Raw genomic sequence first — 144179 nt, 5'->3', positions numbered from 1 at the left:
CTGAATTCCGGTCACGACGGCAGCATTTCGGTGGAACGAATTGCGAAAACATCGGTGTACTTAGACTTACGTGGACTTTAAAGAACCCCATGTGACGCAAATTTCCGTAGTCCCCCCGCTGCCGCATGCCTCATAATTAGATCGTGGTTATGGCACGTAAAACCCCGCAATTTAATGTGGAGTGAATCACGTTTTATTGCACCTTCATTTTCTCTATAAAATCCTGAGGAAATCGCACTGAATCGGCCAATATCGAAACAGACCGCTCTTCTTTGTTACGCCAGTCAGAAGCGCTTCGTGATGAGGTCTGTCACGACGTGTAAATGATAGCATGCCTGCGTTTCCAAGAGAAAACTTGCGGTATCAGCATCTGTCTCGACTCGCCCTGACGTTGTTTCAAAATTCGTCGCGCGTTTCGTGACCTCGTGATCTGGCGTTTCCGTCTGGCGTCATCTTAAGAGGGACTTTCATGCGCTCCCGGTGTATTCGGTTTCGATGACTGAGAACTGCAATTTTATGATACATATATTGAATGAGGCTCGATTTCAAGCTTAAAGAAAGGTGTTTGCATTTAAATGTTAGTCCCTCTTAAATTTGTCACATAAACAACTGGCCAGAATGCTCAAATGACAAGTTAAAGAATTTTTGTTAGTTGGCCTTTGATCACATTATTTGCGGCAAATATGTGCTCCTTACCTAGGAACTCCGATGCAAGAAACGCTGCGCGCGCAACACTGATAACCGTATTATAAAAATTCTCCATAGCAAAAAAAAAGGAGAGAGAAGATTCGGTATCAGCACCTGAGATAGGAGTTGACGTTGACGCCTAGCTCAGAGCTGCGCTCTTGGGGACCGTAGTTCGGGTGGTTTAGGATGGTGTGCACCGTGGAATCACGCAGCTGCAAGTTCCGAGCGCCATGTCGGTGCTCATCGGAGCGCTGTGTCGGTTAAGCCAGAGTTAAGGTTCTGCTCATTGTGAAGAAATAAATTTCACCAAATATATTAAGAATGGTGGTATATAAGTATTGTCTCTAGCCTGACACTTTGCGGAGATGGAAAGGTGGAGGTAGCGGTGCATGAGCTGTACTTCAAAGCGAAGCCTACGATTCAGTCTACCGAGTGTATCGGATGACCTCCGAGTCACCAGTTGCGGTGACCCAATGGTCAGAGCCCTGTTGCTGAACGGGGGATTGTGGTTCAGATTCGCCGTAGATTCACTTCGTAGAATGGAGAAATGTACTCGTGCACTTAGCTTTAAGTGGATTATTGAATAGCCCAAGTTTGTCAGAATTAGACGTGCCCTCTCTGCACTACAGCAGCTATCATAGCCACGTTGTCCCTTCGGGCTGTTAGACCAAGCAAGCAAGCAAGCAAGCAAGCAAGCAAGCAAGCAAGCAGACAAGCAAGCAAGTATGTAAGTAAGTAGGTAAGTAAGTAAATGAGTAAGTAAGAAAGTAGGTAAGTAAAGTAAAGTAAGTGAGTAAGTAAATAAGTAGGTACGTAAAGTAAAGTAAAGTAAATAAGGAAATAATTAAGTCAGTAAGTCAGTCAGTCAGTCAATTCTTACTAACAACATTATTGTTATTCATGACTAAGAACGACATAGCTGGCGAATTAATTACGGTCAGCAAGCGTTAATTTCACCTTCTAAGGCACATTCTTACCTTTATCATATCTTTGAGAAACAATTTTGTGAGTTGTTTATTTAGTTCGTCACTCACTCAATGAATTATACAGCGAATTCCTTGCTCAGATCCCGGAAAGTGGTTTTAGTCCGGCGCCGTCTGTACGAAAAATTAAATAATTCAATCAATCAATCAATCAATAAGTAAATCAATCAACCAAATAAATCAATGGAACAAATCATTCAATGGAACAAATCAAATCAGCGAATCAAACAATCAGCCTGGTATATATAATTTCCTTCCTATCAAATGTACGTGAGGAGATACTTCCGCCTGGTATAGCCGATATCTATTAATGAGTGGTAATTGCTGAATAATTTGGTATCCTTACATTCAGGTATAATCTTCATCAAACATTTATGTCCTTTGTCACGACAGCAAAATTGAACCAACCCCTAGGGCCAATTACTCGTCTCCTCGCACAGATTTCCCTAGGAATTACCTGAGTTGCCCTTAACCGGGACCCAAGAAGCCTACGTTGAGCAATGCAGGGAAAAGTCAACTGGAACACCTTTGTTATTTATGACCCATTTTGAGAAGGAATACAACAGAAGGGGTGCTCATCTCACATTTCCATTGACACTGACAACACAAATTTCTGCAAACGAGGGACCAGCCGACGTGCCAGTTTATGGGAATGAATTATCACGTGTTTGTGATTTGTCTAGTTAATCAGAAAAAAATAGTGCATTTCGACAAGAAAAGATGTGAGTGTATCCAGGGTATGGATTCGGAAATATTTCGTCCTTTCTGCATGAACCATAGGGAATATGGACACATGGCTTTCTTGATTGAAAGGCGCCAGACAACACCTGTTCTGTTTCCTTACTCTGTTCATTTGCGGAAGAAAGAGCATATTGATGTATATTTAGCGTTAACAACGTGTTCCTTTTGCGAGCGTGAGAGATTAGACCTCATGATATCCCTTAGGATACTAATTGGGAAATATTCTCGCTAGATAACTCAAATATCTATTAGTTTATGTAAATTTCCATGGGTGTACACACATTCACATGTTTGCCCAAGGTTTGCTTTTGTTCACGATGTGTCGGAAAAAATAACGCGCGGGGCGCCCTAACGCTTTTCCTTCATAAGAAACAAACTACAAGTCAGACTGGCTTCGGTGTTAACAGAAAGCGATAGCACAAATAGTTAAAATCCTGTGCATTTATGAATAGCTTTGCGGCACCCATCAATTACGAAATGATTTGGTTTCGTAAGGGAAACTGACAGAGTATAACCGGCAGCATTTGACTTCCCGCACCGTTCCTTAGTTTCTTTTTTTTTCAGATGACACGAATGTTCTATTCGAAGGGCAAGCCCCCAAGTGGAACTGTCCATGGAGCCATCATCCCAATGAAAACTGCAGTCTTGCCATGGTAAAAAACCTGCGTAGATGTATTGGGATCTCTACATCAGTTTCACTACTTCTCCCAAAGGGTCCTAGGCGTATGCAAACAGCGATCACATGATACTTACGCAAAATATCCGCAGCTCATGTCTTTATTCTGTCGTGCTCCATTCTGCCTTTGAAAAGTGCTACTCTTCTTCTTTATGTATGCAAAATATATTTCCTTATGCACTACAATACTTGAGAGTACAGTAACGCAGGACGTCGTAATGAATTTTACCACTGAACCAATTAGAGGAAAATCTGGCTTCAGAAAGTGGCAACCGCAAAGGCGGCACCATCTTCTACGACTTTTGTTTCATAAGGCTAAAATATTTAAAATATTATTAAAAAACAATCACATACAGGAGGTACGTACTTGCGGAAAACGTTTAAAAATTTCGGCGATTTTTCGGAAAGTTCGGATGGTCATTTATCAATTTCTCATGCAGTATTTAAGATTGATTGATTGAGTGACTGATTCAAACGTTTTTACAAAATATAACCTGTAGTAGGAACACCTAGAATACATTTTGCATAATTTATATATTCACAATAATGAAAACAGAAAAAAAAACTGTAAGCAACACGCACTTTAAACAAAAGAAGAATATCAGAAATAATAATTATACTGCAATTCTTCATACAACTTGTATGGTAGACGTTTCTTTTGAAGGTGTAGAAACGTCTGTGCCAATGATTATGATTTAATTTAGTACGGTATAGAACATCAAAAGTGGTGCCCAGAGAAGACGGCGCTAAGTTTTTGCAGTTTGTACGAACGTGGGGAAGAAGTAAAATATTATTTGCTGAAAACCAGTAATGTCAGTATTGCTGAGAAATACAAGAGCGTGTTTCATTCATTGCATATACTGCGTGATGAAGTGCTCAAACTCATTTTACGATATTTTTCAGCCACTTTGCCTGTATCTTCAGAAATTTCTATGTCACTCCAAGTGTACATGTCGCGAAAATGGGGCTCATCTTATTTTTGCTTCAATGGGAAAATTTACGGTTCGTAGCTGTTGTTACGCTTGCACGGAAACGTGGGCCCGCGTATTATCCCTATTCTTGTTCTTTGTGTACGGTTTGTACAATTAAATTTTTGTTGGAAAACTGAACATGGCCCTCAGAAAAGATTGCTTGAAAATAAGGACTTATTGTGTTAATTGCGCAAAGGAATGTAAAATTGCCGAAATAAATACAGCCTGAATAGCAAATTATTTATTACAGACCACAGGACTATTTTGATTGTGTTTTGCCAAGGGGGAGGGATAATTTATTACGCTCCCCTGGAATGTATATAATGCCACCGAAAGATATTTAGCTGTAAAGAGGGTGAATATGCGTACCTAAATAGGTGCACTTGTAAAACTAAAGTCACAGTTTCGTCCCAAAGTCGATGCGCTTCATTGTGACAGCAAGGTAATAAACATTTACAGAAAGTGCAGCTCACGGTTTTATTGGCTGCTTAAGTGGCACTAAACATTCGTTTACTAATTAAATTAGCAAATACAGTGTTACGCTCGCAAACGCAAACGTGAACAAAGCTGGCATGATGGACAACGTGGATATTAGGAAATGAACGTCGCGGTTGCCTCTTGTTTCAACGCGTGTCCGAAACGTAGAATTACGCAATTTGCCAGACTAGGTATCGAGAAGGCAGCGCATGCAATGGAACAAGCCATCTCTGCTCGCCGCCTACTGCATGCAACCACCACACACATCCTCCCAGATACAAAGCGCGGCCAGTGTATGCGCTCAATATCGCGGAGCATTTAATTCATTAAATGTTGAACCCACTCAAACAAAACAAGAAGAAAGTAGCAGAATCCTTGGACCAGACAGCCGTGAATCAAGTGTTGAATATTACTTTAAATTCAAACTAAAAGAATGTCCCTCAGTTAGACATCAGAAGTCTGATAGTGCCAGTACATGTGTCCAAGGTGGTATTTTGAACGTCACAAGATGGCCTACCATCTCATATAAACAGAAATTTGGCTACAAAACATATATAAGACAATCACATTTAATTTATTGGTTCGAGAAATTGCTTTCTATAATGTCGCAGAATTTATGGTTATCTCATACGTATATAGCGTCATTAAAACCCTTTTCAAATTCTTACACACTTCAAATTTTTTATATTATTGAACATAACTGCTTCATGACAATGCGACAATTTTCGCTAACAGAAATTTATTGCAGTGGCAGGCATTAGAAATACAGTACTGAATAAAGTCTACTTTGTAATAACTCGGACTAGCACCAGCTCTGATATATATAACCCCAAAAAGCAATGATCAAATAGGTTCATTTTCCACACAGAATTGTCCCACAAGCCTTACAAGAGGCTTTATGGCAAAGTAATATCTGAAACAGCAAAGACTGTTCCACCACGTATGGCGACAAATATTTAAGAGCTGTCAGTCTGAGGACTCCTACAAACTAACAATACATTCAGCACTGACTAGCTTCAATAATAGGATGTCAGCCATCTTGCTGAAATAAATAAAACTTCAATTATTGTGATCTTCTTCAGGAAGACATTTGCAATTATGATGCAGTTCTAATCTCTGTCACTTTTGTAAACATTTTCGAATTATTTTTTCAGGCTACAGTTTTTGGTAATAGAAGTATTCATTGCATAAAGAGCTAGTACATGAAATTTAATAATAAAGGTACTGGTCACTGTAGATTTTCTGCCTTCAGAATTTGTTCTTTCACACAGCTGTTTCTTGAAATCTCAAGTTATGTACACGCCTCCTTATGTTAGCGATAACCAGGGAAATCTGTCAGTTTGTTTTGTTTAAAACACAGTTCATCAACCCGATAGTTAGGCTATTTGCTAATTATAAATCATAACGATAATAGTTCAGGACCATAAAAACATATTGGTGCAGACTCACAACTGTGCCCAGCTACATCGACGCAGCTATGCCATACAATGTACATGTGCTCAGAAGAGCCAAACGCCCCAGAAAAAAAGCAACAGTAACTCATTGTTTGCCATCTTGTACATGCAGATTATGCGACAGATGTAATTTATGCTCAGCAAATACATAAAACAGTCATGTGAGGTGTCTTAATTTAGGTTGCAAGTTCGAAGTTCTTATAATTTTGCTCGTTTTTATTTTGTTTCCTTTGTGAGCATGATTAATTTTGTTACCTTGGCACATATTCTCAAAACTGTTTCTTTATTTCTGGGAGTCACGAAAGTTCGTTTACACATAAAATTCCCAGTTACTAACTTGGTAGGCTTCGAGCTTATTTCTCTTATCTTTGATATGTTTTTCTGCCGAGTAGTTTTATCGTTCATTGAAACATGTCCACGCAATGCACAGTGGGCACCCATATTATAAATATCTGTTCTTGCTTTATACCCTGCTCTTGTGTTTTCTAACCCCAGCATTGGCGCAATCGCCTGTGTGCACCTGCAGAAAAGTAGCAAAGTGGCTAAAGCTAAAGGTCAACAACATAATGAAGATACAAAGCAAAACTATCAGTTTGTAATTGTCCCCCATAAGGAGAGTTTCGCTTAGAATTTGAAACAAAATTGACATCCCGCTATGGTGTTAATCAACAAGCGTAAGACAGCTGACATAAGGAAGTATAATATGGATAGAATTAAACATGCTCTCAGGAACGGAGAAAGCCTAAAAACAGTGAAGAAGAAACTAGGAATTGGCCAGAATCAGATGTATGCGTTGAGAGACAAAGCCGGCAATATCATTACTAATATGGATGAGATAGTACAAGTGGCTGAGGAGTTCTATAGAGATTTATACAGTACCAGTGCCATCCACGACAATAATGAAAGCGAAAATAGTCTAGGGGAATTCGAAATCCCACAGGTAACGACGGAAGAAGTAAAGAAAGCCTTGGGAGATATGCAAAGGGGGAAGGCAGCTGGGGAGGATCAGATAACAGCAGGTTTACTGAAGGATGGTGGGCAGATTGTTCTAGAGAAACTGGCCACCCTGTATACGCAATGCCTCATAACGTCGAGCGTACCGCAATCTTGGAAAAACGCTAACATAATCCTAATCCATAAGAAAGGGGACGCCAAAGACTTGAAAAATTATAGACCGATCAGCTTACTGTCCGTTGCCTACAAACTATTTACTAAGGTAATCGCAAATAGAATCAGGAACACCTTAGACTTCTGTCAAGCAAAGGACCAGGCAGGATTCCGTAAAGGCTACTCAACAATAGATCATATTCACACTATCAATCAGGTGGTAGAGATATGCGCTGAATACAACCAACCCTTATATATAGCCTTCATTGATTACGAGAAAGCATTTGATTCTGTCGAAACCTCAGCAGTCATAGATGCATTACGGAATCAGGGTGTAGACGAGCCATATGTAAAAATACTGAAGAATATCTATAGCGGCTCCACAGCCACCGTGGTCCTCCATAAAGAAAGCAACAAAATCCCCATAAAGAAAGGTGTCAGGCAGGGAGATACGATCTCTCCAATGCTATTCACAGCGTGTTTACAGGAGGTATTCAGAGACCTGGATTGGGAAGAAATGGGGATAAAAGTTAACGGAGAATACCTTAGTAACTTGCGATTCGCTGATGATATTGCCTTGCTTAGTAACTCAGGGGACCAACTGCAATGCATGCTCACTGACCTGGAGAGGCAAAGCAGAAGAGTGGGTCTAAAAATTAATCTGCAGAAAACTAAAGTAATATTTAACAGTCTCGGAAGGGAACAGCAGTTTACAATAGGCAGCGAGACACTGGAAGTCGTAAGGGAATACATCTACTTAGGGCAGGTAGTGACTGCGGATCCGGATCATGAGAAAGAAATAATCAGAAGAATAAGCATGGGCTGGGGTGCGTTTGGCAGGCATTCTCAGATCATGAACAGCAGGTTGCCATTATCCCTCAAAAGAAAAGTGTATAATAGCTGTGTCGTACCAGTACTCACCTACGGGGCAGAAACCTGGAGGCTTACGAAAAGGGTTCTACTCAAATTGAGGACGACGCAACGAGCTATGGAAAGAAGAATGATAGGTGTAACGTTAAGGGATAAGAAAAGAGCAGATTGGGTGAGGGAACAAACGCGAGTTAATGACATCTTAGTTGAAATCAAGAAAAAGAAATGGGCATGGGCAGGACATGTAATGAGGAGGGAAGATAACCGATGGTCATTAAGGGTTACGGACTGGATTCCAAGGGAAGGGAAGCGTAGCAGGGGACGGCAGAAAGTTAGGTGGGTGGATGAGATTAAGAAATTTGCAGGGACGGCATGGCCACAATTAGTACATGACCGGGGTTGTTGGAGAAATATGGGAGAGGCCTTTGCCCTGCAGTGGGCGTAAGCAGGCTGATGATGATGGCGGGAGAGTTGCTTTGAGCACCAAGTGAACTGCGTAGCACCTGTGCTACAGTACACAACAATGCAAAATATCACTCCAGATTGGAGCGGCAGCCGAAAGTTGAGTACAGATACCTTATTTCACGCAAAATTAATGTGGCTTATTATCTACTGCTCTTTTGGGAGAACGCATACATTGGGAAGATATCTTTTGCGCCAATGTTACCTTAGCACGACACCACAGAAAGGTAGGAATCAAGAAGGGGTATTCCACTTGGTTGCCTAGAGTGAATTATCTGGATGTCCTTCACTGTACAAAAGACTACTGTGGTACACAATTATAAAACCAAGGACAAAAGAATTAAAAGAGGAATGTGTCAGTTATCCGTTCGTGACCTCTTGTGTTTATAGAAACACTGCTTTCTGTATGTGTGCCAAGCCATAGGGAGGCTTTCCGTAACTTAGTCATGCTTGTTAAGTTAAAAATTGGAATAAAGAAAATCGGAAGAACATTGCATGAGTGATTTCTTAATGTGCACCTAATGCAACTTATTCATGTATCTGCTAAGGGTACATTACAGCCAGTGCATAGTGTGCTCTCTCGGGATAACGTGTGATGAGTAGAGGAAGCCTTCATCACATGTTCCTCTTTGTTTCTTTTGCATCTTTGTGCACCATATGTATTGTTACAGCTGCGTGCATGCAGCTGGGTATAGTTGATGTGTTCTGCTTCCTCCCTTGTCCTCATCATTCATGTGCTATCTTTGCTGTAAGAAAATACAGCTACCTGTACTACTTATTTTGTCAGCGTGTTCGCATTATGGCAAGTTTTCTAGTAGTGGTTATTTCAATCTGTGAAATTGTCTGCATCAGCTACTATACATAGTCTTGCAAAAGTATATGCTTGTCAACATAAATAACTGATCAGTATAAATGTTGCTGTATATATTTTTGTATTATTGGCAGTTATGAAGTTTTTATATATTGTTGCATGTTGTATGACAGAAAATAATTGATGCACAACTTTTTAATGTGTGTTTTTTCGATCAATTTTGAACTCATGCTAACACGCACAAGTTGTGTCGGAAAAGTGTCAACAAGAGTACCATAAGGTAAGGCAGCTGTTCTTACTGTTAGATTGGATTATTAAGTGTCAACGAGTTGTTTTCAGCAAGCATAGTATAATGCATAGATTAGGTAATCTACGTTGTAATATTGGTTTTATTGCACTTCATTAAGTTGGTCTCCTTTGTACATAATTGCAGCCTTTTTTATTTATTATGTGTAGCTTACTTGCTTAAGGATCCCAAATCATAAGTTCTAAATAAATATACGTCTCTGACAACAGTGAAATAGGTTTAACTTATAAATCTTTTGACATATTATACGAGACCTGTGGGGTGGTGAATTGAGCTTCTACATGAGTTACATAACATTTTGGGGTTTCATGGTTCTGAGTGGCATGCAGTGTCGTGCATATGCAGCTGCAGGCTACATATTGGATATTTATTTAAGACTCTTTTGCTTTGTTGGCCATTGATTTCAGTTCGTGGTAATGATAGCTGTCTTGCTTACATGGTGATTCTGTGCTCACTGCTACATTTAAATTTTGCAGAAGACAATAACAAACAGTGATGAAATATTAACTTTTTTTTGCTAATCTGCCCTGTGCTCTCTGGCAAGTTTCCTATGGATTCTTTATTATTCTATGTGGTTTTCCACAGTAGCCATCTATAGAACTAGTTGTAGTCGTGTGTACTTACAGCAGAAGTTGTTCACATATGTTGAAAAGCGCCTCGACACTTCCATCCAAGATTCAAACCCCTTACATAAATTAGTTATTTTAGTCTATTTGCAAGAAACCTGCACCATGCACTAAGGGTAACTTGACACACACTGCTGGAGTGATCTGACTCATGTAGAATAGTTACCGGCCTCTCTCAACACTAGTCTTGTAACACTTTTGAGGGGGTTTTGGAGGCTACTAAAGCAGAGTGTGAATGACTATAGTGTGCGGTGTCACGTAACCGCCTTGTATCGAGCACAGATATTCTCGGAACTTTGTGCCGAAAGAGAGTTGGAGTGTCTCCCACAAAATGTGTCGTATACATGACGAGTCCACACTCTTCGAAAAGTGTAAGGGATAGTCCTTTCATTCTTAGTGTGTCCCGCCTTTCTCGAGCAAGCTTAATGCGTCCCTCTAAATCGACATGCGCGTGTCATATCGAGGACCCTGGTGTAAATACAATATGCCGTGCGCTCAATATCGTTTTATACGTAAAAAATTGCATGATACGAATATGAAAAACCCGTTCACTTAAAGCCAGAACGACAGCACGCATCTATGCATTCGTTTGCGCCTCGAAGCATGCCGATTATTGCATGCGCGGTGGTGGGGATGCTTACTGGCGCCTCTGCAGTGGCCTGCCGTAATTGGATTTCTAACCATCTGTACCAAAGGTGAATGATAAGAAGAATTTATCAATAAATATGTAAATAAATAAATATATCTTTTATTTAGGTGTCGAGGAACAACCATGATGCCTTTCCGCTGCCACACCGGGTACACATATATGCGCAATGTATACTGTCAGAAAAAGCATTACATAAATAACTATTGAAATAGAAAATTGAAATAGAAAAAAAAGACAAGGAAACAAGGCAGATGCAGACGATATGAAATGCAACTATGGTGTATAAAGAACATAACGAAACGTGCTTTACAGCGCATTCTAAATGTTCATGAAAAGGTTAGAATACAAAGCTCGGCAAAGGTGACGCTACGTAGCGGAGGCACTTAGTAAGGGTCACCGAGTTTGGGACGTTCTTCAATGAACCCCTTTGACACCAAATTAGATGAATGTCCGGTGGTGGCGGGGGAGGGTCGAACCCACGTAATGCATATTCAGACACTCTTGTAAATATCAATCTTCCTACCAAGCTGATATATATATATATATATATATATATATATATATATATATATATATATATATATATATATGTATATATATATATATATATATATATATATATATATATATATATATATATATATATATATATATATATATATGGTGGCCCAGTTAATTTGGACCGCAGATACTAAAGATACCCAAGAGCTCTAAAGAAATCTTACCGACAGCATAATATCAAGATCAGTCGTATGTTCTTAGGGCCGGTATTTTTTCATCGCGAAATATTACCAAATTGCGTTTACTTAGTGAACTTTTTCATTATTGTGTCAATTACAAATTTGTAGCGCCCCTCAAATCACCTCCTAATCAAGCATTTGTTTAGTGCTCAGCTTTGCCTTGTTGGTTTTTCCGAGAAAAAAACAAAAGGGTGCGGAACATCCAAGATACGAAATAGATACGGGCTCATGTGCCACTACCCAAGCGCATCCAAGCGAATAGCTACGGATACACGGCTTTACTAGCGGCGGCAGCTCGATACAGGGCTTCACGCTATGTGATGGTCGCAGCATCAAGATAACACGGCGCCTACGCATCGATAAGCGTTGCGGAGCCTTGTACGATGCGGCGATAAGATAATGCAGCCGTATATCTTTCAATGGTTGCTTGTAGGCGCTTGAGTAGCGGAGTGGGAGTGCGCATCTTTTTCGTATTTCGCGGGCTTTTGTCAACCAAGAGCACTTCTGCACGAAATAAATGCTTTATTCGGAGGTTGCTTAAGGTGCTCTACAACATTAGAATTGATATGTTTGCGATTCAAACAGTAATAAACAGTTCATTAATTAAAAACAGTTAACCAATTAAGAATTCGTGATGAAAAACCTACTGGCTGCAAGTACATACGACTGCCGCTACTATGCAGCCAGTACGATTTCTTTAGAGCTCTGGGCTTTTTTAAATATCTTGGTCCAAATTTACTGGGCACACCCTGTACATATATATATATTCATATACATATATGTATATATATATATATATAAGTGTACAGGGTCCGAAACTGTGAGGATAATTGTCGTCCTAATGTCAGTATTTATTTCAATTCGATATTCACCCTTTTATTTACTGCTATTAGCATGTATGTTTATATTGAAAACTTAGAGGCGCTGCCTATGGTGACTATTCCAGTTTATACAATTTTAGTAACACGCCTGTGTCCCGAGATGTGCACGTCTGAAATTTCAACCCCAGCCGCCTAATTAAGCTTTTTTGGAGCAATGATTTGCAGAGTTGGCGGCAAAGCGCGGTGCCGCCGTACACGTACTGTCGAAGCAATCAAGTGCAGGATTACGATACAGGCTTTGGTACTATTTGTTAGTTTTTTTTGCATTCTGGAGGCTGAAAGTCATGCGAGCGCTAAGCATGAAACAAAGGTAGCAGCAGCCGGGCAGCACTTGAGTTGTCAGTGGTGTTCCAGGGACATGGTACCTGTCTCAAGAGTGTGATTTGAGGGCCCTGCTTTGCCTACGCTCGAAACCTGTCGTAAAATAGATGGGCGACTTTGAACTGGCGTGAGTAGTGCACCTTTTTTTAAAATGAAAATATAAGATAGAGACGTAGTCACCTTATAATGTTGGCGGCTACTCCTTTTCTCATAGTGGAGACAACAATATAAAAAAAATTGTAGCAGTGCACTTCATTGGTGTATGCCTGACAACTTTTTATCTTCCTCGGGGTTTTGCGAAATTGCCAAACAGATCAGGCATGATCTTGCAAGCGCATCAAGTAAACCGCTGTGCTTGCATTGTGTGCCCTTACTTTTTGCACTGATGGCTTGAACTTCCCTGGGACATTGTAAGAAACAAGCCCTGCGTTGGGACCTTCTACGTTTAAAAATGGCTGCTTCGTCTAGGTCGAACTACTGTTATACGGCAGAAAATAATTATGTAGTGCTATCAATGGCGGAGATGAACGGCAACGCGTCATTAGCAATGAGTCTGTACGCGTCTCGCCAGACAGATCTGCGAGTTCGAGCCAAAGCAATATTTGATAGCCTTTTCAGACGTTTTCGCACAACATGCTCAGTTCACCAAAAAAGGCAGCCCAAGAAGAGCATCATTGATGACGACATTGAAACTGACGTCCTCGGAGGCCTGCATGCAATGCCAAATGCAAGCACGAGCGAGATTTCTAGACAATGCGAAAAAAGCGTGGGAACAGTGCACAAAGTTCAAAGAAACCATGAATTCATCCATACCATCTGAGACTTGTTCAGGACCTAAGTGAGGCAGACATTGAAAAACGGGCAGACTTTTGTAATTGGGCCCTAATAAAAATTGACCCAGGATTTCGTACACCCAGAAATTTGGACTGATGAGGTTCAATTTTGCAGTAACGGCAGAGTGAACATTTACAATGCTCACTACTGGTCGTAAGGAAATCCTCACTCGCTGCGGTGACCCAATCACCAAATTCGCTGGTGTATAAATGTATGGAGTGGCATACTTGGGGACAGAGTCATTGGCCCTCGCTTCTTCGAAGCGAACCTCGTTGTAACGAATTATGCGCACAAAATTCTTGCTGGTGTCGTCGATAAATTTGCTTCGAATATCCCTCTCGACGAAGTGCCGCAAGTTTGATTCCAGTGTGAGTGGACCACACCACATGTCTGCTTCACCGCAAAGAACGGGTTGAACTGCAACTTTCCACGGCAGTGTATTGGACGCGAAGGAGACATGTTTTGGCCGCCGAGATCCCCTGATCTCTCTCCGCTGGAGTTCTTTTTGTGGGGCTACGTGAAAGACCGCGTTTACAAAGTTGAGCCCACCGGTGTCAACGACATGAAGATGAGAATAGCTACCGTCTGCAGAAGCATCGACCCGGAAATGCTGCGCAGTTATCGACTCGACGCGAGAGCGGTTCCTGCGGTGGGTTGCAGTGGAAGGTAAGCATTTCAAACATATTTAAACCGTTAGTTTCTTGGCGATTGTCATAATCCTAAGTAGAGTAAGATTTCATATCACTCAAAACAAATATTGTCTAAGGATTGGTTAATCTGAAGCAAATTTTCAGAATGTTTGGATGTTTTGTGTGCATGTAGGCCATGAATTTACATTGTGCTTGTTTATTATTTTGTTCTTTTATTGACACTTCTTCCGAAGTAATGCCGGAATCGGAGGCATGTGTAAGTAAATAAATATGAATTTGGCTACGTTGACACAATTGCATGCTCTGTCATGACGATGGGTAGATGTGCTCTAACTTGAAAAAAGATCACATGTGGAATACGGGCCATTAAGCCACGTTTTTCAGTTCAATTCAATTGAACCGTAACTTTATTCAAATCACCAAAACTGGTATGCGACCACGTCTAGTTCCCTAGCCTTAGGCTAGATATGGATCCACGCAGGTATACAAAGAAAACTAAACGATTCAGACACGGGCACAATCATTTATTGTTTGGATCAGACAAACATAACAAAGAAAAAAAAACAAGAAAGTAGGAAATGCAACCAAACAAAAACAAATAAATTAAGGTGCAGACCACCGTAGGAGGGAAAAAGCCACGGCCCCCGCCGCCAGCTCGGGCACGCGCACATCCCCGTATGCCGACACCGCCATCGGCACCCAGAAGCGAAAAGGCCTAGTTGCTGTCCAAACAGCTAAGTGTCGCCTACTACAGGAGCCCCGCACCACCAGTGAGGCAGCATGTATCCGATACAAGGCCCATGGCCTCCCTCCCACGGCAGGCCGCACAAATACATGCTTGCGATAAGAATACGTGAAACGGTTACAAAAACAATTGGTTGAACATTTGCGGCTTTAGCCATTTGCAGAACGGTAACACGTAATTACTATTCACTCAACGCAGCAAGAATGCACACTGATATGCTATATATACATTTGATGCACAGTGTGTCGAATAAGAACAAGGGTACACCGGAATTCACATTCACGTTACTATACATACATAAACAGATAAGTGCGTAGAAACAAGAAAGCGTAACAGCAACGCTCTATCCCGTTGTTGACATCATTAAACCTTTCATTAAGTACTAATCAGTTTAGATCGGAAAGAAAGAATCCTTTTACAGTACTGTTAAAATTTACTGACTGCCTAATTTTTGCAGGAAGCGAATTCCATGTTCTGGCACCTATATAATGTATGCGTCGCTGGCCGCAGTGATTGTAACATATCGGGACGAGAAATTTCTCGAAGAAGGCTGAGCGACTGTTAAATGTCGATTCATTGGAGATAGTGGGTAGTGGTAGTGGCGATTCATTGGAGTCACGTACCGTGCTGAAACTTTCGCCATGCCCGCCGCTGTGGCTTAGCGTATATGGTGTTGCGTGGTGAAGCACGAGGTCGCGGGAGCAAATCCCTGCGATGGCTAACTTATTTCGACGCGGCGGAAATGCAAATGGCCCCATGATCCGTGCACTGCGGGTGCGTTAATGAACTCCATGTGGTCAAAACTCTTCCGCAGTCTCCTAATACCACGTTCATCAAAATTACATAATTGTTTTGGTACGTAAGACATCAAAATTTAATTTTAATTGAAATTCCGCCATACACGCACACCACTACCACTCCCCGCCAGGCGTACACGTCGTCCGCTTTGGCACTATTTGATGGCTGATAATAAGAAAAGTAGACAATTAGCGACACTGCGGCTTTGCGAAGATTACGTTGCTAGGATATACTAATCATTGATAGGCAATTTAGGCCAAGTGAAATGTCCTTGCAGTTGGCCTTTGTTTACTCATTGCTGTTCTTTTTTTTTCCATGATCGGACTACACGTCAGTATTATTTCATACAAGAAGATGATTAACCTGGCAATACCTTATATGCGTGCCTAGTCTACACACGTTCGATGTCGCAACAGAAATATCACTTGAATGGTTAGCCGCTACTGAAAAAAAAAATAGAATTTATACCAGTCAGCGCATATTATTCCCTTCATATATCCTTCTTAGTTGATTCGGCGGCTTAGTCCGGTAGACCATGGTTTACTGGATTTCAAGAAAAAATATTATTATGACTCATGGTATGAAAGCAAGTGCCGATGAAGACATTACCACCGTCTTGAGATCACTAGCAGGAAAACTCGATATTACATCGCTGACTGCTGAGTGTTTTGATGCAGCTCATAGGCTTCAAGTTAAGGCAGGAAAGATAGTGTCCATCATCATGAAATATACTTCCAGAACACCGTTTGGCACATGGTCTTGCAAGTGTAGAATCTTGATAAAGGAAAGTATATTCGTCGATAAGAATTTGACGGCTGAAGGGTGGATCCTACTTTTGCAAGCAATGGTAACTTCTCTGGCCGAGGCATTCAGTTTTTGCTGAGCAATAATTGAACGTCTCCGAGGGCTACAGCGAAGGATCTGGCCTGAAGAACATTGTTAGCAAGCCCGATTTGTTAAGATTGATTTAGGCACGTCCACTGCGCTGAATTCCTTCGTAGAAAGGGTAGAAAAAAGGTCATGCTTAAGTGACACCTGCGTCGTTCTATCTTTAGAACTGGCACACTATAATGTCAGAAGTATTAGAAAGTACTGGGTATCTTACCGAGGGATTCAAATACACATCCTTTTAATCATAGAGATAAGTATAACGCAGTCCCAATATGCAGCGTGTGTTTTCAAACATTTCTGCCACATTCAATCTACTGTGACGTGGGTGAGAGCGCTCGCCTTTCTGTTTTTCTTAGGAACGAGTAGCTATTGGAATTATTACATAGTGAGATCATCGAAAATCATTACCTTTATATTATTCAAACCTAAACCTACTTTGCTTGTATTTGCTGTGTACAGAGCTTCAAATTCATATTTCAAGCGCTTTCACTTGAGTTGTCTCTGTTCCTCACCACACATGCTCGTCATAGCAAAGTTATCGCGACACACATCAACAATAATATTACTGGATGACGTGTACATAAAAGTGTAGGTGATAGCTTGCCGAAGGCTTTTGCGCCAATAACGTCGATAGAGATTGCTAGTTTCTTGATATAGGGCTTTCAACAAAACCAACGAAAATAAAACAGCAGTGTTCGGGTATCCTGTGTTCACGTTACATAGGTTACACGATTCAAAACTCCTCTATTTAACCACCGGTTATTACAAGTGAGCTGTTGATGTTGATATTCACATTTCAACTCAACGAACCAGCAGGGTATGACAAAATAAGAGCGTGAGACAGAAAGCAAAATTTTATTATCCGGTAAAAATGTACTTTTTCTATCTTGTGTGGATGTTCCCAAACAGCAATAATTGCAAAGATGTCAGTAGTTATGTCAAACTGCTGAGACGAAGTTGGGAAACTAGAAAAAAAGGTAAACCAATACAAATAATGAAGGTGTCAACGCACATAGTGGAGAAATTTCATTACATTTGTTGCGTAACAGTCAATGCGAGTTTCATTACATTACAGTTGCGTGATAGTCAGAATAAGTGAGGGAACAAACGCGAGCAAATGACATCTTAGTTGAAATCAAGAAAAAGAAATGGGCATGGGCCGGACATGTAATGAGGAGGGAAAATTACTGATGGTCATTAAGGGTTACGGATGGATTACAAGAGAAGGGAAGCGTAGAAAGCTGGCAGAAAGTTAGGTGGGTGGATGAGATTAAGAATTTTGCAGGGACAGCATGGCCACAATCAGCACATGACCGGGGTAGTTGGAGAGGTATTGGAGAGGCGTTTCCTCTGCATTAGGAGTAGCCAGGCTGATGATGATGATAATAGTCTTTGTGTGGAAGTTTCGTATCATAATACTTTCGCATTAAGGTTTTCAACCTAATATACAATAGATCTATAGATCTATATGAAGAATGCAACTATACACATGCAGAAAAATTGATCGAAATAATACTGTGCATGCGCTTTTCTTTAAGTTTGATCAGAACATTGGAAACAGTAGTAAACATCATTGTACGCAAATTATACAGTATGGGTTCCCGAAGTCCTTAATGTAAATTATTTTTCACTTACTTTACACGTCGTTTTCAAGTAGTCTTTATAGAGCTCGTAAGGCTCGTGAGGTGTTCAGAAGGTATCATCTGCATCTAATCAAGTTGGATTTAACAAGAAGTTACTCAAAAATAAATCAGTTGGCATTTTGGAAATCTTGCTCGCTCTTTTTTCGGAAGTTTTGTCATCGGGAGAAATTTCTAATGATTGTAGGATAGCAAAGGTCATACAATTTTTTTTTTAATCTGGTGATCACTCATCACAACTTAAATATAGGACTATTTGATAAACTAGTATCGTTTGCAAACTACTTGAACATGTCATACATTCGCAAATCATATCACACCTAGAAGAGCATAATATATTCTTTAAATAACAGCACGGCGTTATTGAAGGGAAGCTCAACAGTTTTCCAGAAAAAAATGAGTGAAGAGCTGTGCGTAATCATTCGCAACTCTGAATTCCAATATTGCATCGAAATTGAGCGAAAGAAAGCTTAAACAAATGTTATTTCGACGAAAAGTGCAGCAGCAGACTCGGGGTAGCTCGCACGCCTCATTTCCGCCTGTGAATGGTAGGGTGCCTCGTGACGTCAACAATGGCGTTCGTCCGGACCGACCGCTGCCACCACACATGAAGCATGGTGCAAGGTGGTTTGGCGAGACGGTAATCGTAGATTACGAGAGCTTGCGTTTCTCTGAGGAGTTCGGCGTTGCTCCCTACTTGTACGTAGCCGGCCTCTCCAAGAAGCAAAAGATGCTGGTAGCAAGGTGCTTTCGACGCAAACGAAAGGGAAGTGTTAGCATCTCCTCGTGTTAGAAACGTTCTTTTGTGAGTATGTTTTCTTCAAAGCTGTAGTCAGCAATCCAGTGAGTTCGTTTTTGGGCAAACAACTGTATTGTTCTGTTCCTGCATGCCTCCTTGTTGTACGTAAGGAGGGATGCCATCGTCGGCATTTGTGCGCTGCCCCAAAGCTGTAGGCAATCTACACACAGGGTTTAGATGCGGGAAAAGCTTCCGAAAAGAGAGACCGTAATACAAGATACGAGCGCTTCTGCATAAAAAACGGAAGACTCTGTATTCTTAATCTGTACTATAACCGTTAAAGTACGGTGCTTCTCGTATACAGAAAACGGAACACACTGCATGCTGAATTTATACTAAAACCATTAAAATACAGGTGCTTGCCGATTCAGAAAACGAAAGACTCCGTATGCTAAATGTGTACTATATCCGTTAAAGTACAGGTGCTTCCCATATTTCATCTTCCAGAGCATATCCAGTGTTCGAAGAATGTGCCATCGGGGACAAAATTTCCCAGGACGTGCGAGTGTCGACCGCATTTTATGGTGCACTATTTGCTGGGATCAGCCGTGCTAACATCTGCGTTCGGAATGTGCATACGTGACCCATTGTTTTCAGCCGTCTTGAACAGAAATGCAATTTGGTCAACGCTCGCACTTCCAGGGTACTTTAGTCCACGATAGTACATCTCCTTTAATGCAAGCGTCATGAAGGCAGCTCATAGCCAAAGCAGCAGGTCACCATTGAGAAAATTGTCTTGCCAACACACTGACATGGTTGCAGAGATAAAACACTTTGCACTTTGTGATATGAATGCCCTGCAAAGCATATATACAAAAAGGTGCAACATTTCAGTCCTCAAGTTCTTAGGTCACAGAAGCAACTTTATTTTCTTCAATCACTCGTCTTGCACTTCTTCCTGGCGAAAGTTGTTCTTGACGCCAAACGCTTGCAAGGATAAACTTGCTGCTGTTAGGAGAAACAAATAGTATTCGTGAATATCGATCCTAAAGAAAGCGGCAAAAAAGTATAATCACAGAAGACGACAAAGCAGTAACTTATGTGTTAGAAAAACATGTAAGTAGAGCACCATTGTTGGAACAAGGGATGTTGCTGTAGCCAACATTTCGACATAGGTGCTTGTCATTAGGGTAGTAAATGTTTTCCTTGGCTGGATTGTTTTGGATTGTGCATAGCTCACTGGCCCCTAGCCTCATTGGCGAAGAAGAAACTGGTGCATATAATAGGTGAAGAGAAGCCAAAGCGTTAAAATAAAGGAAGAAAGGGTGTGCTTAGCAGTGGTGATTGTGATGGAGCGGGTATGAGCACTGCTGTCAGTACTTGCTAAGAGTAGGGGTGACCAAAACAGAAAACGATGTACACATGTAAGCAGTCATTAATCCAGTAGATCCAATCTTCCTAGAAGACAAAATAGGTATCGAGATAAACAGTTTGCACTTTTGGAAAAGGAAAACGAAGAATTAAGGAAAATAAATTTTGTATCAAGATGCATCTGGTTATCACTGTAAATGGTAAATGAAGGCACATTATGAATACATATTTTGTTGAAAGCCCATGAAGAAAAGATATATTAACCAAATAATAAAAACAGGGACATTAAAATAAACTAGGTATGACCATAAAACAGTAAGGGAAAGCCGGTGGAAAAAATGGGATGGACAATATGATAACCAGGCGCAACATTACAAAACATCGAGAGCTGTTTATATTCATGCTGCTGTTCACGGTTTCAAGTTTCAGTCTTCCTGTGGAACCTTTGCCTTACTTGAACAAGGAAATGGGTCATTTTTTATACAAGTCAGTTCAAATGCAGTTTAAAGCTTCAGCATTATTATAATTACAGAAAATATTATGGTCAGTTCTCCAGGATGTGCTTTCATCCACCAGTTATTTCCACCGTGTAAGCTCAAAATTTAATGGTCTAAATGGACCATAGCTCCTGGCAAACCATTAGCTGTTCTTTTTTCAACACAGATGCCTGCACATTATATATGCCATGGAAGAAGTAGTAATCCAAAATCCGATGGACACGAACTCAGCAGGCCACAGCAAAGGGCCCAGGAACAGGTAGCCTGCAAGAGCAGCTTTGGTGAACTCGCCATCGCAGATGCGGTGCCGTGCCCCTGATATGATACAGAGAATTCTGGCAGCAACATTTGCCTCCGAAATATTGCAGATATATGATCAAGGACAGGTGTAGGGCGCAGTTGGATGGCTCAGCGGAGTACCGGCGGCTTCGGCAACGAATCTGCCGTTTCAATTGTAAGCGTGCCTGTATGCCCAGTTACCCAGAAAAAATGAACATTGCTAGAATGTTGAGGTGCTAATAATTTAAACATCCTAAAAACCTGAGATTTATTAGGTGCTGTGAGTGAAGTGCATAAAGAAAAGGAATCAGTTACAATTAATAAATAATATACATATAGGCTTCATTTACGAAGGGCCAGTACTGTCGCAAAAAGTTATGCAAGAAATATTGATACAACATCTGGAAGCCACCGAGGTAATGGTCATACGAGAATAGGGCTGAATATACTAATACCACGTTTTTCTTCGCTCTGCGTGACATCAGTCGCTCTCACCACATTTGTTGGTGATTTGATTAAATAATCCTGTAGAGTAGGACTTACCCTTCACTCTAAAACTAGAGAGGGTATCGCAGGAAAGAAGCGGCCGATTTACACTTCAAAGCGTTGCTTTACTCTCTCAAGATGTGGAGTGGAGTGAAATGCATTGTTCACTCCGTCATGTAGGACAGAGTGAAATGTGCTTTTAACTCTCCCCTTCAGAGAGAGAGTAGAATGTCCGTTCTGCTCTTGCGGCAATAGAGAACAAAACGTAGCGTAATCTTCTGCTTCAACTGTAGGAGGCTGCCCCCGAACATGGCGATGTATCAGTCCCGCACGCTGAGCAAAGAGTACACCGTTTTGCTTCAAGAGAACAGGCAGCCACAGTTCAAAGGAACGCGTAGCGAGTGCCCTACTTTTTCACTGGGATTTGCTCCACCGCGCACGCGCTCAACGTCGCGGAACAACACAGCACCGGAGAAAGGTGATCCGTCCAGCGAGCAGCAACAAAGGCCATCCAAGGGAGATCGTGTCTCAGCCATCTCGCGTCGCCGCGAAAACACGACAGTCGTTCGTCATTCCTTAGATTTAACAGCAAATCCTCCACGGTAAGTGAATTATAAATCAGGTGCAAATACTGCGTATATGGCATGCTATCGCCAGGAAGTCGTCTCGACGCTTTGCCGACGCGATTGACAACGGACTAGGCATCTCGCTGTGTCTCTCGATGTCAATCGAAAAAGCCAGTCGTCGCGATAACTGCATGTGATTTTAACTCTTTCCGCTAGTCGTAAGAGCTTTCAAAATCGCAAAGCTGCCAGAACCATGGTATGTTCAGTAAAACGCGAGGACGCTTAAGATGGTTTCTTCATCAGACCAGGATTCTGAGCCTATGCGAAGCGTGCTTAGCGTGCGTATTCTGTGTTTGAATTTATTTAGTTTGGCAGTCTATTGTGTACGGAATGCTATCGAAATAAGGAGTCACATAACAGAAGGCGTCATTTTGCTGGCGGCATGCTTTCGTTATAGATAAGCTGCGCGCCTCACGGTGTCTCGCCCATAGCTAATCTGCGACCACTGAAGTTACGCGCAGCACCTTTGGTAGCTCGAAACTTTGCCTACTGCATTTGGCAGTGGAACTGCCGGGGCTTCCGGCGAAAGCGAGCACATTTAGAGCAATACATTACGTCTCTCGCACCACATACTTCCCCTGATGTTATCGCATTACAAGAGACCGGAGAAGCGGCTAAGCTGTCGGGATACGCGGCATACACCGCAGTTTGCAATGATAACCGCAGGCCCCAAGTAACCACACTAGTTAAGCGAAACATTCCGGTTATACAGCATCACACAGGCATTGATACAGCAGCCCACATTTTTCTGGAGATCATCCCGTCTGCAAGGCGCAAGCAACAGAGCCTCTTCATCCTAAATGTGTACAGCAGCCCCAGAGAACAACATAGGTTTCTACGACTTTTCACCAAAGCAGATCAACTAGCTAGGGGAGCCCCCCTGCTCATCGTAGGGGACCTAAACGCCCCTGCGGTGGCATGGGGATACCCAATGGACCGCCGAAAGGGAAGACAACTATGGCTTGACGGACAGAATCTAGGTCTTACTCTTGTCACGGATCCAACTTCTCCCACTCGTATGGGAAACAGCGTTAGCAGAGATACTACTCCGGACTTGACATTCGCAAAACGAATTCCACAAGCAGACTGGATCAACACACAAGACAACTTGGGCAGTGACCACTATTTAATCCAAACAACAGTTCGAGCGGGCCCGCGAAAGCCTAAGGGTCGTGAACTCCACATAACGAACTGGGACGCTTTCCGGCAGGCCAGAGCCCTCACCTCTTTCTTGGGTACCCAACCCCCTTACGAAGATTGGGTCGCATCCTTGCTGCAAGACGCGAGCAAAGCCACTAAATTGGTTCCTGAGGAAGCCAATCTGCAGGAGGCAGATAGCAAGTTACTGCATATGTGGGAAGCCCTCGCCAGTCTGCAACGCAGATACAAACGCAACAAGCTCAACCGAACGCTCAGGAAACGTATTAGCACTCTCACCCTTGAAATCGAAGACTACGCACAACAACTTACTCGTCAAAATTGGCACAGCACATCCGACAGCATGGAGCGGCAACCAAACCTGCCCAAAACGTGGAATATCCTCCGTTGCCTCCTCGATCCGGCTAACAGCAAGAACACACAACAGCACAACTTGCAAAAAATTATTCACACTCATTCTGGCACGGACGCACAAGTTCTTCAAGAATTGATAGACCGATACATAGGACCTCAACCTACTACACCCGCTCCACCATACACAGGCACCGATAACGACCACCTGGACGTGCCCATAGAAGCAGCAGAAGTACGTGAAGCCATCCTCGCACTCCGCCCTAACTCAGCCCCGGGACCTGATGGCATTACTAATAAAATGCTTCGCAACCTAGATGAGGATTCTATACTAGCCCTCACAGCTTATTTTAACGAATACTGGGAAACTGGAAACCTCCCCTCACAATGGAAAGAAGCCAAAATTATTATGATTCCCAAACCCGGGAAGCGCCTCCTACTCGAAAACCTCCGCCCTATCTCCCTGACTTCATGTGTCGGAAAAGTCCTCGAGCACGTCATCCTCACACGCTTACACAGACATATGAACGACAACGACCTCTTCCCCAATACCATGATTGGCTTCCGCCCGAAACTTTCTGCTCAAGATATCATGATTCAGCTCAAGCACCAAATTATCGATGGCGACAAAACCTCCAGGCTGGACACCAGAGCCATCTTGGGGCTAGACCTAACCAAGGCCTTCGATAACGTCACGCATGAGGCCATACTGAACCAACTGGCCCAACTCCAGGTTGGCCATCGAACCTATAACTACGTAAAGAATTTTCTTACAGGTCGCACGGCCACCATTACCATTGGAGGGTTGCAGTCGCCAATTATTCACTTCGGCAGTAAAGGCACGCCGCAAGGTTCGGTTCTATCCCCTTTTCTGTTTAACGTGGCCTTGCTCGGACTACCGCCTGCATTAGCTAGCATCCCCAACCTCAAGCATAGCCTCTACGCAGACGATATCACCCTGTGGGTCACCGGGGGCAGCGACGGGGACATCCAAGACACGCTGCAGCAAGCCATCAACGAGGTCGTTGCATACGTAGAACCGCGCGGCCTGGCGTGTTCCCCACAGAAATCGGAGCTCCTTCTGTACAAGCCTAATTGGGGAGGTCGACGTCCAGACCCTCACCCACCCGAGATAGAACTCCACGTGCACCAGCAACGCATACCTACAGTACCTAGCATTCGTATCCTTGGCTTACGCATCCAACAAAACGGCAGAAACACGGAGATACTCAAGCAATTAGATAATCATGTACACCAAACCACTCGCCTCATTGCACGCATCGGAAATCGACATCATGGCATGAAGGAAAGCAACCTTATACGCCTGGTAACCGCCTACGCCTTGAGCAGGATCACCTATGTCGCCCCGTACCTTAGCCTCAATGCAACTGACAAGTCCAAACTCAATACCATGATCAAGAGGGCCTATAAACAAGCCCTACATCTTCCCATCACCACCTCTAACGAGAAACTGGACGCCCTAGGCATTCATAACACCATAGACGAGCTTATTGAAGCGCACCGTATTAGCCAATACGAACGACTTGCCAATTCCACCACGGGCAGGCACATTCTAGGCACCCTAGGCATAACCTACACCACCCAATTCGGACCAAAAGTACCCATCCCTCCAAACATTCGTGATCAGCTAGTTATCCCGCCCATACCTCGTAATATGCACCCTGAACACAATCCGGAGCGACGTGCAGAAAGAGCTAAACAACTACAAAAGCGCTACGACCAAGCCGCTGACGTAACCTACGTGGACGCAGCAGACTACCCCAACCAAAACGCCATGGCGGTAGTCGCAGTCGCGGGTTCGCAGTACCACCTCTCCGCGGCCGCATCAATATTCGCCACGCAACCCGAAGTAGGCGAAGAAACGGCCATCGCTTTAGCCTACGCGGCTACCAATGCACACTGCATCATCAGCGACTCAAAAACGGCCATTCGTAACTACGCAAGAGGACTGATAGCACCCCAAGCGCAAAAGATTCTCTCTGGCACTCCTCTCTCAAGGCAACGCCGCGTGCAGATCATCTGGGCCCCTGGTCACTCGGGTCTGGCTGGAAACGAAGCCGCCCACGATGCCGCCCGAGCTCTCGCACACCGGGCGCATCATCCTTCTCCTGCGTCTTCCGATCCCGACCAGCCCTCTGTTCTGCATCGCGGTCACGCGCGGGACCGAATGGTCACGTTCAGAGAAATTCTACTGCACTACCGCAGAGAGCGGTTACGCTACCCCCCAGCACACAAAACACTGACTAAGTCTCAATCCACCACTTGGCGACTCCTTCAGACACGAACTTTTCCGAACCCCGTGCTTTACAACCACATGTACCCCGATGCATACTCACCACTCTGCAAAGTGTGCAAAGCCCGCGCCGACCTCAATCATATTATTTGGCAATGCCCCAAAGCCTCACCCACCAACACCTCCCGCACTAACACACGCATCATTAGTACGGCCGAGCAGTGGGAGACATTGCTGCTCAGCTTGGACCCAGAGGAGCAGCTCTGGGCCGTCCGGATGGCCGAAGACGCCGCCAGGAAGCAAGAACTGGCCGCCGTCTGAGGAAGGGGGGGATTGGGGGTTAGCCTCCCGACCCCCGCCACCCCTTAACCCCATCAAGGACACAATAAAGTTTTATCTCTCTCTCTCTCGAAACTTTGCCACGGGCATTCAGCTGCATGCTGTAATAGGTCAGTTGGGCGCGTTATCTTGAACTTACTGAAAACGCATGAGCAATCCATGTTTTATTCTCAATAATGTATAAACTCCATATAAGCGATCTTGCGCGCGACAGCTACAAGCGATGCGATGGAGATCGCTGTCGCGTTCGCTCGTCACCTACAAGTCGTGCCCCGTCCGAGCGACGATATTGAGCAACGCCTCCCCGGTGTTGCCGGCATGAGGGCTGCAAACACGTGTCAAAACTAGCGTGACGCGTGGTTTAGTAGTTTAAGTTTATGTATTTTACTGTAAAAAGTGGCATAAAATATTTCCGAAGGCGTTGCAGTAGGTTATGATCCAAGCACGTGTGAAAATTCAATCGTTTGCTTGTTTCACGCGATAGTCGGTAGTATTTGAGTGATGTACATCCAGTTCCAGCTTAGCGCTATTGGCTAGTTGCTCATAGCATTTCCGGGTGACGAGCGACGAATTCTAGATTTTCAGAACAGAGCGATCTGTTCAAGTGACGGCCCGTTTTGTCGCTCGAAGCCGTCGCTCGTCGCTGTCGCACACTAAATCCCTCTGATGGTGTTTAACCCTAAGACTGAACTGTTTTTGCTCATGTATTGAAATGGTGGGATTATATGTCGGATTTTATGTCTCCTGTTGCGGTTTTCGAACACGGTGCGAATCTGAAAGGGTGCTCGTGTCTGCGAACTAGGTGAATCGCCAAGCAGTGAGCTATGCATCGGCATCGAATATAACGGCTTCTGTGTGTAATTACAATTGCTGGGGCGCTTTGCATCGGCTCATTGTTTTCAACATGCCTGTGCATTTGCTAATATCAGTTGGCGTTTCAGAGTTATGACATATGCACAGCTAAGTCACCCTTCCGCTGGGGGTTACAAGCGTAATGTGGGCATCTGATACTGCATGGCAGATCAAAATGTGTTTATCGCTTTAATATCTTCAGTAGAGAAATAAAATACCAAAATAAAACATTGCTTTAATTTTGTGTTGCCAGTCGTCTGTCGTACACAAAAAATAGTTGGTCTAATAAACTAATAACTGCGGTCTAACTGCAACTTTTACATGCTTTGAAGAATGTAAAATGCTAGATTTCAAACTGCAGCAGTTGTCGAGTCTGTTAAAATGAACTCCATTGCACACCTCATAAATGAAAATAAGTTCACGCTTTTTAGTAAGCTTAGATGCAGGCCGCAGTGAACTTTCTTGGTATTATTGAAATGTAGGTAAGCTTGCCATAACAAGGCTTGTTGCCCGTTATTATAGGCATGTGCAGTCATATGCAGTGAACTGGAGGGCCATATTTTCATGCCTACTGAGCATCATGATCCTGGCATCATGACTCATCATATGATCCTCAAACTATGGCTTGAGCAGTGGTACAACCAGAGATGGTGTGGGGGGCACACTGGGCACATGCTGGTGTTTGCGACACATCAGACTAATGACAGACCTATGACATCTGACAATGACCAATGTTCTATTGATTACTAGAAGTATTTTAACATTGGTGCCGAACGAGGATGAACTCTCTGTTATTTCTTTTTTGTTTATATGTAAAAAATTGAAGTTAGTTTAGCAGTTGAGTGTTGCAGTCTTTCACATGTTTCGCATGCATTTCAGTAGGAAGACTAAGAGCTAAAACTTTCTTTGCTTGACTGTGTTGCTGTTCTTTACACCGTGTGCTCGCGTTGACATTCGCACATGATATTTTTCAGGAACTCGCTTTATATAACGCAACAAGGCAGCTGCAAGGACACAAGGAGGTCAAAGAACCAGCCAAGCGCGACATCACGAAGTGCACAGGAGCGCTTGCCAAATATTCATAATACATTGCCATGCACATTGGACAAGAAAATTAGAATGTGGGTATATTGGATGTACGATTTGACTAAATGTCAGCAAAATCAAAATACAGTATGTCACACCAAGATAAAAATTCCCATATGCTCTAGGCAGTCATCTTAACATGGTATATTTGCGTAATGTCTCTGATGGGAAAGTCAAAGTCAAGTGTGCTCTCTGGAGACACAGTAGTAAGTGCCATTAAAAAGTTAGAAATGTGTTTAAATGAAAGCTGATTAGTTTTGAGAAGTTACTGCTTTTGTCTTGCCTCTCAACAGCTGTATCCACGTGATAAAAACAGCGGTACAATTAAATTGCATATTTGCTTAGTGAGACGATACATACTTGCGATGAGCACGGTACCTGTGTTCACTGTAAAAAGCAACAGCTTATGCTTCGTTAGGTGCTTACATGCATTTAACAGCTTTAATAGCTTAGATTTGCCCACATGTGAATGCAAGGGTGCAAATAGAAACGACTGTGATTGTGTATGTAAAGGCTGACATGATAGCAGGCAGATGTTCATGTCTTCCTTTTTATCTATATTTTACACTTACTTTTATAATTATGGCTTTCTTTTAGGTTCCAGAAAGGGGAAGCATTGGGGAATAGAATCGCATGTTTAAGAAGTCATTATCCTTTACGCGCATGCGCATGAAACCAGTTCGCTAGAACTGCCTGTGCCTCCCAAAGCAAAAGCAAGGAACAAATAAGGTCTTTCACTGTGTACACCGTGGTGTACACCTTACGTCTTAGATGCCAGATAGTCACTTGAAATTATTTTAAAAATGTAAAATTGTGGTTTCTTCAATCTACTTGCCAACGAAGTATGCTCATGCCGGAGCTAGTGGAGGTAGGGATGCGTTCAATGCAAAGGACTGAGAGCATCTGAGTAGAACACTTGTTGATCAATTGGCGGATGTGGACATATAACTTAAGCAATATCCCCTTAGTTCCATGTCTTCTGTAGACATAATCCTTCTGGACTTAAGATAGAGCGGACAGTGAGGTGATGTATTAATCAACCTAGACACATATATAGTTGTTTTGAAGTGAAGATTCTGTATGTGCGATTTTTTCTTATTTCAGCGCATCTTAACCACTTCAGTAGGAACAACACTTTGGTTTAAGGTAGTTTGTTCATTGTACAAATATATGCATAGTTGCATGCAAAATCCATGTGCATGGAAGCGATATATAAAACAAGATGGTGCCATTCTCAGTTTGTTTTGCTTCTTTGTTTGTCTTTTTTGTGCACTGCACTGCCTGTACTTGTGCTTAAGTCACCTTTGATGCATCATATTCATCACATCTGATGTTTGGTTCACATCGGAAGCCATGCTATACGTCAGTTAGATTGCAGATTTAGCGAGTCACAATAATTGATCACTTAATTATGCAAGCTGCTCTTCAGAATTACAGCATTCTTACCCTAACGGAATGAAAAGCTACCATATATGACAAGACATTTGATGCGCAAGATGTTAATGCCAATGCTCCTTGCAGTTTTGTACTCATTTGCTACACACTACATAATATTGTAAATTTAATTTTATTTATTTGTGAGAAAGTGTAACGGATTAATTGCAACACCACCAGGAAATTACTTTCGTGAGGAGGCCAACCGAATAGAAAACATAAAACGCCTCTGTACCGGCTTGGGACCGGGCAGGATAATGCTTCAGAACCACGACAAGACAGACTTAGAAACAATGGGGTGCAGCCCATACATGAATAATATTATGTAAAATATAGGCAAAGCGAGCTTCACCTGCCGCCTTAGGTGAGAATATAGAACACATTTCTAAATGCACTGTACTCTCAGTCATGAACATCCATATGCTGCACCAGACGTTATCAAATGAGCTGCGCTCCTAAATTATGGCACACAAGAAAAGTTTCTTGCACAATTTATCTACATTACCAACCACATGCATAGCAGCTCATCTGGTAACCTCTGCCATTTAAGTGCATGCGTTTTGTGCCAGAAATGCGTTTGCTGGCCAGTAAGGTGGCGTATATTTCTCTGCGATCACAGCGTCAATACTTTGTGAGTTTGTACATTTTTGTTCTATGTTTAACTTTCAATTGTATACATTATTTTCAAAGGAGACAATTGAAATTAAAGGTTATTTATACACTGTAATATTGATGAAACGTTAGAGAACATACTTATGTTAATTACAAGATGTTGTCACAATTTCATGAGCATCATTATAATTTGATTTTATATGTTTGTCAGTAAGTTTCTGAAATTAGTATTCAGTTTGCGTTGTAGCTGATTAATAAAGATTTTGACCTTTTAAGAGAGAAAATCTTTCGTGTGAATAACTCAGCGACTACAGATTACATCCCTTTCACCAAGCATAAGTGCAGAAGCTGCTTATGAAGGAATAAAATATTCCCCACAGGTAAGTATTGCGAATCCCTTCAAACGTGGCCATGGATCTACATGGTGCTTTCACGCCATTGGGAAGAGTTCTAGCACTCCGTTCTGAAGGAGTACAAGAACTCTGTTTGGGGGAGTAGAAACACTCGGCTTGGAGGAGTAGAAGCACTCGGACAGGGAGAGTACTATTACCCCTGTGGGGAGAGTATTAGCACTCTGCGGAAGAGTACTAGCACTCCCTTGCCGTGGAGTAACAAAACTCTAAGGAGGACTTGCCCTAGTCCCTCTAAAGAGGGTCTATCTACTCTCGAAAAGAGAGTGAAATATTGGACATGCAGGCACTCCCTCAAAGAGAGTGCCCGGAACTCTCTTTGTTTTTAGAGTGTTCTGTAAGGCAGGTGTTCGCCTTACTCGGAAAAATATCGTGAAATTTGGTGTGGGGAGCACTTTCCCCAACGAAAATGGACTTCACCTTTCTGATTCTAACTATTAACGGATCGAGAAGAGTTTTTAGAAAAATCATTTGAGGTGCATTACATCGTGACCAATCTACATCGAAAATTATACTAGGCTGAGAAACGAACACTGTTTGGCAACGTCTTAGTGGTTATTCTTAGGCACTTCTAGATTTTTGTACAGCAAGAACATGAGAACGAATTGCGGAAGAAGGGATTCGTGCTTCTAGGTACAAAACAGTATTTGCTGCAAACTTAGGTAGCCGTAAAGACAGTCCTATAGCCTGCTTTTCTGGAACACCAGGGCGAATGTTAAAGGCAGGCGCCCCAGAGTTTATTGAACACCCGAATTCCAAGACAGACCTTTGTTCTGACTCGGTGTAGCATTTAGGTAAGAAATTCTCCAGACATAGGGATGAGTACGTCCTGGGGTAAGTGACACTCTTTGGCCATACATGCCCCTTGCACCACTTAACAACCCACTTTCATTCATTCCTAGAGTAGGAGTGAAAGGATACATTTTACATTATCTACACTAGCTCAGATGTGGAAGCGTGCTCCATGTTGGAGCACTTTAAATGTCTACATGTCTGAGTGCACATCAGGATGCGTCAGGACACCCTCGCTGCGCCGAAGTTGTCCACTTTTAAAGCAGTAGTCTTCCCTAGGTGAGTAGACTAGGGAATGTCATGACTGTGCTTCGGTCAATCATAATAGTCGAATCGCTCGTGATATGCCTCCCATGACTGAGCACCATTTCTCTGGACACCGCCTCCAATGTTGCGCGATCGCCCCCCCGCATACGAGGCAACCACGTGGCAGTTTGGGAAACCGCAGTCGACGCCGTTCCCGCGGAAGTCTTCGATGTTGGCCTCCTTTCATCAATTAGTGGGCTCTCCGTGACCGTCAGGTTGTCAGAGTCAGAAGAGTGGCCTCCACGGCACTTGTCGCTTGCACATAGCGCGGCGGTTGTCGCTGCATCGAAGTGAGCGCCTCTGTTAGCACGTCACAGTATGTGTGGGTCCCGTCGCCGTCTGGGCCGGTGGTAATGAAAGGGGTTGCCTTGTGCGAAGCACCGTTGCCGCTGTGAGATGTAGCAACATGCATACGTACGCTAGGTTGATAACAAGGCGGCTCTGCGCATCCCTGATCTACTGTTGCTCAGTCTACATTTGCCGTGTAGACGACGCCCTTTGCTGCAATATAGTCTAGGTCCGTACGTTATGAAAGAGAGCTATCTTATATAAGAGAGATACTTGACAACACCTACATGGTGGAAAGATAGCGAGCTGGTACGACAGAGATATATGTGTTCAAGTGTTCGAGCACGTGTTCAAGTTTAGAGCCAGGCGAATTGAATTTAGCCCTTCTAGAACGGATAAATACCTTTGCATGTTTTAGTAAAGTGTGTCAATCTCCTTTGGTGATAGAAGACTATGCGATCTGCATACACGTAAGTATGCATGTTCTCTTGGAGTGGCATGGAGCTCAGCGAAATATTAAATAATACTGCAGATCGCAGTGCCTGCCGTGGAACTACTTTTGTCTGCTTACGTGTACTCGAAGTGAAGCCGTTCTGAAAATAATACAATTTTCAGTCACATAAAAATTGCACAATCCATGCTTCTAATTATTTGCGTAGCTTAAGTTCTCGCAGCCGCCTTACCAATATCCCGTGTTCGACGCTGTCGTATGCCTTGGTGACATCACGCGTAACTAATGCCGCATACTAGCCTTTGCGCCGTGTAAGTTGAAGACGACTGCCCAGATATTTATGCGTCTGCCATATTGAGCAACCAGAACTCAATCCAATTTGTCATGGGCTGAGAATCATTCTCACATTAATCACATAAATAATGCGAACATGCAATACTCTTTCTATCGACTTTACGAAATTTGACGTTAGGGCGATTGGCCTGATATTGATGGTGTCACAAGTATAACCCCCTCCAGGTTTTTTTTAAGTAACGGTACAACCTTCACAATTTTCCTTTCTTACAAGCCCCTCTGACAGAATATTTTATTGTATTGCGTTTATCAGATCTTCTTGACACTGTTTATATAAGATCAAAGTTACTCCATCAGGGCCTAGAGCCGGATTCAGGAATTTTCCGCAATACGTTTGACACTTCATCCACAGAAATATCCATAAAATCATTATCCATAGAAAAAAATCTACGTAGGGGGAGAAAGAGCAGAAAAAAAGCGATGATCCAGCTGTTTATCTATAAGCTCCAACGATTCCATTTACGTTTTGTGGAAATAAAACTGCAGATAGTACGTTTTTGGGCAAACAATTATTTTCTCATATGTAAAAACGCCCAATAGCGCACGTCTGTTGTTGATTTGGCATGCACATCAAGACTCCTTTCTCATATTCAGCTGTTGCTTTCTTAACAGTTCGCCTAAATGTACGTACAAAGAATTTTCACTTTCATTAATACTTTTCGGACATGGCTTACGTAATAATTTCTTCTAGTTAGCTTTCCTGCTAAAATCGCGCGAGCAGGCATAATTCCAGCAGCGTTCAGAGGATTTATTTTTAACTGCGGGAGCCTGGAATTCAGGTTTCCTACAGAACTCCTTAAGAGAGAAATAATGCCTAATGCTTTTCGCTTAGAATTCGATTTTGATAGGCCAGCCAATGATGACCGCAAATTACTTTGAAATTTATTGTAATTTACGTGTGTTCCCGTCTGAGACACTAAGTATGTCAGCGGATACATCGTCCCAAAAATCACCCGAATGTTGCCACTATTTGTGGCATAGTCAACAGTCGACCAAGAGGATACGCAATCACCTGAACCTGTGAATGTCAAATCTAGAGAGGCAGTTAAACCTCTAACAAAAGTAGGATGTCCCGAACTTTGACATAAGAGATTATTGTCCCGTGACCAATGCCAATTCGAGTACCACACGAATCTGTTGTTAAAATCGACGCCAGATGATGAGAGTTCAACTCACCAGCCAATATAACATAATTTCAGCTAATACACTCTAAAAACTAGGAAGGGTATCGCAGGAGTGAAGCGGCCGGTTCACTCTTCAAAGCGTCGTTTTACTCTCGCAAAATGTCGAGGAGAGTGAAATGCATTGTTCACTCTCTCACCAAGGAGAGAGTGAAATGTGCTTTTCACTCTCCCCTTCAGAGAGAGAGAGTAGTTCTACTCTTGGGGCAATAGAGAACAAAACGTAGCGTAATCTTCTGCTTCAACTGTAGGTGGGTGGCCCCGAACATGGCAATGTATCATTCATGAACGCTCGCTGAGCAAAGAACACATCGTTTTACTTCTAAGAGAACAGGCCGCCGCAGTTCAAAGGAATGCGTAGCGAGCGCTCTACTTTTTCACTCGGAGTTGTCCACCGCGCGCGCGCGCGCTCAAGATCGCGGAACAACACAGCACCGGAGAAAGGTGATCGGTACAGCGAGCAGCGTCGCAGGCCTGCAGGCAGGGGAGATCGTGTATCAGCGACCTCGCGTTGCCACGAAAACACGACAGTCGTTCGTCATGCCTGGGATATAACAACAAATCCTCCACGGTAAGTGAATTCTAACTTAGGTGCACATTCTCCGTATATGTCATGTTATCGCCAGGAAGTCGTCGCTGCGCTTAGCCGACGCGATTGACAAAGGACTAGGCATACGCGCTGTGTCTCTCGATGTCAATCGAAAAAGCCAGTCGTGGCGATAACTGCATGTGATTTTATCACTTTGCCGTTGTCCGTAAGAGCTTTAAAGATCGCAAACGCTGCCAGAACTATGGTATGTTCAATAAGACGCCAGGCGAGAGGACGCTTAAAATGGTTCGTTCACCAGCCCGTGATACCGAGCCTATGCGGAGCGTGATTAGCGTGCGTTTTGTGTGTTTGAATTTATTCAGTTTGGCAGTCTACTGTGTACGGAACGCTGTTGAACTAAGGAATCACATAACAGAAGGCGTCGTTTTGCTGGCAGCGTGCTTTTTTTATAAATAAACCGCGCGCGCTTGACGGTGTTTCGCGCAGGGGGAATCTGCGACCACTGAAGTTACGTGCAGCACCAGTGCTAGTTAGAAGCTTTGCCGCAGGCATTCAGCTGCATGCTGCAAGAGGTCAGTTAGGCGCGTTGTCTTGAACTTTCTGAAAACGCATGAGGAATCCATGTTTTATGCTGAAAAAAGTATAAACCCCATATATAAGCGATCTTGCGTGCGGCAGCTACAAGCGACGCGATGGAGATGGCTGTCGCATTCGCTCGTCGCCTACAAGTCGTACTCCGTGCGAGCGACGACATTGAGCGACGCCTCCCCGGCGTTGCCGGCATGAGGGCTGCAATCACGCGTGACGCGTGCTTTAGTAATTTACGTTTATGTATTTTACTATAAAAAGTAGCATAAAATATTTGCGGAGGTCTTGCCGTAGGTTGTTATCCTTGCACGTATAAAAATTGAATTATTCGCTCGTTCCGCGCGACAATCGGTAGTATTTGAGCGATGTACATACATCCAGTTCCGGCTTCGCGCTATTGGCTAGTCGCTCATAGCACTTTCGGGCGACGAGCGACGATTTCTAGATTTCCAGAACCGAGCCATCTGTTCAAGCGACGGCCCGTTTTGTCGCTCGAAGCCGTGGCTCGTCGCCGTCGCACACTAAATCGCTCTCACAGTGTTTATCCCTAAGACTGAACTGTTTTTGCTCATGTATTGAAATGGTGTGATTATAGGTAGCTCTGGTTTTGTCTCCTGTTGCGGTTTTCGTGCACGGTGCGAAACTGAAAGGATGCTTATGTCTACGAACTCGGTAAATTGTCGAGCAGCTAGTTATGCATCGGCATTGAATATAACGACTGCTGTGTGGAATTACAATTGCAAGGGCGCTTTGCATACGCTTGTTGTTTTGGACATGCCTGTGCATTTGCTAATATGAGTTGGCGTGTCAGAGTTATGTCATATGAATAGCTAAATCAGCCTTCCTCTGGGGGTTACAAGTGTAATGTGTGTATTTTGCTATTGCATGGCAGATCAAAATGTGTTTATCGCTTGAATATTTTTAGTAGAGAAATAATATCAAAATAAAATGTTGCTTTGACTCCGTGTTACCAGTCTGTCGTACACAGAACAACAGGTTGGTGTAATAAACTAATAACTGCGGTTTAACTGCAACTTTTACATGCCTTCAAGAATCTAAAATGCTAAATTTCAAACTGCAGCAGTAGTCGGGTCCTCCATTGCGCACCTCATACATGAAAATAAGTTCATGCCTTTTAGTAAGCTTAGATGCAGGCTGCAGTGAGCTTTTTTGTTAGTATTGAAATGTGGGTAAGCTTGCCATAATAAGCCTTGTTGCCCTTTTTTATAGGCACATCCATATATCCATTGAACTCAAGGACAATATTTTCATCCCTACTGAGCATCATGTTTGCAGCTATAATCCTCAAATTATGGCTTCAGCAGTGGCACAACCAGGGATGGTGCGGGGGGCACACTGGGCACGTGCTTAAGATGTGTCACAAGTGGTGTTTGCGACACACCAGACTCATGACAGACCTATGATGTCTGAGAATGACCAATATTCTATTCATTAGCAGGAGTATTCTAACATTCGTGCCAAACGAGGATGAACTGTCCGTTATTTCTTGTTTGTTTAAATCTAAAATTGAAGTTAATTTAGCAGTTGACTGTTGCAGTCATTTGGATGTTTCGCATGCATTTCACTAAGAAGACTAAGAGCTAAGACTTTCTTTTATTGCCATGGCCTTGACTGTCTTGATGTTGTTTTGCACCATGCCCTTGTGTTGACTTTTGCATACAATATTTTTCAGGCACCCGCTTTATATAACGCAAGAAAGCAGCTGCAAGGACACGAGGATGTGAAAGAGCCAGTGCAGAGGAGCCAATGCCAAAAAATCAAAACACATTGGCATGCAATTTGGACAAGAAAACTAGTATGTGGGTATATTGGGTGTACCATTTGACCAAATGTAAACAAAATCAAGATACAGTATGTTACACCAAGATGAAAATTCTTACATGCTCCAGGCAGTCATCTTAACATGGTATATTTATGTAATGTCTCCGATTGGAAAGTCAAATCAAGTATGCTCTCTGGAGACAAACACATAGCAGCAAGTGTCATTGAAAGGTTAGAAATGTGTTTTAAAGAAGCTGATTAGTTCTGAGAAGTGACTGCTTTTTGTCTTGCCTCTCAACAGATACATCCATATGATAAAAAAATAGTGGTACAATGAAATTGCATATTTGCTTAGTGACATGATACATACTTGCAATGAGCACTGTGCCTGTGTTTACTATAAAAAACAACAGCCCATGCTTGGTTAGGTTAGACCCACTACAACATGCAGGCATGGGTGATTGGCACTTTTTTTTTATTTCTGTGTCGTGAGGTTTATTTACGTGCGTATAGGTGCAATGGCACGCAGTATGGCTAGTACAAAAAAAAGGGGGGGGGCTCAGATATATGTAGCTCACTGTACACGACACAGGGCAAAGGAAATCCGTGTTCAGCGACTGTTAAATGCCATGTACGTAAATTTTACAACGCTACTCATTCGAAGCGCGCAGAGGCGCATATTGAAGAAAAGTTTTCCAGGGTACATAATTTAGTGCGTCATTTACACTAATTTTGCTCTAACCACAAGACATAATGATTTGAATATACTGCACGGAAAAACCTAGAGCGAATTAAATTGTGTGTCAGCTTCGTGTGTATACATAAAGTCATTCCTATGCATTAGGTTTTTCGCGTAATGCATTACCTGTTGACAGCCTATCGTATCATGTGTACTCTGTTTACATTACAGTTGTTTATTAGTTTACTCATTTGTTTTGCAACTTATGAAATGCCGGTGTATATATACTTTCAACATTTGACATAACCCTGTATGTATTGTAGGGACAACCCAGGACGTGCATTTCTCAGCACCCAGTCAACTGCCAGAAGTGACTCGAACACAGGCCACCAGTAAGTGGACATCAGTTGCAATTTCACATTATGAAGTTGGCTGCTGCCTTGTACTGAGGCTTCTTTTTTTTTAATGAGATGGTGGTGTCGTTCTAATATACATGACAACAAAGGTGCAATCATGTCTCACAGAGGCATATATGGTTGCTATTCTCTGCGAGGGACGTGTTCTCGTGTTCGTGAAGCATTTGTGTTTGGCAGTATTGTCACCCAATGAGTCAGATATAAACACTGTAACTCGCCACTGCCGGCAAGTAGTTGCGAGAAACACAATATATTATGACGCTGTAAAGTTATTTCATTAATTCGAAGGAAAATTTTGCAGCGGGAAAAAAGGTTGCTATTCCAGGTAAACATGTCTTTTTCTCACAAGGTATTTAACCAAACTGTGGATGCGCGAAATTCGTGACTTATGAATAGATTTTAATTCATCCTTTAGTAATGCTTCTAAAAGAGACTAGAAATAGCATGTGACTACCTCTCCAATCAGCAGATCATACACTTACAGTCATAAGTGGTAGTTCCATGCAGTCTCGCACTCTATATAACCTTTCCTTTTAGCACCATTGGAACTGGCGGCTGCGTTTTCAGGAGGAGGAGTGCACTTGGCACTGTATATGTATGTGTGAAGTCGGTTTTCTTTGTATGTGTTGGCTCACTGATACAAACAGTGCAAAAATCAGTTGTACCATGAGGCTGACGACGCCTTCTGTTGCTAGAAATGCGGCACTTCATATTTTATAGTACTGCATGACATTTAAATCAAAGCTAGCACATAAAATGATCAAAAAGACTAACCGCTGTTATAGCTATTTTCCTCAAAGAAAGCTTGTCCTTTACGGGCTGTGTTAATCTGAGCTCTCCACCGATGTTTCAGTAGTGAATCCCTTAGTGAGTGAGAGATTGGGGGAAATTAATTGTGTTAGTCTTTAAATGGTGTCCTAATTATGTGTATTTGTTCCAACAAAGTTGTCTAGATTACTTTATTGTGTAGTGTAAAGCTTATGAAACCATAAGCAACTAGTGAGTTACTAACATGGACATGCATTTGTCACTACACAGGTCGCACTCGGCTGTACCACTGCAGTGCTGTGGAAATTGCCAGCACCAGCGGCTTTGCAACAGCTGTTTCACAGCATGTCGGTATGTGCTAATTTATAGTTATGTTGGGATGGGTTAGTATTATGGACTACTCCTACTCTGTATTGTGACAGATCCATATGATAAGTGATGTAATGGGCACAGTGAAAACCTGTGAATGTTTTACTATGGTAAATAAAAAGGCTCTCCTTTTCGTCACTGGAGCAGGGCAGAATAGCATGCAGGCACTCCTGAATGTACATATATTTCAAAACATGAGAGAGACATATATATATGTGTGTGTATATATATATATATATATATATATATATATATATATATATATATATATACAATTAAACTAAAGGCAGGGACATTCCATCTTTCATTTTGAATTGACTTGTACAGCGCAAAAATACAACACTGACCACAGAGAAGCCCACATGTTAACAGGTTTGATACACACAATAATTCAACAGATTTGATACTTCAGGTGTGCTATTTTACGCCAGGGGAAGGGAAAGGGGACAAAACCAGAAAAAGTGGAGTGGAAAAGAAAGGAATCGTGCCAAAAAGCATGAGAAACATCGTGCAGCCAGGATCGCCAGCAGGACATCTGAAAAGCACTCTGATAAAATTAAATACAGGGCAACCTTACGTATTGTTTGTTTCAATCAACTCAGATCACATGCAGCCATTACTGTAATCAAGTTGTTTCCTTATGTCATGAGGGAATGATGTGGGCCCAAAAAACTGTTTAGAGCTGAAGGATTATGTTACATGCTAGCCTCATTACCTGCTTTTTATCATATTGTTATCAGCTGCTTATGTTAGGGACAAAAAGTAAGAGTACGAGGTCTTTCCTGATTCGCCATTCCACACAACATGTCTTTGTGACTATATGTACATGCAGATGATCCATAGATGAAAAATATTCAGTACAGTAGAACCTCATTACAAGATACACTTGGTTGTAAGAGACATATAAAAATGGTTTGGTTGGTTTTTCAATGTTTGCCACGTTAACAACACTGTACACAAGAGACACCTTTGTTACTAACGACTTTTTAAGTATTCACTACTTCGAAGGGACACAACCCAGACACATTCACTTCATGCACCTTGTGTGCTCTGAAGGGCGTAAAGATCACGCAATCCTCACACAAGTCAATTGCGCATGTCTCTTTAGCATGGACTAGAAAAGGAAGGCAACGAGGACAGTGCAGGGCAGAAAGTGTCGACAGTTGAAGCTGACGAGCGTCTAAGAGCACCTCAAAGGCACTGCGAGCAACAAGGCTTGCAAAGTGAAGTGTTTAACTTCCAGAAGTTAGGAAGGAAGCTAACACAATCTACAGTCACTAAAAAGCTGTGAATGTCTTCTTTAAAGGGCCCCTAAGCCACCGAGGTTGAAATTTATTTGCGGTGTTGCAGTTGTACATGTTAAGGCAACGAACACGTAGCCATGAGAGCTTTTCGAAACGGTGCAGTAATAGTGGAGCTACGTGTTTGATTATCAAAAAGTAGTCCCCGCTCATTTTACTCTTTCATCTGGTACACGCCATCTGGATAGTATCGTCTTTTCCTCGCCTAGTACACCCCCAAATGTTACGGGACAGGCCATCACCAACGAGCTCTGTTGCTGCCGCGCAGGCCCGTCGTCCTGCGAGGGGTGGCGCTAATTACCTCGCCAATACAATGGAACTGTATGGTGACTCTAGTTGAAGAGCCTCATAGGGAGACCCTTCTGTTGGCGTTTCTGTTCTTTGCCCCCATTGGCTGCCCACAATGGCATCGCGAGCAACGCGACGAGGAAGGAGTGTGTATTTGCTTGCAGGCCTTGCCGGCAGTCGTACACTTTCGTTCGACCAATCGACAGCACCGGAAACTGGTGAATCAGCAGAGAAAGCCTGGTGATGTCAGGACAAACTGGGGGGTGCAGGATAGGTCCAGAGAGGCGCACGGAGTCGTTTTCTTCATATTGTGGTGCTCCCACAGTGCTACGCACTGTGGCGTTTGGCACCGTCAATTGTGACGGCATTCTGATTTTGATGCGCGTGTTTACTTGAAATGTTCAAAAAATGTCGAGAAGTGGTTTAGGGGCCCTTTAAGCCACCCTGAGCAATTATTCCTTCAGATATATCTAAACATACTTTAGTGATGATGCATAATGAAGTGATCTAGTCTGGCTCCTCAGTGTTTTAAAATTTTTGGTATTGAGAGACATGTTTCCCGTGCCTCTTGAGTATCTCTTCTGAGGCTTAACTGTAATGTACACACACAATTGTGTAACTCCTCCTGCAAATATTATTCATTAAGCCTGGTCACTGATGTGCAAAGCTTGTGGTTAAGTTTTGATGCCCGTACTTTTTAGAGCTGTTTATTGATTCACGCTGTTATTGGTTCTTCAATGCAGGAGACAATGCCTACAAAATTATTGGCCCTGATGACGAGAGCCCTCACGGGGCAAACGACATCTCTGTTGCAGAAGTGAGCCCGATACCATCTGAAGTTACCATGACAGGTGGCACGGCAGCAATAGATACAGAGACGGCCATGTCTACTGCAGCTGCAACAGTGTACGAGGCAAGCAGCAGTGTGTCGGCATCAGCAGCAGTGTCAGAAGGAACCGCACCAGGCCTGGTAGAGCAACATGTGTGCTATCACTGTGACTTTTTTTGTAGTGCATACAACTCATTTGCTCAACATACGAAAGCTTTTCACCACGACTGTGAGCCATTGTTCTTGTGCAGCAAGTGCAAAGTGTGCAACAAGCATCACTTTAAGATATGAAAACATATTACAGTTGTTGCCTCCCCAGCCAGCCCACATAGCGACAACAATGTGGAACACATGGTGGGACACACCTCTTCCCCATTAGAAGATAGTAGAGACTGTCAGTGTTGTTGTTAGATTAACTGGTCTTTGTAGGCAACTAGAAGGAGAACACAGGTGTCATAAGATTGTTGTTTATGTTGTTGTTGAAGAGGTAAAAAAAGTTTGATGCAGCTGAAGTGCCAACTGATATTGAGCAAATCGAGAACAAGCACCTGCAAAAGCAACACTATCGAAATTTGGGTATCTGTGTGCCGCCAACTCTGGTAAGGATGGCATAGGACAGAAGTGTGATGAAGATCACATAGACACTGCTGTTCCATCACTGGTCACAGTGAGCAGTGATTGTAGGGCAAGAGAGTCAACTGAAATGAACATTATGGCATAGTGTCATGCTCCCATGTGACCACTTTCCATGTTATTTTGCATGATACAGCTCAACCTCCAGAAACGAGACTGCAACTTGTCTGTAAAAAGCTTTCACAAAAAGTTATAACACTATTAACACAGCAGTATCTTCTTTTTTGTGGGTTCAAGGTTCCCGGGTGTCCATTAATGCAAAAATTGCGGAAAAAAAGAACATGTGTCGTACTTGCACCTTTTTAACACGTACGAGGGGGACGGAACTTTTCTAGTCATGCATCTTCATCATACTATCAAGTTTTTAAATGCCTTTTATAATTATTATTACCAGTTATATCTGAGTGCATTGTATGCATTTAGCAGATGTAAAATCAGGTCAGTTGGATCAGATGCCTTATCTGCAAGGGAGCCCTATATTCAAGAAATTTGAATTAATATAGGTACGTTACAACGCAGTCTTTCAGCACTTTATTGCGTGTGGTTTAAGCATTGCTCAATACTTTTGTGGATGGCAGTTTCAACCGGCACAGCACTGCGCTTTGTCACGGTCATGTATCTTCAAAGCGGTGTTTACCATTTGTGTTGATCTGTTTGTGTATTCATAGAGCAAGTTCTTAATTTATTTTTTTCCGCATTTTTGTGCTTGCACTAAGCTTGTATAAGGCAGGTACAAAATGGGCGTCACTATAACGAACTGTTCTGTTGAGCTTACACTTGCAAATAATAGTGTTCAGATGGCCGCACTTCTATGCAGGTGCACCGATAGCTTTGTGTATGTTCTCATGTTTGTATAAAGCTTATATAAGCTAGTTACAAAATGTATGTCACTAAACATTGTGATATTCTTTAAAGAACTGCTTGGTTGGTTTTACACTTGTGAATTAGTATTGAGGCAGTGGTATTTCCATGTAGGCCCACTGCTAGCTTTCTGTGTGCTCACGTGTTCGTATTAAGCTTTTACAAGGGAGTTACAGCATGTACGTAACTAAGCGCTGTAATATTTTTAAAGAACTGCTTTGTTGGGTTTACACCTGTGAGTAATAGTACTCGGGTGGCACTAGTCATGTGTAGGTAAACAGGGACCATTTGTATACATTATGCTCATGTAAAGCAGTTGCAAAGTGTATGTCACTAATCACTGTGATATTTGTTGAAGAATTGCTGTGATGGTTTTACACTTGTGAATAATAGTGGTCAGGGTACAGTACTTGCGATGTATAGTTGAATTTATACAGTGCCAAGACATGGGCTGTATACGTACCAAAAGAAATGTATGTCATTATATTGTTGTGATTATTACTGCTTGTATTTTATTAAACTCTAATAACATTTTTTCTTGTATCTATTGAGGTATGGCAATTTGTCATGCAACCAAACTGAGGACCTGAACTTGTGCATACAAATAAACAGCTAATTTAAGAGTATACTGCTCATATTCTGCGAAACCAGTTTAACAAATCTTGTACTACAATGCTGAAAAAATGACAGAGCTGACACGGATGTACAAAAAGAGTTCTGCACTGGCTGAAGGACTGCCCCACTCTGGAGTTGGTAATGTTGCGTTTATTGGAGTAGAACAGTAAGTGAGCTTCTGTTAAAAATGTGACAGTCAATGCAGAAACATAAGGCAGACGAGCAGATGTGGCACATTTTTTTCAGGGCCCTCCATGCCTACTACTGCATTTCTAGTCTTCCTGTGCTCTTCGTATAAGCCCCTGTTCAGCCAAGGTTTTTACTCCATGACAGTTGTTCTACTGGGTTCGTGGCAATATTGAAGAAAAAAATGCAATGGTTTTCAAGAACTTTCGAGGCCCCGACACAGTAACTTCAAGGACCTCGTGCGATTTTTTTAGTAGTTTGGACAGGCGATAACTTGTTCAACAACATCGTTAATTTTAATGCAAACAAAAGAATACAAAACAAATTGCAATTCACTGATTTCAAAAATTTGAAAGACTGCTAATTTGCCTTTCACCGTCCATCACTAAATGCACACAAGGAAGCATTTCAAGAAAGCGCTCAGTTTTTCTGCAATAGCACAATTAACTACTTGGACCTGCAACATTTGCAGTTTTTTAATACTGTTTGGTTTGACAGTGTATGGGATGTCATCTGTTGCCTCAGCTTTTCACCACCAAATAAGCAATAGTCATTTGTAATTTCCTTTTATTGTGTCTGTAGCTCTCAATTTACTCATCACGGCTTTTCTTTGAATGCCTCAACTGTTGAGCTTCCTGCTTCTGCTCCTCCAAGTACATTTGTCGCCGGTTCCATGTGCCTAAAACTGGTATCTGCAGCTCCTTTGTAATTTCAACTTTAAGGATGTCGCTTTCCTTCTATTACCTCCACAGACAATTCTCTGTGACACGCGAAGAATGTCACAGAAGGGAAAAAATAACACTTGGCAATGTCTGCTATGTCTAGCCAAGTGTACAAATTTAAGGACTTTCCAGTACTTCTAAAAATTCCAGGGTTTTCAATGCCTTGAAAATGGCATTTTAGAAATAAAGGGTTTTCAAGGATCGCTACAAACGCTGGTTTCTAGCACCTAAATAATTTTACAAGCTTATTTTGGCATGGAGTTCGGAAATTCATGCTTTTTAGCTAACGCTGCACTATCTCTGTACATTGAAGCCACGATAGCGCAACCATTTTGGAGTAAAGAAAAATACTGAAAGCTTTTAATACCACTCTTTTTCTATGGAGCTTCGTATTGCCTAGTTAGGTTTACGAATGTGCCTGGTTTTGGTGGGCGTTTCTTCGACATTTTCTGTGAGAAGTAGATGACTAACCCCCGTATTCAGAAATGTATATTAATACAAAGCTCATGCCTGACTATATAAACGACGCCTGGTGCGAACGTCCCCCAGACGCTCACTGCCTTTCTTTTGGTGCGTTCACGACTTGCGTCATTCAGATCAAGTCAAGCATGGGCTTCAAGTTATGATGCATTTCTGAATATGGGGGTAAGCGTGCGCAATTCCGGGCAACACATTGTGCCATTGACACTGAGAGGAAACGGGGAAAACAAAGTTAACGCCCTATACTCCTAAACTTTCGCCTACCTGTGGTGTGCGTGTATCGTGGAAGAAAAAACAGCGCAAACACCAGGACGAAAAAAAGCATCAACCACACCAGCGCTTCGTGGTGTTGTCCATGTTTTTGCGTCGTCCTTGTGTTGCGTTGTTTCTTCTAAAATGCTCAACCAACTAGCCGGCAAGTCTATCCTATGCATATATATTGAACACACGTATGAATGTAGATGGTCTTCGAAGCTTTTAGAACGAGCACTGCCACAGGATACGAGCAGTGCACGCGTAACAAGTGGACACATTAGTCATTTAAACATGCGTGCCAATGCATGTGACGCGGCTATCGGCATAAGCAGTCTCCAAATGCTGGAATACATGCTCTTCAAAACGCTAGCGATCCGCTGCTAATGCAGGACAACAGCTCACAGCGGACTGAACCAAACTCTAAACTAATGCACTTGAAAAGAACGCCTACACGGCAGCGTGAGGCACGTCGAAATGCCTGGTACTGGCGTCGCAGTTGACCACATACGAATGGAACTGGCGGAAAAAAATAAACAGAAATGCTCAGCAGTATACGCGCGACTTAAATTCACATACGTGGATGGTTGGCACGATACTTTGTATCCGCGTATTTTCCGAGGACATATAATGCATGAACTGGAAAAGCACTCGATCGTGAGCTGAACGGCACATTTGTTATTTTCCTGGGGTGACGACAAGCCATGAATAATTCTCACGTCGTCGTCTACGTTGTATTCCTCCGTTAGTCGTAGCAAGGAATGGAAATGATGCAAACGCAAACGTATTCCAGTACACAACAGCACAGCACACTGCAGAGAAACTCCACCCACTGCAGCCGATTCCGCAAATACATTTGTTGTGTATATAAGATCTAAAACAACGCGACTGAGCGTGGTGGCTCTTTGGTGTAATGGTTAGGATGTGTGCTTTGAATTGTATAGATGCGAGTGTACGCGGGTTCGAATCCACGTGATGTATAGAGCAATATGGTTCTCCGGATAAGTGTGTGATTCCCTCGACTACTGTGTTCTAATTAGACTGTGTCTTCTGATTGTGAAATATGCGAAGATATTTGCGGATTGAATGTGCATTCGCTTTTTTTTCTCCGCAGTGGCGTTCGGGAGACGCATAGGCCGATTCCGGCAGTCACGACTCATGGTAGGCACCAAATAGCCAGGAAAAATGACTTTAAAATCCTGCATAACATTGCTCACGCCTATTCTGAAGGCCGCTTGGAATTGGGCCACTGAGTCTGAGGAGCCGCCTAGGGAACGGTGTATCAGCGACCCTAATTTGATCTGACTTCTTGCCTGCGTGCGTGGCCAGGACTTCGCTAAGAGGGTATTGGGAAGAGTACTAGCACTCTGTTTGGGGGAGTAGAAGTACTCGGTCTGGTGGAGTGCCATTACCCCTACGGTGAGAGTATTACCACTCTGCGGAAGAGTACTAGCACTCCCTGTGGGAAGAGTATTATCACTCTGCAGAAGAGTACTAGCAATCCCTTGCGGTGGAGTAACAAAACTCTGTCAACAGGAGTTGACCTACTCTCTCTCAAAGAGGGTCGATCTACTCTCGAAAAGAGAGTGAAATATGGGACAAGCCGCTACTCCCTCAAAGGGAGTGCCTGGCACTCTCTTAGTTTTTAGTGTGTAGAGATTACAGTACCCGGAGGCCGTGTGCTGTGAATATCGGAAACGTAGCATAGATTCGCGATGAAAAATTAACGGTGCAAAAGTAGAGTTAAGGCCGCTAATATAATTTCCAATTCAGGGGACAAAAGTTTCAATGCTATGTATGTTTTGTGGAAAATTCTGGTTGATAATAATGTAAGTAATATCGTTACCGAATAATGTAAGCGCGGCAAGATTACGATGAGTGACTACACTGGTTTGACTCCCGGTAAACCCCCTCTTGTAGACATGATCTAAACATAGAGAGCGAGCTTTTCTGAGATGAGAATTTTCTTTGCGTGGCTAGCCAAGTTTCTTGTGAAATGGTTATATCTGCAATTAATTGGGCATTCAGAGAAGACAAATCTGTGGAGGCAGGAAAAATTGAATGACATTTTCACTGCAGTACTTTTGAAGATCCTGCGGTAGAGATAGGATGGCACTAGCAACAGTTAAACGTCAGTAGAGACGTGCAACGCCAAAGTGTGATTTTTATCAGAACTTGCCGAAGATTCAGATATCACACGGTTGTCACAATAATTACTGCTGCTGGAAACGTAGAAGTTACAAGAGCACGAGGTGGCGTTATATTTACCGAGCTAGTAACATGAGTACTTATTAGCTGGCACAAGCATTATCAGAGGCTGGCGACTGAAAAAAAATCCATCGCTTTCGTCATTGCTTTTTCAAGTGCGGCTTCAACTGCCCGCGCAAAAGTCGCATCTGTGAAGGACGTTTATGTGCGGTAACTCCAGCGTATGCGTGTGCCCTCTCCTTGACAATCATCGCAGCATCTGCCCTAGAGTACCTCCTATCAATAACTTCAAGCACTTGCACTCCTTGCATACGAATGGGAGGATTTGCATAGTCTGGAATGTGTTCACCTTCGCAGAGGTACCTTCACCTTCTCATCTTGGGCAATGCAGTCGGTATTAGAGTGGCCCTCTCCACAGTGCAACTGCGCGAGCCAGATTTGCGCCAATCTGCACTATGACCGAATCTCCAGCAAATACGGCATTGCAGAAGACGTGAATCGCTTGACCTATGACCCATTTCGGCGGCGGCGTTACGGTGAGTCACTACTCCGGTTCGATGCCGGTCACAATAAAGGGACTCTGAAACGATTTTGACGATTGTGTACAATCGTGCTGAGTCGTCAGAGTAGGTCCTTCTGATCATTATATGACGCATCTAAGTGCTCCGCGTAAAGCATGTAGTTTATCATAAGGTTTTAAAAATGTACATCGCTGCCGATCGCAGCATACTTCTCGGAGGAATTTTCAGCAGCCCTTCCCATTTGACCCAATTGACGTCAGTAGGGTGAGCTATCCTATTGGCTGCCCAGGGAGCGTCATCGATAAATTTTCCACCTTAATGGCACACAAATGATGCTCGTAATAGTTGAATGTTAGATAACTTGTTTCTATAAAAAGAAAGTAACAAAAGTAAAATGCATAAGAACCACTTCTCACTACACTTAAGTACTTCCGGCACACAGCAAGCGTCCTCCGCTTGTGTCACAACGTGCTCAATATTGACAGAGAGCTCGACGGTCAGAGTCGGTCTGAGTGTTTCGCGAGCACTATGATTCGACTTTCTTGCGTTGTGGACTGCAAACGTAGCGATTGGCACGATGTGAAGCTGCGACATCGTGTCCCCCTGCAAGGCAGCAGACGAGTGGGCTGGCAGCAGCGCATCGGACTGCGCTATCCAATCGGAGCCAGGATATGCGCGTTTGCGGCCGTCACTTTTCACCGGAAGAATACTAACGCAACAGCGTTTGGCGAGTCCGGTATTAGGGTAAACGCAAGCGCAAGGGCACAGCGCTTGGCCGTTTAACCGTGTCATTTGGCCGAATCATTTCAGGGGCCATTTAACGTCAATATTCGTGGTGAAAAGCGTTTTGCACGAGCTTTTAACACGGTCTTCCGTGGCAGCGTAAAGGCAAACGATATTATGTTGGTGGAATTCTGGTTAAATTACACTGACTGCAGAGCACCTTTTCTGTTGTTGTTGTTGTTGTAGCCTGTCATGCGTGTGGCGCCTACCCACGATGGGGGATTGGCCAAGAAATGGGTGAATTATTCGAAATTATTGTGGAGCATAGGTTCCTAATAGCTATTGAAATAGCATCGAATAGCGCAGAATTGCCTGTTAAATAAAATCAGGAAGGTCATATTGAATGAGTAATAAATAATTTAAAGTAAAAATAAAAAGAAAAGAATTTAGCAGGGCATTCGTTTAGATTCCGTAAGAAATGTTCGGACAGCGAAGCATGCATCCCTGTGGCTGAATCCCAAAGTGGACGCTCCGAACGAAAGAATTGCAGGTTCTCTCAAGTCCAGGCCAATTCATCGAAAAGGTATTTCTAACCACTTTTTTCTAACCGCAGTAAAGCGGCGGTTCAAAATCAATACCGTTTCTTTTTCCTCTGCCGCAGTCGGTCATCGAACGAACTACCTCGTGCTAGGCTGCAGATAACCGTAAGCACGAAGTCGTAGACAGAGAGCTACCAAGGGCGGTTCACTTCGAACGTTACACTTCATTATAATCCTTTTCTTCAAACTCTATTACAATTATCTTTAGGTAAATTTTTAAGCTTCTACAACTGCGCTTTCATACCTCCCCCCATGCCACGGCACAATCCACAGTAGTGGGCAAGAGCTACAGCCTGTTAGAACCGACCATCGCAATCAACGATCTCATTGCACGCGAACCTCGTGGTACCACGTGACGCGAGACTACCGTTGCTGGCCCCGACCTTCAGTTCGTATATCCTCGTCGGTCCGTGAAAAAGAACGGCCGTCGGTGTTCGTCGCTGATTCAACCCGCCCATTCAGGCAGCACTAACCGTGTGGCTGCATCTGCGACCTTCGCCACCCTTGACCCAATCTTTCGTCCTCGACTGGGCACCTAGAACATTCAACCGCTGCGGCCGAATAAGGTTAGCTTCCGTTCAGTATACGAAGTCCTCCCAGCGACTGTCACTCCAGGTGGGAGCGAGATGTTGTGCCGTGATAGAACCGCAGGCAGCCGCCTACCGTAAGCCGTAACGTAGACTTTGAGAAAAGGAAAGCTATGGTCACGAAAAAAAAAATGGGCACTCGATTACGGGCACCGTATTCGAGTGCCAGTAAAACGGGCGCTTCGTACTTACTCATATCTCATCGATAGTTAAATGTGACGGCAGCCGCTACACGTCATGCCAGACAGTAACGTCGCTCCGAATCGCTCTACACGCAATTTGCAGTTCCAATGACTTGAACTTTTAAACCTTTACTATGTTCCCTGGTAAGAATCGCGGCGATAAGAGAGAGATTACTGTCGTGAATTATATGGTTTGACTGCCGGGTCGGCGCTGCCTTCTCACGAGCATGCGTAAATGTAGGTTTTCTGTATTTCTTTCTTTTTTTTTACACCACAGAGTAACCTTTCAGTTGTTAGTGTGCATTACTTGGTTACGTGATACTCAGACTGCGTGGTTCCCAGCACGTTTTGCGCCAATGAGAGCGCTCGACGCTCCGAGCTTTAAAGCGTATCAAAGCATTAAACGAGTCAGCTATCGATAGAAGCAAAAAAAAAAGCTTTTAGAATGTTAGCGAAAAAAAAAACAAGAGGTTAGTAGGATAGAATTAGTGAGACATAAGTAACTGTACACGGGGTGGCTATAGATGTTTTAAGGGAAGAAAAAATATTTAGGAGCGGTAATCAAAATGGTAGCCTTATAAATATCTATAGATCACTTCAGGAACTCAATCATTCTACGTGACTACTTGTCCCGGCCCCGCTTCGAAGGTGATCCAGGAATACATCATCATCATCATCATAACGCATATATTGTGCTACACGAAAGCGAGAGTCTTGACGCATTGTGGCCACATTCGGGCCCTCAGCAATCACCGGCGCCAGCCTTCACAGGTAGCAAAAAATCAACCGGCCGCCCTGAGGCTAGGTTTGTGTCGCCCTTCTCGTTTTTCCGGTGTCAGCGTTTGCAGCCCCCCGCCCCATGTTTTACATAACACGAGGTACGCACGACAGCAGTTCGCGGTTCACTGTTAAAGCAAACACATTCTTGTAGAGTGCGATTCTGACGTGAAGGGCGAGGGTGATTCTAATTTCTGTGACGACTAACCCCCCCACCTATTGTCTAATGATAGTCGATTAGTAGGCCTTTCTTCACTGCACCGAATAAAGCAGTGCGCGGCCCCTCGACTGAACTAGGCACTACATTTCTTACGAATTACCGTGAAGTGTTAAAAAAAACGCCGTGACCAGTTCTGTCGGTCGTTGGCGCTGCCATCCACTTTCTCGAGCCGAGGTAGATTGTTAAATCGGTGAAAGTTCTACACAGGAAGGTAAGTAATTTGCAGAAAATAGACTCGCGAAGGTAGCACAAGTCTAGTCTTTCAGCCCGTCTACTCGAAGAGGCGTTCATTACTTGCATGAGATCGAAATGCATAGTGGACTAATTAACAAGGATTCACGAATTTGCTTTTTTGTCTAAATACGCCACGGAAACTGTTGCAACAGACAAATTATAGCCGGTGAGCATTCAAGGAATATAGCGACACGTGCACCTGTGTACCCTAGCTTTTTATTTTTTGAGAACACTCTCTGAATGACATCTCTTAGATGTGAGGCATCAAACTCGCAGTAAAAAGGCACTGTAATTAAACTTACTTGAACAAAAGACCATTCGAGGAATTAAATTGAGAAAGTAACTGAACAGCCAGTGTATTTTTGTTCGCCGAATTTGGGAGTCAGTTCCTCGAAGTTAGTAACATTGTATGAAGTGTTCCAACTGAGCCTGTCTTGGGATTTTGCTGGCTACAATTAGTAAATTGTCCAGTAAGGTCGTTAGTTAGCACCTAATGAATTTTTGCTAATTGGTCGATTATACGTATTGACGTCTCCCGCAAACAGGTCCACCTGTACGAACAATAGAGCTCCAGAATTCGAATGGTCCTTTCTGATGCACGTGCTATTTTCTTAAATTGCAGCAGAAGCCATCTGTGTAGATGACTCTCGGCGGTAATGCATTTAACAGTGAACCACTACAGCAACACAGCGTATTGCCACCGTCGAAGCGAATTATGCGTGAAGCTTCTAGCGCGGTGGCATTCCTCTTATCACTTCCCTAAGAACACTTAGCGCCATCTGGCGCCGCTACCGCGAAGCCTGGGCGTGGCCTCAGAAATGCACGGCTCTCGGTGGGTGCGGACCCTGAGAAATCTCATGCTGCAAGAGAGCTCCAATCTCGCGCTCCTTTCTGCAGACGCTGCGACATCCAGTGGCAGTGCCAAGCGCGATGGTGCCAGCGAAAGCTAATAATTGTTTCCTGGCTTGCCAAACTCTCAGTGGCACATCCTCCGTCAACGCAGAGGACTTGTAGTTTGTGGCGCTGGCGCCCGTCTGTGTCCCTGTACAAGTGCAGTGCGGTGCATCAAAGTAGTTTTTTTTTCTCTTCGATCTTGCCATTCTCCTTTACCTTCCTCCAGCGTAGGGCAGCCAACCAGACGCTCTTCTGGTTAACATCCCTGCCTTCCCCGTTTCTTTCCCCCTCCACCTAAACGCACCCAGATAACAGAATGGAATCGCAGTCTTCGTTCATTCAAGCCTTCCGTCTACCGTGGCAAGAGCAGTGTGATAAAAAATGGCTATTGAAAGGACAGTCACAGGACACGAGTCGCCCGAGCGTGCGAACGCTTGATATTCAGATTCCTAAAGCGTACTCACGTGTCCGCTACGAGGTGGCGCCACCAAATAAGTTATGCGCGTTCGAAATTCGACGCCCCGAACGCGCATGTGCAAGGACTTTCCTCGTTTTCTTTGCAAAAGGCAGCCGATTTCACTGAGAGTCGTACAATAGAGCGCAGAAACTTTTTTGCTGTGTATAGCTGCAATCGAACAGAGGTATAAGTTATTTGGAAAAAATAACTCAATAGCATCAAGAAAAGTTGTCAAAACAATTCTAGCTCTTTGAAATTCACGCTGACTCCACGGTTAAAGCACAGTCGCCGATGTGACCATGGCTCGGCTCACCACTGTGGGAAAAAGTCCACTACTTGGAAGAATCAAAACTAACGATCCCCGCTCTCTACCGTAGAGGGTAAAACGCGATAACGCTGACATTGATTCTTGGCCGATCTCCCACAGTGGTTATGCACCCCAGTTTCCGATGCCGTCTTTTAACGGCTGCCACCACCCATGAATTTCACGCGACCGCTGCGTGCCCCCGACCGTTGGGTCTCATTCCTTCGGTGACGTGTGCAGCCCAGCGAACGCGTACGCTCTTCGGGAAGCGCCGACCTCTCACCGTGAGCGTCACCGCCTCTTAACACCGCCTTTTTCTCCTTTCACGTCCGCAATTTTCCAGCGCTTCGAAAGCAGGCCTCCGCTCTGCCCCGAGTGCTGCCCACGCCGGTGGTGGAAAAAAAGACGTCGCGCTAGAAAAGCATCGCTTGCTGTCGAAACCCGTAAGCTGTGCTGGTGAATTCGGTAAGTGCGAACGGTGTGGCGCAAGGGGAAATATCACTTATAGAAAAACGTTGCCCGTTTACCTAAGGCAGTCCCGTTTGACCGCTAGAGCGGTTGCAGAACTTCCAGACGCCGTGCCAACCTTGCTGCCCTTATCTGCCGGCAAGCAGTTTCTTGCAAGTGCACTCGGCAAACGATTTACTCCGCTTACCTCCGCTTACCCTCGTTTTAGATTTCAGTTCCTAATGTCTTGATTGGTGACGGCCAATGCCATAATATAGAGAGAATTCTCGTGAATGACAACGCATGTCGGCTTGTCTGCACGTGCGTGCGTGTGTGCGTGCGTTGCTGGACACATAATTTAACAACTTATGTGCAGAAGGCTATAGGGGCGTTGTTGCTTGTGCGTTTTGGTCTCGATCGTATACGCTTTGCTTTAACTCTTTGCAGTGCACGCCCTTCTGAAGACATTCTGGCTGTGTTCCTGGACCGTTCTCCGATTTGAGCGAATAATCCACTCCAGCCATGAGTAAGTCCCGGTAGCCACTACCAGTTCCGGAATGAATTTGCCTTTAACGAGCTCGAACGTGCTTAACGCCCGATTCCCTTTTTTTTTCTGCAGCTGAGATGTCCGAGGGGTCAACGTTCTCAGGCGGTGAGTTTGCTTGTCTAGAGCAAGGCTCTTTTCAGAGTCACTTTGGTTTCGTCCTTGTTTTCGGCCCCATGTGCCGGCGTGCTTTTGTCACAGTGCAGCTACGAATCGACTTAACGGAACCAGTTTTCATTTACGTGCACGCTTTGACATGGAAAGCTTGCATGCATCTTTGAATAGTCATGCTGTGTCTCACAGTTCCATGATTTTTTTTTTTGTAATGTATGAGTCTAACACGAACTGGCAGCAAATGTTCAATGATAATATAATTATACTGTGCAGTTCCTGTGTTTGGCGTCAAATTGCGGCGTTTTTCACGCTGGCCTCGATGTTGTAGGTTTGGCTGTTGCTTTTACATGGATCAGTGCTGTTTCCATCACATCATCATTATCATCATCATCAGCCTGGTTACGCCAACTGCAGGGCAAAGGCCTCTCCCATACTTCTCCAATAACCCCGGTCATGTACTAATTGTGGCCATGCTGTCCCTGCAAACTTCTTAATCTCATCCGCCCACCTAACTTTCTGCCGCCCCCTGCTACGCTTCCCTTCCCTTGGGATCCAGTCCGTAACCCTTAATGACCATCGGTTATCCTCCCTCCTCATTACGTGTCCTGCCCATGCCCATTTCTTTTTCTTGATTTCAACTAAGATGTTTCCATCACATACTAACTATACTACCGGCAATGACCAGTGGCAGCGATGCCACACCAGAGAGGGTGAAGCGAAAACCGATAAATAACATAAGAATAACAACAAATGAATTTCCCTTGATGGCGATGTTCTTTATTTTTTTATTTTTGCTGCGTACTTTTCTTTTTTTCGCATTTCCAGGCGAACCCTCCGGGATTGAGGAGTCGGGTAAGAAGTACTGTTAAAGCCGACGCCTTTCTTTCTTCTGCTTGTTTAAGTCGATCACCAATGCGACACCGCGACTGAGAAAGATGCGTCTTATGCCCGCATAAGGGATTCTTCGAATCACGGATATATGAAGGAATGCGTAGAAACTGGTGGCACAGCGGGGTAGTGGTCTACGTTCCAAGACATGTGCAAGCTGCGTCCGTTTTTTTTTTCCTCCTGTACCACAGATATTGTGTCCTATTGGTGAAGCTAGTCCGATGTTCTTTCCAAACTAATTCACCTCAATGAAGTACGCTACGCGACAGGTTCGTTCCTGCATAAGCGAGCGGAGACGAGTGTGGTACTGGGAAATCTCTCCCCCCCCCCCCCCCCTTCGTGTTCAAGGAAGCCTCATGCACTGCTGCTCGCTTTTTGAGGCCCGATCTAGCCGCGTGGCCGAGAACTGCGCCAGCGGTAGCGCCAACGTCGTCATTCACTGCTGTCTCACGTGACTTATGCGTCGCCGCGTCATGAACCAACAGCCTCATAGAAAGAAACACAACTGGCGGTAAAAGAAAGACGATTATGTTAAATTAGTGACGCCTCTCCAAAACATCTCAGACATCTCGAAAACATCTCAGAGATCAAACATGTCAAAAACATGTTAAACAAAACATGTTAAAGAGAAATGTTTGCGCTGTAACTAAGCCCACACAGCAGCCAGCGTTGCTAGCTCGCGCGCTTATCGTGTTAACATGCGCGTGGTCTGCGGTTGTTCCCGAAAACGGGGGCACCGATTTACCGAGTCTACATGTCGCGCGCCTTCGTCAAAAACGTTGCAGGAGCAAGGAAGGTGCATGTGGTGCAAAAAAAAAGGCGTATATTCACATCAGAAAGTTATCGTCGTCGTTGGTTTGTATTAGCTTTCTCCTTCTTCTTCTCGCAAACAAAAAGTATCCCGAGAGCAATTAAGCGGACGCTATAGGCGCGATCCCGCCGTCATCGCCGTCGCCACCATTGTCGTGCGTTCCTGCCCGACGGCTGCGTCAAGCCAACACGTGTCACCTGCGTATTTTGAGCGCGCCCTCAAGGAGTTTAAGCCCAACGTAGGCGCTGCTATCGGTGTCGATGGTTGAAAACTTTTTGGGAACTGGGGAACTGGTAGCGTTTTATTTTTCGAAGTATTTATGTGAAATAATTTAGAATGTTAAAAATGAATAAGGGTGTAAATGGGTCTATAACAAACACGCTTACACCGTTTGGGTGTGGGGTGTAAGTTAGAGATTCATTTACACCTGCGCTCATTTCTAAGGATAGAAGGTATTTTACGGTGCCGGTTCGTTAGTTCATTGAGATACCGTATCGTTCATTATTTTCTATTCATATGTTTTATGTATTCTCGTTCATATTTCTGCTAAATGCCTTTCTTTCTTACTTCCTCGGGGATCAGATTCTGCTATGTTTGTTGCTGACAACGGGTTAACGCGAAGAAGGAAGGGAAATTGATAAACAGTGGGCGCATAAGGAAAGCCTCCGCTCGGAGTCAATGCTGCATATATTTCACCTATTTATAATTTAATTGAAAAAACTGTACGATAATTATGCCACATCACTGTGTGTCTCGTGGTCTCGTGTACCTGTATGCGTTTATCTCTTAACCGCTGACTATCCAGTGGACCATCCGGGACGTTGAACTTTGTCAGGAGGCACGCAACGTTTCCCTAATTGTGACACATATCGTGTGAACGTTGTACACATGTATGAATTAAAATGTGATTAAAAAATTTCAATTGCATATCAGGTGGCACGAGTCATACCAGTTTTTTTAATAAAGTGCACCATCTTTTTTTTAACTTTTGTGGCAAACGGCGCAATTCTAACCCTTGATACAAATTACTCGATGAGGCTGACATCATTTCTACGAGAAATAGGCTAGCCTTATTGAATATTTAACATTGTTCCACTGGCTAACTGTTTAATTCGTGACCTTTCAGCACTTATTGCAATTGAAGAATTGAAGCCAGCGAGCTTGCATTCACTTGCAGCGAATTCTCGGGATGACATCAGTTTCTAGATAATTATTTTCCAGTTACGCCACGAAATACAATGGCGTTCCATCTATTTTTGTGCAGCAATGCGTCAAGCAGCGTTTTTTTTTTGCGTGACACAGCAGTGCATTTGTACCGCGAGTTCGACTGTGCATATCTCGAAACTGGTGCCGTCCTCAGAAGTCGCACATGCGGTAAGAGTGACGAAGAAGTAATGTTCTGATGCCTTCTTCTTTGTGCTTCTTTTGTTTTACAGCCATGAGCGCCACTGCAATTTACTGTGAGTTTCGCGCAGTGCTTTTATCAAATACCCTTTACATAGAGGCACAAACCACAACGGTATGACGAGAAGTAGGACGAACAAGGGAAGCCTCGGCTCGGAGCCAACGTTTTGACAGGAAGACTTTGTTAGGCTAGGCCAGCTTCTTTCCTATGCCGGGGTTTGTTAACACACATAAACAACATAACAAACATAAGTTGTTAGGCGAGAACAATGTGAGGGAAGGGAAACAGCGTTGGGTATGTTGAAATGGAAACATTAGTGTTGATAGTTTAATTGAACAAGGAAGCGATGTCAGCTGTACATAGAGGTACACCTAGGTAGGCAATTCTTTAACCTTCTAGAAACTGTGAGGGCAGAAAATCGATATGGAGCGAATGAAAAAAATTATAATATTAAGCCGTAAATACATGGTCTCGAACGTTTAGTCAAAAAGCATGACGTGAACAAAAATTTGATTTTCGTGGATGAAAAACGGACATTGGGAGTAGGCTGTGTCAATGGGTAATGAAAGAAATGAGAACAAGCACACGTGTTGTCGAAATTAAGGAAGGAAAACTGTTTAAATATATTTACAGAATAGACAAGTGAGCTTCTTTGTAAGTGGTCATCACGAAAAGAAAATCCAATATGAACAGTCAACAACAACAAAAAACCTTCCAAGGACGGAGCGACCCCTACCAGCTGCCAGGTTTATTGCACTAAAGGCAATATGTTCAAGACCTACCGCGGTGGCGTAGTGGCTATGAAATCGCGCTGTTGAGCACGAGGTCGTGGGATCGAATCTTGGCTGCGACGACCGCATTTCGATGGGGGCGAAATGCAAATACCATACATCGTGCATTCGAGGCACGTTAAAGCGAAGCTTTAGCTCGGGCCCAACAGCGACGCGGCCTATTCAAATACATGTAAAACGCAAACAAGCTTTTCTGAGAGAGCTTTTGGACCAATTTTAATGAAATTTTGTTGCATTTGAGAGAGAAAATTAAACCCTAGTGACTGTTGGAAGCGGAATTTCAATTTAGGGCTTGAATTTTGTTACAATGATTTTCAACAATTCGAAAGTTTAGGAAATTATAGAAGCACGAACTTTAGAGCTTAATTGCTCTGGATCAAGAACAGATGTCACGGTTCTGTAAACGGTATCTATTAGAACATTCAGAGCGGACAAATTTTATATGTCAATTTGTGTCTTACGTGAATTTGTTACGTTGTGTACAAGGGCTTGGCAAAAGCTGTATTTCCATATTACAAAATTATTTGAGTTTCATGTGTAAAATTTCAATTGTGTCCGCTTTAGATGTGCTATTCGATGCAATTCACAGAATTATGGTATCCTTTTTCATGGTTGAGTTACAGAGTTGCAAACATAATAGTCTCGTTTTCTTAATATTTTTTACTTTTGCCAATTTTAAATTAAAAAATTGACGGCCTAATTCGAAATTTCGAAACCAACAGTCACTAGATTTTCAGGTTTTTTTTAAATGCAACAAAGTTCGTCAAGTTTAGTGCAGTGATTGCCGAGAAAAACGAATTCTCCTTTTACATGTATTTAGATAGGACAAATTAGTCACGAGTCCTCCGCCACGACGTGCCTGCTAATCGAACTGTGGTTTATGCACGCAAAACCCAGGAATTTAATTCAGTTCGATATATCCAGCAGGCAAGCAGCAAAACTTAACAAAAGCATGACTGCGAAAAAAGAAGGAAAGGTACCGATAAAAGGCACATATTGCTAGCTACATAAAGGCAATCTTTCGGGAAGGGGTTCAATGCTATCAAACATAACGGCAACTTTGTTTACTTTCATGCTGTGGCACGGCTAATGTCATGCAGTGTGGAGCCTTCAGACCTGTACACGGGGAGTACAGGTCTGAAGATTATTCTCATGCAATTGTACGCTCATTCACTATACCCCTTTCGCAAGGTATGCCGAAAGAGAAGCGTGAAATTGGGCAGATGCTCCCTGTTAGATGTTGACGCTGCGATGTCAAAACGACGTAGATGATGTATGATGCTTGTAGAAAGAAAGAAAAACATTTAGAAGTGTATACAGATATTGTACAGATAGATAGGTATATATATGATGTGTATATTTGTATATGCAATTCTCAGCACTGTTTATTTTGTCTCTCTGCAAGAATCCTACGTACATTGTCTACGTTCTTGTGACATCGCAGCGTTAAAGTCATCAGTGTTCATAACATGGTCAGGCATACACATCACATAAGCAATGTAGTACCACATATCATTTAACGCCCGTTGTCGTGGCACAAGGCAAATATATATATATATATATATATATATATATATATATATATATATATATATATATATATATATATATATATATATATATAGGAGGTTTCTTCAACGTTCAGCACGCAGGACCGGACGTAGAATATGCAGCAAAGCGAAGACGAAACCTCTAGAAGTAAGGCGTGCTTACTTACCGTTTTCGGCTGGTGGACCAGTCTTCGTCAGAGTACAGTGACAGCATACCGTACAGTACAGAGTACAGCGCTGTAGTCTGACGAAGACACGGTCCAGTAGCCGAAAACGTCAAGTATATATATATATACATATATATATATATATATATATATATATATATATATATATATATATATATATATATATATATATATATATATATATATATATATATATATATATATCTTGCTACGGGGTTCAAGACAGTGAGACGTATATTTACAGAATTTTTACAATAATCGTAGGGGCTGACAAAATGGTAGACAGCGCGCGAACTCCAGAGCGTCGTCTTCTTCCGACCAAGCTGACAACATCTTCTTCGTCAGCCTGTCAGATGACCCCCGGTGGCGGAAGCACCGGCTCGGTGCTGGTTAGGAGGCGGGCGAGTGATACAACTAAAGACGCGAGACATGGACCACGTTGGAGCGATGCTGAGCCAAGGTTGGCTCAAGAGGGGCGATTTCGTACGTGACGTTAGTTACTTTACGCAACACACGGTAAGGGCCAGAGTAGCGTGAAAGTACCTTCTCCAAGAGGCCAACGCGTCGCGACGGCGACCAAAGGAGAACCAGCGTGCCCGGTGTGTAATGGACGTCACGATGGCGGGCGTCATATAAGCGCCGCTGATTGTCCTGCGACTCCACAAGTCGGCGTCGTGCAATATGGCGTGCTTCTTGAGCTTTGAGTATGGCTTCACGGGCGACCTCGGACGTGGAGTTCAGGCTAGCAGGCAGAATGGTGTCGAAAGGTAGCGTGGGGTCGCGGCCAAACAAGAGGAAGATTGGAGAGAAGCCGGCGGTGTCCTGGCGAGACGAATTAGAGGCGAAAGTAACGAACGGCAGCACAACGTCCCAGTCGCGATGGTCAGCGGAGACATACATGGGCAGCATGTCAGTAAGGGTGCGGTTAAGGCGCTCGGTTAGACCGTTCGTCTGTGGATGGTAAGCAGTAGCAAGTTTGTGTTTAGTCGCGCAGCAGTGCAGAATGTCGTTGACAACTTTAGAAAGAAAGTAGCGGCCGCGGTCGTTCAGGAGCTGTCGAGGGGCGCCGTGGTGAAGGATGACGTTCTCTAGGAGTAAGTCGGCGACATCGGTTGCACAACTTGTCGGAAGAGCCCGTGTCATTGCATATCGGGTGGCGTAGTCTGTTACTACAGCAATCCACTTGTTTCCCGAATCAGACGTAGGATTAGGGCCGACAAGATCAACACCTACACGGAAGAATGGTTCCTATGGTACGTCAAGTGGTTGAAGGCCACCAGCAGTGAGTGTGGTCGGCTTTTTGCGTCGTTGACAAAGGCCACACGCAGCGTCGTAACGGCAGACGTCACGGTATAGATCAGGCCAATAGAAGCGCCGGCGAACACGGTCATAGGTCCATGACACGCCAAGGTGACCGGCAGTCTGGACATCGTGAAACTGGGTGAGAACAGTCTGACGCACATGCTCAGGCACAACAAAGAGTCGGGTAGGGCAGTCCGGGCGCATGCTAGAGCGGGAGGATATACCATCTTGCAGTTCAAACATGCGAAGGCAAGGATCGGGCGTCGTTGAACTGAGCCGTTGAATAAGGTCTTGTAAGGAGGCGTCCCGACGTTGTTCGGCTCCAATATCGCGAAACGGAGCCAGAGAGAGAACGTTGACAGGTATGCCGGCCGCAGAAACGTCAGGAGGGTCGACAGGATGGCGCGACAATCAGTCCGCATCATGATGTAACCGGCCGGTCTTGTATACAATTGAATTGTTGTATTCTTGAAGGCGAAGAGCCCAGCGGCCAAGGCGCCCTGTAGGGTCTTTGAGGAACGAAAGCCAACGCAGAGCGTGGTGATCGGTGATGACTGTGAATTAGCGTCCGTACAAATAGGGGCGGAATTTACCCACTACCCAAATGCGAGCCAGACACTCGCGTTCGGCGATGAAATAAGTGCGCTCAGCAGAGGAAAGAAGGCGGCAGGCGTCGGCAATAACACGTTCTCGCCCTTGTTGTTTCTGTGCCAAGATAGCGCCAATACCGTGGCCACTGGCATCGGTATCGACTTCTGTTGGAGCTGACGCATCAAAGTGAGCGAGATTGGGCGGCAGCCCAATAAGCTCGGTGAAAGCACCAGCTTGCTCAGGGCTCCAAATGAATGCGGTGTCTTTCTTGAGGAGCTGATTGAGAGGGCGTGCATAGTTCGCAAAATTTCGGACAAACCGAAGAAGTAGGAGCAAAGGCCCAAGAAGCTGCGAACATCCTTGGCACGTGTTGGCACGGGAAAGTCTTTCACTGCCCATATTTTATCGCGATCAGGGCATACACCAGAAGAATCGACGAGATGCCCGAGCACAGAGATTTCCCGACGACCGAAGCGGCGCTTGGACGAATTTAATTGTAGCCCCGCCTGACGGAAAACAGGTACTATTGTCGATAAGCGTTCGAGGTTTGTCGCAAAAGTCGGAGAAAAAAGGATCACGTCGTCCAGGTAACAGAGACAGATGAACCACTTGAAACCATGTAGGAGGGCGTCCATAATTCGTTAAAATGTGGCCGGGCCATTACATAAACCGAAAGGCATCAATTTGAACTGATACAGGCCATCTGGAGTAATATATTCTGTCTTCTCGCGGTCCATGTCGTCGACGGCAATTTGCCAGTAGCCGGAGCGAAGATCGATGTACGAAAAATATTGTGCTCCATGCAGGCAATCCAGGGCATCGTCAATGCATGGTATCGGATAGACGTCCTTCTTGGTTACCTTGTGGAAGTGTCGATTATCCACGCAAAATCGTCAACTGTTGTCCTTCTTTTTAACTAGTACAACAGGGGATGCCCATTAGCTGCAAGAAGGTTCCATGATGTCTAGAGAAAGCATCTTGTCAACTTCATGTTGGATGATTTGTCGCTCAGTAGGTGAGACGCAGTAGGGCCGCCGATGGATCGGGCTCGCATCACCGGTGTTCATTCGATGTTTTACGTCAGATGTTTGTCTTAGAGAGCGCTCTCCAAGGTCGAATATGTCCCAGTATGAGGCAAGGAGGCAACATAGTTCATTTGCACGCTGGGGCGGAAGGTCGAGAGCAATCAATTTTGTTAGGGCGTTCAAGTCTGGAGGGACAGAGGGCGAAGGAAGAGTTGAACATGAGGAGCTGTTACAAGGTAAAGTCGAAATGTTGTAGTCTCTGGCCGGCGTTATTTGCGCCAGGGATATTCCGCGCGGGAGTACTTTTGTAGAAAGTTCGAACTTCACAAGTGGAAGGCAGGACGCCTTGTCCGAAATGGTAATGACGGTGGGAGGAAAAGCGACGTTATGCGAGAGCAGGACATCTGCATTAGGGGATAAAATGTAGTCACCATCTGGAATAGGTGCAACACGAGAGACAACTATGTAGTTAACGGCACGGTGTGGGAGGCAAATATGCTCTGTGGAACATAGCCGTATCGAATCAGTATCGGGAGGGTCAACAGCAGCAGGTACAGTGAGTCGCACAACACCAGCAGAACAGTCAATCAAAGTGGAATGTGGTGACAGAAAGGCAAGGCCCAGAATGAGGTCGTAAAGGCAGTGCTCTAGAACCTAAAATAAAACAGAAGTATGATGTCCGGTGACACTCACGCGAGCCGGACACATGCCAATAACGCCTGATGCTCCACCGTCACGACTTGGACTATAGGTGACGGGGAAGGAGTAAGGACTTTCTTGAGACGATTCCGAAGCTGAGCATTCATCACAGATATGTGCGTGCCAGTGTCAATCAGAGCCGTAACAGGTACACCATCCACGTTCCCTTTAATGAGGTTCCGATGTGTGGGCAAGGTCAAAAGAGGATTTTTGCGTCGGGTCGCCTTGGCAGCGTGACCTCCAGGTGTTGCACCCGGTAGTTTTCCGGAAGGGCGCGCCGGTATGAGCTAGGGGACGGTGATCGGCGAGATGGGGGCGATCGGGAGAAGCGGCGACGTGGCGCACGAGAGCGGTTAGAGCGGGTAGGCAGAGAAGTGTCGCCAGATTTTACTGGCTGCGTTTGCGGGGGGAACCGAGGAGCAGCATGCGGGCCGTGGGATGGGAGGCAGGGCCAGGGGGTCGAAATACACGAAGACCGGCAGTGACGTGAAATATGGCCGATACGGCCACAGGTGAAGCATATAGGCTTGTCGTCTGGAGCGCGCCATTCGGCCGGATTGCTATACCGCGTTGCCGCATTCAGGCTGCGGGTGCGTATGACAGTGCTGGACGGAGTGCAGTCAGGTCGATTAACTGAGCAGACGTTGGTTAAGCCAATGTTGGCCAATTCCTGGCGCACGACGGACTGTTATCAGTGAGACGGTCGCCTGGAAATTGCCGTGGCAATAAGTTGGGGTTGTGACAGGAGAGGCGGCGTCTATTTCACGTCGGGTAATATGTAGGACGTCATCAGAGCGATCGGGCGTGGCCGGACTGCGGAGGTCTTCGTAGGTGGACGTCGCAGCCGTGTTGGGAAGGCGGGGAAATGGCTGGGCAATGCAGCGACTCTTGGCTTCTTCTACCACCGGCATTCGGTAATAATGGCTTGCACATTGGAAGAATTCTTGAAGACAAGGAGGTGGAAGGCATCTTCTGCTATGCCCTTAATGCCCTGTGCAGCTTTATCAGGTTCGGACATTTTCGGATCCACTTTGCGGCACAGAGGGAGCACGTCCTGCATGTGCGTGAGGAAGGTTTCAGTGAACGTCCGGACACGCGAAGCGAAGTATTCTTTGGCGGAGCGCTTACGTCCAAAAGGCTTGCCAAAAAAAATCTTTCAGCTTCTGTTTACAAATGTCCAAGCTGGTAAGTTTCTCCTCGTGGGTCTGAAACCATACGAGGTAAAATATCAAGTTAGGGAGCAGCATGGTCTGATCCCAGTGGTTGCTGGAGCTAACCCGCTCATATAGTTGAAGCCAGTCTTCAACATCAGTGTCGTCGATGCCAGAAAAGTTTCCTGGGTCGCGGAGTTGTGCTAGAATGACGGTGGACGTGGGTGCCAACGGGCCGGAAGCATCCTCGCCATGTGCTTGCATTCTAGATGAAGCCAAGGAGCGCCCGATGCGTAAATCCATCTTGATAATGATCCCGCAACCTCCACCAAAAAAGTTACGGGGTTAAAAACAGTCAGACGGATATTTATAAAATATGTACAATAATCGTAGAGGCTAACAAGATGATAGACAGCGCGCGAAGTCCAGAGCGTCGTCTTCTTCCGACCAAGCTGACAACAGCTTCGTCATCAGGGTGCCACAGTATATATATACATATATATATATATATATATATATATATATATATATATATATATATATATATATATATATATATATATATATATATATATATATATATTGTTTCCTGTAGATGGAGCCCAATACTATAAACACTTTATTTACAGGGAAGCTAACGGCAGGCCAAAATTGTGAGGCTATATCAATTGGGCCCACGTCGTCTTCTTCCTCCCGAATGCAGCGTCACTGTGGCGGCTGTTCCGTAGCATCACCCCCGGCGGTAGAAGCACCGTCCCAGTGCTTAATCTACATATCCGCTGTGAAAGGTGTCTGGTATGGCTTTAGTCTCGCCATGTGAACGATGTCGCAGCCGACGATGACGCTGACAGGTCGGCGGGGATGACTTCATACGTGACATCGGTCACTTGTTGCACTACATGGTATGGACCAGTGTAGCGCGACAGCAGCTTTTAGGAAAGGCCCACACATCGAATGGGTGACCAGAGAAGCACCAGAGAACCCGGAGTGAAGTGCACGTCGCGATACTGGCAATCATAGAGGCGTCTCTGATGCTCCTGTGAGGCCTCGAGACGGGTGCGGGTGAGCTGGCGCGCGTGGTCGGCGTGTGCGATCGCGTCGCGGGCGTATTGTGTGATTGAACGTGTTGCCGAGGGCAACAAGGTGTCCAAGGGAAACCGGGTTCTCGGCCATATAGGAGATAGAATGGTGAATACCCAGCGGTGTCGTGACGCGATTAATTATACGCGACCGTTACATATGGTAAGTGAAGATCCCAGTCGTAGTGGCTGGTCGCAACGTACTTTGAAAGCATGTCGATGATGGTCCGGTGAAGGCGATCCGTGAAGCCGTTGGTCTGTGGGTGGTAGGACGTGCTGAACTTGTGCTTTGTCCAGCAGGAGCGGAGGATGTCCTCGACAACTGCCACAGAAAGCTACGGCCACGGTCAGTGACTAATTGGCGCGAAGCACCATGCACTAATATACAACAGAAATTCAGCAACGCCAGTAACACAACTTGTCGGAAGGGCTCTGTTGATTGGGTACCGTGTAGCATAATCAGTAGCGACGGCGACCGATTTATTTCCGGAGCCCGTGAGAGGAAACGGTCCAAGAAGGTCTAGACCAACACGGAAAAAGGGTTCCGGTGGGATGTCGATCGGCTGGAGACTTCCAGCTGGAGGTGTGGCGGCTTCTTCTAGCGCTGACAGGGCTCACAAGCGGCAATGTAGCGCCGCACGGAGCGGGCGAGACCCGGCCAAAAGAATCGACGCACACGGTCGTATGTGCGAGAGACTCCCAAGCGTCCAGCCATGGGAGCGTCGTGAAGTTGTTGGAGGACAGTCGAACGCAGGTGTGATGGAATTACGAGCAGAAGGTCAAGGCCGTGTGGATCGAGATTGCGGCGGTATAATGTGCCCTCCTTATGGAGAAACATCCGGAGAGCGGCGTCGCCAGGCGTTGACTCCAGATGGTCGACGAGGGCTCGTAATGAAGGATCGCGGCGTTGCTCGTTGCCGATTTCAAGCAACTGGGACACAGAGAAAACGCAAGCGATCGCGTCCGAACAGCCGGCTCGTCAACGGGGTAGCGGGACAAACAATCGGCATCCTGGTGCAAGCGTCCCGTCTTATATACCACGGAGAAGGTATATTTTTGCAGGCGTAACGCCCAGCGAGCGAGTCATCCCGTGGGGTCCTTGAGTGAGGATAGCCAGCAGAGCGCGTGGTGATCAGTGACGACACAGAAGGGGCGTCCGTACTAGTATGGACTAAACTTCGCAACAACCCACACAAGAGCGAGGCACTAGCGCTCTGTGATTGAATAATTGCGCTCAGCGGGTGATAGAAGTTGGCTGGCATAGGCTATAACGCGGTCATATCCAGGCTGGCGTTGTGCTAACACTGCTCCTATGCCGTGGGCACTGGCATAAGTTCGAACTTCCGTTGAGGCAGACTGGTCAAAGTGGGCCAGAATCGGAGGTGTGGTAAGGAGAGCAGCGAGCTGCGAAAAAGATGTGGCATGGTCAGTTCCCCAAGAAAATGGGGCGTCTTTCTTCAAGAGGTCGGTAAGGGGACGTGCGGTAGTCGCAAAATCGTTCACAAAGCGTCGGAAATAAGAGCACAGCCCTACGAAACTACGAACGTCCTTGGTAGACTTCGGAACAGGGAAGTTCGTAACGGCGCGAATTTCGTCCGGATCAGGTCGCACGGCTCTGGCGTCCACGAGGTGTCTTAAGTACGGTGATTTGGCGGTGAGCTATGTGACATTTTAACGAGTTCAACTGGAGACCGGTGCGGCAAAACACGTCAAGAATCGCTGAAAGACGGTCTAGATGCAAGTCAAACGTGGGCAAATAAACGATGACGTCGTGCAGATAGCACAAGCAGGTGGACCACTTGAACCCGTGAAGCAAAGAGTCCATAATTCGTTCAAAGGTGGCGGGCGCGTTACAGAGACCGAAAGGCATCACCTTGAACTGATAAAGGTCATCAGGGGTAATAAATGCAGTCTTCTCTCGGTCCATGTCGTCGACGGATATCTGTCAGTAGACGGACCATAAGTCGGTAGAAGAAAAATAGGTAGCACCGTACAAGCAGTCTGGAGCGTCATCAATACGTGGCAAAGGATACACGTCCTTTTTTTATTTTGTTCAGGTGGCGATAATCTACAGAGAAACGCCCCGTGCCATCTTTTTTTTTTTGACAAGTACGACGGGAGCAGCCCAGAGACTACAGGAAGGCTCGATAATGTCCCTTGCAAGCATCTTTTTGACTTCCTGTTGGATAAGAGCTCGTTAGGACTCGGAACCACGATATGGACGTATGGACGTTGGTGAATAGGGTTCGCATCGCCAGTGTTTATGCGATGGGTTACGACGGACGTTTGACCTAAGGGTCGATTGTCAAAGTCAAACATGTCGCGATAGCCGTCAAGAACGCGGCAAAGGGCTTCCGCTTGAACAGGTGTAAGTTCAGAGGAGACCATCTGCTCAATGTAGACATCAGTACCGTGTGATGACGTCACGATATTGGCTGAGCTGGGACGATCTTTCACTGTGAATGGCTCGATCTCATCATCCGAACTTGTGTGGTTAGCGCGAAATTGACAAGGGGAAGGCAGGTGCGGTTGCCAGTAATTGTAAGCACAGTGTGCGGCACGGTAACACGATGTGTAAGTATAACTGCCGGAAATGGTGGACCACGTAATTACCGTCAGGTACAGCTGGTGAGGACAACAAGTCGACGTGTGTCACAGATTGAGGCGGTAGGCGAATAAAATCCATGCAACTCAAACGGCTTGGAGGCGGGTCCACAGGGTCGGCAAGAAGAGGCAAGTCAAGGCGAAGTAAGCCGGCCAAACAGTCAATGATGGCGGAATGATTTGCAAGGAAATTCGGACTGAGAATGAGTTTGTGAGGGCAATGCTCGATGACGGTGAAGAGAACGACGGTTTGTCTCCCAGCAGTGGTGAGTCGGGCAGAGCACATGCCAACAATAGCTACAGTCCCTCCGTCGGCGATTTGTACAAATTGGTTGGGGCGAGCGTCAGAACTTTCTTGAGCCGACGGCGAAGAGCAACACTCATAATGGACACATGCGCCCCAGTGTGAATCAACGTGCACACAGGAACATTGTCGACGTGAACGTCCAAAAGATTCTTGTTCGTGGGTAAGGTGAAGCGAGGATTTCGTGCCAATGTCATCTTTGCAGCTTCACCTCCAGAAGCTGCACTGTCTAGTTTTCCGGTAGGGGGTGCGGCGAGTAGGCCGGAGAAGGAGCACGGTGTGACGGGGGCGAACGAGATTGGCAACGGGAGCGAGAAGGCGAGCGGGAGTAGCGGGGTCGTGTCAAAGGTGTCGCAGGGCCAGATGATGGAGCGGGCATACAAGGGGGAAAGGAAAAGGACGCTCAAGAGGGGCGAGGGTGGTAATCAGGAGAATAGCGCATCGGAGAAGTCCAGCGGCGGCGGCAGTGGCGAGCGACGTGTCCAATGCGTCGGCAATTAAAACAGATCGGCTTGTCGTCCAGGGTACGCCATTCGGAGGAGTTGCGCTGTCCTTAAGAGGAGTAAGAAGAGCGCGGTGGGGACGTGCGTGGAGAAGGAGGTTCCGAGCGCACGGAACGAATGGATTGCTGGCCGACGTTGGACAACTCTTGACGGACTATGGCCTGGATCAAGGAGATTGTCACCGGAGACTGATCAGGTGACGGGAAAGAAGGGGCCGTCGGTTGTGCCGCTTCGACCTCATGATGAATGATGCGGGCCAAGTTGTCACATCGCGACGGCTGGTGGAAGAGGCCGTCACAGGATGACATAGCAGCTGTGTTGGGAAGTCGCGTGATGCGCTGGAATACCCGGCGGCTTTTAGTCTGCTCAAGGCGGCAGCACTCCATGAGGGTCGCATCGATGCTGGTGACGTTCGTAAACACCAGTAAATTGAACATGTTCCTGTGGGTGGGCAGCGCAACCCGGATGAAGGACGAAAGGAAGTACACAACACGAGCGCAGACTAACAACTGGTTTATTATTTCAAGCAACGTACTACAATATACAGAAAATGTAAACACGTGTAAAATGACGTTTACAAGGGTGTTAGCCTATCTTGCCATTCAAAAAATCAGCTTCTTTATCCTGTAGAGTGATATAAGGCTGGCTGACGCATGCGCCTGAGTTCACATGCATGAAGTAGGCCTCTACAATCTCGCGGTTAATTTGATGCATATTTTTATACAGTATTTCCGTTTGTTCAAACATGGGTTTGCATGAGCAAACTCTACAATGCGCGGCCAGACTCGAACCTGTTTCATTCCTGATCGCGCCTTGGTGCTCCCTAAGGTGGATGTTAAGGCAGCGTCCCTTCGTCCGGGTTGCGCTGCCCACCCACAGGAACATGTTCAATCACTAACTCACCCAGCTCGCCGTCTTAATTCAGTAAATGAAGGCGTCGTCAGCAATGCCTTTGAGGGCGTGATTAACCTCATCGTCCTCAGACATAGTCGGGTCAGTCTTGGCACAAAGGGCCAAGACGTCGAGAATGTAAGACACGTAGGACTCGGTCAACGTCTGTACACGTGTGGCAAGGGCTTTCTTGGCATTGACTTGGCGACCAAACGGACTGCTAAAAAGGTCGCGGAACTTCTCTTTGAAGAGATCCCAGCTCGAGATCTCCTCTTCGTGAGTTAGGAACCATGCAAGTGGAGCTCCGTCGAGGTAGAAAAGAACGTTCGCAAGCATAATAGTCGGATCCCACCTGTGACTGGTGCTGACACGTTCGTATACGCGGAGCCAGTCGTCAACATCAGGACTGCCGACTCCGTTGAAAACACCAGGATCCCGAGGGGGGGAAACGGCGACGTAGGTAGGGGCTGCAGGCGGAGACGGTTGCGTAGATGAAGTGCCACCTGCAGGAGCCGAAGTTGCACTGTCGCCGTTGCGACCGCTGCGAAGCTCCATGATGAGTACGGGGAACGTCCTCCTCCGCCAAATTAATGTTACGTGTAGCTGAAGTCCAATGCTATATGCAAGTTACTTACAGGAAAGCTAACGGTAGGCAAAAATAGCGACGCTATATCAAGCGGGCCCACGTCGTCTTCTTCCTCCTTAGTGCAGCCTCACTGTGGCGGCTTTTCTGTAGCACTATATATATATATATATATATATATATATATATATATATATATATATATATATATATATATATATATATATCTTGTTTCCCTACATCAGGCCTTGAAAATTCTGGAGTTGATTCGGTTGCCGGTTACGCGGAAGTTCATTTCCTGCTCGTGGTGGTCACATCCGGTGCATTTCATGTCTATGTGTCGTAATAGAAGCATTCGATTTCGTCTATCTTTATCCTATGTAACGTGTAAGCTGGTCCCATGCTTATGTTGTCTTGTTTTTCTCAATACACACACTACCTGACGTCTCATATTTCCAAGCGTTTTCTCGTATATTGGCCTTTGAGGCACTGTAAAATTTCTGTACCAGCATTCAATGTTTGCCTCCTTAGAATGCTGTGTTATCTATCGTTGCGAATAAACAACTCTTTAGACCCCGGCAGACGTCGTCAATATCCATGTCATCACGGTTTGCTGGGGCTTCAACGTCGAGGCGGTGTCATCACATGTCTTCCTGTTTTGCATATTTTGTGGCTTACTGGGATACATTTAGCGATAAGAGTGGTTTTTGCAATATTGTAGCATGCTAACTTACTCAGACACCTCAAAATATTTTTTCTCTTCAGTGAGACGGCTACAACGCAGAATCGCATAGAATACTAACAGGGATATACGCAAAGGCTCTTGTGCAAGCGCTCTTCTCTGTCGCTGTTATTGATTCTTCGTCTATTTCTGCGCTGTATTTGCTTTAACATGCATCGCCAACTGGTCCTTGACAGCGAGTGCAGGTATAGCCTTTCTAGAAACTGGGCTAGACACACGGGTTTGGAGGTGCCACAACGTTGCGAACTTGTTTGTATATGTGCACCTTCTGCTCATATCGTCGTCGTCATCATTCGTCAGCCCTTTTCCTCTCCGTCCTTCAGTGTAGAGTAGTAAGTCAGAGAAAGCTATAGCTTATGCCGACCTCACTGCCTCTCTTCGAATAAATGACCAACCAACTGGCCCGTTCTTGTAACTTCTATTGGAAATGAGGAAAACGATGGCGTGCGGTGCACGGCCCCGAACTAAGGGCGCTAGTTTATGCAGTACCTCCCCAACTCGGGAAGGGTCAGACGTCCAGGTATGATCAACGACCTTTTCGATGCACTTTACTAGAGCCGAAGCGCTCCCGGTCATCTTGCCCGGGGCCTTCGGTGATGGAGAAAGTCCGTACCAAACGCGGCTTTGTGTCGACCGCCATTGGCAAGGCACGACCTTTGCTATACGCTCCCCAATCCCTCAGTCACGTCCCCCTTTACCCTTCCCCCTTTCAATAAAGTTTATCACCACCACCACCCCAAGCACATGGTTGCCCCATTGACTACGCTCCACCAGTACCTGAACCCCGTTGAGTAGAAGCAAACACGAGCCTCTTGACAAGACACGGTAGGGGTTACAAAGCGGGCGGGTGGATTCTTTGTTTATAAATGTGATGCTTAGCATTTGTTGTTTGACGAATCCTTGATGGCGACGAAACGCACTCCTTGTATTCCTGAAGGAAACTCTTTAGCCGTTCTTGCTTTTGTTTAAGACATACTAATATCAAAAATTGTTCGTGAGCCTCACTGAGGGTTCGACGGAATTCGAAAGGACAAGCGCATTGCTGACTGATTTAACGTTTTGGTGCCCTTGTTCAGGGACGTTTTATATTCTTGGCTGAAGTTTGTCAACAATATTTGGGCTCTTCCTCGGCGCAATTGCACGATCCTCCATGCGACGGCAATTTCACCTTCGAGCAGCTCTTGCTGGTCCCCCTCGACAATTCTTTCTGTGTCTCCAGTGTCTCCTGCACGAACAGAAACCATGCTGGCTCGTGGCGGCATAGTGACTTGAACTTCAAGCACACTCAAAACACGGCGACGCAGGAAACTCTGTGGTAGTATCCTTGGTCCTCAGAAAAACATACAGGCTTGGAGGTGAAATCAATGATTGCGCCGTGCTGATCGAGGAAATCTTTAACGAGCAATACGTCTCGTGAACTCTGCTGCAAAATAACAAAGGTCTTAGGGTAAACCCGGTCATGAACGGTAATTCTTGCGTGCAGAATTGAGGGCCTTCGCATGCGGTCTTCATTTGCTTCTACTAGGCAGTCAATTGTTAACTGATGACAGAGTAGGCGGCTCCTGTATAAACTAGAGCGGAGACGTTGTGGCTGTTAATTAGCATGTCGAGGTCAGTAATCCTTTGTCTTGTATTGCTGTTAGATGGCGGCTTCGGGTCACGGGTGTGTCGCGTTGTTGCAGCGATGTTATGTCGTGTCATCAGGACGTCTTATGGCGGCGTTTTCTTGACCTCGAGCCTTCTTTCTGGTGGCGTCGTAGCGTCGCTATGTCGTTGAGATGTATGGTGCAGCGTCGGTGTCGGTCGCGGAGGATCTTCGGCGCATCGATGAACAACCACACCTCCATCGGTTGCTGCTTTGAGTTTTCTGGGTAGGGGTTAAAAAACGGGCACGGGTTGGGCCAGAGTACTGTGTGCTCTCTAAGGACAGGTAGCTGCCTGGCGACGTTAAACGAGAAGGTCGGCGAGGTCACCAACTAGTCGTTGCGAGGTAATCAGCGTTTTCTTGAGGTTGTTCGCCTAGTGGTGTACGGGGAACGTTGACGGTGAACCTTAGTTGTTCCACGTCGACGTGTGGGCATCGGCGTTGGACGTGCCCGCTTCACCGAATTGATAGTAAAGGGGCTGTGGTCAGAGGTGCGCCATGTGTCTGTCTCGCCCGGAGTGTTAAGCGCACTGACAGGCGGGCAGTCTGGTGGCGGCGGCAGACAACAGAACTGCAGCGTTGTAGGGTCCTGCCGCGGAGATGGAGGGGCAACCTGGTAGTCGCTGACGGCGGCGTAGATCAGCGATTTTTGATGGGGTGGCGGCGATTCGGGCTATCCTTCGGGAACTCCAAATCACTGCTGGGTTTCATTTCGCATAACGTCAGTGATCGAGGCCACCTCAAGCTGCGACACTGGGACCTCCCTCTGTATCTCCTCGAGCTCTGATATTGCTATTGATATTGATCTCATTGTCTCGGACAAGTAGACGCTACAAATTCCATAGACCTCTTATTTCGGCGAAGCCATGTAGCGATCATATAGCCTTGTGCGCATTTCTAGCGCCTTTTCGATTTGCCGTGGCTTGCCGTGGCTTTGCCGTGGCTTGCCATTTGCCGTGGATTTGCCGTGGATTTGCCGCATCGAAATTCCGCGACTGTCTTGGCAGGAATGCTAACTAGTACGGTGAACAGCCCTTGGTTCAAAGCCCTGATCAGGAAACGAGGCTTCATCTGGCATGTCAGTCAGCCTGATGAAGCAGGGGGTAACCTCTTCAGTGAAGGTAGCTACCTCTTCGCTGCTCAGCCGCTTTCGACTTTCTAGCAGAATTTCACTTATTTCTCTCCATACGGCCCTCGTAAAGGTCTGAAGGAAGCTGTTGCGAATTAGGTCTCATGACGTTACGCATGACTCACAGTTCTCGAATAATGTCCGAGTAGCGTCTTCCAAAAAGAAATGGGTATGCCGTCACTTGTCATCTCAGTTCCAGTTGTTGAACGTCGCGGCCCTTTCCTAAATATCGAGCCAAATGTCTGAGTTTTCAGTCGATGATCAGCGGAACGTCAATGATTCCCTTGGTTGCTATTGCATAACTAGTGCAGACGACGGTGCGGCGATCATTGCACCTGTTTACTTGGCCATGAGCTTCCTTGTATAAGGTATCACTACGAACTTCAGCGGCAATCGTTGTAGTCTTTGGCTAGCTCGCGGCGCCTTGGTGATGTGGACGATGTCTTCACGACTAGGGCATGCAGGGGGGCCCGTTACAGAAGGAAGAAGCGCCTCTACCAGACGTCACGTTATAGTGATGGTGAAGAACCAGAGTGGCACTACGAACTTCACCAAACTATTGGGCGAACCTGAGCCCAGAAAAATAAGTAACACTTGCCACAATGATAGTGGAAATCCCTCTCGAAAATCGATGAAATCTAATCTGGGGGTGAAGCGCGTTGGCTTGTGGACATGACTCGTCGAAGTTTTCAGTTTATTCGTTAATGCACGCGTGCCTTCCAAAAATTACTAAACAATTCATCTTGCTCACAGAATCTCGTAACACAGGATTTGGGGACGACAGACAATGGATAGAACCAGCAACAAATTTTGACAAGCTTCGAATTGAAGAAAGCGCATCTTACACTGAGCGATGAATTTTACCATTTATTAGAAGGGAACCGCGGTCACCGGTAAAAGACAAGCAAGTACTAGGGTCAATACAGTCTGTCTAGGTCCCTGCAATCTGGGCCATCACCAGCTCGCCGGTGAACGGATAAATCAGTATGCGTTGGATCAGCTCCATGGTGGCGTACCACGATAAAGCTCCAGATGAGGCCTGCACTTCTGCCGCAATATTATGAACGAGCACATCTGGTTGGCCCGTACATTTACTAGAGCACTGCCATAAGGCACATCACTTTTTTTTATTACAAAGCTGATGGCTGTAGAAAAACATATAGCGGGACGGTTCAGAAAATGCTCAATGCCATGGCGGCGAAACTTGAGTCTTTATGCGAAATCTTCCACGTCAGTGGCTGCAGAATTGGTGAGCCGTCTCCATGGACTCATCGGGAGTAACCGCAACGCTCAGTCATGTAGATCCCCAGGTTTTTACAAGGAGATGCACGACTGACACCGGAGATCCGCATCAGCCCCTATGGTTTGATATGACCGAGAGCGCATCGTACCTCCAGAATCTCGGGATTTCATCTTCATTTCCTGGGAACCCAAACCCCCGATGCCAGCGAAAGCCGAGCCGTACAGCTTCGTAAAATGCGCATGAGTTTGATTCCATACACATAGCAGCTACATGCACCAGCGATGGTGCCTGTGTTTTCCTAAGTGACACTTGGAAACCAACACGCGCATTGACTCTGACAAGCAGGGGCAATCCGCCCGTGGCGAGCTACGGAGCTGCGTCCAGCCCTGGATAATCCTTGACGCGAGCTGGCATGGCGCTGTCCGGAACTCGTGGAGCGAATGCAGCACAGCGAAGGCGCCACAACCTCTAACAAATTGTGTCCACACACGTCCCCGCACTTGTTCTTTCCAAAGGGGTGCTACGTGCTAGCCTCAAGAGTTGGGTGACCCACCCACCCACACACACACACACAGACACACACACACACACACACGCACACACACACACACACACACACACACATACACACACACACACACACACACACACACACACACACACATGCTCGCAGGCAAAAGTCTGCACACCTGCTTTAAAGTACTAATACTGAGGAAGAGGTTTTATACAAAGCACAAGGTTAAGAACTGACTGATTCTCAAATATATCAAAAGAAAAGCACACACACGCATTACTGCAGTATGCGCATTACATTAACAGAGACCTCGGCTGCTTCACTAGCACACAGTGCAGGGGTATCCATTTAATGAACATACCTTGTATGTTCATACAAAAGGTTTAGAAATACAAAACCTTCAAAACTACCACCCAACCGGCGTCCCTGCATCTGGCAGCAGTAGACCATTCCCACATGAAAGTTTGAAAGCTATGGAGGCCGCTTCTGGTGCAGCACGTCAAGAACGTGTTGGGACTGGAGGGATGAGCCTACCAGGAGGCCCGGAGAAGAGCCTGAGTTTCTTTGGGGCTATCAAGCGTTATTGTTTTCCCTGTCTAAACTACACAATGTAGTGCGTGATTTCAGGGTGAGAGGGAGAGAGCTCAGTTTTCTGAAGCATGGTTCAGGAGCTGAATGGTCCCAAAGTGGGAACAAGGAGCAGGCCAGATAAAGCTTACTTAGAGTATACCAGCGCTTAACAATTAGTGTGTTAAATTCAGTCGCGCAACCTTCTGCATTCTGTATTCAAAGTAACATAGCGAACAACGGCTGCAGCATGAATCATGAGCGTTCTCATCGTGCAGCCATGTCCTCCTAATGCATTCAGGATTGTGACAATATTTAGTGTAAAGAATATTCGCAATACGTCAGTTAGGGGTAACATTGCAGTACCCGTATTTGTGATCGCGTTAAGTAATTGAGTTCTCCCCAAATAATATTTGCGCTTAAATACTCACTCAGTACGCATTCAGTGTACATGGTTTCAGTACAATTCATGCTATATTAAACAAAACTTGTCTAATGAATACCTTGTGATTGCACTACTGTCTACTGTATATCTCTGCTAATGAGAAGTTAAAACGGATCTATTTGCTCACGGTTTTCATGAATGTTCTTTCCAGCTTCTGACAGGTAAGCTATATATATAGCTTAGGACTTGTTGAGTCCAAACGTTTCCTTTTTCTATGAATGCAGCTGCAGAGCACGAAAACAAGCTTGCAGTGTTTCGAACGCTGTCGTTATAATCATAGTCTGACACAATATCCATTGTAGGTAAACATAAAGCCTTATTTCTACTTAAGTCCTAATCTTATCACACATTGCTCGAACATCAAAATTTACTTTAAAACCATCCCATGAAAACATTTTGAATGCACTTGAGAGAATATGCTTGCGTCGGCAGGTACTAAACGTTAGCTACTATGCTGAGAAACAACTGCACTGCGAGAATGATTTCAGTTCTTTCAATGCTGGCCTAATTTGTTCCTTTCAGAGGGATCGTCTAGTTGTATACCGACAGCTTTATGCCGGTTGTATTAATAGAGCAGGGTGGTATGGCAGTTTTCATAGAAGAACACCTTATGTATAAGAATAGAATAAGATTTGCCTCCTAGTGCCCATGCCTGAATAATTCATTTGCACTTGAACTAATAAACTTACGATACTCATCTTAGGGTAATTTTGGTCAAATCAAAAATACATCGCTGGGCTGGTCAAATATCTCCTAGTTTAAGCCAATTTACGTCCACTGTAGGATGAAGTCCTCCCCCAGAGATATTCAGCTACCCATGTCTTGTCCCATCGGACGCACTCTGACTTCAGCAAATCTCCTAATTTCATCACATCACGCCACTTCGTTCCCTGCCGTCTCCCACTAAGCTTCCCTATCCATAACACCCATTCTATAATTGTAATATAGCATCGCTTACCTTTCCCTACTCATGTCTTGCAAAATTAAACGTGCCCCTAACGTCAGAATTAATATTGGCTACCCCCTTTCCCCTCTAATCCACACCGTTGCCTACCCGCCTCTTAGCATCAAACCTATTACGTTTTGTTCCATAGCAATTAGCGCGGTCTCATAACTTCGCGTGTTTCTTTGTTAACCTCCCGCCTTTTTCTCTCATGTTACCAATGGTAGAAAGCAACGGTTGCACAGATTTCTTTTCGAGTACAATGTAAGGTCGTGGTCATGACTGAGCCATACCTAACGCATGTGCTGCAACCCATTCTTATCCTTCTAGAAGTTTGTTTCTCAAGATCAGCTGTCATGCTCGAGCAATGATCACGTCCTCATAACCGGATCCTTCCGGTTCATGAGAGCGAGAAAAAGAAAACGATTTGGGTAGTAGCACCCGCCATGACGCGCGCTCTGAGGCAGGCAGGTGAGCGCACGCCTCCTCTCTAGCCCGGCCGTGGCTACGCCAAGCTGACCGCGCGGTGACCGAGCGCGTAAACCACCCGGGCCCCATCTTGTAGGTCCTCTTCGGTGGGTGCAAAGCCTTGGCGAGCCATGATCGCAGTGAACGCATGTGCGCATTCTAGCAAACGTAAAGCTAGAGATCACGTTATCTCAAATTACACAGGCGTGTTCAGGCGAGACAGAGCAGAAGCATTCGCTCCCACTCTGTATTCGCTTATCACGCCTGCAATGTGACAGCGAGTTTTCGTGCTCATCGAGCAAGCTCGGTTCTTGTTTGCCTGCGCGCACGTGACACCATGCTTGGTAATTGAATCAGCGAATCTTTACTGCAATTTCTGGGACGTGTAACTAATAAAACAGCGAACCTCACTATGTGTGGTTGTCGAATACTGAGCTATTACTATCTACGCTGTGCCTTTCGAGCGAAAGCGCAAATAATTCTTTTTTTTTTAGGTTAACAGGATTTTTTGATATCACGTATATCATATAGCAGATATCTATTCATTCAGCTGGATTATGCAGACAGGTGGACAATATACTGAAAACAAAATTCATACCTGACAAATAAACAAAAATTTCACTTATCAACTCTGTGTTAATGACAAATTGAAGCCAGTGATTTCAAGGCAGACTGAATGGGTTTCGAATTTTGAAAATAGCACCGGTCTTGATATAAGCGCAGACAATTTCACTATCAAGATTCGCTGCTTTTTCTTTTAGTTTAAAAAAAAATGACTTTATGCAAAAATTATTGGAACAAGAACGCATTTCATCCCACACTGTTGGAACACACATATAGAAACTGATGTCATGCCCATATTTTGTCCTAAGCATATATGACGTTTGAAGTCACCGGCTACAATTCGTCATTTGCAGTATTTGCTGAGAAGTAATAATTTTAAGTGTGAACGAGCGAAACAGGGTTATTAGATATTCATTTCGATTTCCTGGGAAGACATTGTCCTCCTCTAAGTGACCAACATCAAGAAGTGGAATTGTGCTACATTCCAAGTTTGATTTGTAAAACTTCTTTTATTAATAAAAATGAAAACAGAGTCAGGAGCGGCGTAGCCTTCTAGATGTTTTTCCGTTTCACAGAGGTAACCACAGCTGGAGCGTCAGTTTGGGCCCCACCTACCCTTTCTTGGAGTGATCCGGATCACACAAGCATCTTATTATTTACTATAATTATGTTTCACTTCCGTTTTTTTTAATTTCTAATGCGCGATCGCAACAGTTTACCGACACAGTTCATCTTTTACGGTTATACTTTGATTCGAAGCCTGACCTGGCTATTCAATCAGTTTAGGAAGAAGATATTGAAGTATTTCCGCTCAATATACGTGCGGCAAAGTTATATGTAATCCAAAAGTTACGATACTAACTCAGAATTATTAGTAAGATTTCTTTTTTTGTAACTGTGTCAGGCGGCTGTATAATGTCCTTGAAATGTACATACACAGAATTTGTTTTCCTGGCATTGACCCGTGGTGTTATAAATTGTAGGATAAGAAAACTTGGTGACACATGGGCGACGAAAAAGCACATATCCTTATAGAAATTTCAGATGATATTGAGGGTGGAGTTGACGTCCAGGAGAATAAAAATTAATAATGGGGGAGAGTGAATAATCAAATGGCAGGCAGGAGGAGAGTTCACATTCAGGACAGCAAACGGGGGTAAACGATAACGGTTCTTTCTGCTGAGCTAAAAGAGAACCAATGAAACGCTGCGCAAATCATTCAATGTATAGAACATATCAGATGTGTTTGAATAGAGAAACCGTAAGGAAGGGAAGCGCTGCGGTGGATAGCAGAGAATTGCGCGGTGTGATAAGTTTGAAGGCACAAGACAGCGTCGACTGTCAGAAGACGCAGGTATAAGAAAGAGTAACTGTGAGTGAAATTCATCCCAAGGTGTGCACGACGTATCCCTATGCGATCGCCCTTTCGACCACGGCTATGTTTATCGTTTGAAGCGTCTTAGTGGAATTGTTTTTCGCGCACTGCTGATTGTGAATGCGGAAAATACCATCCAAACTTCCAGCGAGAATTCCGACCCAACGGCGATCATCTTCGGTGTCATCGGTATATGCTGCATCGTCCTTGTTGCCGCTTGCTTCGGCTACCTGTTGCTGGGATCAGCGGATGGTAAGTAAAAAGCGAATTCGTACACGCAATCGCAGTTGAATGGCAGGCAGTCATGGATGTCCTTCAGAATCGCTGGTGATCGCGAATGCCTCGGAAGATTGCCACTGAAAGGAATATATGTGTGAGAGGCTGCTTCAGTGACATTCTCAACGAAGTATGTATATTAACTAAATCAAGGCGTAGCACGTATAGCGAAGAATGTGAGACTAGTTCTCTCAACAAAATTTTTCCCCCTGCCCGTCACTCTCGCCTAGAGCACCATTTACCTGCGACGCCTCCGACACCAGTGGCGTAGCTAATCATCATGCCAACGCTCTGTGAGACGTTTCGTTTCGTAGCTGGCGTGGCGCTGCTACTCCTATCCAGCAGCAGCTGAACGATGTGCCGCGCCGGGCTGAGATGGCGCGCCCGCGTATGAAATGACAACCGTCCGGGAAGTCCAAGCATTGCCCTAAACTTTGTCATTATTTCGAAACAATTACATGGGCACTCCTGGCGCATTTTCCCCGTCACCGTCGATGTCGCCGCGATCTTTTCCCAGTGCAGTCTAAAGGCGATAACACCGTCGCAGCACGTCGTATGCTGTGTGTGCGAGTGAAAGCACGCGGGGATAGCCTACTACCGCGGATCAATATGGCGCGCGCAAAGGAACAAAGCGGAGAGACAAAGCGCTGTTTGCCTTCTCGCGGAATGCCGTCGGCGGTAGCTAGGTAGGGAGGGGGGTGAGGCGTGGTGCTCCGAAAGCAAAAGACGATCGCGGTTCCATCCCGCGCGCGATGTGGCAGAAAGCAGAGTGGCAGCGCGGTAGGCACGGTGGGGGGGGGGGGGGAGTTCGACTTCGCAGAGAATTTCATACTATGCTCGGTCGTGTGCGCCCAACCTTGAAAGGGATCTGCAGGCGGCTCATACCTTTGAGGGCACTAGCCCTTGCGTTGGAGCGATAGACCGCAAGAAGGTCAGTTCACTCACTACAGCTACCACTTCTGCTCACACCAGCGTTTTCATAGCGAGTGCCGCGCCCATCGAGTGCGATGTGTTCATGTTTGCTTGTGCGTGATGAGGCCATGCTTGTTAGATAAGTTAATAAGCGAATGTTTCCAAGCTTACACGGTCGATAATGCTACTATCCTTACTTCATATAGTTGCCTACTAATTCGCTATCGCAATTGATTATTCGCCTTTCGGGTAGAACTGCGCGTTCTTTCTGTCAATTCTTCGCCCTTCGAGCCAAACTGCCAGCTTCAAATAAATTAATCAAATTGCCCGACGGCTGGATTTCAACCGCGGACCTCTAGCACAGAAGCCCGATATTGAAGCTCTTACTGAACAGACGCTCTTCCCCTACATCGGAGTGCATCATATTGCAGTCCCTGTTTTCTTATGCAGATCTCCGGAAATAATTTTAAAAAATTGACACATCGCCATACGTCCAACTTAGAGCCCATCCCTAAGATCCCGCAGCGAAAAAATATATAAACCTCCCAAAACTCCTCCTACTCTCCTCAGTCTAGCGGTGACGTGATAGAGTGCCGTGAGCAGTGACTCCACCCCTATTTCACCTGGACCTCCCTCAGGCAGGCAGTCTTTGATGAACTTAACCTGGAAGTTGAATAACCTTCCAACTTCTTGTTTAGGCTGTCACTTCTTTAGGAAACCATATTGAAAATTTCTAAATTTAAGACAACTCAATTATGATGATTACAATTACAACTCGGAGACAAAGGAACTCGCATCACATTTGCGCAAAACATTTTGCCGGAGATTACATTTTGGACTTACAAATTTATTATATTATGCACCGCTCTCAAATACGCCCATAATTATATGATTAGGACTTTTTAAGAACCCTCGTTAACATTGTAACAATCTCACGTAACCTGTATATTCAGTTTTTTTCTTTCGGCTTAAGATAACAGGTGCAGTCTACATAAACGCAGCGCTTGTTTCTGGTCCAGACTTGCGCGCATCACGAGTAGGCCTAATTTATCTGTCTCTCTCTAAATTGCATCAAATTTGATTAAAACCGATCTAGTGGTTCTCTACTAAAACATTTTATGAGCTTTTCTTCTGTCTGAACAAAAAAAAAAGAGAAATGATTGGTGTTGGCTACGAGTTGAAGGTCCTTTTTAATGAACGAAGCACATGATGGCCACAATATAACGTAAACACGTGTATCGTCTGCAATCATGCTTCAAACAGCACATATAGGCCGAAAGATGTGGAAAAAGAAAGCGTATACAGGGCAAGCGATCATACCGTGGACGTGTCCCGTGTCTTTCGAGGGCAAACCCGCCGTGGTTGCTCAGTGGCTATGGTGTTAGGCTGCTGCGCACGAGGTCGCGGGATCGAATCCCGGCCACGGCGGCCGCATTTCGATGGGGGCGAAATGCGAAAACACCCGTGTACTTAGATTTAGGTGCACGTTAAAGAACCCCAGGTGGTCAAAATTTCCGGAGTCCCCCACTACGGCGTGCCTCATAATCAGAAAGTGGTTTAGGCACGTGAAACCCCATAATTTAATTTTAATTTTTTCGAGGACAAGCGATTGTCCCGTGTTTACTGGCCGTGTCTCCCGAGTACAAAAAATTCTCCCGCGCACCTGTCCCGCGTCTTTTGAGGACAAACAATTTACCCGTGTACTTGTCCCGTAACTTACCAGGACAAGCAATTGTTGCTAATACTTTTCCCCGTGTCTTTAATACCGCGTGCGCTCTTTCAAATACCAGCATTGCACAACTCACCGAACCGTCCACTTCAGCTGCTACTGTTCTCATCTGCCTTAGACGAAGCGAAAATTGAAATGCCTTCGATGGCCTTTTTTTTAATACAGGTAGTAACGTTACACTTAACGCTGACTCGACAAAGAAAGAATTTCCCATTCTCCCTCTGTGGACAGCTGAAGAGCCGGAAGGAGACGACGTTTTCGGTGGCGGCGGTGGTGGAGGTGATGGTGGGGGTGGTGGTGATGTTGGAGGTGATGGAGGTGGTGGAGACGTCTCGCTGCCACCAGATGTGCCCTTGCCACCATTTACAGCTCGGACACCCGGTGAGTGTTCGTCGTCTTGCGCTTCAAATTTATTCTTCCTTTTTAGATGAAGGAAAGAAAAACAAGCAAAAGTACTTAGACGCATATCCATAGAATGGTGGGGTGTCTAAATACTTGTAACTTACATTAGTAAAGCGAAAAACAGTCACTGACAAAACCAATTCTCGCAGAAATGAAACTGTCAGGTACAGTGATTATTAGATATTTAGCATAGCTAGAATAAAAAGAAAGGTCGCTATACCTGTAGATAAAACAGCAGGACCTACCCCTGCCGCGAGCGAAATAACGTACCCGAAAGATATAAATTAGGTATTTCACCACACAGAGACGCTGACAAAGGCTTACACATTCTTTGTGACAACGCGATTGAGCATATCTTGGCACAGGCCTATCAGAAAGCAGTTGTCTAAAGAAACCGTAAAAAGAAGGCAGCTTAACTGCTCGCGTCAGTGGTGGTCAATGCAGATGTTTAAGCTGAACATGAAAGAGTATTTTATAATATTTGGGGTTTTACGTGCCAAAACCACTTTCTGATTATGAGGCACGCCGTAGTGGAGGACTCCGGAAATTTTGACCACCTGGGGTTCTTTAACGTGCACCTAAATCTAAGTACACGGGTGTTTTCGCATTTCGCCCCCATCGAAATGCGGCCGCCGTGGCCGGGATTCGATCCCGCGACCTCGTGCTCAGCAGCCCAACACCATAGCCACTGAGCAACCACGGCGGGTTGAAAGAGTATTTTAAAAGTCGTTAAACAAACAAGGCCAAGTAGCGCTGTCCCCAGTTAAAGCTAGTGAGGCAGCTGAGAGCACCGAGGTTTGATGGACTCCCATCTACCGCAGGTAGTTCACCAGCCTGTCCTGAGGCACATAGAACAACGTTCTCAATAGTTCCTTTACCAATTAACCACCATACGACGGTAGCTTGAGCCGAGACAAAAGCTTCTTCAATATGGACACGCTTGCTTGTTTATCCGGTGATCGCATTTCTGCCCGTTTCCGCTTCTACAACTTCACGCTCATCTGGTATGGAGTTTACATCAGCAATACTTCATCTTTGGCGTTTCAAATGAATGCCGGCATTCATCCGGCTAACGCGCAGAAAGAAAATGTTTACAAGCTGAACCGACAAAACGTATTATTCGTAGGCGGTCATTAGCACACGTTCACTCAAAGTATGGTCAGTATCAGGACTGGCTGGCATTTTATCTCGTAAACTGCGTGTTAAAGAGAATGCACGAAACATAGTAGTAAACCACGTGACTACGCGCCAGCGCACAGCTACGACAGCGCTCTTTAGAGGGCTCGGAGGGAAAGGAAAAATCTCGCCTCAAACGTGTCACCCTGAGCAGCGCCTTGCGTTTGATTAGCCGAATATTGCTGACACATACACGTTATACCCATCACCTTATCCTTATGCTTGTAATCCTTTAAATTTGTGGTGCAAGAAAGAAATATTGCGCAGATCCGAAGCACTATAGGAATGAATGTTATGACAGGAATATTGCGGTTACATAGTTACATGGCATTGTTTCGTGTTCCGTAACGCGGTATCAGGTGGACAAACAAAGTCTTTGTTAACAGAGTATGGATAGTTGGCGAGCATGCGTGTCTGTGACGACAGGAGCGCGATGACGACCCCACTGAAAACGGCCGTATGCTGGAAACACCATCATCTACGCAGGCCCTACGCGAGACTAGGGCATCGTAACTGTCAACTTCTACATAGGTAGTTTACTATGGTAAACGAGAGAAAAACAGATTGCGAGGTCATTGGTTCAACTCAGCTCAAACCACGACAGACACCACATGCCAGTTTCTTAAGACTGTTGAACTTGCTGCATCCGCGAGCTCTGACATTGCAACAGGCACACGGGTGTTCTGAATGTCGTCACGGGCCTCTAACTTGAAAGTTTTCGCATTGGTGAAGACAGCTACCAAGTGTTCCCCGTTCCCGGCCCGTGCCAACAGCAGCCCATATTTTCCTCATGTACACTTTCTTGGCACCTCGGTCAGTCCATGTCTTCGCCGGAACTTGAAGTATAAAAACTTGAGATCCCTTGGCCGCGCTTTTCTCATTGTTGCAACGCACGCTGAGCTCCAAAGCGCGAGTTTGATGATTCTCCGCAGTTGGTATTCGATTCTCTTCATCACAATTCTATTATTTTAAGCAGCGGAGACAGGACCACCATTGCGGGTTATGTCGTTATGAGTACCACGTTGGGGAGCGAAATCGAGAACTTTGCGGTGAATTTTTAGAATCGTTTTTCGATCTCGAAAGGAATGCCCGGCCTCGCTCAATGAAGACATTGCGGGTGGGAGTGAAGGAAGGCGTTCCATTCTCCGGAAAATAAATAAACCATAACACACATGGGCTCGAACCCATTCTGTGTAGGTGGCTGGCCAGCGAAGTTGCAGTATCACCTGATCCAATCGACCAATGTGACTGACGTAGCCTTGATATTGGTCCTGCCGAGTAAGAGCACAACGCCGTTGTGCATAGTGACGTTGCTGTTGCTGCTGCCACTCATCGTTTTCGCGCTGGTATTCAGCAGTCCTATCCATGGCCTCCCCACAGCGCTATCACAACACAAATAAATCATTTACTAGGCGAGTTCCTATATAGATAGGAAAATATAGTGGCGTCAATGCCTGCTTCGTGTGCTACCGTTTTAGCTTCTCAGCAAATGAGGCTTATGTGACCGTAGATTTTGCCAGGAAGCGCTTGCGGAGAACGCTATGCACGAAGGCGAGCGTTCAGTTCTTTCTTTTTCTTTCCCTTGCGCGGCCACCACCGCTGCCGCGGATGCACGGAGGCGAGCGCCATCTGGTGGTGCTGCAAATAACCCAGCGGGGCAAGGCAGCGCGCCTTCTGCTGTGATTAGTTTTCTCTCTACGAATTCGAAGAAATCCCGGGATGTTAGTCATATGCAGCTTCGATGTAAAACACGATCGAAATGTGGCAGACATGAAAGATGGTTGGCGAAACGAAGTGGAGATATGCTTAAATATTAAAGGCAAAATTATCAATCAAGATGTCAGCCAGTAATGATGGGGCACCGTGTATACAGTAGACACACTACTAAGGAAATAACTAGCCCGTGTCAATTGTTTCATTCGGTGAAGGTCATTAGGTTTTATTATGACTACCGCTACTCGCTCATTAATGCTGCAGAATTCGTCAATGTTGCCTGCTATATCCTGATGGATTAGGAATCGCACTCTGTACTGATTTTTATCTGGAAGTCCTCTATAGCAGATGACATGGCTATTACCAGTTCTTCAAACCTCACCAGTTTTTCCAACCTCACGAAAACCGATGATATTCCAAACATGTCTGATAGTTCCTCAAAGAGGCTTCCTAAAGCAGCTTCACTCGAAAAAGTTCGGATGTTAGATGGTCCCAAGGTCAGTTTGCATTGGCAACCTGTCCGAGTCTAGAGATCCTTAGCACCCTTCGCTGCGTTACAGGTCTGAGCGCCGCCCTGGTAAGGTGCTCTACATCGGCTGGGGACTGAGGGCCATTGGTTGATCTATTGAATAACTTTGGAGGGAGTGGCCGAATAATGCAACAGGAAGGCCGATTCCTGCTCTGGTGAGGGAGTAAAGACACTACCTTAACCAACTGTGCCTTCGCACAATTGAATCACCGTAATTAACGTCAAAGGAAATGGCTTCGACTCTCTGAAGGGTCGTGCGCTCGGGTGCCTTAATGAATTCTATATTACAGCGTTTTAATTAATTTCGCCTTATCCCCAAAGATCATGGGTTAGACTTCCGCATAAGCTCCATGGTTCGACTCCCACCGAAGGCCGTGGGTTCGAGTGCCTGAACTAACTCTATCTTAATAAGCATTGCCTTTATTTCTTTTTTCACTTATGCTATCTTCGGCTGGTCGTTTCTGAGCGCTCTGGAGCGCTCTCGTGAGCGGCGTTGTCTTCGGCTGGTTGAAAGAGGGTGCGCGCCCTGCGTTCGGCTGGTTCTTCTCGATTGCTCTCCTCCATCTTGGAGCGCTCTGGGGCGCTCCGAGCCCTGTCGTCGGAGCAGTCATCGAGATTGAAACGTCATCGCAGCGCCGCGTCGCTGCTGTTGGCGACGGCCCACCGTAACCTTGGCAACCTAGGCCACTGCATGCTGGCGCCTCGACGAACGCTCTTCCCGCCGGCACGTCTGCCGGTTTTTCTGGCACTGCCGGGAGCTTTGGATAGGCGAATCATTGGACGTTGGCAGTAGTCACGTGGTTTCGCATCGGCAATTTCATCCTCCGAGAGCGAGTCGCACGTTCGGCTTGCGCGCTTGTCCTCTAACTTTGAGCTCGGGAAACGCCCGATCTACCCGACTCTGCTTCGGGGCATACAGGCGACCAGTCGAAGATACCATTAATCAGCGGCATCGGAGCCAGCTGTTTAATAAAAGAACGACGAACACGCGAGCAGTAGCACCAACCCGTATCTGCGCAAAGCGACCTCACATGACTTTCTGTACCACACGCCGCGTTTTCAAGACCATCGGGACATCAGCCTTTTAAGAAGTTCAGCTTAAAAAAAACTTCTGATTAGACCTTTTGATACACGTTTCTCGTCATGCACTGACGCATGACATGCCATGATAATGCTTTTGTGTATAAGCACCACGTGGGAAACGTGTATGGATGGTATTATTACCGGCGTAGATAAAAAGTCTACAAAGTAAATGCCTAATTCAAAGTCTTGCGTGTATGCATGATACCCTAAAACTAATGATTGCTTTGCCACAGTGGCTTCAGCAACTTGTCAGTTTCGTCTGTCATGACCTCTGTGAAGTTGTTGCGATAAGTAGTCTAGCGAAACGAGTTATTCAATTTTTCAGCACTGAGTTACCACTTTGTATGTATTTACGCATGTTTCTTAACAAGGTAAGAAAAAAAAAGCGATCGTCGCCTAATGATTACTGCACCGGGATGTGCTAGACGAACGAGGTTGTATTGCAGCGTTGGTCACATATTCTTTTTATTTATTACCAAGGTGAGGCAGGAACTTAACTGGCAACCATGTGCCTGCCGCAAAGTGCCAAGAATGAGGCAAATAATGGTTTGCGCTATGAAATCGCTCTTGCTTGCTCCTTCACGCTTGTCATCGCTATTCCGCGACCAGGTTCGCGCATGCGTGAGTAATCGGCGCACGCCACGTGCCTAAAATCAATCCCAAGCGCGACCTGATGTGATAGCTGATGCGCTAGAAATAGCATGTTTACTTCCGTACTCAGCTCATTAAAGAGAATTGTCATCGTTGCGCGCCGGCGCATTGTTATGTGATGCATTTTCATATTTCGCAAGATTTTCTTTAAAGCGCGTAAAGAAGAGTCGCTCAATATAGAGCGCGTCGAAACCAATTGAAACTGATCTTTTCGAAGGCGATCATACACCTAAACTGTTGTCATGTCTGCCGTAAATGTAATAATAATATGGAAGAACTAAAAAAACGATGCAGTTATTTTCATCTTCATCAAAACCGTTCCTTTCTTTTTAAGCTCGGTGCATGATAGCTGAGACATACTGTAACACCACATGTCCTTTTTCTTAAGAACTGATTTTTATATTGTCACCTGTGTTAAATACTGCAACTCGCTCACTTCAGGTAAATTATCTGAAGCAGCAGGTGTGGCTTGCGAGAAAAATCCCAATGTCCCCTTGCTCCTCCCTAAAATTACTGATTACCTTCAAATAGTTCACTTCATGGTCACACGTAGCAAATGTTAAATTTAACCATAATGTACCTAAATCCGCGTAATTCCTCTCTTCTTTGCTGACCGAAAGGGTTACAATGAAAGGTAATTTCTTCAGGAACAACGCCTGCTGGTCAAAGAACACCTGCGCAAAGAACTGGAGCCCCACCAGTTATTGGCCCACCTGCAGTACTGAGGCCTTCGCCAGCTACTGTAACCCCACCAATTATTGGCCCACCTGCCGTACTCAGTCCTACTCCAACCTCAACTCCGACGCCTACACCAAAACCTACGCCGGCTCCCACACGACGAATTACACCACCTCCCATTCCGCCCCCGACACCACCTCCCATTCTGCCACCGACCCCGAAGCCCATTCCAAGGCCGGCAGCGAGGCCTAGTCCAGCGCTGACACCACAGCCCACTCCAAGGCCCACGCGGAGGCAGACGCAGACGCCCACGGCAAAGCCGACGCCCAGGCCCACTCCGAAGCTCACGCTGAGGCCCACTGCAAGTCCCACTCCGAGTCCCACTCCCAGGCCCACGCCGAGGCCCACGCCGGGGCCCACTGCAGGTCCCACTCCGAGTCCCACTCCGAGTCCCACTCCCAGGCCCACTCCAAGGCCCACGCCGAGGCTGACGCCGAGGCCCACGCCGAAGCCGATGCCGAGGCCCACGCCAAAGCTCACGCCTACGCCCACTGCAAGTCCCACTCCGAGTCCCACTCCCAGGCCCACTCCAAGGCGCACACCGAGGCCGACGTCGAGGCCCACGCCGAAGCCGACGCCGAGGCCCACGCCGGAGCTCACGCCGAGGCCCACTGCAAGTCCCACTGCGAGTCCCACTCCCAGGCCCACTCTGACGCCCACGCAGATGCCAACGCCGAAGCCCACGCCAAAGCCCACGCCGAGGCCCACGGCGAGGCCCACTGCAAGTTCCACTCCGAGTCCCACTCCCGGGCCCACTCCAAGGCCCACGGTGAGGCCAACGCCGAGGCCCATGCCGAAGCCGATGCCGAGGCCCACGCCGAAGCTCACGCCGGGGCCCACTGCAAGTCCCACTCCGAGTCCCACCCCCAGGCCCACTCCAAGGCCCACGCCGAGGCTAACGCCGAGGCCCACGCCGAAGCCGATGCCGAGTCCCACGCCGAAGCTCACGCCGAGGCCCACTGCAAGTCCCACTGCGAGTCCTACTCCCAGGCCCACTCTGCGGCCCATGCCGAGGCCGACGCCAAAGCCCATGCCCAAGCCCACTCCGATGCCCATGCCGAGGCCCACGCCGAAGCTCACGCTGAGGCCCACTGCAAGTCCCACTCCGAGTCCCACTCCCAGGCCCACTCCAATGCCCACGCCGAGGCCGACGCCGAGGCCCACGCCGAGGCCCACTGCAAGTCCCACTCCGAGTCCCACTCCCGGGCCCACTCCAAGGCCCACGGTGAGGCCAACGCCGAGGCCCATGCCGAAACCGATGCCGAGGCCCACGCCGAAGCTCACGCCGGGGCCCACTGCAAGTCCCACTCCGAGTCCCACCCCCAGGCCCACTCCAAGGCCCACGCCGAGGCTAACGCCGAGGCCCACGCCGAAGCCGACGCCGAGTCCCACGCCGAAGCTCACGCCGAGGCCCACTGCAAGTCCCACTGCGAGTCCTACTCCCAGGCCCACTTTGCGGCCCATGCCGAGGCCGACGCCAAAGCCCATGCCGAAGCCCACGCCGATGCCCATGCCGAGGCCCACGCCGAAGCTCACGCTGAGGCCCACTGCAAGTCCCACTCCGAGTCCCACTCCCAGGCCCACTCCAATGCCCACGCCGAGGCCGACGCCGAGGCCGACGCCGAGGCCCACGCCGAGGCCCACTGCAAGTCCCACTCCGAGTCCCACTCCCAGGCCCACTCCGAAGCCCACAATAATTCCCACACCAATGCCCACTCCGGGGCCGACTCTAAAGCCCACTCCAAGGCCGACTCCAAGGCCTACTCCGAGGCCTACTCCAAGGCCTAGTCCACGGCCCACGACAGTTCCTACGACAACTACGAAAGCATGTAAGAGCTGGTATTGTAAACTTTAATAGCTTTTACGCAGTCCGGTACTCCAAGAGATACGAATCTAGAGAGTCTTCATACCTATACATGCTTAAATGCTTTTCACATGGCGTAAGCGTTCATGAGAAGACTCCCATTTGAATTAATATTGCTACGGCACTACCATACGATGGTATGCTCCTGTTAGCCAAGAACACTGCTTAACGTTGAAAGCGGCTACACAGCTATGAAATGAAAAAAAAGCAAATTTACTAGGCGATTCAACATTCAAATGACGTAGATACAAAATGTCCTCCTTGGCGAGTTAGGGTTGAGAATGGCGCGGTGTCACTGTGCACGGCACTGTTTCACATTACGCCTGTCATGGAAGAAGTAGGAGGATCGTACGTCTGCTCAAATTTTTTCCACTGCGACTTCTTCGGGACCTTCCAACATCGTTAAATTGCGCACATCATTTAGATGATCTACCTTCGGGATCGGGGAATTATTTTTAGACAGTACATACCCACAGGACCGGCCGACCTAATTTGCACTGCACAGCCTAGGGGATAGGCCCACTTCTTTAGACTGTACTACGTCTAGATTAGATCCGGAAAGATGCTATAAAAGGCATACCTAATACGGAAAAGGTGAACGAAGCTTTCACGAACCGGCAAGACAAATACAGGGTGTCTACCGAGTTGACATTTCCGAATTCCCTGAGTTTTCCAGGTTTTCCCTGAGTGCCTTTGCACATTTCCCTGAGTGATGCAGAACTACGTTTTATTTCAAGATGGGCTGAACCCATATCGCCTGATGCTGTCACTTTCCAGTAAGCACATGAAAAAAAATAAAAAAGCGACCTAATCCAATTTGAATGCTAAGAAGTAGTGGTTATGGTATTCAAAAAGAGAATAGAAGGCAAGGGTTAGTAAAATCCACAGCAAATAAAGTGTCTTCGAAAAAAATTGCAAATGAAGTCGCACATTCACAAATACAAATAAAAAGGAGATGCACATGGAAGCAAATATATTCGAATATGAGCTATTTCTATCAACTGATAGCAAGCTCACTTGTATGAGACCCGAATACTGTCACAATTGAGATTCTCTCTCAACCGCTCGTAAGTCAACCTCAACTGTCCTGACATACTCTCAGCCCACGCACGACACCTGAGTGCTGTGTTTCGCTGCTTTAAAGAGTTTATTTTGGTTTGGATGAGGGACACCTGCATCTCGGCATCAACAAAATTTTGTTTTTTTACCTCAAGCTTCTTCGAAACGGCGGCAGCAAGCTTCCTTTTCCGTTTATTCCTCAATGCATACATAATTTCTGTTCTTGTCCTCCTCCTGCCACTTGTTCGCCCCAAGGACCATTTGAAGCACCTTGGTCAGTTACACAGTCCACGACCGGTTTTTAGAACTCCCTAGCGGTCGGGAAAACCTTCGAAAAATCGGCCAGTTGCAAAAAATAAATGCGTGTCATTTACTGCCCTTAGGGGCTCAAACCGCGACAGGCACGTTCGAACACGCTCTAAAGGGCTGTCGGTACACATATTAGGCATATCGGCACTCGTACTGTGACAGGAAATACCGGGTGCACGTGTGTATAATTAAGGAATGCATACTGTGTTCAGTGGCAATAGCCCCTTCCCACGCTTGTTGTGGTTCACTGCAATACTTTTGCTTATGCTTCACCATGTAACATTGCTGTACGGAGGCGAAGCTGACATTCGAGAACCGGCATTATGCAACGCATCGTGTTTTCTAAGTTCCTAAGCCAATCGCGAGGACCACAAATGCGGAGTCCGTGCCATTGCTGACAGCAGCTTATTCTTTGAATAATGAACTCGACACCCAACGGCAACAAGCTTCATAGAGAACGTCGAAGCAGCTAGGCCTAGCGTAGCCGCAGTGGTGGCAACGGCGGCCAGCGGATCTGCGTGCGTGAGTGCCGGTTCGAGGTGGCGAAGTAATCAAAACGGCAGCGGTGGTGCCTTTAATTATTGCTGTTTCGGGCCTGTGGTCACGGCAAAACGCCCGGAAAATCGGACGGCGAAGAGTTCTTGCGTCCGATATTTCACACGTTCTGATACGTTGACTCTATGGGTTACGTACGTGGTGGTGCCGCGAAGCTGTCAAATTATCGGGAATAGGGAAAGTCGGTCGTTGACTGCACATTGGCAACTCCTCCACCCGATGACAGCACGTCAAAGAGGATTCATTACGATTCCTGTATGTTGCTCGAGCAAGCATTACCCCGACTTTCGACCTTTTCAATAACATTGCCGCTAATTTTCTCTGATAGAGGCCCCGATTCCTTGGGTTTTCCCTGACTTTTTCCATACTACAAATCCTTGAGAATTCCCGGTTTTCCCGGTTGGTAGACACCCTGAAATCAGAGCGCTGTGACAAGAAACGTGCAGCGGATTTTGACGACGAGCGTCTCGCGTAACCTGCAGGTTAATGTCCTCAGGTGCCATGCCGCTCGTTGTATAGTAATGGTAATTTTTTCGGGGGCGTTATGATCGAGCTGTCCCTACCCAGTGATACCCTGTTGTGTAGGCTCTACGCGTCGCTTTACAGAGCAGCAGCGTTAAACTTGGCGTACAAAAGCATTCGTGGCACTGGGCGCAGATAGCGAGCTTAGCACCATGCCAGGAACGCTCAGGTTGGTAGAATAACGTCACTTGCCGTCGTTGTGGGCGGCGACTTACTGTAACGGGAGACACTTTAAAGAAAATGAGCGCTGTCGTTTGATGCCTCTATGCATGGCTTCTAAGACGGGGGCACAAGAGCGGGAGAGTCGGAATGTGGCATAAAAAGAAACAGAGAAGACAAGGAACGAAAAAAGAAGACGAAAGGACAGAGGATAACATAGGAGGGTGGGGTGCTGTGAGAGCGAGAGGTTATGGAGCTTTCAAAGGTGTCATAGGCGCCGTTCGGTTGTGGTTGAAATAATAGTTTATTGGAAACTGTGCCCCACTATGTCTACACACACAAGTTACGCTCCAATAGCATACAAGCCATGTGCGCACTGAATTGTTTTATAACCAATTGTTGAAGTGCATTTGCTGAAACCATACTTGTCGTGTCCTTCCGCGTTCTCTCTTTTATTTGCGTTATTTCGTTGCAGCATGTTTCCATGGTCGCCTTCTTACAAGATCAGTAATTCGCATTTCATACATCTTTGGCTACGGCAAGAACCCAGGCACTCACCGGTTGTAGTATATTCCACAATTTCTAGTGGCCGCATTTTTCAGCCAGCAACCTTGAAATGACATCCGCACCTTTACCGAAGAATTTTGTCACTAAGCACAAAATTCTAATGCAATGTGCTGGAAACGTCAACTTTAGATTCTAATGTAAGACACGTTTAGGCAGACATGATCATGTGGGAGTCATGAAAATTTCTCAGTTTATAAATGCTAAAAGAAAGACTAATTCACTGTCTTCGGGGCGAGACACCTACCACCCATTGTTCTTGCAAGTTGGTCATTCCACTGCTGCTTGCGTTAGCGCCAGTTCGTCGGTATTCAGGTGCATAAGCTTCTTAAGCATTACCACCACGTTACACACGTCAGACAAAAAGCGACATGTGGAGCAAAGCGAGCGAATGGAATGTGACTGCTTCGTTACACAACTCACTCCTGACGTTTTATAACAGCGAAGATTTCTGAGCCTATTGAGCCTCGTCCTCCAGTTTCCATGCATAATCTAACTGCTATCGACTATGCAGGTGCGCACCAACGTTAAACGCACCACTCAATCTGTGTCTACAGGGCGTTCCAGCAAACAGTTCCAACATTTTTGAAACAATGTCCTTTGGCAGATTGCGCAATTCTAGTTCACGAGCTTGTCTGCTCAAAGATGCATGTGAAAAAAATTGAAATGCACAATTATTTATTACTAAACTTCAGATTAAGTGTCTAATTAGCTTATGGCGCATATTGCAATTTACAAATTCTAGCAGGTGAGACTGCAAGGCACAGCCAGTTTACAATAATTGTGCCGATGAAACCATTAGCAGATAATCATGATCATGATCATCATCATCATCATCATCATCATCAGCCTGGTTACGCACACTGCAGGCCAAAGGCCTCTTCCATACTTATCCAACTACCCCGGTCAAGTAGTAATTGTGGCCATGTTGTCCCGGCAAACTTTATCTCATCCGCCCACCTAACTTTCTGGCGCCCCATGCTACGCTTCCCTTCCCTTGGAATCCGGTCCGTAACCCTTAATGACCATCGGTTATCTTCTCTCCTCATTACATGTCCCCATGCATTTTTTTATTTTTCTTGATTTCCACTAAGATGTCATTACCTCAGGTTTGTGTCCTGACCCAATCTGGTATTTTCTTATCCCTAAACGTTGCACCCATCATACTTCTTTCCATAGCTCGTTGCGTCGTTATCAATTTAAGTAGAACTGTTTTTGTAAGCCTCCAGGCTTTTGCCCCGTACGTGAGTACTGGTAAGACACAGCTTTTAAACACCTTTCTCTTGAGGGATAATGGCAACCTGCTGTTCATGATCTGAGAATTCCTGCCAAATGCACCCCAGCCCATTCTTATTCTTCTGATTGTTTCAGTTTTGTGATCAGTATCCGCGGTCACTACCTGTCCTAAGTAGATGTACTCCTTTACCACTTCCACTGTCTCGCTACCTATCGTAAACGGATGTTCTCTTCGGAGAATGTTAAACATTACTTTAGTTTTCTGCAGATTAATTTTGAGACCCACCCTTCTGCTGTGCCTCTCCAGTTCAGTGAGCATGCATCGCAATGGGTCCTCCGAGTTACTAAGCAAGGCATTATCATCAGCGAATCGGAAGTTACCAAATTAGTAAGGTACTCTTATCCCCAATTCTTCGCAATCGAGGTCTCTGAATACCTCCTGTAAACACGCTGTGAATAGCGCTGCAGAGATCGTATCTCTCTGCCTGACGCCTTTCTTCATTGGGATTTTGTTGATTTCCTTATGGAGAGCTACAGTGGCTGTGGGGCCGCAATAGATATTTTTCAGTATTTTTACATACGGCTCGTCTACACCCTGTTTTCGTAATGCCTCCATGACTGCTGAGGTTTCGACTAATTCAAACGCTTTCTCGTAATCAATGAAAGCCATATTTAAGGGTTCGTGCTATTCCGCGCATGATATCACCTGATTGATAGTGTGAATATAGTCTATTGTTGAGTAGCTTTACGAAATCCTGCCTGGTCTTTTGGTTGACAGAAGTCTAATGTGCTCCTGATTCTATTTGCGATTACCTTAGTAAATACTTTGTAGGCAACGGACACTAAGCTGATCGGTCTTTAATTTTGCAAGTCTTTGGCATCCCCTTTCTTAAGGATTAGGATCACGTTAGGATTCTTCCCAGATTCTGGTATTCTCAAAGCCATGAGGCATGGCGTATACAGGGTGGCCAGATTTCTACAACAATATGTCCACAATCATTCAACAAAACTGCTTTTACCTGATCCTCCCCAACTGTCTTCCCCCTTTCCATAGCTGCCAAGGCTTTCTTTACTTCTTCCGGCATTGCTTGTGGGATTTCAATTTCCTTTAGAACTTTCTCTCTTCCATTTTCGTCGTGGGTGCCACTGGTACTGTATCAATTTCTATAGAACTCCTCAGCCACTTGATATATCTCATCCATATTAGTAATGTCATTGCCGGCTTTGTTTCTTAACGCATACATCTGATTTTCGCCTATTCCTAGTTTCGTCTTCACTGCTTTTAGGGTTCCTCCGTTAATGAGAGCCTGTTCAATTCTATTCACATTATAGTTCCTTATGTCAGCTGTCTTACGCTTGTTGATTAACTTAGAAAGTTCTCCCATTTCTATTCTAGCTGTAGGGTTGGAGGAATTCATACATTGGCGTTTCATGATCAGATTTTGCGTCTCCTGCGATAGCTTACTGGTCTTCTGTCTAACGGCGTTACCACCGACTTCTATTGCGCACTCCTTAATGATGCCCATAAGATTGTCGTTCATTGCTTCAACACTAAGGTCTTCTTCCCGAGTTACAGCCAAACAACTTTTCTGTAGCTTGATCCGCAATTCCTGTAGTTTCCCTTTTACAGCTAACTCATTTGTTGGCTTCTTATGTACCAGTTTCTTGCGTTCCCTCATCAAGTCAAGGCTAATTCGAGTTCTACCATCCTATGGTCCCTGCAGCGCACCTTGCCGAGCACGTCTACCTCTTGTATGATGCCACGGTTCCCGCAGAGCATGAAGTCGATTTCATTTCTAGTCTCGCCATTCGGGCTGCTCCCCGTCCACTTTCGGCTAACCCGTTTGCGGAAAAAGTATTCATTATCCGCATATTATTCTGTTCTGCAAACACTACTAATAACACTCCCCTGATATTCCTAGAGCCGGTTCCATATTCCCCCACTTCCTTGTCTCCACCCTGCTTCTTCCGTACCCTTGCGTTGAAGTGACCCATCAGTGCAGTGTATTTTGTTTTGACTTTTCTCATTGCGGATTCCACGTCTCCATAGAAACTTTCGAATTCCTGTTCAACATGACTGGATGTAGGGGCGTAGACCTGTACAACCATCAATTTGTACCTCTTATTTAGTTTCACCACAACACCTGCCACCCTCTCATTAATGCTATAGAATTCGTGTATATCACCAGCTATATCCTTCCACCTAACTTTCTGCCGCCCGCTGCTACGCCTCCTTTCCCTTGGAATCTAGTACGTAACCCTTAATGACCGTCGGTTATCTTCCCTCCTCATTACATGTCCTGCTCATGCCCATTTATTTTTCTTGATTTCAACTAAGATATCAATAACTCGCCTTTGTTCCCTTACCCAATCTTCTCTTTCCTTATTCCTTAATTATCCTTAATAATCAAGAATCCGACTGCTAGTTCTCGTCTCTCCACTAAGCCTCAGTTGCACAGGACGGGCCCGTTTTTCAGCACTGTATATGCTTCTTTCATCCTCCTAACTACACTGAGCCCTATTATATTCCATTTGCTGCCCTTTAATAGCACTGCTAGACTCTCCTGACTAGATAACATTCTAGCGTTAAACGTTGCCAGATTCAGATTCCCATGGCCATGGCCATGTCCCATTCCCATTCCCATGGCCTGTCCGGAACCAGGGATTCTTAGCACCCTCGGCTGCGTTATAGCTCTGACCGCCACCGTGGTCATTTGCTTCGCAGCTGCTGGGGACTGAGGGCCGGGGTTTGATTGTTGTGTTCATATAGGAAGTTGTGGCCAAGTATTGCACCAGGGTGGCCAATCCTGACTTACAGATACAAATTTGAGGTGCAGAATTCTATCGGATAAAAAAAGAACTCTTCATGGAGTAGTCTAAGTATGCGCAAGCATCGTGCAACTTCCTCATTTCCATGCCGCCCGGTGTCATTATCAATGTTAGGAAACTTGATCCGACCACTACAAAGTTTGTCAACCCATAGCAGTCGTTATCAATTTTATCGGACTAGCTCATACCCTTATCCACCTTTACCGGTTACCTTATCAGACTCGATCCGATCTTTATCAAACCTCATTTGTCCTTATCAGTGATATCAGACATACCAGACATAATCGGGCCTTTCCACACTCTTATCGGTCCTTATCTACGTTATCGAGCCTGATTCACCCCTTATCAATAATAATCAGAATTAACTGATGATGTGTATTGATTTGCTAACATTATCAAAATTGATCCTACCATTATAAACCCTTATCCTTCTTTAGAACGTCATCTATCTGCGTCGAACCACTATCAATGTGATGAGACCCGTATAACCCCTCACCACTCCTTAAAACCCTCATCATGTCATTGACTGCTGTTTGTGTTGGGCGACGTGAAGCGGGTGAGCCCTCATAGATTCGTGTCATTTCGGTTGGTGAAGGAACGCGCCAGCGGAAGGCGCATCCTGGGACCACGAAAACGCAACGGTTACGCGGCGGTTTGGCATTGAATTTTCACAAAATAGGAAATTAACTGGTGTATTCAACACACCAAGTCAGTTCTACATGTGGTTGTAGAGACGGCTTTTATTCCACGAACATCATATCTTCCAACAAAGCCTTGGCAGAAACTGGTGTTTTATACATTACTTTCTTTATAGCAATTCGTCTTACGTGACGGACAGGATTCCTCGGTGGGTAGGCAGAAGAATGTTCACGCTGTGACGAAGAAGATCGGCAGGCTGAAAAGCCCCGTTGCCATCGTGTGTCTCGTACCCAGTTCGATCGCTGGCTGCGCCCTACCTGCTGTTGCCGCGTTGGTCGCTGCGGCTCTACGAGCCGAATAAACACCCTTTACAATTGGTGGAGGTGCTGGGTACAACCGGAATCCTGCAACTTCGCAACCGGACACTGCAGCCTGTTTTCATTACGCCGGAAGAAGGACCACCGCAACCACAACCCGCTGTCCCAATGAATACCGTGGTCTGCCCCGGCCCGTTGCGTCAACACCCATCTTCAGCGGTACCGAAGACCATAAGTCGAAGACTGGCTCGCTGACTGGCTCGCTTTTCGCGGTCGTTATACGAAATTATACGAAACACCACGTCTTTAATGTATACAGGAAATGCTTACGCATCGTTTGGATAACTCCTAGAAAAGTTCTGAGAGAATGTTGTTTTTGCTTTGTACTTTATAACATTTACCTTTTATCGGCTTTGGCTCATTTTCATTTTCCAGTTCTTGCTCTGCGGCTTCAATTCGATGTCACATTCGTAAATCCAAGTTTATTTGCCCACGACGACCGTTTGCAAGAATTGATGCCCGCCGTCTAATGTTTTCGATTCACACAACATTCTTTTCACCGCGCATGTTGCTCAGGTGTCAGCAGTTTCGGCACAAACCTCTCTCACTTCAAAAATTCCAGTCAGAATCCGACGAACGGACGACTTCGCATAAACCAAGTGTTTCTGCTATCCTAACAGTCGCTGGGCGGCCACAGTCGGTTCGTCCTTCTGCATTTCAAAACAGACTAAAAATGTGTTTCTCCGAAGGTGTGCCCATAAGTTTCGGTCTTGCCACACAGCACCATTGAGCGTACTAGACACAAACCGCGTCAGTTGCAGTAAAGAGCTTTAAAACTGAAAGATGCTCTTGATTATCACCGCTTCTGCAATTTATTACTTTTACGTATTATGGGCTGCAGGGCGAGTCGAATAATGTAAGGGGTGGGATATAATTAATAGTGTATATACAAATAACAGTGAGTCGGGTGTAATATTGCACAATTATTGGCAACAAGAAAGGGTTACTTATACCCAATATGCACAACGTAAACCCTAGGGATATAATTATTAGTTTGTACACAAATAACAGTGATTCATGTTTAGTATTGCAGTATTACTGGCAAAAAGAAGGGTTACTTATACATAATATGTACAAAGTAGTTCCTAGTTGCTTTACACTTCTCAATTTGCTCCACGAAACGCTGGGAAAATAGAGCTTAGGATGTGACGGCAATATTCTTGAATATCAAACGGACACCGCGAAACGAGGAAGCATATTTCGTCCCAAGTATTAATCTGCATTGAGGGGTTCACGCAGTGTCCCAGCATTTAAACTTTCTTTAACTAGATCTACATCGGCCGTGAAATTCGGATGAAGCAGGTTAGGCACTTCTCTTTCCCACCCGAACCCATTCTTCTTCACGCCCTGTTTGCAGTCTCTGTAGACGAGCTCATCTGCACGGTGGGCGGAAAGGCCATCTTCCCCGAAATGATCCCGACTGACGGGCTGTGCGATTACATCTACTATGCCAACGTCGCCGTGGTTCACGGCGTCATGCACGGCATCGAAACCGAAGAAAGCTGGGTAACGTTCAAGATGATAATGAAGACCCTCACAAAGACTTCGGGTGGCATCGGATTCGATATCCGGTTAGTGATTTACAGTTATCTCATTATGCCAAACAAAGAAGTGCCGCGGATAGGAACTGCTGAATTTTTTTAATGGGAAAACGTAAAACACTTGGCGCCGAGAAATATCCAATTTCAGGCGTGTGATAGCTTAGTGGCTTTAGCCTGCGTACAGGGTTAGGCGAAATCTTTGTCACTGCCAACTCATTTATAACGCTTCTTTTTCTAGCCACGACAGGAGCTAGCAGAATAATTCAGTCGCCTCCTTAGAGAAAATTTCTGAAGCGAAAGAAAATTTCACGCAAAAGCATTAAAACGTAAAATAGGCATTTTCGTAAGAGAGAGCAAGAGGTGAAATGGCGACGCCATGGTGGATGGCTTCGGATTCACCACATGGGCTTCTTCACCGGACGTCCGACGGTCCGCAGGACATCGCCTAGGTCCAACGAACATGGCCATGGTCGCTGGACCAAGCCATGGACTCTTAGGCGATGGTCCTGCGACCATGGCCTAAGAGTCGGTCCGCATGACCGAGTCGTGCGGACCGACTCTTAGCCATGGATTCTATACTCGGCAAACTGAAAGACCCGCCGACCAAGATGTATACCTGTATTTACTCAAGTATGTTCACCCACTCTTCACAACGCTGAACAAGGAATTGCAGGCGGAAGGAGCGAGACTCCACATGCAGAGTGACCACATTTGCACTGTCTTTAAATAATTGCTGAAGCATATCGCAACGCCGATACCTCCGTGACACGCTGCTCGATCGATTGCGTTACAAAGACCGAACCAACTTCGTCCCACTCGAGAAAGTCTACTTTGGTGGCATGGTAACGTCAGGGTTATCTATACTAATTGACGCTGACCCTACAGCTGTGCACAACTTCCGCCTGAAATGCTTGGAATTTTATATTGAAGGCGATGTAAATAATCAAAAGACTTCCTCTAGGCAATTTATCGATGAAGCGGCTTCAGGCAATCGATCCCGGGTCTGTGGTAGAGAAACGTGTTGCTTCGATTGCTCCTCTTGCTTTTTCGTTCCCTTGATTGTTTACGGTAGAGAACATCAACAAGCTCGACAACGAATAGAGGCATCTTCGAAAACACGGACCCAGGTTTACCTGCAGATGTGTGTGGGGAGCGTTTTCGGAAGTGCGTGCGACAAACCACTCAAGGTGACGTGTCCCTATGTTTCCAACACTGAGTGACTTCGTGAGCAAACTCTTGTGGCCGGCCTCATTGCAGTGCTACCATGGAGAGAGTTTCCTTTCAAATTAACCTTGTCAAGGGAAACACAAGCAACAAACTGGAAGCAGCAACCTTGCAGGCGACCCTTGATGCCAAGCAAGATTTGTTAGGAGCGCACTGTTACGATTTTTCTATGCACCAACGGCACATGCTTCTCATGCGAAAAGACATGTACAATTTGGTATGAACGATCTGTCGACCATTGAAACATTTTTTTTTGCAACATCTTACATGACACACGAGTGGGAACGGTCCTGTGCCTCCAGCCGGGCCGTAGAGTCTTCTATGATTTTATCATTTATTGCATTTTTCCATGATGTATGCATGTGTTTTAACATTTGAATAATTTTACTCCTACGTTTGACAATGTGGAGGCTGTGCGCGAATAAATTGCCGTTGCCAGCATTGCAATTTGCACTGGTCACATCATTTTAGCTTAAGCACAGTGACTTGAATCAATCCTTACAAACTAATACATAAATAAGTATTAAAACTAAAACCTGCAATGTATTTGCACAGCACGAACGCTGCTTATCTTACAGACAACTCACAAAACACCCACATTTTCCCTATATCTACAGAAATATATGGAATTTTTTGCTATCTTAATTAGAGGGAAACCTACTTTGGAGTTTGGCAACATTGAGTGTGAGTCATTCGGCAAAACAGCAGCAGCAGCAGCACCCAGCCAACAGACACGGTGAAGAAAGTTCGGAAGGGCTCGCGAAAAAGGCTGCGCTTACCGAGCCTACTCAGGCGTCTAAAGCGGACGTTACTATTGTTACATTCCGCCGTGGAAACTACCGCTATGTTTTAGGATCTCTGCAAAACGCTCAACAATAAGTGTACGACATTTCACTACGTTCATTCGTTCTCAGGTACTCAGCCCCGACTAGTATGAACGCAACGACCGAACAGGAACTGCAAAATCATTCTAGGCACAGCAACCTCAAGCACTACGGCGTGTTGAACGTGTTGCACACATCAACGAAAGTAAAGAGTCTATACGACAAGGCGAAAGTGCTTCTTGCAGTAAGTACATTGTTACTCCTGGTCCGCATGTCACATCGCAATCTAATGCTTTTTTTCGGTGCGCTTGGTCTTTTCCCTAAAAGGAGCGTTTTGACAGGCGTTGGTCGGATGAGAATTGTGGTTTACCAGCCAAACCAATTTATCAAGGCCGCTGCAAGGACAGAATAAAACACATGTGCAGTGGATGGCTACACAATACCTATACGTGTGAATGTTCCCGCAGGAACATCACTCTTTGGAGTACTTGGCACAACTAACACTCTGGTCTTACCCAACCTCGTTTGTAACGACCACCCGGTTTCAACACACAAATTTAAAAATAAACTATCTTCCGCAATTCTAAAACGTTTCTGAAATTTCGTACTTCGAGAAATTGTAAATTTTAGGCCTTTGCTGTTTCACTGACCAGTTTTACACGGTATGAGCGCCAGTAAGTGCGATTTCTGGTCACGTGGACAAACAAAAAATTTACTGTGCGCAATCTCCAGTGGACCAGTAGCACTAGCCGTTGCGTTATCACGTCACCACAGTGGCTTGAAGTAGGGAGTGCTACTCTCGCCTAAAGGCCAGAATACATGGAGCGAATATGCGACGAATAGTCGGCGTCCGACGCCCCGCGGCGTACGCGCGACACGCGGCGGCGGCGAAAACGTCGTTCGCCGCCGATCTAGCTGGCGCAGAAAAGTTCGTCCGGTGTCAGCGATGCCGGAAGTGGCAAACGAGCGGCGCCCCAAGCGAGCCAATCAGGTCTAACTATCCGCCCCTACTTCCGACTAGGCTTCCCCGCTCGTTCGTGTATCCCGATCCCGCTCTCTCGTTCACGCCGGTCTCCCGCTTTTCGTAGTCATGGCATCCAAAGCGGCGCGGCTGGAATTAAACGACAAGTTAATTTCGGCTGTTCAGAAGCGTGCCGCGCACGCGTTGGAAGAGCCGAAAGTTGTTTACTTGCCCAGTGTTGCCACAACGTATAGCATCGCCGCTTGCTTTAAACTACATCAGCACATGAATGTCTCAAACACATAAAAAACACTATAGACATTATTTCTAAACGAAATTTTACGCGTTTTTAGAGTGTTCCATAATTCAAAAGCGATAATAGGTGTCGTTAAAGTTATCTTTTGTGTCATGTGTTGCACTACAGCGCATTTGCTTCGTCTAGCCACATTGATAACTACGCAGCGACTCGCCGGTGGCGGTCGCCGTGTCTTCGCTCCATGTAGCGCAGCCCGACGAATATACGGTGTCGCGCCGCGGCAGATTTTCTGCCGCCCGAACTTCGTCGTGAAAGTTCGCTCCATGTATTCTGGCCTTTAATAAGGCGTCAGCTGCGCATGTCGGTCCACGGTGCAAGTGCATGTGACTGGTATCGCTGCCCCTGAAAGATGCGATGGCGAGCGGCTACGAGCGAGGCTCGGTGCGACGCTCCCTTGGGTGTTGTCGCCGCTGTCGCCGACGGCACGATTCCGCCGCGACCGAGGGCCCGCTCTCTTCGTTTGTGGAGCGAAACCGTGAGAAGGAAGGCACAGTGCCGCGCGAGACGGGCTATTTGGCGACGATGGCTACGATATGGCTTCAGAGTAGCATGCTTCATCAGTATGGAAACAATGCATGCTACTCGCAGTGTTTTCTTATTATTACAAACCGCGTGCCTTAATAATCATAGTACAAAGTATTTACACGAGAAATGAAAACACGTATAGAGCTTCGCTAAAGATTAGCAATAGGGAGTATCGCAATTGTTGTTGTTTTTGGTTGTTGTTGTTGTGGTTAACAGTGTGTGTAACGAAGCCGAGCGAGAGAAGTCAAGGGTCGGGAATGAAGCACGGTACAGGTAACGCAAACAGACAACCAAGAAAATGAACGGCACATAGAGCAGCTGCCAGAATAAAGCAAGACTGAAAATAAGCAAAAGCAGAAAACAGCAATCCCGATATTCTCTTCCCATGCGTTATGAGGATGCGACTAAACGGGTGGTAAATGCGTTCTGCGCTCCACCAGGATGCGTTTCGAAATGAAAGTTTAACCACCACCACCACCACACACACACAAAAAAAAAACAGAAGGGTGTTTATAGCTGCGCGATTTGAGGTTCGGGCCCACTGAAAGCTGTGAATCTATGCATATACCTTAGGCTGGCGTTGATAGCTTGAAGAGACCGCCAAATTTGTCCGTGTCATCACGGGTTCGGTTTAAGACATGATCTTTAAACAGCTCTAACTTTATTACTTATGGCGTATCGAAATATTCGCAAACCACAACACCAACAATACAGCAACCGTAAAACCAAAAGGCGAATGTAGAGTTTTCGAATGTAGAGGTTTCGCTATTTAGTAACTGTAGTTTGTAGACATCGTGCAAGGCTGCGTGCTGTCAGGAAATCTGACATTTCAACTAGCTTCCCGAAGAAGGCTAAGTGTCCTCGGGTAGCTAAAAAAAGAACAACAGATCACCAATCCGCACCAAAGCGAAGCATTGATGACTACAGAAATGTATTAGGTAACTATGCAAAGAATGGGTTGCTTTTTAGACCGCATATACTGGAGCAAACACTTCGCTTAATATTTAAATTAACAAACATGGTTTCACACCGGCACAGGCGAACTCACTCGATGACCGCGAACACACGCTGTGTCGACACTGGCGGGATGAGCGCAAACAGAAAGAAGCAAACGCTTCCGCTGCCTCTCGCTTCAGCACGTCTCCGAAACGTGAGATTACGCGACCAGCAGAACTAGGCGCATGGGTTCACAGCGCACATGCAGGCATTAGCCATCTCGGCTCGCTCAACGTTTGCACCCGCCACAGATAACGCTTACGGGCAGCATACGCGCACAACTACGTGTGACTGCATGAACAGCCACGGCCGAGCTAGAGGAGATGCGTGTCCGCCTGCCCTCCTGCCCGCCCCTAAATACGTGCTGGAACATGGCACCTCGTGATGAAATGCCACTGATTTATTTATGTCAACGAAAAACGCAAACAGGAGAAATAAACACGCCTATAAAAGAAGCGATCATTATGAATTGTATGTTTTTCTTGCCATTTTCGCTCTTTAGATTTACCACTGACCCACGCAATCATTTCGTCTTTTCTTTCAATTTTATTTTGATTTCTCAGAATCTGAAGGCTCTACAAGTGTCAACAAACGCCGTCAACTCGAAAACATTAATTGCTCTTGGCATATTCAATTATCGTGGCAATAACGCGATGGGCGTCCTCAGCGATATGTTCAACGACGCTGTCACGTAAGTATAGAATGTCTGAACATATCATTTCCCATCGTGTATTACAGCAAAGCTTTTAATTAAGCCAGAAGCACTTCAAAACTTTATATCCATGTTTTTTACAATATTCTAAGGAAAAAATCTAGTCACTCCCGAAGTTTATACTGTGAGAAAATGTGCGGAAGCTGAAGGGCGGTGCACAGGAAAATTGTGTCAGTTAACCAGTGGGTAAATAAAAATTTATAAGCCCTCATTTTCGTCGTCTTTAGAGGCGTTATATGACACGCTTACTGAGTTTCCCCGCATCTTCGGGAGGACCAAAAATGGTTGAAATTTCATATTACCAGGAAATGAGGGCCACTCTCTTCCAAATGGCTATCGAAAGCATGAAGTGCTTATGCTAATATTGCGCTCTAATATAATCAGTCCAGCTCTCCCAATTTATTATACCGTATAAAAAAAAATGGCCTTTTCGCGGTCTTCTGAGTGAATTACGCAAGGCACCTCATTCTATTTCGTTGAAGCAGCAAATATGTTGTGATCAACGAACAACAAATTATGCAGTGTAAGTGTAAGTTAATAACAAATTTTGGAGAAGATGCAAGTTTTACAGGGCGTCACAGTACGGTTATCCACATAGTTTCTCGCAGCCATAAAATGACTGTGAAAGGCATAAATTCTGATTCAGCGAAAATAAATGTAACGTCAAGAGGAATGTCTGGCGAAACCACCAGAACCTTGGCCTAAATAAGAGCGTTGCCAATAATTTGCAAACCAGGGCCTTTCTCCAATGTCATGCCTCAAACATGGTTCGTAGCTGCTCTTAACGCCGTGCTAGCTGAACTAAACAAGGACCCTTGTTTTTAATTAGCGAAATTAGTGCCATGGGGTGTTTCATTCGCAGTTGCGCACGTCGTGGTACTTAACCAAAACAGTGGCACAGACGACAAAATTTATACCTAAGATGTCTCTCCTACCTCGTGAGCCACTTCACATTGGATTCCCGCTGCCAATTTCAACACTATGTGCCAGGTGTTTTAGTAAAAAGTGTGAGAAAACAGACGGCTGAATGTTTCCTCTTAGCGTCCCTATGCCATCGTGTAGTATCGCACTGAGTACGAGCTGCAGCTACATGCAAGCGCGCGACAAAGCGGTCGGGCGTTCCGGCTTATACTGAGCACGATATTATCTAGTTGTCTTGGTTCGTTGTTCCTTCAGAATATTTTAGGTTAGACATCATTTTCATGTGGCTGGATGAATGCTTTGGGGATGGAGTGAAGAAAAAATACTTGATGCTGGCATATTTGATTTTCCCGTTGGCATACCTCGCATATAATCTGCATTTTGTAAACCTGACAAAGCGGACCGAAGAAACAAAAAATCATAATGAGTTCTGAAACTAAGCTTTTTGTGTTTTTAAAGATAAAAAAAACTGAAGTTTCACTTGCCAAAACCACGATTTGATTATGAGGTGCGCCGTAGTGGGGAACTCCGGAATAATTTCGACCACCTGGGCTTCTTTACCGGGCACGTAAATACAAGCACACGGGTGTTTTCTTATTTAATCGCATGATTTCGTCCCGGGATTTAATCCCGGAATCTCGTGCCTGGCAGCTCAACGTGGATTTGAAGATGGAAGGAATCTCATGCAATTAAGGTTTTGACGAGCCGAATTAGCGCCTAGAGGTGTAAGCTGGACGCTATAGGTAATGTGTAGGCAAACATCAATCCGTGTGGGTGAGTTGTGCTTTCTGCATTAAATGTAGTAAATGCAGTAAATTCCTGCGCAAATCTAATCTGCCTGCCCTGCCATATAACTACAAACACCACGGAGTGAAACTTAAATGACATGCACCATATGGAAGATACGTGCATGAGCTCAAATGCATGAGCATAAAATGTGCCGTTTGTAAAATATTCACTAGGGAGATTTAGAATATTGTTTCTCACCTTACGTACGTTAAACGCGAACACATTTGCGGGGCATTAGGGTGCGCGAGCTTCCAGGACATCTAGAACGCACGGAAGACGTTCTAAAACAGCGCGCCGTATGGTGCCTACTGCCAAACGTCTCCAGCCAAGACACTCCATTAGCAACCACTCGGTTGCTGCTATGCGCACGCGTCTCGTTTGTACTACCGGCGCAGTAATCGCAAGAAGATCTCAGAAATCGGATACGTTACGCACTCATAACTAACGTTTCAGGTTAGTTGAGAGAAAGCGAAAGCTCATTTCAATAGCTATTCACCATCAACGGGAGTCCAAGAGCAGCCATCACCAGAGAATTCCCTCTGAAGTGGGAGCCATGGGTGCCGCCATGTTCGACAACGCTACTTCGTAGCATCCGTAAGCTCCATAATAGCATCCGTAACCGCAGCATCCGTAATAAAGTACGCTATCATAGCGCACGCAAACCGCAGAAAGCCAACGACGTTCGGAGCACGCGCTATCAGGATGATGCTATCATTTTAAGTACGTAATGCGTTTACGTTTGGAACTCCTCGTGTATATTTTGAGAAAATAAGGGGAAGGCTACAGGTTGTGCATAGGCGAAGTACAAAGCGTGAGGCGAAGTAGCGGCTTTCGCCATAAATTACGTATATGAGTGCTCCGAATCTTCATAAAATCCAGCCTGCTGCTGTGGCATAACTACCAATGCCTCTAACTTTATATTCGTTGAGCACGGGAGGAAAGCCTGGGAAATTGTGTGTGCAAACTTAGATGTACGTGAAACAAATGCAGCCTTTGTAAACCATTACTTTCGAAAGGTCTTAAAGCGACCTGGGGCCATCTTTAGTTGTTTCCCAGTGTTTCTAGGGAACTCTTCATTTCAGAAAGCTTATACTTGACGAAAGCAAACGCGACATTATGCGCTATGTTTATGCGAAGTTGGAAATGTTTGTGGTTAACACCACCTGCGTAATAAATTACGAGTCGAAGCACCCCAAAGCGTGAATGACTAAATTTTACGAGTGGCAGGAGATGTATCCAGATGCTCAGGCAGAAGTACAAATGCCATCAACATCAAATTTACCGAACGTATTGGGGAATTCCATTGCAAATGTGTGGGCGAACTTCAGTTTACGTGTATCAAATACAGCTTTTCAGAAACGTTCCTTTCTGAGGATCTTCAAAGCGCTGTAGGGTCATCGCAAGGTCGGTATAACGACGCACCCGATCGAGCTCCTTGCTAGACACAATTTATATTTGGCGAAAACAAGGGGCAATGTTATGAGTCGTGTGTAGACAGAACTTGAGTTTTTGTCAGTGGCGGAAAGCATGCAACTTGGCGCTGACAAATGCCAGCAAGATCACATTGGGTGAATTAAAAATGCCGGACCGCTATGATAAATCTGTGGGCGAAATTTCAATGCGCTTCAACGAAATTCAGCTTTGGTAGAGCATTTCGAAACGAGTGTCACACGTCCGTTATCAGCTATATTTCGGTTTCCCGAGGAATCCCTGAGCGCCAGCAACTTGATACTTTACAGCAATGGGCAGCATTTAAAGCCTTTTGTATGGCGCAGTTTCAACGCGTCTTCCCTAATTAGCCGCGTTACAAATCATTATTATACCCGTTCATCGGTACCTGCATGCGTTGTACAGTGAAAGCTCGTTAATTCTAACTTCAATAATTCGAATTTATGGATAATTCGAACTGTACGATTTAGTCCGGCCAAGCTCCACAGAAGTCTATGTATAAAAAAGTCCGTTAATTCGAACGCGAGAAGATTCCCTCATGGATAATTCGAACTAGGCTCGCCTGGCACACGGCCAGAGAAACGCGCCTACTGCCTACACACAAGCCTGTATTGCCTCCGAAACGGGGAGAACGGCGAGAGAAGGCAAAATCGGAAAAAATCTAACCGACGCGGGCTCAGTCAGAAGGCAGCGGCGGCTGCCGCCTCTCCGTTCTACGTAATCTCCGAGACTTCTTGCCCGTCGCGAATCTCGGAGGCTTTGAAAATCTTGTACAGCTGCTAATGTTGTGCGGAGATGGCACGGCAAGCACCAAAACACAGCGAATCAAGTACGTCGCAGCTGCGCTTGCAATCGAGAACGAACGAATCAGGGCCTTTGCCACCTTCACATGTTCGGCGTCTTTGTCTCGGCAGTCTTCATCGGTTGTGTACCTCTGTTTTAAGCTTAGAAGGTATCGGCCGTCGCGATTCATTGTGGTGGTGTTAAGCCTCGGCTAACGTTCGTTTCGGTAGACATCGGTGGTGTGGCACAGTCAGACCTAGAGCTTCGACTTGAAGATGGCGTGTGCCCGCGGCACACGCCATCACTTTCTGACTCACCAAATTTCTGACATTCCCTACTGCTTCCAAATCGCAGTGTACTGTTGCTCTCCTTCACTTTCGTTAGTAAGAACTTTCGTTAATTCTAACGCAAGCGGCTTCCCCTTGCGGTTCGAATTAACGAGCTTTTACTGTACTACAAGGTTTACCTGGTGACTTCAGTGCACTAGTTGAGGCGGCTTGTTTATGTTTGGTGAATTTAAGAGCTGGATCATAGGTAGCGTTTAGGTAGAGGTGATCGCAGGTGGGTTTCTCACGTTATGTCCATTAAATTACGCTCGCCAACCTTCCGGAGATTGAAAGGTGTCTTAAAAACCGTCTAATTTTACCCTATTTCTCTGCCAGTGCTCTACATCCTACCGATATCAAAGTTATCGAAAATGGCGCGAAAGCTATGTCACACCTGTGAGCAAAGGTACTTGCACGTTGATCGAGTATAGCCTTTGAGAACAATTTCTTGGCCAAGTACGCGATGGCGTTGCATATGGCCCGTCTACGCTCACTTCCCAGCGTCGAGGAGGGGAAAGTGCGTGCCCCAAAGTTTGTATTAGACGAGAACAATGGGTAGGGTGTGGGTTACGTGTAGGCAAAATTTAAAAGTGTTTTCGTGGATTAGGAGCTGCGCATTAAATTGCATAATCATGTACTTCAACGCGTGCATGACTGAATTTCATGAGCACCAGAAAAATTCGCGAAAAGTTTTATAAGAACTACAGACAACTTTCTTTAAATTCCGCAATGTAGTAATTACTCAATAGAAGTTTTCACAATAGATCGAAGGAAACTGCTTCGCTCGAGATTGTGCTGTGATTCTGCAAGGTCGCACAAGTCCCCTGCCATATTTTGGAGCATTCGAAAAAAAATAAGACTAAATTAGTATTCATCTTTTTAGTTCTTTGAGAATGTCAGTTTTGTATAATACAATTTAGAACAAGGGAACGAATATACAGAGGGTTACAGTGAAGCCGATCTCATACTTGCAGTATAAGGTGACCTCTACTTGTGCTTGACGAATCTCACTGCCCTGTTAGCTGCTCTGACATTTTGACACTGACCCTTGCAATAACGGGCGAGGCTGTATACATTGTTTAGGATACGCCTTAAATTCTGTCACAAGGTTTACGCCAAGTATTTACCCTGCGAATAAAAGAACTATCAGGAAATGCTACGTGAGAAATTCACCCGACATATAAGCAATCCAACGTAAAACATTTTAGTGGAAGTATCCGCTCTTAGCCTTTATCTTACACTTATCACGGCCCGCAAGGCATCCCCAGAAGAATTTTGTTACACGATCGCATCAGGGATCCTTTCAGGGCCGGCATGCTAATCTGATGCCTCGCTTTCAAGAATAGGAAACACGCAGAAGTCCATTGGATTTAGTTAAGGGCAGCCCTCCGGCCACTGTTCAGCTGGAATGAAGTCGGTCACGAGAGTGCGACATCGGCGACATGGTGCAGATTCGTTCGTGGATTGTTTTGCTGGGGCGCCGTCCTACTGCGAACTCCAAGACTATTCCCAGAGGTGGGAAAGGGATCGGTGCAGGAAAAGGAGCTCCAGAACATATTGAAGGTATACGCGCCAGTCTCGATGTTTGCGCATTTTGTCACAAAACGAGGAGGAATGTAGGACAAGGGTGGTTACCCAAGCTCCAACCGTGACCGACATCGCACGGGAGTTTCGAACAGCTCTACGAATGGCTCCATCAGCAAGCCCTGACGAGTTTTGTGACGGGCCACTAACGTGAGAATACTATAATCGGTGAAGGCAGTTGCCCACTGCTTCCCTTTTCCTACCCGTGCCTTGTGCAGAAGGCATTTTCCTCATCATTTTGTCTGCACTTCGGTCAGGCCACGTCTGCTCTGGAACTGGTAGTGGAACAGCTTGAGATCCCGTGCTTGACGAAGCACTTGCCGCCTTAATGAAGCACTGGAACCCTTGGCGAGACTCCAGGCTAGTACGGGACGTCTCCTGAACTTTGTGCGTTCGATATATATATATATATATATATATATATATATATATATATATATATATATATATATATATATATATATATATATATATATATATATATATATATATATATATGCGTGTGTGTGCGTGTGTGTGTGTGTGTGCGTGCACGAGGTGCTTTGCTAGCGAACAAAGCTTGTATGCCTGCGTTTGCTGAACGAGGGGCATCGTGCATCACTCGCTGCAGCAACCACGTTGCGGATACGGTCATCGTCTACTCCTCTGTGGGGTGGATCGAGCGAGAGAGCGAATGCTACAGCCACCCGCCATCTGTATTTCAAAGAAGCGACCTGAAAGGGGTGGATCGCTATTATGCCGACCGGGCACCAGATATCGTGAGTAAACCCGCGTGGTTCAATGCTCTTGCATTAACACTTCGACACATGGCGCTCCACTACGGATATCCCTTGAGACGAGCACTTCACTAAAATAACAATCAAATAACAAACGAAGGTTTAGAACTGCTTCATTTGCATAAACCCAAAGCGAGAGGGCCGTGACAAAAAACACGAGGATACCTAACAAATTTCTTACGAGTTGTGAATGCGAAGGTTGCAATGTGGGCTTGAAGATTGTGAATGCGAAAGCATTAATGTCCAATACAACGCCGCTGAGCTGTCCTTGGAGTAATGAACCTCCAGGCAAGCAACAGCATTGAAACGCTTGACACGTTTCGATTTGGCCTTACCGAGGCGCAGTTAGAATACTGGCGTTAACTAGCGCTCTCAAGGAACGTGCGGATAACACAAGCTTGAAAGTAATTGGGCGTCGAGGCGATGTCCTCTCCCCTCACACAACACCTGGTGTGCTACTGCGGCAGCAAGTGTCAGCTTTGCCACGCTCCCATCCATCGAGGCGCGTTCGTGCCTTGGCATCTCAGCTAATGGAAACTCCATCGAGTCGTGCACGTCACGTGGCGTGGCAGCCAACGGGATTTTAGCTGCCGTTTCGCTGCTACAGACGCCGGACGTCGGAATGAGGCATTTGATGCGAACCAGCAGTTTCCAAGAGCTCAATTTCACGCCCCTTAACAGATGGATGACGTTTCACTGCACGGTTCATGTACTTGCCGTGTCCCGATACCAATTCCGATACCGGCGCGAAAGAGCGCTGATGTTTTAGTGGACACGCGCAAATCGCATCACTTGCTGATCCGACGCGTCTGTTTTTACATGCGCATAGGAAATGGCTCGGGCTCGGTGAACCTACACCGTGCAGTCGGGCTGACTCAGCCTGACTCGACGCTATGGCGATGCAACCCACGTAAACGATTAAAGATCAGTGGTTAAATAATCAATTTTTCTAGTTATTGCAGACTCAAAGATGGCCTCGCAACGCATATGTAATCGGACTGGTGAATAAAGAATGATTCAGCAATCTCCCAAAAAATAATTTCTTTGTGTCTTGTCAGTACCTTGGTCTCATTCGGTGCAAGGTGAAAGAGTTAGCAGACATAGAAGCAACACCTGCCGCAACGAGCCCGAGATCAGAAACGAGACGGAGCTATTCTGTGCCCGATATATCCCATTTCAGTTTACTTTCTGCCCAGAGCAATCGTACAAGCGTCATTGATGAATGTAATGTGATGTTGCGCAAAGGCCAAGTATGGCCAAAGAGCGCCAGGTCAGTGTTAATAATTTGGAGCAATGAATTACGAGAGGTATACAGCCGTCCTATCTGAGAGTGCAGTGCTCCACTTCGTTACCCCGTTAATTCGTTTGCTTGTGTAGTTGCGTTGGTCATTGAAATGAAGAAAAACATGCTAACTTGCACTGCGTGCTTCAATGTGCACTTTAAGAAGTTTAGTCAGAAGGAAGCGCAGACATAAAAGCACATTGTCCTGTACAAGTTTGTGCCGCTGTGGAGAAAAGGACGCTGTGAGGTGACCCTCGGCGTCTGTCCCCCCTCTCTGAACCATATCGTGTTGGCCTTCCAAATCGGGGACGCACAACTAGCCGCTCGCTCTCGCTGCAACGCCGTCAGTCCCGTTCGCCTACACCTCGACATCTCTCGTCCACGTCCTTCGTGGGTCGCTTCTTGGGAAACTAAGCAATGCAGCCCCCGGAGGTGAGGCTGCATTGACGACTCAGACTGCAAAACCTCTGCTGACCCTTACTGCTCGACCAAACTTTGTTGAAATTTTTGTTCATTATGTACCCGTTCAAGCCGTCATCGATACTGGCACTCAGGTGTCGGTTATGCAATGAGATCTTCGTAGCCGTCTCCGTAATGTCCTGACACCTGCCGAGTCACCTGCCGTCCCAGTAGCTAATAGCAGTACAACAGCCGTGGTGGGAATCTGCGCCACCCGTGTTACCATTGCCGGCGGTCCAGTGTTCGTCCTGTTCACTGTATCAGCCGAGTGTCCCCACGACGTGATTCTTGGAACCGCCTTAATCTGACTGCGCATTCAGCAATTATTGGCTTTGCAACCGCCACCCTTCGCCTTGAACTGCCCCATTACTTTGTCAACCCGACCAACGACCACAAGTCCCGACTTCGTTCCCGACGTACGTACGGAATTTGTTCGACTGTAACCTGATGCTGCGACTTACGTCCTCATGTCGCCTTCTCCAGCACTTCGAGATTGTCCATGCGTGGTGTTCCCACTTTGCCACGTCCTCCTGGCCCATCAAATAACACTACCAAGCTCCATTGTAGCTCTTGTCGACAATCAAGCATGACTTTCTCTTCTGAACTTTGAGTCATGTCTGCAAGTGCGTCCTGGGGATGTATATCTCGCTGTGCTGTCCCCATTCCAGCCTGACCAGCAGACTCAATCCGCTGCTGACGGGTTCATATTGTTACGCGAAGCACGAGTCAGTAAGACGAGCAACGTCCTGTGCATACTGCATTGCTGCGATGGCGAGACAGATATTATGAGAGTATGAGGAGTCCGTAGGACAGAACGAAACGCGAGAACTATTCAAAAGAGAAAAAAAAAGAACTGCATGATGGCTGCTATGTAATTGTTCAGTGCGAGACACGCCTAGTGTACATGAAGATGGTGTTAGACTAAGGCCTCAGTATCGGTTACAGACCACGTGACCTTTGCACGGTGATAAGGAATCGGTCGGAATAGTGTACACAAAGTAGGTCACAACCGGCGACATTATAAAAAAGCGTGCCATCGAAAGCACGGTTGAAGTGCCGCAGTGGTACGGTGGACATTGAGGCGTTCGTTGACAAGCGTGGTAAGAACTTCCGGAAGCAAAAAAGGTTTACGGTCAGGTTCACACTGGCGAATACGGCTTCGAGGCGAACGGAATTCTCCTGCCACCAAAATTCACGGCGTTGGCACCGCTTGCATACCGAGTCGCCCGAACGCGATATAGGCGACATCTGCCGCGTAAAGCGCTCATCTCCAAGCAAGCGCGTGATATGGCCGGTTGATGAGACGTTCAATTTAGGGATCACCATCCGTTTGTGCGCAGGCGCAAGTATGAGTAGGTACGACAGAGAAAATTTGGGGGCTTTTGCTCCTTGAATAGTTGACTCGGTCTAGGCACTGCGGAGGAGGTTTCTGGACGAGCACATCATAATTGGATATCTCCGCTCTTTCTGCGCATGCGCGAGGAGCAGCGGTTGCGAGAGAGAAATGTGGGGACTTTCGGTCCTTGAGATTTCTCTTCGCCTAGGTACTACGGGGAAGAAAGTTGTTACCTCCGTCCGAGGTGAATTTGTTGCTATTTTGTTGCGACTGTAGCATATAAAATTTTTATAGTTGCAGGGGGATATGTTTGGATGTGACTGGTCTTCTCGGATGACTTTGGTGGCAAAGCATTACATCGCGCCCATGCAATTCATTAGTGTAGTTGAACAAAATCTGCATACCCCACAGTAAATTCAGGAGATTCGCGGGAACTGAAACAGTTTATGAATTTGACTGCCATGCGATGCGAGTTCGTTGCGTTTTTCTTTCTTTTTCTTTTTTGCGGTGGTAGCATATAAATTCTGATAGTCGCAGTGGGATACGTTTGGACGTGAGGCGTTTTCTCGGATGACTTCAATGGCAGAACATTAGGTCATGCCGATGCATTGTTCATTAGTGTCGTTGAGCATACCACACACTTCGGGCGAATCGTGGGAAAGGAAACAGTTTATGAATTCAACTGCCGTGCCGATGCATTAGTTAATGAAACTGAGCGTACAACACGCTTGGAGATTCGTGAGAATTTAACATTTTGTACTCTGCGTAGCCATGCAATCTGCGCCGTAAATCGTTGTGAGAGCTGTACAGCCACACTGGCAAAACACTACGCCCTGCGGATGAATACGCAACAAATGTGTGCTAAAGAAACATGGTTGTCTTGGAATTTCATAGCAGTAGACTCTCGTGAAAGCTGTACAGTAACCCTCAAATTGGCTACGTGGTGCAGATTCGCAGCGATTCGGAGGTGCTTGCGCGCAAGGGTAATTAATGAAGGAGCGCCTACTACTAATCCCGGCTGTTACGATTTCTAGCTCATATACGGGGCGCTCTGTCTGGGCGAAACAAGGGCTCAGATCGCTACGACCGCGTGCTAAATAGCTCTGAAGGCCTGTCAGTACACTTTTTCGGCGTTTCCGTGCTTGTAATGCGACAGGAGACGTCACGGCAGGTGCGCACGTATATCATACTATATCTTCTGACAGTGGCCGCTTTCCACTTTTGGTGCACTTCGCCGCAATACACTACGTATGCTTGATTGCGCGACACTGTTGCATTGCGAAGAAGCAGACCTAAGGCAAACGGCTTTATGCAATCCTCGAGCCGTCTTGTCTGTCACTGCGTATAGAAAACGCATGCATGTTTTGAGCTGCATCATTTTTTAGATGTTTACCTTCTTTACTAACAAAAGAGGATAACGTACGCTGTGTGGGTGATTGAAAAAATCGACAAAAAGCCTGGTAACCTATGTGCAGTCAGTCAAAAAAGACTATTTATGCAGGTGCCCACGTTCCTCTAAAAAAAATGCAATTCAGTGATGACCCTCTGGAGGTTGATCTGCACCTATGTAAGCACCACCGGCTCAGCAGTTTGAAAGTAGGAGCTGAAGACAACTTTTTAATGTTCATTTTACGGCATTGACAGCGATTAATTTGTGGTCATCCAGTGACAAACGCATTGCACTAAACAGTGAGACTTCGTCTTAATCCGCTATTCTTGTGTAGCGAACACGAGCGCAAAAGGTGAAAACAATGTTTTCACACAATGCAAGTCGTCCATGTAGTGGAGTTGCGTTTATCGTGGGTGTAATGTTGACGCACTTACTTTCTGAAGTCCAACTTTTACTGCAACTTAGTTTACGTTAGTGCAGGTGCCTCTACTGGAAACATCCAAACTATGATTTATCAAATCAGGCTGCCGTCTTGTAGTTTTAGAAATTTTTCTCTGGTCTTCAGTCTTTGCAGAATCTGGATGAGCTGGCTGCTTGCACAAACCACGTAGCCAATATCAGTGTTACTTTACAGCTTTCACAAGGGTCTACTGCTATGAAATTCGATGACAACCATTTTTCTATAGCACACATTTGTTCTGTATTCATCCGCAGGGCATAGTGTTTTTCTAGTGTGGCTGAACAGGTCCCACAACGATCTACGTCTCAGATTGCATGGCGACGCAACTTTTAGTACTTTCACATACAGAGTACAAAATGTTCCATTCCCACGAATGTCCAAGTGTGTGGTATGCTCAACGACACTAATGAACAAATCCATCGGCACGATGTAATGCTTTGCCTCTAAAGTTATCCGAGAAGACACCTCACTTCCAAACGTATCCCCCTGCGACTATAAAAAATTTAATATGCTACCTCGCAACAAGAAAGCAACAAACTCACCTTGGACACGGCTTCTTCGCCTTGCCGGCTACGCCACAAAATGCCTGCCACGCATTCTGTCGATCATGCTGCGAGCTCGGCTATGGAAGAACGGAGCTAACAACTTTATTCCCCGTAGTACCTAGGCGAAGAGAAATCTCAAGGACCGAAAGTCGCCGCATTTCTCTCTCACAACCACTGCTCCTCGCGCATACGCAGAAAGAGCGGAGAAATCCATTTATGATGTGCTCGAGGTTTCCTGTAGGAGTTTGTCCCTAGGCGTGCAGGCATTCCGGAGTGGGGTCGAGTTAGCGCTCGGACACTGGCTGCCAGCGCGGTTCAATAGGTGAAGGCAGAGGGCATTGACGCCCGATTTGGCGACCGCCGGACCTATACTACGGCCCCTACTGTACCCCCGGGAAACGCAGCCGGTTTTTTAAAAGGTATAGCGCCGTAAAAAGCAAGAAAGGTTTAATCCTTCATGACTGACTCAGCACCAGGGCCGCAGGCACGAGAAAGTCTTTCCAACGTACTTTCAGAGGCAAAGTTCTGACTGGTGTTGCTGAAGTTGCGGGGTGCGGTGGTGCTGAACTTAGCGCTGGTTGGTGGCTGGACGTAACGATATTTATTCAACTCTCTTTTTTACTTATTGCAACAACGTGTCATTATTTCGCATTATCGCCGGCGCCTCGTGGACACAAAAGCAGCAACAGCGAGAGCAAAGCTAGAACAGCGCGTGCCACGGAAGTATAAAATCGGCTGTCTGCTGTCGCGGAGCACCAATTTTTTTATGCGAACACCCCGTGGCAGGCACGCTTCGGCCTCCGCGGCTGCAGCCCACGGGCCATCCTGATTCCAGCTTTGATCCTCCCCCCGCTCCCCCCCCCCCCCCGCCATCCCTTGGGTGCCTTGGAGATCATGCGCCACCTTGCTTTCCTGAGGCCTCCGTTTGTCGGTTACATGTGCCCTCCTGGAGCAGTGCTCGTAAAATAATCCACTCTATCGTCATGACGAAAAAGGCAACCCGAGACTTATGCAACAGCAGTCAGAACCTTTCCCCTTCTGACACAGCGATCACGAAATGGGGCGTCCGTGCCCACTGCCTCGCCGCGCGGGCAGCCAGCGTCGGAGCGTAAACAAACTCTACCGCACTCAGAAATACCGGCATGAATGGGGACAAACGAATACAACGCTCGTTAAGAAACCTGCTCCATAGTGCCTAGGCAATGCCATGAATTGAAGGAGCAAAAGCCCCCACATTTTTGCTCTCGCGCCCGCTCTTACTCGCGCCGGCGCACAAACAGCCGGCGATTCCTCAAATGAACGCCTCGCGGCCGGCTTGGCATCACGGTTGTTCCCGAGGCTCGAAACTGCGCAGTTGTCTCAGCTCGTGTAGCGTTCGCGTGTTTTCAATTTGCGTCTCATCATCACTTCTCGCAACGACGATAATAAATCCTGAGCAAGAAGAGGTACTACTGCTACAGCCTGCTGGTGAGCACCTTTCTGAAGATGCATGACGCGCAGAAGAAGCGTTCACCGAAGAAACGTTGCCAGTGGCGTGTTCGCGACCGACCTTATTCCCCAGGCCATTCTTTAGCACGTTGTCCTTGTACTTTACGTGGCGCTCGTCGAAAAGAACGAGGTGTTTACGCACCAGTTAGGTTAGCATTTCCGATGTCGCAGCGCACTTAGGGACTGCGACAGAACTAGCGCATCGGACTTCGGCTCCATCTTTGTAATTCTTTACTCGCGCCTGATTGGTCCGCGGTGAGGGAATCCAGCGCCAACTAAAGATGGGTCCGGGACCGATCGGCGCGGAAAGCGATATACCGGCGGATATCGCCTCCGCCGAAATTGATTCCACGCCGCTACAGACGGCAAATGTAGGAGTGTGAACACGGCTTCGCTCAGTTTTCGAGGCGCAGCGCGGCAAAAAGAAAATCAATAGTTATAAAACAAAGGAACCAACGCAGATCACTGGCTGCGACGGCTGACAAGGCAGTGGATTTCGCATAGCGTGACCGGTGGTTGATGGCCACAGTAAATGAGCTCTTGCCGGAAGCAGCCCCGCGACCAAATTAAATCCCCGTGGTGTTCACTGCAGCCAGAAAATTTTGTAGGCCTGGCTGAAAGTGGCGTCCATATTTGAGTTACGCATTGTGCATGTTTCGGAAACAAAAATGAACCGTTTACAATTAAAAAAAGACCGTTTTACGAATTGTACTACGATGGTGGCTGTCCTCACGTTAACTTTCTTGGGTGTTAAAGCGACCCTGAAACGATATTGACGATTTTCTAGAAACGTACTGAGTCGTTAGAGTAGGTTCTTCTGATCAGTATTTGACACAACTAAGTGGTCCGCGTAAAGCGTGTAGTTTATTATTAGGTTTTAAAATGCACATCGCTGCCGATCCCAGCACACTTCTCGGCGGAATTTTAAGCCGCCCCGACCCATATGACGGAAATCGCCCATATGACGTCAGTGGGGCGAGCTGTCCGATTGGCTATCTGCGTTATCGATAATTTTTCCAAATTTATGGTAAACAAATGATGTTTGTAATAGTTGGAATGTTAGTTAATTTGTTTTTATAAAAAACAAAGTACCATGAAGAGAATGCACAAGAAAAATTTTTCAGTACACTTAAGCGCTTCCGGCACACTGAAAGTGTCGTCTGCTTATGTTACAACGTGCTCCGTCTTTGACGAGAGCTCCGCAGTAAGTGGCGGTCTGCCTTTTCGCGAGCGCTATGATTCGACTTTGTTGCGTCGTGGACTGCAAAGGTAAACGTAAACTGCAAACGTAACGACGCAGAACCAGGACACGATATCGTGTCATTCTGCAAGCCAGTAGACGAGAGGACTGGCTGCAGCGCATTGGACAGCCGCTATCCGATTGGCGCCAGGATTTGCGCTATTTCGGCCGTCACTTTACACCAGCAGATTACTAACGCAATAGCGTTTCGCGAGTCCGGTGTTAGGGTAAACGCAAGCGCGAGGGGATGGGGCCTGGCCGTGTCCCCTTGCTTGTCGTTTCAGGAAATGAAAAGAATCGCCAATGCGAACGGTCTGCACGGTGCAGCCACCTGGTGGCATAGAGCTCAACCAGACACCGTAGCAGTAACAAAATGTATTCTTCTTTGCTGCTAGTGTAAATTTTTCGCAGAAGTGTAATCGTTAACACGTTGTTTTTGTAAATGTTTAAAATGTTTTACACTTGGTTAGAGCAATATTAGCTTTTTATTTGGCTGGTAAAGCTCTGCGGCAACGGTTGGCTGGACCGTGGAGACCGATGAGGCAGCTCACGTACGTCTACGCTGAACTTCCTTAATCAGCTAAAGTTCCTTCATCAGCTTGAGCGAAACGTTCTGCTAGTGTGTGATTACCGGAATACCAGACACGTTCAGCGCTACGACAGTATGCTCGTAACGCACGCTGCTTCGATAGCTCTCGCTTGGGGTCGATGGCCAAGCCGCTAGAGGATACGTTTCGCGGGGGCGGGCTACAAAACAGCCGGAAGTGGACGATGTGACGTCGCATCGTGACGCAGAACCAGTGAAGGTGGAGCTTAGCCCAGATCGCTCGGCGAACGAGTTGAGGAGGAAAAGCATGGTTAGAGAGGAGGGTAACTTCTAATCGCTTTTAGCTCCACTAATACGTAACGCTTCACTTAAATTGTGGTGCGAATGTTCTGCTTAAGCTGTACTCTACACGTCTACGAAATTTGTCCGAACCATTTCAGGGGCCCTTTAATGCATGCGTATCTCCGGGTGCGCGAGCCAGTGGCACTGATGGCCATCGTGACGTCACATGGCCATCGTTACGTCATGTGGCCATCGTGGCGCATGCAGAACATCCCTTTGCGATGTTTGCTGATCCTGCAGTTCACGTATCGTGTCGCATCATCGGCCAAAATGGCAGACGTGTGACGTCAACAGACAGTTAAAAATAGGAAAGCGTAGAGTAAATTATCACTGATCGCAGGCCTTGATTTAGAACACGCGTAATATTGAACAAGAGTGGATGAGAAAACGGCGCTGGGGTAGCTCGGTTACGCACGCGAAATCCGTAGATCGCGGTTGCGGCTCCCAACGCCGACGAGTTACCGTATCGCCCACTTTCACTTCCCTTTCCTCACGTTCTACAATGCAGTTTCAACCACGGGTATTTTCCCCGATGCTTTCCTTGGCTTCATTGTATCTTGACATTATATGGCCATAATTGACAAAATCGAGCCACTCGATTTCCGATGTCTCTAATATATATATATATATATATATATATATATATATATATATATATATATATATATATATATATATATGAAGTCAGATGTGTCCTTGAACCCAGGCATTTAGTATGCTCTAATGAATGGACGCAGGAGACTATATCGATCGTATTTTTCCAATGTTCCGGCCGTGTATATATATATATATATATATATATATATATATATATATATATATATATATATATATATATAACGAAGGTGCACACTTACGAAAATTGCATCTTTAGTGTTTTTAGCATTTCAGCCATGGCGTGGCCTTCGACAGAATAAACACAGATATGTACTTCCTTTTTCGTTTATAATTTGCCAGTGTACACGTGCATGTACTGCTATATATATATATAACTGATACGACCTGGCAATATACATGTATATATATACAAATATATATATATATATATATATATATATATATATATATATATATATATATATATATATATATATATATATATATATATATATATATATATATATATATATATATATTGCCAGGTCGGTATGTGTCGTTTAAAGAACCGCCTCCTGCATTACTTGCTTAGCAATTTTTATTTTATTTCTGCACCCTGCGCGTAGAAAAGTATAACAAGGCTCATGACGAGAGACAAGCCGTTCCCCTCCCACACCAAGGTGGGGCTATCTTTCGAGCTGGGCACCCTCGTGTACACCGTAAAGGTCGCAAATAAAGGTGTCCTCTCAGAATTGGTCAACATTGCCTGCAAGAGCCTCTACGTCACAAACTTCGACGTCGCGGTAAGCTTTTCCTATTCTTTTTCGCGGCCACATGCTCATTTTGCTTGGCATGTTACTTGGCAATCCGAACGCTATTTCCAATCGCCTCAGGCGGGGCTTTGCTTGCACCTGCGCAACAGCTAGGCAATACATGTAGGCAACAGTAGTCGTAGAATTGTGTGATCTAAATTGGTTTTCACTTCAAAAGAGGGGAAAGAAACATGTCGAGGACCACCACAATGTCGCCGAATTCGCGTGCTTACAAGCGCGAAATTCGTAGACCGAGTTGTAATACTGCACGGTAAAACTGTGTACAAGCCTAAATGTGAATAAGGGCGTAGATTGGTTTAGAAATCGCACCTTTGCACCAAAAAAGGGTGTTCTTGCTCCGATGCTGGAGCCTGTGAGACCAAATGACGTGGCGTGAATAAAGAAGCGAGTGAGTGAGTGAGTGAGTGAGTGAGTGAGTGAGTGAGTGAGTGAGTGAGTGAGTGAGTGAGTGAGTGAGTGAGTGAGTGAGTGAGTGAGTGAGTGAGTGAGTGAGTGAGTGAGCGAGCGAGCGAGCGAGTGAGTGAGTGAGTGAGTGAAACAACTTTATTCGGTCCACTATAGACGTAAGCAAACTCAACGTCACCTGACTAGGCCCACTCGGGGACCATCAGGTGAAACCTGACGGCCCTCCCCCGAGCCCTCACGACTGCCAGGATTTGAGAGGTCTGATCCTGGGCCTTAATTAGCCTCATCATTTACTCTTGGGTGAAAAGGGGACCGGCAGAGGCACAGCCCTACAGGACATGTTCAAAGTCTGCATAATCAACACACACAGGGCAGTCCGGGCTTGGAAACCGTTCGGGGTACATTGTGTGCAGCGCCGCGGGGCTCGGGTAAGTGCTTGGTGCAGAAGTCTGAGAGTGACTGCATGGGCCCTGCATAGCGAGGAGTGCCGCGAAGGCAGGAATCTTCTTGACATATAATTATGTTCGCTAATTTCGTTGTACGAGCAGAGAGGCTCGGGTGGCCCAGGAGAGGACGCGTTACCCAGCGCACGGTCAGTCAAACCTCGTGCAGCCGAGTGCGCCTCCCCGTTGGGGTTATTCGAGGCACCCTCAATGGTTCCAAAGTGCGCAGGGAACCAGGCCAACGAGTGATGTTTCATGTCTTTAGCACTTTGGATGATACGTAGAGCCTTGAGAGCCACCACTGTCATCTGAAAGGCCCTAACAGCGGCCTTGGAATCTGAATAAGTCGTGTCATGCACACTGTCCGTCAATGCAAGAGCAATACCAACTTTCTCTGCAATGCTGGGATTAGAAGTGCGGATGGTGGCGCAGCTAAGGATTTTAGAATCACAGTCGATGACCATTGAGGAGAAGGCCTTTCTTGAACGTACGAAGCAGCGTCTACGAAGCATGTTCGGTCCTTGTTCAAGCGGGCACTGGCGAGCGGAGCTTTACCCCTAGCTCGTCTTCGTCCTTCGTTGTAGGTGGGATGCATATTGCATGGCATCCGGTGTATGTAAATCTTGGATCTTACGTTGCTCGGCAGCTTCACAGCGTCGAGACTGACGACCATGGGTTTAAGTCCAATCTTGCCAAGTATGGGTCGGCCCGCTGGGTTATCGGGGAGTCTGACAAACTGGGAACGTTCTTGGGCTTCAATGACTTCTTCCAACGTGTTGGGAATTCCCAAATTAAGGAGGTCTTTTGTGTGCGTTCGGTTCGGAAAGCCGAGGGCAAGCTTGAATACCCTTCTGATTAGGGCATTATTCTTGTTGCACTCCGATACGAGCCAGTTGAGCATAGCCCCTGAATAAGCGTGGTGGCATAGCATGAAGGCGTGGATAATCCGGATCAGAATGTCCTCCCTGATTTCGCGGTACCTGTTGGCGATTCTTCGGATCAGGCCCAGGGCGCATTCAGTCTTCGATCAAAGCGTTTGAGGGCTGCTCCATTGGCCCCGTTCGACTCGATAAACATTCCTAAGACCCTGATAGTGTCTACCCGCGGTACTGGCGAGCCCTTACTGGTGAATAACGTAATGTGGCTCTATGTTGCTGGCTTCCAGGACCGGTGAGAACCGCCTCTGGGCCGCTTCTTGTAGAGCAAGAGCTCGGATTTAGCGGGGGAGCACCTTAGCCCGGTGGGGATAAGATACCACTGTCACATCGATGGCCTCTAGCAAAACACCCTCGACCTGACCCTCACATCCACTGGAGCACCAGATGGCGACGTCATCCGCGTAGATCGTGTGGTTAATGTTCGGTATTTTGTTCAAGGCCGTCGACAGGTTCATCAGGGAGATGTTGAACAGCCTGGGGGAGATCACCATCCCCTGAGGTGTTCCCTTTGGCCCAAGCCCAATTTCGTGGGTCAAAAACTCGTCGAAGCGAGTAACAGAACAGTTTTACAAAGCCATTCATTTTTAAGGGCGTAAATAATTTTAGAGCATGATTCCGTGACGTCACGTGTCGTACGAGGTCTTTGTTGCATGATATTTCAAAGCTTTATTATGTGCACGTAAACGACTTCCAGTTTACTGTAATTTGTAACTCACATTTACGAATACAGTTGTATTCTTTTGCTCCAGAGTTGAAGTGCGATGCGCATGACGCCGTAGAGATTAGTAGGTCCGCCTAGCACAACGAAAATATATTCATAAATTCATCAATTCGGCATGCAGCAGCTAAAAGGTTTACCATTTAGAGGAGAGAACTGATCCCCCTATCGGTTCTACGTATGATGGTATGAAGGGTCTACGTATGCAGCAGCAAATCGTAACAGCGAACAAGTGCCCCCGTGCCGGGCGGCGTCTATTTTCTGCTGTGATACGCTTTAACCCCTCGCCTCCTACAACTCTCTGTAGGGGTACGAAGAACGAGCGCTCGTTCTTCGTGCGGTCTCAGAAGATCGTGTTCTTTTTTTTTGCGCTACCTCTTGTTACAAAGATATGCTATTCCGCTCTTATTTTCTAGCCTTGCCTAGGAAACGTCCAGTCCAACCGAGCCATAATATTTGAAGGCGTGGAGGTGGCCCAATCACAGGCTGATATAATGCAGGTCATACTTTTCGAGAGCAACAATACTATCTTCTACAAGGTGAGTTACCTGCGCACCTAAAGCGCGCATCCCGAATATATTTCTGCACGCGCGCGCCCCGTGTTGCGCGCCTCAATTAAAACGCCGCGCGATGTTACAGCACTGCGGAACACGTGTTGCCGAGTGCGAAAGGTGCTAGTAGATCACATGACGTGTGTACGACGTTCAAATGCAGACGGACACGTGCTATTTGTGAGGGACAGCGAAGTGTGAGCCGCACACACATAGCGCATTTCAGATGATGGGGCATTTGCAGGACAAGGCCTGATGTGCATTGGCCAGGCACGATATTTCGCCGTACTGTTATCTCCTCTCCCAAAGCAGCAGTCGATGAAATTGACTGGGACAATTCGTCGTGCCTCTTGTTTGCTTGATGCGCCATGTTCATTTCACAATGTCAAGGAAGCCAGCAATATGGGTCGAGAGGCAGTCGGGCAAAAATACTTTCTCCGTTATTTGACGTGGTTGCAATTTTTACCAATTAAATCGCCACTACAGCTTCTTGGGGAACTACAAGACAATTCACAGCTTTATTACAGAGCTATACCAATGCTGCGAAGATAGCTTCACATCGTAATAAAATGTGTTGCATTGTTTCCCTGGCTTTAGCGCCGCAAGTACGTGGCTAGGCTGAAAGGCAATAAGATTGCACGCAGTAGAGTGTACTCATATTCTCTGTATCCGGACAGGCCGCCAACTGAAACTGACCCTGTCAACTTTCAACACCTCAACTCTGTCGAGTAAGCATAGCTTAGCAGGACTCTTTCAGGAACTATCAGACATTGTTTTGGATATCATCGGCTTTAGTGATATTAGTAGAACAGGTGAGGCTTATACATTGCTGAATAATGGCCACGTCCTCTGCTATAGAGGTCTCCCAGATAAAAAGCAATACAAAGTGGGATTCCTAATTCATAAGGACATAGCGGGCAACAGTGACGAATTCTACATCATTAGTGAGAGTGTAGAAGTAGTCGCAGTCAGACATAATAAGACGTATAGAATAACGGTGCTACAAGCTTACCTACGCTCCAACATCTACCTCTCGATGGTGATGAAGTAGATCAGTTTTATGGAGATGATGAATTAGCAATGAGAGAAATTCAAACTCAGTGTACTGCAGTAATGGACCACTTCAATGCAAAAGTGGCGGAAAAGCAGGCTGGTGAACAAGCAATTGGCAACAACGGAGTCGATTCTAGGAACCCTTGAACAGAGATGCTGGTGGAGTTCGCAGAAAGGAATTAGCTGCGAACGATGAACACCTTCTTCATTAGCGAAGCAACACAAAGCGTACCTGGAAAAGCCCTACTGGTGAAACAAGGCATGAAATTTTTTTCGTACTTTCTGCCCATCTCAGCATAGGGCATGATGTAGAAGTGATAGATAGGGTGAATTTCAGGGATCATGAGTTAGCGAGGGCTAGGATTCACCTCAATTTGAACAGAGAAAGAATAAAATAAATGGAGAAGAAGCAGGTCAACTTAGAGGCAGTAAGCGTAATATGCAGCCTTAGAACAGAGAGATGATGATGACATAGAGGTAATGAATGAAACCGTAACGAGGCTGGCTTCAGAGGCAATAATGGAAGTGGGAGCCTAGGCACCAAGGCAACCAGTAGGCAAGCTCTGCCAAGTAACAAAGGACGTAATAAAGAAACGACAAAGCACGAAAGTGTCCAACTCAAGAGATAAGACAGAATTCGTGGAACTGTCAAAACTCTTCAACAATGCGAAAATAAGTGATGTTCGAAACTATAACGTGATGAAGACTGAAGAAGGCGTAACGAATGGACACAGCCTGAAATTAGTCACAAGGAAACTTCGCACAGGACAAACCAAGAGGTGTGAACTGAAAGATAAGCAGGGTAATATCATGAGTATAGTTGAAGGTATAGTACAAGCAGCGGAAGCATTCTATACTGACCTGTGCAGCACCCAGAGGAGCCACGTTACCTCCATTCGAAGCAGTAATGAACAGGTTGCACACTCTCCTCCTATAACTAACGATGAGGTCAGAAGGGCCTTGCAAAACATGAAACGGGAAAAAGCGGCAGGAGAAGATTTAATAACAGTCGATTTAATCAAAGATGAAGGAACATAATAATTGAAAAACTGGTGGCTCTCTACACGAAGTGTCTATCGACGTTCAAGGGTTCTAGAAAACTGAAAGAATGCAAACATATTACTGATCCAGACAAAGGGAGACATTATATAATTGAAACATTATAGGTCCATTAGCTTACTCCGATTATTATATAAAATATTCAGCAAGATTATTTGCAATACAATAAAGGAAACACTGCAATAGTCAACCAATGGAAAACGCTGGCTTCAGGAAGGGATACTCTGCAATCGACCACATCCATGTCATCAGGTCATCGAGCAATCCGCAGAGTACAATCAGCTTCTCTATATGGCTTTCAAAGATTACGAAAAGGCATTTTATTCAGTAGAGATAGCAGCAGTCATAATGGCATTGCGCAGCTAATCTTACAGCCTGATTGTATAAATTTCTTGGAAAATATTTACAGAGTTTCCACAGCTACCTTAATTCAACACAACAAAAGTAGGAAGATGCCTGTAAAGAAAGGGGTACGACGAAGAGACACTCTCTCCAGTTCGATTCACTGCCTGTTTGGAAGAAGTATTCAAGCAAACAAACTGAGAAGGCTTAGGTGCAAGGATCGGTGGCGAATATCCTGAAGCCTTCGGTTTCAAGGTGACATTGTTCTGTTCAGTAACACCAGAGACGAGTTACAAGAAATGAATGAGGACCTTAACAGGGAGAGTGTAAAAGGGGGGTTGAAGAATAATATGCAGAAGACAAAGATAATCATGAATATCCGGGCAAGGGAACAAGAGTTCAAGATCGCCAGTCAGCCTCTATAGTCTCTAAAGGGTATGTTTACCTAGGTCTATCAATCACGTGAAACCCGTACCGTGAGAAGGAAATTCACAGAAGAATAAAATGGGCTGCATCGCACACGGCAGACACTGTCAGCTCCTGACTGGAAGCTAGCCATTAACATTTAAAAGGAAGGTGTACAATCAGTGCCTTTCAGTGGTGCTGACATACAGGGCAGAAACTTGGAGACTGACAAAGCAGCTCGAGAACAAGTTAAAGCCCGCACAAACTGCGATAGAACGAATAATGCTAGGTATAATGGTAAAAGACAGAAGGCGGTTCGAAACAGAGAGCAACCGGGTATAATCGATATTCTAATTGTCATTAAGAGAAAAAAATGGAGATGTGAAGGTCATGTAATGCGCAGATTAGGTAACCCGTGGACGATTAGGGTTACAGAACGGGTGCCAACGGAAGGGAAGCGCCGTCGAGGATGGCAAAATACTAGGCGAGGTGATGAAATTAGGAAATTCCCGGGCGCTAGTGGGAACCGGTTCGCACCGGACAGGCGTTATTGGAGATCGCAGGGAGAGGCCTTGGTCCTGCAGTGGACGTAAAATATGATAATGATGATGATGCTAATGTACCTTGGTATGCAATATACCTGGTAGCGAAGTTTCATAGAAGTCCCCCCGTTCAGAACATGCCGGTTTATTCGCGGATGGAATGTTCGATGGATGGATGCTATGAGCACCCCTTTCAAACGGAGTGGTGGGTTGCACCACCAAGCTCTTGTTCTTATTTGGCCTAATCTCCTACCAATCTTTTTGAAACACACACAGACACAAAGAATTCCCAGCATCAAACTTTCTGAACCACAACTAGGAATTTTGTGTTTGTACACCTTTATTTTACGTCTCTCTACTTTTTGGCCACCGAACACCCAAGCGCTTCTTACTAATCTCTTTTGCGGAAATGTTTACCCCTGCTATATCGGAACCCAAAGGCTTCAAGAGGCCAGAGAAGCCTAAACCCCCAGCTGGGTAGATAATTTCACTTTAGTATAATATGTGTTGCATTGTTTCCCAAGCTTAACCGCAACAATCACATGGCTATGCTGAAGGGCACTACTGAAATAGTATTTATTAACATCTTGGGTGACTCTTCAGCTTCGCCTTCGCGAATGGAACGCAATCAGGCCGGTGGTCTCTAGTTCTCGTTGCTGCTCCTCGGATTAGCGTCTCAGTCGCTTGGCTTGGGCCTCCTTTGCTTGATATTCCGGCTTCCCGGCCCGCTTATTCCGCATTGCCTCCGCCTCTCTCGCCCTATATTCTGAATCCTATAGGAAACTATTTTGGCGCATCGCGGCAGGGTGCCCAGCCTTCATCTCCGCCTTCCCCGCTTCAGTCTGGCGTGGCCGACCTCGCTGCCGAGCAAGAGTAGGCGTTCCATCAGAACTCGTAGAAGAAGAGTCAAAAGAGCACCACGCACTGAAATACATCACCGCACCCATCGCACACGTGTTTTCTCATGGAGGCCAAGAGCGGGCACAGCCTGCACTTAATGAGCATACCCATTCCCCACAGGCGAACAGTAATTTCAGGATGGCAACGCCGCTTGGCCGACTCCTGGGCCGACAATGAAAAGTTTCCATCGGTCCACTACTCTGGACCGACGAGTCCTATAGCGTCAAATTATCGCGTCATCACGCGGAGACCAACTCGGCGGCCCCTTGGCTAGTTTATACTGCTCCCTGTTCCTACCTTACACAGGTGATCATGTATTCGCGTAAACATCACCTGTCGCGTTCCGTAGAAAGACACACCGTGACTCGCATTCACGGCCCTATCGATCAATCAGGATTTTCACGTCACAAGGCCACCAGCGCCGACATTTCCGCGACAAGAGCTCCTAAGGCGGTCCGGTTGAAGAATCGAAGATTCGATCGATCTTCCCATCGGGTGACAAACCTAAATGATGTCGGAAGCACAATTGTGGCTAACGTGCATGCGATGTAATGCCGCTTCCATTGTAGCCTTGAAGTCCCGAATCGGCAGCTTTATATTAATTAGCCATCTAGTGATGCGCCTGCGAGGCACATACACGACCGAGTACAGGAACAGCTGCATCCAGGGATTGACCTGTACGTCGATAAAATTCCTGCACAAACCCATAATTCGCCATGAGTGCGAAGGTCTCTGTCTCTCTGACGGCGTCCCCTGTCGTGGTTTTGTATAATTTAGGTGTATGTGTGCCACTATCATTCGACGTTGTCTTTTTTGAGCGCATCAACTTTATTTCTTATTTTCCTGCCTCTCGTTTCACGCCTAACAGGACACCTTTATTCAGGATAGCAAGTTCTATTTTGGTATTGTAAGCGTTGGAAACGATTTGTGCAACCTCTTATGTCACGTGCGCCTCCGAGACAAACGTCGGAGGCTGAAGTAGTCGTTTCCCCGACTGTCTACCAGATGGCGCCACATGCGGGTTCACCCACTCTCACCTGAATTATCGACGATCAAGACGACACAATTTGATGACACCGTTTGCAAGGTAGACCTGAAGATGCACGTGAAATTGCGTGTACCTGCTGCACCAGGTGTCTTAATTAATTTTTTCTGCTTGGAACATAAGATTGTTGACGCGAGTACTTCAGTTTACTAGCAGAAAGGCCAAAGGGTTAAAATCTGTTCCTGATGTTTGTGACGAAATAACGGCTGCATAGACGTCGTGAAGTCTCGTTTCTCTTGCCCCTGCACCGTTCTCAGTTTTTTGAACGCAGCAATCATTAATATTTATTTGCATTACATCGGGCGCAGCTACATCGAAACCTTTATTGGATGACGAATTTTCCGAGCGCTTTTTCGAGGTGTCACTTCACGCACGAAAGGCCGGAGTCTGTGCACACGAGAGAAAAACTTGAGGTTTCTTAACCCTGACTAATCACTTCTAGATTATTATGGGAGCGAATTTCATAAAATGGGACAACTGTATTCGGCCCGAGTATAACGCGAAGTAACAAAGGACATGCGTGCGGGTGTCACAATGAAAAAAAAATGTTCGCACGCTTTATTTCTGCGTAACTCAGGGCCGTGTCTTATTTGTGGGTTCGGGCTACATTTAGAGTACCGAATAATTCACCATAATAAATTGTTGTTGCGCACAAGCTGAATGACGAAGGCCAGGGATTTGCTGAACACAAGCGCAATTGTTCGCTTGTGTTCGTCAAAATCCCTCTCTGTCGTCATTCAGTTTGTGCACAGCAAGTATTTATTATGGACGGCTACCTGCTCGCCCAAACAATTGCACTTCTCAAAAAAATTAGCGTCGCTCTGCAATCAGCTAGCGTGCTGCGTAGATAGAACTCAAAGCAAAGTACACGGAAAGGCCTTGTTCGCGGGTTCCATCCCCTTACCAGGACAAATTCTCCTTGCGCAGAAATATTTTTTTTTCCTGAAATATACGAGGTACTTCGCGGCGCTTTGCCGATCTCTGCTCAATAAGTTTCCTTTTCTTTCTGTTGCGTTGAAACGTTGCAGAAAGCGTCTTGTCCGTACACTGTGAAAACCTGTCTGAGGCATCTTCTATATTGACTGAGACGAGCGCAAGCTGTTCTCCAAAAGTCAACTCGATCCGTAAAACAAAACAAAAAAAACGCCTTTCTGCTTGCACGTGCAGATCAAAAAGCTGGCCGAGAATTCCACCTTCCTGCGGCCGGGTATGTCACTGCTGCTGCTCAACGCCCACCTCGGGGACTTCAGGAGCCCCGGAGAGAACCCGTGTACCCGGTACCGCGAAAAAGACCGAACCGACCCGTTCTACCGAATCAGATTATTTAGGGCATGGCTCGGGTTGCCCTAAAGCCGAACCGAGGCAGCTTGGGGAAGAGTGGTCGTCGGACTGTGGAGTGGTGTGTGTGGCGGTAGTGACAAGCTTGTGCCTTGGCCTTCACCTGGTGTTGTGCTTTCATAAAGCGCGACACCCGACAGGATGACTGCGTTTCCTCAATAGTCGTCCCTTTGCGTAGTTCAACAATATCAGCGTAACTCTTATTCTTGTGTTTGGCGTTGTTCTAAGCGGGAGCTCCAGACCGACTGTTTGATTACGACCAGCCGCGGTTATCTAAAGAAAGTTAGCCTAATGAGCCGGCGAAGAAAAAACCGCAGAGCGGCACGAATTTTCTGATACTCCATTCATTATGAGTGAACTACATGACACCCGCCCTTGTTGCTCAGCGGCCATGGTGTTGGGCTGCTGAGTACGAGGTCGCGGAATCGAATCCCGGCCACAGCGGCCGCATTTCGATGGAGGCGAAATGCCAAAACACCCGTGTACTTAGATTTAGGCGCACGTTAAAGAACCCCAGGTGGTCAAATTTTCCGGAGTCCTCCACTACGGCTTGCCTCATAATGTTGCGTACTCCATGGTAGCGTATCGTACTGCTGCCGAGTAGTAGTGGCGCCTGCCTATCGAAGCTCGACCGACGTTACTTCTTGAGTAGCGTGGCTTTGTCGGCGGGCTGCAGGCATCCGGTAGACCATGTCGACCAAGCAAGGGCGAGACGATTTTCTTGTGCGATACTTGCACGCTTTATTCAAAGGAAGATGATGATGAGGTGCAGCGGTGGCGTAGAGGTAGAAAACCCGCCTCGCGTGCAAGATGTCCGTGGTTCGAATCCCGGTGCCGGCAATTTTCCACCGGATTACAAAAAAAAAAATCCGCGTGTTGATAAAATTTCACAAACAGGCCTGGAGTGTGGCCTGATCCCGGTGACCACAACCGGCAACGCACTCCCTCACCAGAGCAAGATTGGCCACCCTGGTGCAGTACTTGGCCACAACCTCCTATATGAACACAACAACCAAACCCCGGCCCTCAGTCCCCAGCAGCTGCGCAGCAACTGACCACGGCGGCGGTCAGACCTGCGATGCAGCAGAGGGTGCTAAGAATCACTGGCTCCGAACAGGCCGCCATTGGAATATGAACCTGGCAACGTTTAACGCTAGAACGTTATCTAGTGAAGCGAGTCTAGCAGTGCTATTGGAGGAATTAGAGGGGAGTAAATGGGATATAATAGGGCTCAGTGAAGTTAGGAGGCCAAAAGAAGCATATACAGTGCTAAAAACCGGGCACGTCCTGTGCTACCGCGGTTTAGCGGAGAGAAGAGAACTAGGAGTCGGATTCCTGATTAATAAGAATATAGCTCGTAACATACACGAATTCTATAGCATTAACGAGAGGGTGGCAGGTCTTGTTGTGAAACTTAAGAGGTACAAAATGAAGTTTGTACAGGTCTACGCCTCTACATCCAGTCATGATGACCAGGAAGTCGAAAGCTTCTATGAAGACGTGGAATCGGCGATGGGTAGAGCGAAAACCAAATACACTATACTAATGGGCGACTTTAATGCCAAGGTATATTAACGCTAGAACGTTATCTAGTGAAGCGAGTCTAGCAGTGCTATTGGAGGAATTAGAGGGGAGTAAATGGGATATAATAGGGCTCAGTGAAGTTAGGAGGCCAAAAGAAGCATATACAGTGCTAAAAACCGGGCACGTCCTGTGCTACCGCGGTTTAGCGGAGAGAAGAGAACTAGGAGTCGGATTCCTGATTAATAAGAATATAGCTCGTAACATACACGAATTCTATAGCATTAACGAGAGGGTGGCAGGTCTTGTTGTGAAACTTAATAAGAGGTACAAAATGAAGTTTGTACAGGTCTACGCCTCTACATCCAGTCATGATGACCAGGAAGTCGAAAGCTTCTATGAAGACGTGGAATCGGCGATGGGTAGAGCGAAAACCAAATACACTATACTAATGGGCGACTTTAATGCCAAGGTAGGCAGGAAGCAGGCTGGAGACAAAGTAGTGGGGGAATATGGCATAGGCACTAGGAATAGCTGGGGAGAGTTATTAGTAGAGTTTGCGGCACAGAATAATATGAGGATAATGAATACCTTCTTCCGCAAGCGGGGTAGCCGAAAGTGGATGTGGAGGAGCCCGAACGGCGAGACTAGAAATGAAATAGACTTCATACTCTGCGCTAACCCTGGCATCATACACGATGTGGACGTGTTCGGCAAGGTGCGCTGCAGTGACCACAGGATGGTAAGAACTCGAATTAGCCTAGACCTGAGAAGGGAACGGAAGAAACTGGTACATAAGAAGCCGATCAATGAATTAGCGGTAAGAGGGAAAATAGAGGAATTCCAAATCAAACTACAGAACTGGTACTCGGCTTTAACTCAGGAAGAGGAACTTAGTGTTGAAGCAATGAACGACAATCTTGTGGGCATCATTAAGGAGTGTGCAATGGAAGTCGGTGGCAACTCCGTTAGGCAGGATACCAGTAAAATATCACAGGAGACGAAAGATCTGATCAAGAAACGTCAATGTGTGAAAGCCTCTAACCCTACAGTTAGAATAGAACTGGCAGAACTTTCGAAGTTAATCAACAAGCGTAAGAAAGCTGACATCAGGAAGTATAATATGGATAGAATTGAACATGCTCTCAGGAACGGAGGAAGCCTAAAAACAGTGAAGAAGAAACTAGGAATTGGCAAGAATCAGATATATGCGTTAAGAGACAAAGCCGGCAATATCATTACTAATATGGATGAGATAGTTGAAGTGGCTGAGGAGTTCTATAGAGATTTATACAGTATCAGTGGCACCCACGACGATAATGGAAGGGAAAATAGTCTAGAGGAATTTGAAATCCCAAAGGTAACGCCGGAAGAAGTCAAGAAAGCCTTGGGAGATATGGAAAGGGGGAAGGCAGCTGGGGAGGATCAGGTAACAGCAGATTTGTTGAAGGATGGTGGACAGATTGTTCTAGAGAAACTGGCCACCCTGTATACGCAATGCCTCATGACCTCGAGCGTACCGGAATCTTGGAAGAACGCTAACATAATCCTAATCCATAAGAAAGGGGACGCCAAAGACTTGAAAAACTATAGACCGATCAGCTTACTGTCCGTTGCCTACAAACTATTTATTAAGGTAATCGCAAATGGAATCAGGAACACCTTAGACTTCTGTCAACCAAAGGAACAGGCAGGATTCCGTAAAGGATACTCAACAATAGATCATATTCACACTATCAATCAGGTGATAGAGAAATGTGCAGAATATAACCAACCCTTATATATAGCTTTCATTGATTACGAGAAAGCGTTTGATTCTGTCGAAACCTCAGCAGTCATGGAGGCATTACGGAATCAGGGTGTAGACGAGCCGTATGTAAAAATACTGAGAGATATCTATAGCGGCTCCACGGCTACCGTAGTCCTCCATAAAGAAAGCAACAAAATCCCAATAAAGAAAGGCGTCAGACAGGGAGATACGATCTCTACAATGCTATTCACAACGTGTTTACAAGAGGTATTCAGAGACCTGGATTGGGAAGAATTTGGGATAAAAGTTAATGGAGAATACCTTAGTAACTTGCGATTCGCAGATGATATTGCCTTGCTTAGTAACTCAGGGGGCCAATTGCAATCGATGCTCACTGACCTGGAGAGTCAAATCAGAAGAGTGGGTTTAAAAATTAATCTGCAGAAAACTAAAGTAATGTTTAACAGTCTCGGAAGAGAACAGCAATTTACAATAGGCAGCGAGACACTGGAAGTAGTAAGGGAATTCATCTACTTAGGGCAGGTAGTGACGGCAGATCCGGATCATGAGACAGAAATAATCAGAAGAATAAGAATGGGCTGGGGTGCGTTTGGCAGGCATTCTCAGATCATGAACAGCAGGTTGCCATTATCCCTCAAGAGGAAAGTGTATAATAGCTGCGTCTTACCAGTGCTCACCTACGGGGCAAAAACCTGGAGGCTTACGAAAAGGGTTCTATTCAAATTGAGGACGACGCAACGAGCTATGGAAAGAAGAATGATAGGTGTAACGTTAAGGGATAAGAAAAGAGCCGATTGGGTGAGGGAACAAACGCGAGTGAATGACATCTTAGTTGAAATCAAGAAAAAGAAATGGGCATGAGCAGGGCATGTAATGAGCAGGGAGGATAACCGATGTTCATTAAGGGTTACGGACTGGATCCCAAGGCAAGGGAAGCGTAGCAGGGGGCGGCAGAAAGTTAGGTGGGCGGATGAGATTAAGAAGTTTGCAGGGACGGCAAGGCCACATTTAGTACATGACTGGGGTTGTTGTAGAAGTATGGGAGAGGCCTTTGCCCTGCAGTGGGGGTAACCAGGCTGATCATGATGATGATGATGATGAAAATGAGAAGAGCATGAAGTGATTAAAAGTACATTTCGGAGCCCCTTAAATAGGCTCTCTACAATCGTGGTCCGGATCTTGCTTCCGTCGATGTCAGGTGACCGGCACGGAAAGAGGGTCCCTCTTGCTCTGGTTATAGCGAGCCTGCTGAAAGGAACAAGTCTTCCCGCCTCCCAAAATCGTAGACGCGTGTCAGCCTGTTCTGCGCTTTGCGGGTTCGTGGAAGTTTTCTTCTAGGTCCCATTCAAAGAAACGGCCTCTCTCAACTCGCACACACACACACACACACACACACACACACACACACACACACACACACACACACACACACACACACACACACACACACACACACACAAACAAAAGAGGCTGTACACTGCGGGGCTTCCGGCAGACAGGCACACTCGAAACGGTCATGGCGAATTAGAAATTCACGCTTCATTTCGACGAGGCCTGGTAAAAGGTCCGGCGAGAGAAAGTTCTTTCTGCACGTGGATCAGGATGCCCACAACAGCAGGAGAAGTCACGCCACATTTCGACGAGGCAGGTTGAGAAGTCGGTTGAAATTCCTTTCGCCACGTGGTCTCAGATGCCAACCCTAGCAGTAATCAGAAATTCGTTTTGGCACGCAAAGCCCCACATTTTAATTTAAATTTAACTACAGGGCATCTCGGCTAACATTAGCCAGTGTTTTAAAAGTATGTGAATGCCGCGTAGCTGCACAGAAGTGAGTCAGTATTGTTTTCCGTCGCTCGGAGATACTCAGATCATTCTTTTTTTTTTCATTCCGTCTCATTACTTATTTGTCTTCATTAATTAATCATCTACTCAAACATTACAATTCAATGGAAGCGTAAGTGACAAAACTCTAAAGCAACGTGGAAAACTCCCGATACAGCTCAATGGGATTGCTACATGCTACGTGAGATTGTTTTTCCGAGTGTGAAAGAAGCTTGCGAATACACGCAAGGCGCCTCGAGCGGCCTGTCGCGTGGCTGTTTTGCGAGTTCAGTAACTGCTTAAGAATATGGTAGTGGTTACTACACGGAGTGTCACGATATTCCTATCATTCAACTATTCAACTATTCAATTCAACTATATTCCAAGGCGGAATGCAAGAAATAATCTGAGCATCCCCAAGCGAGGGCAAACATTACCTTGGTTCTGTCCATCTACGTAGCATTTGCAGATATCTAAAGTTTGGCTCAATTTGAGTGAAACAACCTGTAATTGCCCAACATGTTTGTACTTATTATATAATGCACATTAATGTACATGGTATATGAGGATATATTGACAATCACAGTGTAAATTGGAAGATGAAAGATGATGCAGGGTAAACAACGTTTCCAAAGCTCTGCTATCCCTTAAAAGAAAAAGAAGTGGAGCTCACAACAACAACCTGCACTGGGAGACGTGTCACGAATAGCATGGACATATCACTTTCAGAACGTTCTGTGCATTTAAGAATTCCATTATGGTTTTGGTATTTAAGGTGATGCGTTTCTGTGGCACATGCGGTGGCACATACTCATTCTGTACGATTGGTGAGAAAAACGGCACAGTGGTTTGATGGACAGGGGAAACGCAGGAGACCTGCACATGCTATATATATATATATATATATATATATATATATATATATATATATATATATATATATGTATATATATATGTAGTGATATGTGTGTGTGTGTGTGTGTATCCATTCTGTGCCCACGCGAATAACTTGAGATGCATTCAGTTGTCACCGTCTTCTCGACGGTCACGCGCATCGCTGTTGCTTCGTTAGTTCAACCTGCTTTGTTTAGACTTATCCAGGGACCGGGAAATGGATTTGGTTCGTGGTCAGCTGGTCTGTATGGACGTGGAAAGAGTTGCGGCCAGAGAGAACGCCAATTGCGTTTAATTTGTCCTTTTACTTCACTATTTTCTCGAGTAACGGCCAGCCACAGCGCTCACACATTCTCGGAACCATATACGCGCGATGTCGCTTAGATAAGATGGAAAATAAATAAATATAAGACAGTATCTATCATAAACCCTGCAATAACCCTTAAACTCATAAACAATATGACTGTCACCCGTTAACTCGTGCAGATCTCCCCTTATTGTAGAGCTCTTTTCTTGCATAATTGCCAACTCGAAACAAGAGTCGCAAGGAATTGAGAAATGAGGCGTTCTACTAATGGAGAAAGCCAAGGCAATAGGCAGGCAGGAAGGAAAAGCGACAATTAACAAATTTAAACGTTGTTTATGAAAATACTTATCGATCAATATATTTTTTATATAAAAAGGAAGAAGAACAGAAAAAGGAAGTGGAGAACAATTTCTTGTGCTCTGAATGAAAGTTCTACAGTTATCATTCGAGCCGCCTAACGTAGCCACTTCTCATTTGTGCTTATGTAGGTGCTTTTCTAACCTTCTGCGGTGGGCGTAGTGCGTCTGGAATCGCAGTGTCCTGCGCACTACGCGGTTGTACGGGAGTTGTAGCCACGCATCGTTACGTAACTTCCCAAATAAAAATACGAGTTGGTTGTGGCACTTCACTTCGTAAAGCATTAACGAGGGATCCAAAGTAACTGTGATTGTTCCCAAAATATATATTTCTCCATAATTCTGCCAGATCTAATTCATACAAAAAACGCTACTATAGTCGGATGCGAATTAAGTCTGCAGTGAAGCCACTCCCACGCCCTCATAACCGCCAGCCACTGTTTCTCCGCAAGGCTGCAAATAATTCGTACTTCAAACTTTTTCCTGTTACCCAAATACGGCAGCAACCGCAAAAATAAATGTATTAGTGCCTAATTTTATACCTTTCGCCTCACCTGTTATAGTGGAACTGCCAAAGCCTCTTTCTTTATTGAACTGAAATAACATGTTTGCTTTGTTGTAACTATTTATTGTCAAGTTGAACTTCAGTTGGAAGTGAAGTTTCATGAGTAAAACGGGTTCATCAGTGAAATGAACCTGCCCCGCAGACTTTTGAAGAGTGAAATGCTCAGACTCTATACACTTTGTCTATGTCTGTTGCACACCTCAGTGCTTCCGCCGATGAAAAGACCCTTCAAGGACAGCAGACGTTTGAAAAGCCATTTTGAAAAGGCCGCATGACGACGATTTTGTTTGCTTCTGCGATTGGATGGCGAAGTAACACAACCCCGCGCGGTTTGTGTGCCTTGGTTGCCAACTGCTCTATCCATTTAAGTTGAATTCTACCGAAGTTATTCTTATTTTACACTTTGGCTTCTTTACTTGCTCTTGGCAGTATTCTTCCCGCGCTTCTTTCCTGTGCAAATCCATTTGACGTAGTTACTTGTCTGCCAAGTAAAGGTGAGGTGTATACACAGCCCTCCCCCCCCCCCTCCCCCTTCTTGTAAAATGCACCTTATTTCATTTCTCCTTTGTGGGTTTACACGTGGTTGTTAGTTACATTTGTACTAGTACTAGTACTAGACGGAGACGCGACCACTCAGCCATGAGTTCTATGCTTCAAAGCGGGAGAAAAGCGCCTCTAGTGAATGCGGTGTTGCCTTAGAAAAGTGCCGTAGAAAGTTATGCTGCGGTGTATATCGGTAATTATGAGTATGTCAATTACAAAAGTCGCAGTTAAATGCGTAACGAAGTCCGTTTCCGCTACATTTCTGCGCTTGTCGCACACGCAGAGCCATCCTGCGGCAAATACAGAAGCCCCTTTCTCGCAATGTACGGAGCTACCCCGACAGCTGGCGCGCCACTCGCCCGCTTCTAGAGGACGATCCCATCGAGGCGTCAGCCCCATGATCATGTCCGCCTTCATGGCGCGTTGCGGCCCGAGTGTCCGTGCCGATCACAACGTTTGGCTCGCGTCGATCGTTTCTCCCTCCGAGGCACCGAGTTCTATGGTTCGTTGCGCTTGCTCAGGCGCACGTTTCGTCTTTGTGGGCGGTGCCAACGAATGAGTGGGCGGTGCGAACGGGGTGCGATAACGCTATCGCATTCTACTCTTGAAGGCGAAGCTTAAGCGTCCTCCAATTCTTTCTTACCGTCCGGACGAATACATTTCTTCATTAATCATGAGTTAACGTAAAGGTCCTTCACTGCAGGCGAAAATATTAAAGATGTCTTAAGTAGCTGTGACTGTTTCTCTCTCGCCTTCGCTCCCCTCCCTCCCCAAGACCGCTCTCTCCTACTTGCGGGCACTGTGCACATCAGTGTCGATAACGCCCGTTGGGGGTCTCTTCTATGAATTCCACGCTTTATGGTCGCAGGCTGTGGGCCCTCCCTGCACACGCAGTCGAAAGCTCAGTAAAATCAAGGTGAAATTGGTGTATTGGGGCCAACCACAAAGAATCAGTTGCCAATAGATTTTCGGCGTCGGAGCCGGTCAGCGTCAGGTGGCGTCGGCCAACGTCAGCTGGGTTTCGTGCTTTGCTGGCCGCTTCAGCTGTCGGCGCCGTGATCTACGACGGGCAGACTTCGACGTCGTGCGAGCGTCATGTCCGCGTCGCTTTCTTCTCGACTCCGCCGCCTCACGACGCTGGCTGACGGCCAATATGGGTCGCCAACTTGTTCCTTATGGTTGAGGCTTAACTAGAGGCGAGCAAGAAGACGAAGACGAGCATAGCCTGCGATAGCACGATGAAGGCGAGATAGGAGAGAGTTCGGAACAATTCACCATCGTCCACGAACAACAGACAGCGTTTGCCCTGGTGACGCCACGCACATGACCCCCGTTAGCGTCACGACCTGCGAAGAACGTGCCAAAAAGCCACCAGAGCACACTATTACTATATTTGTTAATTATTATAGGTGGTTCACGGGCACATTCAGAACGGAGATTTATTCTGGCATTACTTCCGCATATGGCAACTTTCCGCATTTGGAAACCATAATAGGCTGGTTTCCGAAGCAGAAATTGAAGTGGGTTGTAACCAGTATACAAAGCAACCAGTATAGGTAAGCTGTTCCACGTAACAAAGGAACTAATAAAGAAATGACAAAGAATGATAGTGTCCAACTCAAGAGATCAGATGGAAGAAGATAAGAGATATTCGAAATTATAACGTAAGAGAGCCTGAGGAAGGAGTAAAAAATGGACACAGCCTGAAATCGGTCAGACTAAACCTGACATTGGACAAGCCAAGACGTATGCACTGAAAGATAAGCAGGGTAACGTCATAAGCAATTTCGAAGATATAGTAAAAGCAGCGGAAGAATTCTATACTGACCTATGCAGTACCCTGAGCAGCTACGATGCTTAATTGGAAGCAAAAATGAACTGGTTACAGAGGCTCCTTCTGTAATAAGCGGTGAAGTTAGTAGGGCCTTAAGACATGAAATGGGGGAAAGCGGCAGGAGAAGATAGAATAACAGTTGATTTAATCAAAGATGGAGGAAACATCATGCTGGAAAAGCTGGCGGCCCTTTATACGAACTGTTTCACGGCTTCAAGGATTCCAGAGCACTGGAAGAATGTCAACACTATACTAATCCACAAAAAGGGAGACGTTAAAGAATTCGAAAATTCTACGCCCATTAGCTTACTTCCAGTACTGTGTAAAATATTCACCAAGGTAATTTCCAACAGAATAAAGGCAACACTGGACTTCAGTCAACCAAGAAAATACGCTGGTTTTAGGAAGGGATGCTTTAGGATGGAGCACATCTGTACTGGAGCGCAGTATCGTGCCTGGAAGACAACCAGCGCGCATGTGCATCACGCCCACTACTTATCGCAGTGCTCCTTATTTACTCTTCTGCGTTTCGGAATAAAGTGCTTTTTGTTACCTACTACTTGTCTGGCTTACAACATCCACGTCATCAATCAGGCAATAGCGAAATCCACAGACATGGATCAGCATATTTATATGGCTGTTATAGACTACGAACAGGTATTTAATTCAGTAGAGATACCAGCCGTCAAACAGACATTACGTAATAAAGAAGCAGGAGAGGCTTTCGTAAATATCTTGAAAAACATCTGTAGATATCCCACAGCTACCTTAATTCTCCACAAGAAAGGTAGGAAGATACCTATAAAGAAAGGGGCCAGACAAGGAGACACAATCTCGCCAATACTAATCGCTGCATGCTTGGATGGAGTATTCAAGCTGTTAAACTGGGAAGGCTTAGGGGAAAATATCAATGGTGAATTTGATGACATTGTCCACGTCAGAA

At 45.8% G+C, this 144179-nt stretch overlaps 1 protein-coding gene across 1 annotated transcript; it reads left to right on the top strand.

The window, feature by feature from the left end:
• Window positions 1–68576: 68576 nt before the first annotated feature.
• Window positions 68577–133827, top strand: LOC135907217 (mucin-2-like). Its single transcript, XM_070526386.1, has 13 exons — window positions 68577–68667; window positions 68950–69126; window positions 69212–69404; window positions 80466–80569; window positions 83466–83615; window positions 89436–91355; window positions 100997–101210; window positions 103319–103472; window positions 106590–106717; window positions 113201–113348; window positions 123679–123855; window positions 126806–126928; window positions 133454–133827. Exons 1-13 carry the CDS (start codon window positions 68577–68579, stop codon window positions 133634–133636), a joined length of 3762 nt encoding a protein of 1253 aa, XP_070382487.1. The 3' UTR covers window positions 133637–133827.
• The last annotated feature ends 10352 nt before the right edge of the window (window positions 133828–144179 follow it).

Source organism: Dermacentor albipictus, chromosome 9, assembly GCF_038994185.2.
Source record: "Dermacentor albipictus isolate Rhodes 1998 colony chromosome 9, USDA_Dalb.pri_finalv2, whole genome shotgun sequence".
Classification (NCBI taxonomy): Eukaryota; Metazoa; Arthropoda; class Arachnida; order Ixodida; family Ixodidae; genus Dermacentor; species Dermacentor albipictus.
Note: the sequence above shows the minus strand (reverse complement) of the source record. Positions and strands in the feature narration are given on the sequence as shown.

Excerpts from the sequence above, each read along its gene's own strand:
- LOC135907217 (XM_070526386.1), top strand. The coding sequence starts at position 68,577 with ATGATTTGCAAGGAAATTCGGACTGAGAATGAGTTTGTGAGGGCAATG. Across the intron at positions 68,668-68,949 it reads CGGTTTGTCTCCCAGCAGTG|GGGGTGCGGCGAGTAGGCCG; the intron begins GTGAGTCGGGCA and ends GTTTTCCGGTAG. Across the intron at positions 103,473-106,589 it reads AGGCGAAAGTGCTTCTTGCA|AATCTGAAGGCTCTACAAGT; the intron begins GTAAGTACATTG and ends TTGATTTCTCAG.